The sequence below is a fragment of the Oncorhynchus tshawytscha genome, linkage group LG14, assembly GCF_018296145.1.
Source record: "Oncorhynchus tshawytscha isolate Ot180627B linkage group LG14, Otsh_v2.0, whole genome shotgun sequence".
Taxonomy (NCBI): Eukaryota; Metazoa; Chordata; class Actinopteri; order Salmoniformes; family Salmonidae; genus Oncorhynchus; species Oncorhynchus tshawytscha.
This window is the reverse complement of record NC_056442.1, coordinates 22,988,767-23,098,881: the sequence shown is the minus strand read 5'-3', so window position 1 is coordinate 23,098,881 and position 110,115 is coordinate 22,988,767. Positions and strand designations below refer to the sequence as shown.

Below are 110,115 nucleotides of genomic sequence, written 5' to 3'. Positions count from 1 at the left end.
AAACCCAAGGGGAATTTTTAAATTATACTCTTCAAGAATCAATGGGTTTAAGCTTTATCATGAATTAAACATTCCAAAAATGGATGTAGTAACTGCAGATTGTCCCATTAAAAGGTACAGCAATTGGTATTCATTTTCAAAGAAAAACAAATTGGAAAGACCAAATATTTATGTGAAGTAGTTTATATTCTAAATTGATCAGAGAATGACCCTCGATTAAGGATATTCAGAGGTCAAAAGACAAGAATACTTGAATCTTTAATGTCTTACCAAACAAACCATAATTCAGTGAATATTAACTGTGCCAGAATACCACTGTTTGTTTTGCAACCTTTTGTTTCGATGTTTGTCCATGTTCTCATGCACACTTGACCACACAAAGGTCATGTGACTGTTTACACATCAAAAACTATCTCTCCAATCCCACATGACCGCCCACACTAGACCCAACATACCAGCAACAAACTCATTCACGGTTACAATGGACAAAGGGCAGGGTTCAATGTCAACCAGTTGGGTGACTTTCCAGCCTCACATTCTTGGGCATACAGGGATACCTCAGTGTATTGCTAAGGAATGATATTTATTCTAATATTTATATTAGATATATTAGATATTTATTCTATTAAGGATATTTAGTTGGCCCTCCACCCCTCATGGTAAAGAAGTCTCTAATTAATCCATGAACCTTGCTTGTTTTGCGAGCACACAATTGTTGTCATAACACTCCCAACTAGCAAAAGCTACCAACAGGTATTGTGAGTAATATGAGTAACTCCCTCTCTTTATCAATGAGATCATTATCTATCCATTCAACCTATTGCCCTGTATTCTGTCTATAGCCCTCTATCAGGAAACATGCTTTGTGTGTGACCACCATTATCTCTGACACTCATTATTTGTCTCAGCACACCTCTGGGTGATTCTCTGATAAGCTGTCTCTGCTGTTGTTTTTGCAGGATAAACAGAAACAACCAATTCTAGCAATTCCCAGCACCATGACCATCACAAGGCAAAAGGAACCTACAGTACCACGTCCTGCAGCAGTACAAGGGGAAAAGAGTCAGAACTGATTTACAGAGCCTCACAAATGTCTGGACAACAATCAAAGGGAACCAGTGCATCACAATTTAGAGGGTTCACCCAGGTCAGAAGAGAGCTGCCAAGTTCTTACTTTGTAGATTTAAGGAGAAAGGGAAGGGGGAGAGAAGGCGGGGTGCAAGGAAGGGAATAGCAGCAGGTAGCTGGAGAGAAATAAGCAATAGAGAAATAATGAGAGGATTACGATATTATGTACACATAGAGTTGGATACTACTGTGACATCGAGTGGAGTATGCATGTTTAAGAAACAAGACCTGTGACAGCGGTCGGAGAGACTTTGGTGGCTAAGCCTCTGCCTGAACACACTGTAACAATGGCAGCCCACAGAAGCCCTCTTGGCACAATTCTCAGGTTCAAGCATTTCACAAGATGTGTCTTGTTACTCCTGCAGCTGAGGCTGGTGCTGCTGACAGCTGACATGACACCAGTCATAGTGTTTGTCAAGAGAGCACGTTATAAATTAGCACAGGAGACAGCTGAATAACTCACTAAGCTTCGATAAATGTTGCCTTGAGAGTGATCCAGTATTACCAACTGGGAGACATAGTAATAGAAGGATATCATATCCTCTGGCTGGAAAGATGACAAGATCAGGATTTGCAGGGAAACACATGAAAAACACCATCCTGAGACAAACGATTAAATGAGTGATTGGAATGAAAGAATTGAGGCTTGCGGCATGTGTTTTTCTCTTGTCTCCAGGAACTCACACCCTCCTGACTGAGATGAACTTGTTCCATTCCTGGATAACTAAAGCAGGGTCATCCAATGGCGGCCCTCGTGCCAGGTTTTTTGCCCCCCCAAGTTTTCTGAGTAAGTTTTAATTGTTGGACACGAAAGACTGTAAAAACACCAAGAAATCAGCTCATGATTTTCATTTCAAGAAACCCGTTCCCAAGTATTCCCAACCATAATAGAGAGACACGTGATCGTATAAAAATGTAGGAGTGTTTTGAAATGATTATGTTTTAGTCAAACATATCTGTTTGGGCTTCAATTTGCAGTCTACTAATTATTCGTAATTATGTTCTGGCTCCCTGACCATCCCCTCAAGAATAAAATCAGCCCCACGGCTGAATCGAGTTGATGATCTCCGCCCTAAAGGGTGACTGTTTACCACATTCATTCAGTAAATGATCAACTTAATCAATAAGGCACTGAAGCACAGTAAAGTCCAGCAGACCAGGAACCATTGGAAGGCTGTCCTTGAGCTGGCCACAGGGGGATTGTTGGGTGGATTATGAATGTGTTGGCTGATAGCCATCCTTTTTGTCAAGCTCTTTCTGGCATTAAACCAGCTTGAATCATAACCTTACGTCAATACATTGACTCTACTAATGTACTGACGTCAGTGTTGGGGAAATTATACCGACTTTTATCAGGGAAAGCAGTTGGGTATTATCAGAAATGGTAATCAACCCAACCATATTGAACCGTGGATGGCTGGAATATTTAAGTGTAAAGTGCTTGTATAATAAACAGCTTTCCGGAAAGTTTTAAACCTGCAGGAGATGGAAATTTGGAGATGGAAATTTGTACCATTGATTGCTGTGTGAGAAAATGCAGTACTCACAGGTCAACGTGGTACATGTACACAGTATATACTTCAGATATCTCGTAAATAGGGCTCTGACATTAAAGAGTGGTCCATCATTTACTGCCTGGTTGATATTTGAGGGAGAAATCACCAAGTTAGCATCATGTGGAGAGTGTTTCATGGAGGAACAGGTAGGGAGGTCAAAACTCAAACAAAAAAACATGCCTCTGTGTGAAGACCAAAATGTTTATGTTTCGCACAAATCCAGGACTGTACTGTCACAGGGAAATGTGACATTTCTCATTGATTGCCATCTTAAATAAAAATGCCTCAGACTTTTTCTGCATTTGACCTCTGCGCAGGAGATAAATGCTCTAGGACGTGGCTGTCCAACCCTGTTCCTGAAGAGCTATCGTCCTGTAGGTTTTCATTTCATCCCTCATCTAGCGCACCTGATTCTAATAATTAGCTGGTTGAAAAGCTGAATCAGGCCGGTTACAACTGGGGTTAGAGTGAAAACCTGCAGGAGGGTAGCTCCCCAGGAACAGGGTTGGACAGCCCTGCTCTAGGAAAAGACAGTAGGATAGTTGTGTTTTGATCAGAGGTTTTAAAAACAACCTTTAACATGGACACGCTTTCTTTTCAGTATTTTCTTAATGAGGAAACTGCATTGCTTAAGATTATGCCATCAAACAGTGCCTCTTAGGAAAATAAATACAGCTGTTATTCAAGTGTATTTAAACGGAGTTATGATGCGATTAACTGAGGTCACCACTATTTAAAGTGCCAGGGTTAAGTCACTGTTATTTTTAGATGCACCACACAAAGAGGGATATTCAGCTCCATAATCATACATGTCATGGGGTTGACACAACTTTTATGTGTGTGGTTATGGTTCTTCTGGTGTTTTCTCTGAGAAATGTTCCACTTGATTATTCCACTGGCCCATGAGAAATCCAGGGAATATCTATTTATCATAGCTAATGAATAAATGACATCCTGTCTATGTGACATGGCTACATGACTAAGTGTATGTTATCCTCACAGACTCTATTCAAGGTTCTACAATGACATTGTCTCATAAATGTCCCAAAACAAAGTACAGGAGTGCTCATGCTTAATAGTCAAGGGAAAGATAGGGCAATTGACCACTGTTCGCCCATAAAACGGCATGTCGGCTGCAGGTTATTAAACACACTGTTGGCTGCACAGCGTTTGGGCTCCGAAGCAAGTTTAAGGGCACATAGCAGCAGCCGCTCCCGTTTCTGCCTCATTTGAAATGAGATTGAGTGCCATACATTCAAATGGACTCTAGATGTTCTAGATTCAGATCCATTCAAGGAAATTGGACAGGAAAAGCTCCTCTCAGGGTCTCTTGTTCAAGTGCTGCCCATCCTACCTGACACACAACAGATGGTGACGATGACCTCATTAGCATACAGTCGGTCTCACGCCCCCCGCCGTAAGAACACATCAGGGGAGGCATTTTTCCAATGAGTCTCGTTGCAACATCAATGGCAATCCAGTGTACTGCATCCCTTATCCATTGTGATGGCATACATGACACCTAATGTAAGACGAAGCACAATCTATGAATTACCCATGAGAACATACTGTTGCTCTCTGCTGTTTGTTCAAAGTCTTAACCATGTGTCAAACTCAGACAAATAAAAAGACAAACCACTTCTTCTCCAATTAGACATACGGTACTTCTCTAGTTCCTCAGAATCCAGACGATTGACTGCCTTTAATAACGGAGATAAAACTACTAAAGCATCTCCCTCTTGGGTTAAATGCGGCGGACCCATTTCATTTGAATGCATTCAGTTGTACAACTGACTAGGTATCCCCTTTCCTTTCTCTTTTCCCTCTCACTGAGGAGCTTGAGGTTTCCATTATAGGGACCAGCCAGTGAGCAGAGTAAAACAGTGATAAATCGTAAGCAGGGGGAACAACGCATGAAACAAATGAAGTACAGTGCTGTGTGTCTCCCCAGCCATGTCTACCCTTTATGCCTCATATTCAAAGAAATTGAACTGTAGCACCTTCCTAGACCCTGAATCTCAAGTGTCATGGTGATTCAGCTGTGTTTGTACAGTAAAGAACGGTTTACATTTCTCATGTCGTCCCCTGGAAGAAACCATGGATAAAGCAAACAAACACCAGTATATAATACCTGCGAATGGAAACAAAGATTCTAAATTAATTTATTGTCAGGTTTTACCAAGTCAAAATGCCATTGTACTGTTAAATAACCTCTGACTGAAAAACAATGCAAATGTTGGTTGTTCTTTTGTCGATGGAGTTTTCATTTTTACATTTTTAAATGTAACCTTTATTTAACTAGGCAAGTCAGTTTAAGAACAAATTATCATTTACAATGATGGCCTATACCGGCCAAACCCTGACGACGCTGGGCCAATTGTGCGCCACCCTATGGGACTCCCAATCACAGCCGGTTGTGATACAGCCTGGAACACGAATGACCATGAATTTATGTTAGAAGCTGTAGCTATGTCGATTAGGAATGCACCACATTAGACTCTGCAGTTCTATGAACTATGTGATAAGTTGTTGTCCCAAGGTGTTATGTCATTTGGATGTCAAATTTGTTGATATAATTTCAAGTGACAGGCCACATCGATTGGTCCTTCAACTTGGAGTTTTCCAACAACAGTGTTTAAGTCAACAATAAAACATGCTTTTCCCTGTGGGATTTCAATGTGACATTCCAACACAGATGGAGAAAGAACAAACATAAGGACTAAACATGGGAAATTCATCCATTTAGTCGAAAGGGTACTGCACTGATGAAATTCCTCATGGAATTGTCCAAATACGCATACTTGCATCCTAAATAGTAGGCCATTTGAGTATGTGAAAAAACAAAGTTTTATAGTACATGAAATTTAGAAAATCGAGTATACTTTAGATTTGATTGATTTATTAGGATCCTCATTAGCCGACACCAATGGCGACTGCTAGTTTTACTGAGGTCCGACAAATAACAAAAAATGCATTTAAAAACAGTGCTACATCTGGTGTGTGTGTGTGTCTATCTATCAGTTTCAGATACATGTCAGTACATACACACAACAAGTAGGACACGTGGGGGAGAGGCAGTGTGCTGTGAGGTGTTGCTTTATTTGTTTTTTGAAACCAGGTTTGCTGTTCACTTGCGCAATATGAGATATAAGGTATTTCCATGCAATCATGGCTCTGTATAGTACTGTATATTTCCTTGAATTTGTTCTGGCCCTGAGGACTGTGAAAAGACCCCTGGTGGCATGTCTGGTTGAGTAAGTGTGTGTGTCAGCGCTGTGTATAAGTTGATTATGCAAACAATTTGGAATTTCCAACACATTAACGTTTCTAAAAAAAACAAGAAGTGATGCTGTAAGTCTTTCCTCATCTCTTAGCCAAGAGAGACTGGCATGCATAGTATTAATATTAGCCCTCTGATTACAATGAAGAGCAAGACTTGCCGCTCTGTTCTGGGCCAGCAGCTTAACTACTGTAGGTCTTTCTTTGCAGCACTTGACCATATGACTGGACAATAATCAAGATAAGATAAATCTTGAGCCTGCAGAACTTGCTTTGTGGAGTATGGTTTCAATAAAGCAGAGCATCTCTTTATGATGGACAGACCTCTCCACATCTTTACAACCATTGAATCCTTATGTTTTGACCATGACAGTTTACAATCTAAGGTAAAACCAAGTAATTTAGTCCCTTCAACTTGTTCAACAGCCAAACCACTCATTACCAGATTCAGCTGAGGTCTAGAACTTATGGAATTATTTGTACAAAATGCAATTATCTTAGTTTTAAAGCTATTAAGGACCAGTTTATTACTTGCCACCCCATTCGAAAACTGACTGCAACTCTTTGTTAAGGGTTTCAGTGCCTTCATTAGCTGTGGTTGCTGATGGGTATATACAGTATGGTTGAATAATGTTTAATGCCAGTGGCAGGTCATTGGTAAAAATATAAAATAGTAGAGGGCCTAGAGAGCTGCCCTGCGGTACACCACACTTTACATGTTTGACATTAGAGAAGCTTTAATTAAAGAAAAGGGGTTCCATTAGATATATAGCTCTAAATCTACAATATGGCAGAGGTTGAAAAGCCATAACACATACGTTTTCTCAACAACAGGTTATGGTCAATAATATCAAAGGCTGCACTGAAATGTAACTATACAGCTCCCACAATCTTCTTATTGTCATATGGGCTATTTTTTTAGCCCTTTCCTGGTTAGTTTATCAGAGATAGACATAATATGAAAAAGAAAAAAAAACTGGAGAAAAAAACAGACTTTCCGCAGTCCAGTAATCAGTTGGTGTGTGTAAGTGTGTGGTTGTGTGTGCTGCGGGGTTGAAGCTATGAACCCATAGGCTTGGATCTCTCATCTCTTCCAGGCTTTTGGGAGGGAGGGTGGACAATGAGCTTGTCATAGCTGATGTAAGCAATGTCCCCAAGCACTCTGGCAGCTTTCATGGCTGGGTTATTTCCTCTTCTGGCGCACAGCTTCAGGATAGTCCTCTTTGAGGATTATGTACATTCCTCTCAAGTTCTTGGCTCTTTCCAGAACAGCTACCTTGTCCTTGAACCTCAGAAACTTGACCACATTTGGCTTGGGCCTGTCACCTGGGCTGGTGGTGGGTTTTCCGTCCACAACAATGTTGTTCCGCCTTCATTGTCCCTCGAGATAATCCGATTTTTCCTCTCACAATGACTGACATATTTCTGTAATTTTTCCATTTTCCTGTTGAAATATCATATTCATTTTGGCTTTTTATCTAGTAGAATTCACTGCACACATTTTCTTTTCACTGACATTCTTGCACTGACTCTATTATGCACACTCACTGAACTCCACCCACACACTCACACATACTACACTAACACTCCAACACACGCACGCACTATGTTAAGGTTTTCTTCCGTCAAAGGAGAGGAGGACCAAAACGCAGCGTGGTTATCTCGATACATTTTTAATAAAGATAATAACGAACAATACAAAACACTAAACGTAATGTGAAAACCCAAAACAGCCCTATCTGGTGCAAACAAACACAGAGACAGGAACAATCACCCACGACATACCCAAAGAATATGGCTGCCTAAATATGGTTCCCAAACAGAGACAACGATAAACACCTGCCTCTGATTGAGAACCACTCCAGGCAACCATAGACTTTCCTAGACTACTATACTACACCACAATCCCATAACCTACAAAAAAACCCTAGACAAAACACACCACATAAATACCCATGTCACACCCTGGCCTGGCCAAAATAATAAAGACAACACAAAATACTAAGACCAGGGCGTGACACACACACACACTACATATGCTCACACAAGAAGTAAACACACACACACGCATATTGACACCACACGCACACACACTCACACATAGACACACTTTCCCACTCTTCACATACATTGCTGCTACTCTGTTTATTATATAATCTGATTGCCAAGTCACTTTTACCTCAACCTACATGTACATATTACCTCAATTACCTCAACTATCTCATACCCCTGCACATTGACTTGGTCCCGGTACTCCTTGTATATAGCATCGCTGTTGTTATTTTATTGAGTTACCATTATTTAGCAAAACAAATCAAAAATACTTTGTACTGTAACTGTTCATGGTTGGGAAAGGCCTCGTAAGTGAGCATTTCACAGTAAAGTCTACACCTGTTGTATTCAGCGCATGACACAAAAACAAAAAAAAATCATTTGATTTGACTATTGAGGAAGATAATCATCTTTCCACACCACCTCACCGGGAATAAAACTGGTTGAATCAATGTTTTATCCATGCCATTTTAACAAAAAAATGTAATGTGATGATGTTGAATCAATGTCGAAAACTGATTGGATTTGAAAAGGTCATCCCCTAACTTTTTAACCTAAGTCTAATGACATGGTAAATGTATTTGTTGATTTCAAATTGAATTGACGTTAGTTGACTCAAGTAAATGTAAATCAAACGTAGATGTTGAACTGACGTCTGTGCTGTTGTGTCTTTGGCTGTGCCGGACTAAGTGATATGACATGCTATTCTATAAAATAATTGATCCATAATTAATATTACCTGATTGAGCTAATTATGTCAATGTAATTAACTATAATATTTATAGAGCTGTTATCTTCCGAATAAACTCTTAAAGACCTAGTAATATTTCACATCAATAGCCGGATGGTCGGATTACCAGAATATAGTTCATTTCCCCCCACCTTCTGATGTTTCCAGAATCTCTATGTTAACCAAGCGTTTTGCAAATGTAACATCAGCAGGGTAGAGAGAGGAAAAAGGGGGGAAGAGGTATTTATGACTGTCATAAACCTACCCCCCAGGCCAACGTCATGACAGTGCCCAGTGGGACATGTGTTCAACAACAGCTGATCATCAGAATAGGGGATGCGCTCTACAAAAATGAACGAATGGTGGGGAACAAGCACAATTGCACGTTCGATGACGCCTTCTCAGTATGGATGAGTAATATGTTGATATTTGTTGCTTAATGCAGACTTTTGTATTCAACAGGACGTTCTAAGTAGTATGTAGTAAAATTAGTAAACCGTATGCAGTTTAAGTAAATTGTAAGCAAGCCAGATTTCGGACATGGCCATAGTCAATACAGCACACCTGCACCACGTTCTCAGATTGCAGAAAAAACAGTGTCCATGGGCTATCAAAATAGCATAATGTAGGCATACAGAATCCAGAGCCCAGTTTCATAGCTTTAAATCTAGACTTAGGGCTGTGAGAGGAGTGGTAGATTTTTATCCTGCAGACTTATGGCAGCCTATAGTTTCAAGGGTTCACTTGGTCTGAAACCTTCCACGAGGATAACCATTTCACAACATTGAGGGACACTGAGTTCAGAGACAGGTGCTTGGCACAGTTCACCATAGACTCTCACTCACACTATTGACATTTGTACACACTGTGCCAATATAAACCCAAAGAGGTGGCCACAAGAGGATTCTGACTGAAGAGAGTGCAAAGACAGAGCAATAGCGCTACACAGAGCTGTGACAAGATGCATGCAGACCTGTGATAGACGTGGCTGGATAAATATACTGCATGTGTTATGTTCGAATCAACATCTACCAGTTTTGACAAGCCAATTTCTCCCAGGCACAGTATGTAGCATAGTCCAATTTCTATAGACTTCGTATGGATGGATGTGAAATCTTTGTCAACTAGTGGTTTGTGAAGACTAAGAAATGTCCCGTTTAAAGTAGTTGGTGAATGATATCTTAAATCATGTGTTCTTGATAAGTGACAGCTTAGGCAAATACATTTACTATGGTTTGTTGGGCAACAATTCTAGTACGATTTCAATTCTAGCATGACAACAATTCCATTACTAAGTAATACAATATCAAAACAGTAAAAAATTACTTATTCCACAAAGCAAACCATTCAACAAGCATGCTTAAACAGCTCTGTCTCTGCAGTCTTGAGTGCATTGCTGTGCCATGATGAATCGTGATTGGCTACATGAGAAGGAGTATGACCTCTTTAGGCTCACAACAAAGCGACATTTTTTAAATCATCTGTATGAATGCCTCATCTCAGCCAGGTGCTAATGCTATGTACTCTTCATTTGATAACATAAACAAACGATTCCATTTCCAATCTGATCCATATCACTCAGAATGTCTCTCAGAAGAAGACAGAGAAACGTTCGGAGATGATGAGGCTTTTATGTGGCTCCATTTGTTTAATATCTGTCAAATACAGTATATAATTTAATTACTGCTGTACAATCCAAGCAAGAGTGGAAAGACAAAAATATAGAAAATATGGGATATTTGTTGATGGGTGAACCCTTTATTTTACAGTTGTGGCCAAAAGTTTAGAGAATGACACAAATATTAATTTCCACAAAGTTTGCTGCTTCAGTGTCTTTAGATATTTTTGTCAATGTTACTATAGAATACTGAAGTATATTTACAAGCATTTCATAAGTGTCAAAGGCTTTTATTGACAATTACATGAAGTTGATGCAAAGAGTCAATATTTGCAGTGTTGACTCTTCTTTTTCAAGACCTCTGCAATCCGCCCTGGCATGCTATCAATTAACTTCTGGGCCACATCCTGACTGATGGCAGCCCATTCTTACATATTCAATGCTTGGAGTTTGTCAGAATTTGTGGGTTTTTGTTTGTCCAGGTCTGGGGAGTTTCCTGGCCATGGACCCAAAATATCAATGTTTTGTTCCCTGAGCCACTTAGTTATCACTTTTTGCCTTATGGCAAGGTGCTCCATCATGCTGGAAAAGGCATTGTTCGTCACCACACTGTTCCTGGATGGTTGGGAGAAGTTGCTCTCGGTGGATGTGTTGGTACCATTCTTTATTCATCGCTGTGTTCTTCGGCAAAATTGTGAATGAGCCCACTCCCTTGGCTGAGAAGCAACCCCACACATGAATAGTCTCAGGCTGCTTTACTGTTGGCATGACACAGGACTGATGGTCGTGCTCACCTTGTCTTCTCCAGACAAGCTTTTTTCCGGATGCCCCAAACAATCGAAAAGGGGATTCATCAGAGAAAATGACTTTACTCCAGTCCTCAGCAGTCCAATCCCTGTACCTTTTGTAGAATATCAGTATGTCCCTGATGTTTTTCCTGGAGAGAAGTGGCTTCTTTGCTGCCCTTCTTGACACCAGGCCATCCTCCAAAAGTCTTCGCCTCACTGTGCATGCAGATGCACTCACACCTGCCTGCTGCCATTCCTGAGCAAGCTCTGTACTGATGGTGCCCTGATCCCGCAGCTGAATCAACTTTAGGAGATGGTCCTGGTGCTTGCTGGACTTTCTCGGGTGCCCTGAAGCCTTCTTCACAACAATTGAACCGCTCTCCTTGATGTTCTTGATGATCCGATAAATGGTTGATTTAGGTGCAATCTTACTGGCAGCAATATCCTTGCCTGTGAAGCCCTTTTTGTGCAAAGCAATGATGACGGCACGTGTTTCCTTGCAGGTAACCATGGTTGACCGAGGAAAAACAATGATTCCAAGCACCATCCTCCTTTTGAAGCTTCCAGTCTGTTATTCGAACTCAATCAGCATGACAGGAGTGATCTTCAGCCTTGTCCTCGTCAACACTCACACCTGTGTTAACGAGAGAATCACTGACATGATGTCAGCTGGTCCTTTTGTGGCAGGGCTGAAATGCAGTCTAAATGTTTTTTGGGGATTCAGTTAATTTGCATGGCAAAGAGGGACTTTGCAATTAATTGAAATTAATCTGATCACTCTTCATAACATCCTGGAGTATATGCAAATTGCCATCATACAAATTGAGGCAGCAGACTTTGTGAAAATGTATGTTTGTGTCATTCTCAAAACTTTTGGCCACGACTGTACTATTGAACAATCAAACATGAACAATGTGACATTCAAATGCATTATAGCACTGTGTAACTATTACTTAAAGGATGAATATGGCAAGCATACAAGGTGTAATAAAAAGATGATGCAGTATACAATAAGTACCTGTATAGATTATACATTAATGTAACATGAAGAGCGCTAAAAGAAACAGGAGTCTTTTCCATAAGCAAAATATGCCATGTCAGACACTGTGGGAAATAAATAATTGTAACAATACCCTTTTACAGTTGACATACATTGGCTTGCGAAAGTATTCACCCCCCCCTGGCATTTTTTCTATTTTGTTGCCTTACAACCTGGAATTAAAATAGATTTTGGGGGGTTGTATCATTTGCTTTACACAACATGCCTACAACTTTGAAGATGCAAAATATTTTTTATTGTGAAACAAACAAGAAATAATACATAAAAATAGAAAACTTGAGCGTGCATTACTATTCACCCCCCCACCACCCCCAAAGACAATACTTTGTAGAGCCACCGCTTGCAGCAATTACAGCTGCAAGTTTCTTGGGGTATGTCTCTATAAGTTTGGCACAGCTACCCACTGTGATTTTTGCCCATTCTTCAAGGCAAAACTGCTCCAACAGTAATGTGTACAGTAATCTTTAAGTCATACCACAGATTCTCAATTGGCTTGAGGTCTGGGCTTTGACAAGGCCATTCCAAGACATTTAAATGTGTCCCCTTAAACCACTCTAGTGTTGCTTTAGCAGTATGCTTAGGGTCATTGTCCTGCTGGAAAGTGAACCTCTGTCCCAGTCTCAAATCTCTGGAAGACTGAAACAGGTTTCCCTCAAGAATTTCCCTGTATTTAGCGCCATCCATCATTCCTTCAGTACTGACCAGTTTCCCAGTCCCTGCCGATGAAAAACATCCCCACAGCATGATGCTACCACCACCCTGCTTCACTGTGGATGGTGTTCTCAGGGTGATGAGAGGTGTTGGGTTTGCACCAGACATAGCTTTTTTCTTGATGGCCAAAAAGCTCCATTTTAGTCTCATCTGACCAGAGTACATTCTTCCATATGTTTGGGGAGTCTCCCACATGCCTTTTGGCAAACACCAAAAGAGTTTGCTATTTTTATCTTTAAGCAATGGCTTTTTTTCTGGCCACTCTTCCGTAAAGCCCAGCTTTATGGAGTGTGTGGCTTAATGTGGTCCTATGGACAGATACTCCAATCTCCGCTTTGGAGCTTTGCAGGGTTATCTTTTTTTTTTTTTTTGCTGCCTCTGATTAATGCCCTCCTTGCCTGGACTGTGAGTTTTGGTGGGCAGCACTCTCTTGGCAGGTTTGTTGTGGTGCCATATTCTTTCCTTTTTTTAATAATGGATTTAATGGTGCTCCGTGGAATGTTAAAAGTTTCTGATATTTTTTATAAACCAACCCTGATCTGTACTTCTCCACAACTTTGTCCCTGACCTGTTTGGAGAGCTCCTTGGTCTTCCTGGTGCCGCTTGCTTGGTGTTGCCCCTTGCTTAGTGGTGTTGCAGACTCTGGGGCCTTTCAGAACAGGTGTATATATACTGAGATCATGTGACAGATCATGTGACACTTAGATTGCACACACGTGGACTTTATTTAACTAATTATATGACTTCTGAAGGTAATTGGTTGCATCAGATCTTATTTAGGGGCTTCATAGCAAAGGGGGTGAATACATATGCAGTCACCACTTTTCCGTTTTTTATTTTTTGAAACCTAATTATTATTTTTTTTCACCAATTTGGACTATTTTGTGTATGTCCATTACATGAAATCCAAATAAAAATCCATTCAAATTACAGGTTGTAAAAGCAACAAAATAGGTAAAATGCCAAGGGGGATGAATACTTTTGCAAGGCACTGCATTACCATTGATAAATTTAAAAAACAGTGTGAAGGTTATCCAAGCCGTTAAAGGGGTTGGTGAATAACAAATGGATAACCTGTGAAAAAATAAATGGAAAGTGGCCATTGCAACAATCCATGACATTGCATAATAGCTGTGGCTGAGGTGGAAGTGATCCAAGCCTTGATTGCTGTAAGCCTAATGAGCTTCATGAACACAAACAGGCTGCCGAAATACCCCGTCATCCAGGGGCATGCTTACTGGGCTGGATATATATAACATTTCACATCGCATGGCTAATTCCCTTCACCTCTCTGTCACATATCCTGGATTATTATGTAGAGCAAGGCACAGCCATAACATGGCTTTAGAGCAAGGAGTGCTAGTTTTTGCAAATGTGAACACCACCAGTCCATAACCACTATCTTATACCTGCAATAGTTTTATATTCCCAGTCAGTTTACAAACAAACATAGAGTTTGGATAGATTTCTGGTTCTCAGGGACCACATTTCAACCATCACTGAAACTAAGGTTAAACAAATATACACCAACCTTCTATTTTCTCCAACGTTCTCTAAGATGGTTTTAAAACGACTGATATTTCTTTCATCAGAGTTAGGTCCTAGGTCAACCCCTTCAAGTGTTTGTTTCCCACTCTAAGACTTGGATTATCATTGTGGCTTATTCAGTGTTGATTGACAATGTTTTATATAATGAGGCATTTCGGGAGCTTGCACTGTAAAGCAGATCTGCAGACTCTGGTCAATTTATGACAACTTAGTTTAAACTGCTTAATCATTGTGAGAGAACACAGAGCTGATCTTCCCCAGACTTTAGCCACAGACTGGCCATGGACTGGAGCCATAAAACGTAACATTGTCGTTAAATGTACCAGAGAAATATCATTGCTTAGTAAGTGAGCTTATGCAAGTTTGGCTCTCAAACCAACCACGGCTTTTGTCAAACTCACCCACCCCTGGTTTAAGCCCCCATTTCATGTGATTGGAATTAGTGGGGTGATTAATAAGCAGAGGAATGACTCCTGAATGTGCCAGTTTAGTGCTTTTGCTACTTATGTAATAATGCTGCTGGATTGGTTTAACAAGGGACAGAGTCCCTGAGGAATCTTTTCTCAGTGGAGATGGAGGGGGAAGGACAGGCTCCTTTCCCTTTCAGAGGTGAATATAAACACATAATTCAAAAGCAAGGGTGAGCAGGGAAAGCGGAGGAGGGGTGTAAAAAGTATTCCTCAGCCAATCACTTTTTGAAGGCACTGTCCTGGCCACGGCCACATGCCAAACCCTCCAGATAAATGGATGGAGCACTGCTGAAAGTTGTCCATTAGGATGTGATGAAGCAGGTGCATTATATTCAGTATATGACTCTTGGCGATGACGTATTACATTTAAAAACCACTCACCAATAAGGTTCAATCCTTTGGAGATGAATGTCAGGCAGACAGTGGAGGCTTGGCACCAGATGACGACGTAAGGCCAATCACTAGCCGTTCATTACAGGCCGTCCTATCCTTCAGCAAATACCTTTCTCCTGGGTAGCATGCATGCATTTTACCCATGTTATTAATGTCCAGAGGTTGAAAGTAGGCTGTGTGGAAGGCACTCCAGCCTGTGTGAGAGGGGGGGGGTTTAAAGATTTCACAATTTCAGCATTGATTGGACCCCTAATGGGGAGTCAGATGGGGGAGAGGGGGAGAAGGGAGAGGGGAGAGGGGGAGAAGGGAAGAGGAGAGGGGGGGAAGGGAGATCAAAAGGAGAGCAACATCTAATAGGCCTAATAAGGTTACTGTCATAATGCCTACCGGTTTCTGAGAGTCCTCTAGGTGGCTTTTTGGCAAACTCCAAGCGGGCTGTCATGTGCTTATTACTGAGGAGTGGTTTCCGTGTGGCCAGTCTACCATAAAGGCTTGATTGGCGGAGTGCTGCAGAACCTTCTGGAAGGTTCTCCCATCTCTACAGAGAAACTCTAAGAGTCTCGCAGGAATGTTTCTTGTTTGTTCTTATTCTTGTTCTGTTAGTGGTAACGTCTCCATCAACATTAGCTGAATATGTTTTTTTTTTAGAACAGCTTCTATTGCTCGAACGTTTTATTGCTGAAGAATGCTCAGGAAATTTTATTAAAGCCATCATGTCATAATGTCACGCTATAACTTTACGAGACCATTGTAGGAATATTCCCTGCTTGTTATTCTATTGCTTCCACATTTTGTGTATTTATTTAACCTTAATTGAACTAGGCAAGTCAGCTAAGAAAAAAAATCTTATTTACAATAACGGCCTACTTGTAAGGCCAAACGTGGACGACACTGGGCCAATCGTGCACTGCCCTATGGGACTCCCGATCATGGCCGGTTGGGATAGAGCCTGGGATCGAACCCGGGTCTGTAGTGGCGCCTTAGACCGCTGCGCCAAGAACATTACCGGAACATTGTGTTATGACATTCCCTGGCAACATAAGGCAGTTATGTTTTTAGGACATTTTTAGGACATCCTCTACTCAAAGTTAGAGGAGCTTTCCAGTCATGATTTTTCAGGACTGATTTCATCCAGACATGATTGCTGAATAATTTTTGGGGAACTTTACTGGAAAAAAATCATGTCATAATGTCACAGTATATCTTTATGAGAGCCTTGTAGGAAGATTCCCTGCTTGTTGTTATGGGTGTTTTTAATAACATTTCCATCAACATTAGCAGGACGCTCCCATAGTGTTTTCTCAGAATCATTTTGATTGCGCTGACATTTTGTCGTCACAGTATGTCCTAAAAACATAACTGATACATTGTGTTGTTACGTTACCTGGAAACCTAATGAGAACATTTGGGGAATGTTCTGTGGTGGTTGTTGCAGACGTTGTGCACACCATTTTAGTGAACTTTCGGAGAACACTCCAAAGATATTTAATTTGCTAACATTTGTTGGTATCATCCTAATGTTACAGTGGAGAAAACCTTAACTAGAACTTAAAGTGAAACTTAGATAATGGTCTGGGAATGTTCCTGATTTGCTGGGAGGCGTCTGACATCCAATATCAAGGACTTACACAAAACCAATATTGTCCACTTACATTTGTACATTTAGGTAATTTAGTAGACGCTCTTATCCAGAGCTGGGAATGTTATAATCACCTCTATCCATAGTAACTGTAATTTGGTCCTCACTTTCCCAGGAACACACAAATGTAAGCCTTGTTGAAACCAGGGCTGGACTTAACAACTGCTGGTTAGATTCTCTATTAGAACGTCTGCTACACATGAAAAATAAGATACATTAAAAAAAAACATTTAATGACGTAATTGTACTGATGTATCTCAAAGATTTACACACATTACCAAACAGACCAACACATTCTGGATTGCAGAGAAATAAAAACATGTCATGGTTTGTCGATTTTGATTTACTTGAGTCAAATGACCTCATCAAATGATTATTTTGAACCGTGAGTCTGTTCTCTTTTTCTATTTAGTTTGGACCGTCAGCCTTGCACACACCCCTCCTCTATTGGGGCATATTAGCCGTTTAACTACCAACATGGTTCCCTCTATCATTATAGTGACTAGTCATGTCAGGCACAGTCTGGCACTGTTGGGGACAAGAACCAGAGTCTTGGAGATTGTAGTGTGCTATTGACTAACGCAAGTTTGCAACCCGGGAAACCTTTGTCATTAGCATACATATGTACATACAGCATAGACTCACACTTAAAAATATGATATCATACAAATGGCTAAATTCGTTAACATAACGTGAAATGGATGACGTAGTACACAACTGGATGACCTTGTACACAAAAAACGGGGACCCTTTTTGGCTCGTGATCCACACTTTTAAAACTACTGGCTGAAATGATATACAAGTTTGAGAGTGCATCTTTTAAAGTCAAATGTCATTTGATGATACAGAGGTCGAGGGATATGCTGATTAGAATGACCTATAGCCTAGGCTACTGCTTGGTTATTCATGTAATGACTCATGTGTAGTCAGATCTAAAGAACACTCAAGGTGTCCCTTAAGGCAGTGTTGTCTATGCAGCACTTCTTTATTTATGATGAATAAACAATTACAGCGGGTTCCATAATGCCCCATTGGCCAGTGGTATCTCATCACCATCTGTTCCAAGCCAGCAGCCTGCCTCAGAACACTGTCCAATCAGGCTTTAACAGGAAGTGATGTGACCGATGTAACGTGTGTGCTGGGAGTCGGGAAGCAAGTACAGGGAGTGAATCATTGACTAAAGAAATAGAACATGGTACAAAACAAGAGAAATGAAAAGCGTACAGACATAAAAATGAAGCAGAGTCAATAACACCTGAGGAAAGAACCAAGGGGAGTGACAGATATAGGGGAGGTAATCAAGAAAGGGATGGAGTCCTGGTGAGTGTCATGATGCCCAGGTGTGCGTAACGATGGTGGCAGGTGTGCGTAATGTTTAGACAACTGGCGACAACAAGCGCCAGAGGAGGAGCGGGAGTAGATGTGACAGTACCCCCTCCTTGACGCACGGCTCTAGCTGCAGGATGCCGACCAGAGGGACGGTCTCAAGGACCAGGAATGGGCCAGTTGTTTCTGCAGAGGCACGGAAACCTGTCGAGTCAGCTGAAGCGTGGGAACCTGTAGAGCCGGCTGAGGAGCGGGAACCTGACGAGCCGGCTGAGGCGCGGGAACCTGACGAGCTGGCTGAGACACAAGAACCTGACGAGCCAGCTGAGGCGCGGGATCCTGATGAGCTGGCTGAGGCGCGGGAGCCTGACAAGCCGGCTGTGGCATGGGAGCCTGACGAACCGGCTCATGGCTGAGGCATGGGAGTCTGATGAGCTGGCTGAGGCATGGGGAGCCTGCTGAGCCAAACAAGTCTTGAGAACCTGTCGAGCCAGCTGAGGCATCCCCAGTTGCTTCGGCCGTGGCATGGGAACCTGTAGTTCTGGCTGAGGCATGAGGAGCCTGCTGAGCCAAACAAGTCTTGAGAACCTGTCGAGCCAGCTGAGGCATCCCCAGTTGCTTCGGCCGTGGCATGGGAACCTGTAGTTCTGGCTGAGGCATGGGAGCCTGCAGAGCCAACCAAGTCTTGAGAACCTGTCGAGCCACCTGTCGAGCCAGCTGCGGCATCCCCAGTTGCTTCGGCCGAGGCACGGGAACCTGTAGAGCCGGCTGAGGCTTAGGAGCCTGATGAGCCAGCTGAGGCATGGGGAGCCTTCCGAGCCAACTGAGTCTTGAAAACCTGACGAGCCAGCTGAGGCATGAAAGCCTGATGAGTTGGGAAGCAAGTACAGGGAGCGAATAATTTAAATAATAAATAGAACATAGTACAAAACAGGAGACAGGAAAATCGTAGAAACATGAAACCGAAACAGAGTCAACACAGTTTCCCCCCCCCCCCCAGGTTCGTGCCGTGGGGGAGATCTTCGTGGGCTATACTCGGCCTTGTCTCAGGATAGTAAGTTGGTGGTTGAAGATATCCCTCTAGTGGTGTGGGGAATGTGCTTTGGCAAAGTGGGTGGGGTTATATCCTGCCTGGTTGGCTCTGTCCGGTGGTAGCGTCGGATGGGGCCACAGTGTCTCCCGATCCCTCCTGTCTCAGCCGCCAGTATTTAAGCTGCAATAGTTTATGTGTCGGGGGGCTAGGGTCAGTCTGTTATGTCTGGAGTATTTCTCCTGTCTTATCTGGTGTCCTGTGTGAATTTAAGTCTGCTCTCTCTAATTCTCTCTCTTTTTCTTGTTCTCTCTCTCTCTCTTTCTCTCCTTCACACCCTCCTTCACACATTCTCCCATGTGTTAATACTATTACTTACCTTCTGGTGTAGTGAAAACTGACTTTTAAGGGCTTACATATCATAGTAAACATAGTAAACATGCCTCGCTGGTATTTCTGGAACTGCCTGTAGACTGTTATCACAAGTTCTCAAGATCTTGGTAGGTAAAGCATGATGGACACATTCCTCCAACCTTTTTCCCCCCAGGAGGCAGAAGGGAACTATCATCTGCACCCATCTTAGACCACACCATAGGGGTGTCACCTGCAGGCCATAGCGGGGCCCCAGGCCAGTGTGGAAGGGACATATGGTTTAAAGAGTGGCTCTACGGGTGATACACCGTCTATGGGACTAGAGGAACGCTTAATGGACAGATAGATGGTCACTGGCGAATATCAAAATAAGAGCTTGTTTTAGGTGCTGAGGAATGTAGTGCATCACAACATTTCAACATCCATCTAGACTCATAAATCAAATAACAGGATGGAAGAATTCCACTGTAGTGAAACCAATGATAACAGATGAGCAATAAGCAGTGTATTACATCTGTCAAACAACTATGTCCAGGTGTCTGTTAATCCTTAACGGTTTTCTGATGAGAATTTAGATATATATATATATATATATATATATATATATATATATATATATATATATATATATATATAATATTGCAACTGAAATGGGATTGGACAAATCAAAGTCAGATTCTTAATATATAGAACATAATTATAGCAAAGAAAAATATAGCCCAAGGCTGATGGGGACTTACAGGCTGTTGAGAGCAATATACCCATCAAATGAACCATGGTAACTGTTAAATGTAAAAGAGGTACCGCTGAGAATCTTTGGTTAAGTCTTCAAGCTGTCTTGATACATTTTCATGATTCTAACCACTACCGAAGGACACTGTGTAGATTGTGTGGGTGGTGTACTTTGAAAATAGCCCAGAGGTAGTATTTGAATGTGTCAGAACAGTGTTGTTAGTCGAAGGTCAAAAAATCCTTAATGTTTCCTTAATGGAAGCTTGGCAGGGAATGAGAACGAGGTGGTGACAGCTTTGAATGTAGCCTAACCACTTTCTCTACAACATCAGAATTCAGCTCAATGTATGAATAGAAAGGTAAGCCTCCAAACTGCCTGCACATTGCAAGAAGAGCTTGCACATACTCACCCTTACCTGCGCATGCCTTACAAAGTACATACTCTATACTGTGCAAGAGTGCATGAGCGCATACAAATACACCACAAGTCAACATTAAAGCCAGGACACCTGCCTCTGTACACTATTCCTGAAACTCTCAATTCCACACATTTCCACTGCAAGAGCTGTAATTATTATGTAGTTATTGTCATAAAGGTGTATACACACACAGGTAAAGGATACTCAATGAGGGGCTGTGGAGTTTGATGTAAATCATTCACGACACTGACCTTTGTGCCCACTCAAACATGCTGCCTGGTTACCCAGCACGTCCCTTGCTGCCCGTTTCTGACAAAAAAAATCGACTTGGAAAGTCTGTTGACTCGACCAAGCAGCTGCCCTCGGTATCCTACCCTAGATGTGTGCAGATGGCCGTGGCGGACCACACCCTTCGCAAAATCTCCCCAAGTCAACATTCAAATCTGGCCATACCAGCCTGGGTCCCAAATGCTGCCTGTTACGTCATGGCCTTGCTTATGGGACTGGAGGGACAGGCACTGGCATCGTTTCAGAGACATGGGCATAGCCGCTTTCTGCGTTTGAGACGCAAGGTAGTTTCCGAATTCATCTCAAGCACACAGCCTACTCATTCTCTTGCCGCCTTCCTCTTTCAACTCTTCCTCCATTCACCCAGAGTTCAATGTGCAAACAAGCACAGGGGGGAAACAATTACCTGGAGTTATTGCGGTACACTGGGTGGTATCAATCATGTTTTAAAAACATTTAAATTGAGGTGTATTTATAGAACCTGGTTCATAATGGAAAACTTCCACAAGCAGACAGTCACGCTGTGCAGCATCAATGGCATCTGACCATGTCTTCTCTCCCCAGCTGCAGTTATTCTGAACATGCAGAATTGCTCATTTTGGCGTCTCTGTAGATTAGTGTTGTGTAAAGGCAGTAGGGGTAAAGCAGACGTATTGCAGACATATTGCTTGTTCCGAGGAATGCAATGGTGGAGTTTATGTCCAGACACAGAGAGCTGCTTCAGTGAACACAGAGATCACCGAGCAATGAATGACAATGAGTTAGACATCATTCTATTGATTCATTTGTCCATGGATCCACCATGATACTATAACACTAGAATGTTGTGTTTTTTGTTGTTGTTATTCTACAAGACATAATAGTTTAAAGACAAGGGACATCTCGGACTCCAGGGATCAACTAACAATATTCAAGCACCGCAGAAACTCAGCGAGACTCCTGATTGACTGTTGAGAAAGGCTGCTTCATAAAATATTAAACTGTAGGGAATTAGAAGAATCCCCACCATAGGGGAGTATGTTTCCTGACCGACTCAGCGTTTGGTTGTCCCCCATATGACACTGTAGATGTGGAAGCGTATTTCACTTCCTCAAAATCCCCAGAATGAATCTCAAGAAATATGCCGTCCCTAGGAGGGGTGCGTCATTTGAGTGGGTTGAGTCACTGACGTAGTCTTCCTGTCTGGGTTGACGCCCCCCTCCCCCGGGTTCGTGCCGTGGGGGAGATCTTCGTGGCTATACTCGGCCTTGTCTCAGGATAGTAAGTTGGTGGTTGAAGATATCCCTCTAGTGGTGTGGGGAATGTGCTTTGGCAAAGTGGGTGGGGTTATATCCTGCCTGGTTGGCTCTGTCCGGTGGTAGCGTCGGATGGGGCCACAGTGTCTCCCGATCCCTCCTGTCCCTCCTGTCTCAGCCGCCAGTATTTAAGCTGCAATAGTTTATGTGTCGGGGGGCTAGGGTCAGTCTGTTATGTCTGGAGTATTTCTCCTGTCTTATCTGGTGTCCTGTGTGAATTTAAGTCTGCTCTCTCTAATTCTCTCTCTTTTTCTTGTTCTCTCTCTCTCTTGCTCTCCTTCACCCCCTCTCGTACTCCAGGGATCAACTAACAATATTCAAGCACCACAGAAACTCAGCGAGACTCCTGATTGACTGTTGAGAAAGGCTGCTTCATAAAATATTAAACTGTGGGGAATTAGAAGAATCCCCACCATAGAGGAGTAGAGGCTAAATGAAACCCGTGAGTCATCATCGTGGAAGTGTTCCAGTATTAACAAGCAGCCTACCTAGCTAGCAAATGTGGTTCCTTGGAAGTTGTGAGAACGTATGTTTTTGGTTTCACATTGGTTATGGGAACAAAGCCATGTGTTTCCCGACCGGTAAAACAGAATGTTTTAAAATTTTCTGAGAACCGAAACGTTTATTTCTTTTTTTTCTTTTTCTGGAAACGTTTATTTTTAGGCTGCATGGAGGTCCTGAGAAATGTTACTCTGAAATGTTACTCTTGAAAGTTTTCCTGGGAAGTTTTATTAACGCCCTGAGAACAGAAATGATCGGTTATTTGGAGTTTTTCAGTAACTTCCTTAAAACTTTCACTGAATGTTTCAATAAGACTTTTAATAACACTGCTAGCTTATTTCTTGTTAACTTTTTGAATTCCAAGCATAAATAGAAATTCATATCCTTAGGAATTAATCATGCAAATATATATCTTTTTTATTGTGACATAGCATCAGGGGGATTTGAACCTATGATCTTCTCTTCTCTATCCATGGAATTACTCTATTGCGCCCCCTGGATTGGACTTGCAGTCCAAAGTTGTCCATTTTAGTCTGTTCAAACAGACCCCATTTCAAAGGAAACAAGCTCTTAGTAAGATCAGGTGCGGCCAATTAGTGGGTGTGGCCAACACACCTGATCACACGATAGAGGATAGAGTGTTTTATTTATGCTGAGAACGGAATGTATATGTTTTTAAATAACATTATTAGAATGTTCTCTGAATATTACTAAAGTTTCCTTGCATTCTTTATGGAAAGTTTTTTTAACGTTCTCGGAACAATTTGAGAACATGACTTGAAATAGAATCAAAAGGAAACAAATACTGAATTTCCAACAGAAGAACATTGTTTCTTTAAGGTGTAATTTGCAGAAATCACTCCACCGTTTCCTGCTTGCTAAAATCCTAATAGTTTGCCTAATTTCAGTTTGTGACAAAACAATCATTGTACGATCTAAACCGCTGTGAAATATCTTTTGAATAAACAAAAATATTGTATGTTCAGCTGTTTGAAGCTGGTGTACAAAACTGAAAGTAAAAGACGCAAAAACAAAACTTAAGAATGGAAAGCATAGAAATAGCGCACATAGAAATAAGATACTAAAATGGCACTGGAAGAAATGGCAGCAGTTTTATGGGCGTCTAACCAATTGTGCTACTATGTGTTTTTTTCACATTATTTGTAACTTATTTTGTACATAATGTTTCTGCCACCATATCTTACGGCAAAGAGCTTGTGGATATCAGTTCAGAGATCACTCACCTCGGATTAGACGAAGATATTTTCTTCAACAAGCAGGAAGCACAGGATGTACTGCAAACACCCGGCAAGGCAGACATCCCCGTTATTGGCAAGAGAAGGAGACGCACTTACAGAGGACACAGAGCGGGGTGCCTCGTAATGATCCAGAGAAGACGAGAGGGAAAGCTGTCGTTACCGTCAATATTACTTGCCAACGTACAATCATTGGACAATAAATTAGATGAGGTATGATCACAAATATCCTACCAACGGGACATCAAAAACTGTAACATCTTATGTTTCACGGAATCGTGACTGAATGATGACATGGATATTCAGCTAGCAGGATATACACTGTGTCATGACGTTAGCCTGGGGGTAGGTTTATGACAGTCATAAATACCTCTTACCCCCTTTTCCCTCTCTCTCTACCCTACTGATGTTACATTTGAAAAACCCTTGGTTAACATAGAGATTCTGGGAACATCAGAAGGTGGGGGGAAATTAACAATATTCCTGGTAATCCGACCAATTGAACATATGCGGTGGTACTTAATGAATATGATGTCAGTTCGGTTGTCATCTGAGACATTCTCATCAATGATAAGATGACATAAACTCTACAGTGGAAAGTCTACACTTCAGAGTTATCGGATTCACATGGAATTGTTGTTCAATTTAAATGTTTGAATATGAAATTATTCGTGATGGGATGAAATGGGATTTTAGCTTCTAAAATGTGAGATTTGGGTTTTCATAAGTTAAGGGCTATGCTCAATCAGTGGCCCGCCCCTGTGAAGGGACATGGGCTATACAACTTTTCAAACACGCCCTCCTCTTCCTTCCTATATAAAGCCTTGACAACAATATAACCTCCTGTTCCGAGGACGTGAGGACGACAGTCCGATGTCAGAATGGTTCAGATAATAACTACAGAACGAAGCCAACATCAGCGTGAGCTTTGTTTGCGAATGGTATGAACTTTGAACTCTTATTCACTACAGAAGTGATACCTCCTAGCCGTTGAGTTAGCAACAGCCGCTGCAAACGAGGGTTAGGAAGGAACAGACAGATTATCCTGTCTACCACACAACAACGTTACTACAACGTATTCAATTTACCAGCAGAGACATTCTTCAAAGGACAAAGGACTCGGTTGGGTAACACGGCCTTCCATCTACCACCAACCTACCTCAGAGTAAATATTTATTGCATTTTCCTTTTCCAAATGGGCGGTAATTTACAATGCATAAGATACTGTATTTACGATAGCACAGCTTCGCCCTTTGTTCCTCAGTCTTCCCACTCTTTCACTCAAACCACCCGCCAGGGACGTTTTCCTTTATGACGTAATTTGTAATCAAGTTATAATTTAATTACATGTATGTGTAATTCTGTGTGACTAGTTAGGTATTTAGTAAATAAATAATTAAACCCAATTTTGCATTGCTGATTCAACTTGTTAGCCAGGGTTTGTGCAGAGAAACAAGAATTTACAACTTTCAGATGAGACTGAAGTAAGATGACGATTAATATTGACTGCTATTGATGTAACATATTACTAGGTCTTTAAGAGTTTATTCGGAAGATAACAGCTCTATAAATATTATTTCGTAGTTAATTACATTTACATGATTAGCTCAATCAAGTAATATTAATTACGTAGAAATTATTTTATAGACTAGCACGTCATATCACTTAATCCGGCATAGCCAAAGACACGACAATTGCACCGGCTAGATAGAACAGCACACTCCAGTAAGAGGGGGGCAGTCTGTGCATATTTGTAAACAACAGCTGGTGCACCAAATCTAAGGAAGTCTTGAGATTTTGCTCGCATGAAGTATAGTATTTTATGATAAACTGTAGACCACACTATTTGCCAAGAGAGTTTTCATCTATACTTTTAGTGGCTGTTTATTTACCACCACAGACGGACGCTGGCACTAAGACCTCACTCAGACAGCTGAATAAGGAAATAAGCAAACAGGAAACCGCTCACCCAGAGACAGCGCTCCTAGTGGCTGGGGACTTTAACGCAGGGAAACTTAAATGAGTTTTACCTCATTTCTATCAATATGTTAAATGTGCAACCAGAGGGAAAAAAATCTAGATCACCTGTACTCCACACACAGAGACACATCCAAAGCTCTCCCTCGCCATCCATTTGGTAAATCTGACCACAATTCCATCCTCCTGATTCCTGCTTACAAGCTAAATTTAAATCAGGAAGCACCAGTGACTTGGTCTATAAAAAAGTGGTCAGGTGAAGCAGATGCTAAACTACAGAACTGTTTTGCTATCACAGACCAGAACATGTTCGGGCATTCTTCTGATTACATTGAGGAGTACAGCACATCAGTCACTGACGTCATCAATAAGTGCATCGGGGACGTCCCCCCCACAGTGACTGTACGTACATACCCCAACCAGAAGCCATGGATTACAGACAACATTCACACTGAGATAAAGGGTAGAGCTGCAGCTTTCAAGGTGCGGGACTCTAACCCGGAAGTTCATAAGAAATACTGCTATGCCCTCCGACGAACCATCAAACAGGCAAAGCGCCAATACAGGGCTAAGATTGAATCATACTACACCGGCTCCGACGCTCGTCTTATGTGGCAGGGCTTGCAAACTATTACTGACTACAAAGGGAAGCACAGCCGCAAGCTGCCCAGTGACACGAGCCTACCAGACGAGCTAAATCACTTCTATGCTCGCTTTGATGCAAGCAACACTGAGGCATGCATGAGAGCATCAGCTGTTCCGGACGACTGTGTGATCCCACTCTCCATAGCCGACGTGAGTAAGACCTTTAAATAGGTCAACATTCACAAGGCCGCAGGGCCTGACGGATTACCAGGACGTGTGCTCCGGGCATGTGCTGACCAACTGGCAGGTGTCTTCACTGACATTTTTAACATGTCCCTGATTGAGTCTGTAATACCAACATGTTTCAAGCAGACCACCATAGTCCCTGTGCTCAAGATCACTAAGGCAACCTACCTAAATGTCTACAGACCCGTAGCACTCACGTCCGTAGCCATGAAGTGCTTTGAAAGGCTGGTAATGGCTCACATCAACACCATTATCCCAGAAACCCTAGACCCATTCCAATTTGCATACTGCCCAAACAGATGCACAGATGATGCCATCTCTATTGCCCTCCACACTGCCCTTTTTCACCAGGACAAAATGAACACCTACGTGAGAATGCTATTCATTGACTACAGCTCAGCGTTCAACACCATAGTACCCTCTAAGGTCATCACTAAGCTGAGGATCGTGGGACTAAACACCTCCCTCTGCAACTGGATCCTAGACTTCCTGACGAGCCGCCCCCAGGTGGTGAGGGTTGGTAGAAACATCTGCCACGCTTATCCTCAACACTGGAGCCCCCTTTTGGGTGTGTGCTAAGTCCCCTCCTGTACCCCCTGTTTACCCACGACTGCGTGGCCAGGTATGACTCCAACACCATCATTAAGTTTGCAGACAACACAAAAGTGGTAGGCCTGATCACGAACAACGCCTGAGAGAGCCTATAGGGAGGAGGTCAGAGACCTGGCCGGGTGGTGCCAGAATAACAATCTATCCCTCAAATTAACCAAGACCAAGGAGATTATTATGGACTACAGGAAAAGGAGGACTGAGCACGCCCCCATTCTCATCGACGAGGCTGTTGTGGAGCAGGTTGAGAGCTTCAAGTTATTTGGTGTCCACAGCACCAACAAACTAGAATGGAACAAAACACACCAAGACAGTTGTAAAGAGAGCACGACAAAGCCTATTCCCCCTCAGGAAACTAAAAAGATTTGGTATGAGTCCTCAGATCCTCAGGCGGTGTCAGAGGAAGGCCAAAAATTGTCAAAGAACCCACATAGCCCAGTCATAGACTGTTCTCTTTACTACCGCATGGCAAGCTGTACCGGAGCGCCAAGTCTAGGACCAAAAGGCTTCTCAACAGCTTTTACCCCCAAGCCATAAGACTCCTGAACAAGTAATCAAATGGCTACCCAGACTAATTGCATTGTGTGTCCACCAACCCCTCTTTACACTGCTGCTACTCTCTGTTTACCATGTATGCATAGTCACTTTAACTATCCATTCATGTACATACTACCTCAATTAGCCTGACTATCCGGTGCCCCCCCCACATTGGCTACCCGGACTATCTGCATTGTGTCCCCCCACCCCCCACCCACCAACCCCTCTTTTACGCTACTGCTACTCTCTGATTTTCATATATGCATAGTCACTTTAGCCATACCTAAATGTACATACTACCTCAATTAGCCTGACTAACCGGTGCCTATATATAGCCTCACTAATGTTACTGCCTCGCTACTGTATATAGCCTCGCTACTGTTATTATTCACTGTCTTTTTACTGTTGTTTTTCATTTCCTTACTTATCTATTGTTCAGCTAATACCTTTTTTTTTTACTTAAAAATTGCACTGTAGGTTAGGGCTTGTAAGTAAGCTTTTCACTATAAAAGGTCTAATCCTGTTATATTCGGCGCATGAGACAATAAACTTTGATTTGAACTTTGATTTGATATACCCCTTTTTAGACTTGCTTTAAATGAGAATGGCAGATCTACAACTAATATTTCAATGTGAATTTGGTCAGGTCGTCCAAAAATATACATATTTCAGCTTTAATGTTCTTGGAACTATTTGAGAACATGACTTTTAGCAGAACCATGAGGAAACCTGTAGAAAACGTGATGCTGAAGTACTGAAGAATGTTGTTTCTTAACATTCTTTGATCTATTTGAGAACAATGTCAAACCAGTTGGAAAACGTTTCTAGAACATTACCAAAATGTAAATGAAATGTAACCATGTTTGAACTTCCAGGAAGCATTTTGTTAAAGTAATGAAATACCAAAGAAAATAGCATTTTTTCGTCAAGTTCCTTAAATGCGCAGAGAATGTTCCAAAGCTAAGCAACCATCCTGCACCATTTCCAGAAGGTTGTGGGAAAGTTGTATACAAAATAACCATAGGACAACCACGCTCTCACCAAGCTCAAAGAAATATATGGTTCTCAGAAAGTTATGTGCTAGCTGGGTACTCCGTGCAACAACACGCTTAGTGTCCGTGACGAGCTGTCAAGCCCAAACACTGCAGGCTGCATAACACACACCACACACAACGGCACAGTTCAAACATCAAACATACATAACCAATCAGCATGCCCCCATGAACACACACACACTGAGGCATGCACACACACTGAGGCATGCCCCACCCTTCACCCGTGGGTTGGGACCAGGGGTGACATTGAGTGATTATAACACAGTGTACCGTAAGATGAATACCGGTAAGCGTGGTCACACCTTGTTATCACAGGCAAAAGCAGAGCATGACAGGCAGCATCTTAAATGTATTAGCTTGTTACCCCCGCAGGGTTCCTGGATGCCATGATACACACACAGTGTGTATCATGGGGGCGTGGTATTATTGGCTCCCTTGATAAAGAGGAGCAAAAAAACTGTACAAAATAAATAATAAAAACACTTAGCTATATTGTATGATATTATTTTATACTAACACAATTGCCCAGAGAAAGAGATTTTGATTAACAAGTAATACATTTTTTGAAAGATAAGGGTCAAAGTTTTAAAAATGTTTTATGAGATTGGAGAACATGTTGGATGGGATCTTAGACCATTCCTCCACACAGAATATTTCCAGATCCTTGATATCCTTCGTCTGCACTTATGGATGGGCCCTCTTCAAGTCAAACCACAGGTTTCCAATGGGGTTCAAGTCTGGAGACTGAGAGAGTAATTGTAAAATGTTGATTTTGTGGTCAATTAACAATTTTTTTGTGGATTTTGATGTGTGCTTTGGGGTCTTGTTGGAAGATTCACTTCGAGCCAAGTTTCAGCCTCCTGGCAGATGCAACCATACATTTTTTATTTATTTGATTTATTTCACCTTTATTTTACCAGGTAGGCTAGTTGAGAACAAGTTCTCATTTACAACTGCGACCTGGCCAAGATAAAGCAAAACAGTTCGACACATACAACAACACAGAGTTACACATGAATAAACAAACATACAGTCAATAATACAGTAGAAAAAAAATAAAACAAAACTTTTATATACATATATAAATGTCCTGGTACTGGGTAAAGCTCTGAGAACCCATTTAACAGTATAGAGTTTCTCCACTAGATAACCACTTCTATTGAAATGTGTGTCAGGAGTCAGAACAGTCAGTCCCAGGACGCGTATACACTACTCGGGATTCTGGTTCAGTCCATATCCAGTTTTTACTCCTATCACACCACTGCGCATTAGAGTCCCGCGGTACATCCTCCCTGTGTCTAAATGGACAGAGCTGATAATGGCCACCACTGTCTAGGGGCCACAGTACTCCTTTCAGAAGGGGACCCAGAGTGAGAGGATGGGGACCCTGAGTGCAGTCTGTCGGGGGGACCCTATGATCCTCCTCCAACCCCCTCTGCTCCCTGGGCATTAGCAACAGGTGTGCCATGAGAAAAGCTGTGGGTGTGTCACCACTCAGGAAAAGCTTAAACCGTGTCTGAGTGGCATGTGTGTGTGTAGGAATCTATAGGGGAGAGATATTGAATGTATAACAGCTCCACAATATGTCTAAGTTCAAAACCAGCAGTGTGAGGGTATTTAGGCAGAGTGTGTGCTCTATAATCATGCTTCTACATGTGAAAGACTGAGAGCAAGTGTGTGTCCGTGTTGTTCCAGAAATGACTCAATACTTATATAATGCTCCTCATAAATGGGATGCCAAAACAGAAAATGTCTGGAATGTCACACCAAACACACAACATAAGAAATATTTCTATGTTCTGTGACACTTTTCTTTCCATTTATAAACACTTATTCTGATCGTTACCCAAGGATAGTAGTCAAACGGGAGTGGAGCAATACCAAATGTGGCAAGAAAATGGAATAGAATAACTTCTTAGGTCAATATCCTCACTCATGTCCTTTTACTCATTTAACGTCCTGTTTGTCACCAAAACACTTTCCCAGGAACATGTGGTAGGCTCCATTTTGGAATTTAACCACATGTACATGGCAAGGGTCAATCAGAGAGGGACAGTTGTTGATTTACTGTATCTAAAAACAGCATGCCTTCATGGAGTATCTATCAGTTACTGATGTGTACAACACGCTGGATTACCAAACACACCTAAAATCTAATCAAATCCTTGTCTGCAATGGAGTGCCAGCCATTTAACATTTATCAAAAAGTTTTCAAGGAAAAAGATATGCTTTGAATTTCAACAGAGAGAAGCCACAATGTTTTTTTTTCATATAATCCTCTACGTTTTCCTAAAACATGGTGACTCAGACAAAAATAAATCCATGATCTTTTAAGAGCCACTGCACTTCTGATTTGGCCTCGTTTTCATTAATGCTCATTAAAAATGCTAGCGGCAATGACTGAAGGAAAACGAGAGTTGTCTTGGGGGTGTGGTTTGATGTGGGTGTTTCTTGGGTGTGTCTTTGCCATTCAATAATAACAAACAAGGACAGTAGCTAGCCAGTTTGAGTTGAAACATTATTGGAAGCAAGCTGGCAACATGCATCAAACATGTTGTCAGGTTTGCTTGATTATGAGATAAAGTTAGCTAGCAGGGATCAAACCTGTCTTCAAGTGCAATGTTAGCTATACAAATCTTCCTCTGACATTACACGTTAGGGAGAGACTATGTATTTAGCTAGTTACATCACAGTGTCATTGTCTATTATCATAGATGCATAGCCTATCAAATAATGACTTGTAGCTTGCTAGCTAACATAGAAAACATAGTTACTTAACAACAACACACCAGTCTCAGGTTTGATGGTTGACAGCCCAAGTAGAAGCTAGTCGGATGTAATCCATATCCTGGCCATCTCCCTAAGATTGTTGAGCAACTTTATGGAAGCCCATTTTCACTACAGTAGCTATTTCCCGAGTAAGGGCAAGTACTAACAACACGTCTTGTCTGGGGAAGACGTTCCAGTGGGCAAGTTTGTTTTTTGATCATTCCATTGGTCCTCCTAAGGAGAGGCCTCTGCCCGCCCGGGGCACCGGCCATGTAAAGCGAACTCGCCCTGTCTTTTCCTAGAAAACACGGGTGCCACCACGTCTTTATAGGTAAAAGAGGGCATGAATTGTTGATATAATTGTAATCCAAACCCTAAAGTAAGTCATGATGCATTCACTTACCAAATTCACTTTTGGACAAGATTGACTTTATGACCCAAGTGTTCCTATTTACACTTTGTAGTTTACATTTTGACACTAGAATAAATGTTTCTGACTCATATCGATGCCACATAGGCCGTTTTCAAGTTGGAAAGGGTAGTTGACCTTTAATGGTTCACCTCTTCATCTATATTGATTAAAGGGTTAGTTTGAGATTCTGGCAATGAATCCCTTTATCAGAGTCAGATGAACTTGTGGATACCATTTTTATGTCTCTATGTTCAGAATGAAGGAAGTTAGAGGTAGTTTCGCAAGCCAATGCTAACTTGCTTAGTTAGCTCAGCTAACTAAGAAACTCCCCAAAAATAGGCTCTCACATTAATACTAAATGAATTCTCTACCTTGAAATAAGTACAACTATTGGCTGCAGTTCACACTAGATGATGCCAGATGGGGAGCTGGCATTGTAGGCAAACATTATGTTTGCATGATATTTGAATATTTTTCAATGGCCTTCTGACATTAGCAATGCTTTAAATCACAAAGTTTACTTAGAAACAAATTGATAGACATCTTGGAACCTGTCATCCCATACTTTAAAGGTTTCTTGTGCAGCTTGGATCAAAGGCCAAGCGCTCAGGTTCAGCTCTCTCTCAAACCCAACTCCATGTGAAAAGACTCTGGTCTCTCTAGACCTCCCACATCTCCATGTGCCAGTGCTGTGGTGGTGAACTGTAGTTCAATCCTTAAGTGTTGAGGCTGAAAGATGGTTCTCTCTCTCCCCCTGCATCTTTCTCCCTCTCTCCCTCCCGCTCCTTCTCGCTCTCGTCCTCTCTGTTTCTCTTTCTAAATCAAAGCTTAGCTGTCTACATTTGTACAGCCACAACACTCCAACACTCAAAGTTCAGTGGCCCATTAGCTGTCTGGGGAGGTGCTGTCCAACCAAAGACTGCTAACTCTTAATGCCACACACAGATGTATTGAACCAAAAGCAAAAGATGCAGAAAAGTAAGTCAGTTGTGTAAACATCAACTACAAACCATCAACATCTACTACAAGGCGTCCTCCTCTTAGCGGCGTCCTCTAAATTCTGTCTGTATTCTATTCTGCTCCACAGAAGGAAACACACATAGAGTGCAAGCAGGAACGAACTAACAGCAAAGGACTCTGTGAAAGCGGTCTTTGGAAAATGACAGGATGTTCGTGAAATGCAACCATTTGAAATATATGGATGGAGCCTACTGATAGACGGATTCCACCTTCGCCTGACTGGAAGCTATAGATATTTCAGCGATCATTTAGTCTCTAATCCTGAACGATTCACAGCACGCAGGAAAAATATGACTTCAGGCAAGCACCTCTCAGTTGTTGCCTCTTGGCTGTAGTGAATATTTGTGACGAACTCAACCACTCGTTGACAAGCCTCTTTGTGCAAACATGTTCAATTACAAGCTCGCCTTACCACACTTTGTTTGATCTGAATATGCACTGCTGTGAGGTGAACAGATTCAAACAAAAGTCACAAGCTTTATGGACTCCCACTATGATGATTGAGAAAGGTAGCAGTCATTTGTCTATGTACGGGAAAGCCCTTGTCTCCTATAATAGTCTACTGTACATTATGCAATGTGGAACAGACCAAAATACCCACATTAAATGATCAGACACATGGAAAATCCCTCTGAGAAGCGTTTGTCTTTCGGGTGAGGTTTATGTTTGAGTTAGTGTTTCATTGTCACTGTTTCATTGACACAAAGCCACAAAGCTACAGTGTTATGAGATGGAGCCTAGCAGACCCTACTATGCTTTCAGTCATTAAATCTGGTTTTTAATGTGCTGTCCTCCACTTCACGCTCCACAGCTCTTGATGCCCGCATTAAATTTACTGGTTAATACTTGCCATTAAATGATCTTAATTAAATTGAATCAGCCCATATATTTCACATGTATATGGAATCAAGAGCAAACAGCCAAACAACATAAGCGGTCACAGTGAAATTGGACATTAGTTGTCCTCAATGTAACTGTTTAGCACATCAAGAGGTTAGGCACATGGTATCACTTGTATGTTGTTGTTTACATCTACGCAGAGGCCCTTTGCTCCACTAGGAGTTAATTAAGTAGAAGTTCAGTAAGTCATGACATACCTGTATATGCATGTGAATAGCCATAGGACCACATAGCATTTGACAGCTACTGTAAAGTCGAGCTGTCAAATGCTTGCCAGATAATATCAGCCAGTTAACATGACCTTTATGAAATATGAAGCCTTCATGTGCTTGTTTTGATTACATAAAGGCGTCAAAATTTGAGCCCCTGATGAAGATTATCTCATAGAACAAAACACAAGATTTTCTAAGTCTGTGTTCACCACAGACCTTATTTTCAGTGTTTATCCAACACCCTTACAAAAGCCCATTCATTTCCCCATAGACTTTGTTCAAAGAGCCACGGCAGTTAGTGCCTACAAAACGATGCCATTACTATTGCTCTCTATAGCTACAGATTACAAAAAACAATCACGTCTACTTGTCATGCATTCTTTAGAGCAAATATCTTTTTTATAATTTATAATGAATTCTTCACTTGCACAAGAGAAAAACGGGATTAAAAGTGATTTACACTCATTATTCAACATCACCTGTTCCTCAGCTCACATTAGCATGAAACCCTCAGTAGCTTTTCGCTAATGATGGTTTAATTAAGGGCTTCACCCGGGGCTGCCCCAGATCTCCTTAATAACCCAGCTCTGATCAGTGATCACACAGCGTACCATCCAACTAACACATCTGTCCAAAAGAGACCTGGCTCTTAGTTAACTTAGTATGGGTCCATCATGGAGCAGATGTGTGTGGGCCTACTTTTTCATTGACTGGATTTGGTGTCTGTGGTCAGTGAGCAGCAGTTATTCTCAGACCTTTGTCAAAGTCAGAAATAGTCATTGTTGAAATCACCATCCCTGTGCCAAAATTTGGTAAATTTCAATTTGCCCTGAGCGTACAGTATACACAGGTATTTTGTTAGAGGTAAAAGTTAAAGAGAGTAGTTACTGTAGTGTAATTTAAAGTCTCAAATTTTCCACCAAGTCTTTTGTCTTTGTAGACCGTAGTACACTATCAGTGCTCAGGTACACAATTTGACAGTGACCCTTTAAAAACGCCTGCATGTTTTCTGAGTCAGACTCATTCCCTTTGTGATGAACTGACCGAGCTAGCTACGGGCCAGTGTTCTAGGCTTTCCCCTTGCACTGCTTGCGTCTTCATCAGTATTAATGCAGCTCATGTGGTGGGAGGGCCATTATGGGTTATCACACACTGCTACTGTAACGTATCTCTCACCCCATCAAAGAGCAATGAACCAACAGAGACAGAGAAACCAGTATTGTCTGCTTCAGACCAGTCTCCTGCTGAGAGCGTGACGGGTCTAGAATCTAGTCTTCCTTCATGCCTGGTAGCCCTTCTGCTAATGGTTTTCAGAAAAACACATTTTACAGCCCATAATATACATGAAGACACGCTTTATTGTTTGTGTTAGCAACCTGGACTCCGGGGTAGACGTAAGAAAGTAAATGTAAACCCGGGACACTCCAAACAGTATGATATGTTACGTTTCATTTGGTATACATTCATTTGTGGATGTCCATCATCCATTTCGTATGATATGTTACGAATTACAATTCCTACAATATGTTGCGAATTGCACTTCGTACAATAAGTTAATCACTGGCAAAACATATATGTTACGAATTCCCATTTGTTGTGACTAACGTTAGCTATGTGTTGCCTCCTGCCCTCAGGAGGATGAAAAGGTTTGGCACGGCCCCTCAAATTGCATGGCGCTACAGAGGATGGTGCGAATAGCCCCAGTACATCACTGGAGCCGAGCTCCCTGCCATCCAAGACCTCTATATCAGGCGGTGTGAAAGGAAGGCCTGGAAAATCATTAAACAGTCCAACCACCCAAGCCATACTGTTCTCCATGCTTCCGCACAGCAAGCGAAATCAGTGAATCAAGTCTGATCCCAACAGGCTTTTGAAAAGCTTATATCACAATGCCATAAGACTGCTAACTAGCTAACTAAGTAGCTAACAAAATGGCTACACGGACTGAGTTGACCTTTATATTTTAATCTGTGCACACAGGGCCCTACACACTATGCACACTGATACCCCAACACACAGACAGTCACTCCATCATTTGTTCACACAAACCTAATATGCACATACATTTATACTGACACCACACACACCCACTCACATACAATCATTATATATGCTGCTGCTGCTACCCTGTTTATCATACATCCTGGTGCCTAGTCCCCTTACCCCAAAACATACAGTTGAAGTCGGAAGTTTACATACACCTTAGCCAAATACATTTAAACTCGGTTGTTCACAATTCCTGACATTTAATCCTAGTAAAAATTCCCTGTCTTAGGTCAGTTAGGATCACCACTTTATTTTAAGAATGTGAAATGTCAGAATAATAGTAGAGAGAATGATTTAGTTCAGCTTTTATTTCTTTCATCACATTCCCAGTGGGTCAGAAGTTTACATACACTCAATTAGTATTTGGTAGCATTGCCTTTAAATTGTTTAACTTGGGTCAAATGTTTTGGGTAGCTTTTCACAAGCTTCCCACAATAAGTTGGGTGAATTTTGGGCCATTCCTGCTGACAGAGCTGGCGTAACTGAGTCAGGTTTGTAGGCCTCCTTGCTCGCACAGGCTTTCTCAATTCTGCCCACAAATGTTCTACAGGATTGAGGTCAGGGTTTTGTGATGGCCACTCCAATACCTTGACTTTGTTGTCCTTAAGCCATTTTGTCACAACTTTGGAAGTATGCTTGAGGTCAATGTCCATTTGAAATACCCATTTGTGGCCAAGCTTTAACTTCCTGACTGAGGTCTTGAGATGTTGCTTCAATATATCCATATAATTTTCCTGCCTCATGATGCTATCTATTTTGTGAAGTGCACCAGTCCCTTCTGCAGCAAAGCACCCCCACAACATGATGCTGCCACCCCCGTGCATCAGACCAGAGGACATTTCTACAAAAAGTACGATCTTTGTCCCCATGTGCAGTTGCAAACCGTAGTCTGGCTTTTTTTATGGTGGTTTTGGAGCATTGGCTTCTTCTTTGCTGAGCGGCCTTTCAGGTTATGTCGTTATAGGACTCGTTTTACTGTGGATATAGATACTTTACCTGTTTCCTCCAGCATCTTCACAAGGTCCTTTGCTGTTGTTCTAGGATTGATTTGCACTTTTCACACCAAAGTACTTTCATTTCTAGGAGACAGAGCACGTCTCCTTTCTGAGCGGTATGACGGCTGCATGGTCCCATGGTGTTTATACTTGTGTACTATTGTTTGTACAGATGAACGTGGTACCTTCAGGCATTTGTAAATTGCTCCCATTGATGAACCAGACTTGTGGAGGTCTACAATTGTCTTTCTGAGGTCTTGGCTGATTTCTTTTGATTTTCCCATGATGTCAAGCAAAGAGGCAGTGAGTTTGAAGGTAGGCCTTGAAATACATCCACAGGTACACCTCCAATTGACTCAAATTATGTCAATCAGCCTATCAGAAGCTTCTAAAGCCATGATATCATTTTCTGGAATTTTCCAAGCTGTTTAAAGGCACAGTCAACTTAGTGTATGTAAACTTCTGACCCACTGGAATTGGGATACAGTGAATTAAGTGAAATAATCTGTTTGTAAACAATTGTTGGAAAAATGACTTGTGTCATGCACATAGTAGATGTCCTAACCAACTTGCCTAAACTATAGTTTGTTAACAAGAAATCTGTGGAGTTGTTGAAGAACAGGTTTTAATGACTCTAACCTATGTGTATGTAAACTTCCGACTTCAACTGTATCTACCGCTATCGATCCAGTATCACTGCACATTGTAAATAAGGTACTGGAACTGACCCTGTATATAGTATGTTTACTCACTTTGTGTTCTTCTTATTCTTATATCTTATGTTTTTGTTCTGCCTTGTTATTTTTAGTGTTACAGTGTTACATTATTGATTACTGCATTATTAGGGTTAGAGCTTGCAAGTAAGGCATTTCACTGTACTTGTACATGTGACATTCAAACTTAAAACTAGGCTAGGGGATATCCAGGCTGTATCACAACCAGCCGTGATTGGGAGTCCCATAGGGCTGCGCACAATTGGCCCAGCATTGTCTGGGTTTGGCCGGTGTAGGCCATCATTGTAAATAAGAATTTGTTCTTAACTGACCCGCCTAGTTAAATAAAGGTGAAATAAATAAATAAATAAATAGACATTAAGGAAGGTTAGGAGAAGGGTTAGCGAACATGCTAAGTAGTTGCAAAGTTACTAATTAGCTAAAATATTAAAGTAATCCGTGATGAGATTTGAACATGCAACCTATGGGTTGCTAGGCATTTGCATTATATGTAACCAACCATACTACTTTTGTTTTTGCCTTAAGTAACCTTCTGTCTCATGTAACCATACCAAACGTAACATATCATACTAATTTGAGTGTCCCGGATTTACATTTAGTATTTTACGTCCAGCCTATGAGACCAGGCTGGTGTTAATGGAGTTGAGCAGAGGTGCTCAGAGGCATTTCGGCCACCCTGTTAAGCTCCTGGATGTTAAAGGTAGACAGTCCGGTGTTCCGGGGGCATCACAGTGGGGCATCCACGCCAAATGCAAAGAGCCATAGTAGTGGCCCTGGAGTGCTGGAACAAAGCCAGCATGTAAACACTGTGGATGAAGCTGGTCTCTTCCATTGACTTCATATTCTTATTCATGTTCACACTTCTTCACTGGATTGATGTTAGGCCTGGGGTCCCGTCAAACACTCCAGTGTAGATAATGATGTGACGTAAAGAAAACAGCTAAAAGAAAACAGCTAAATTCCTGCAATTGTACACATTTTGCCATGGGCCAATATTTTTTTTTTGCAGTGTTATTGTCAATCATGCTATTCTACACACCCTGCCACGAGTGAGGGAACTTTTTTTTTTTTTGTAACAGTATTTTTATTAGAATTTCACAATTTTCACCCATATTAAGAGATTAAACGACAAAGACAAAGCAAAAAACAGCACTCACTTACTCATACCTGCACACACACACACATACATCTCACACACACACAATATTCCTCTCCCCCCTTACACTGTGTATAAGACAGTAGTTTTTGGAATTGTTAGTTAGATTACTTGTTCGTTATTACTGCATTGTCGGAACTAGAAGCACAAGCATTTCGCCCCACCATTGGGTCTTTGATTATTCTCAATCATTGGGTCATACATTTTAAACAAACATACAAACAGAAATTAAACAAAAAAAACTCAGTTTAAACCAAGAAGTTAGGTTCCACACATGGAACGTGTAGTGTAATTCTGAAATACATAGATCACCACCACTCTAAGAGAATTCTTGCAGCATAATAGCTGATACCTCAGGTTCTAGATCATTTAGATAAGGTTCCCATACTTTGTAGAACTGATCTGTTTTAGAATGCAATGTACATGTCAGATATTCCAGTGGCACCCATTCAAATAGTATCTTATGCCAATCTTTAATAGAGGAACCTTATCACTAATCCACTGTAAGAGGATGTTTTTCCTCGCTGCAAAGGTAAGGATGTTGAAAAGCCTCCTCTTACCCACAGAAGTAATACGCCTACTAGGGAGACCTAACAGTAAAGAAACTGGGTCCAAATCTAGATCAACCCCTAGGCTCTTTTCAATTTCGTGCAGAACACCAGACCAGTATCTTTGTATTTTGATACATGACCATAAACAATGTATTAGGGAGCCTGTATTAGTTTTACATTTAATACACTGAGGAGAAGAGGAAGAGGGACAAAAAGCATGTCTATGATTTGGGGATATATGCAATCTGTGTATTATTCTTAACTGGATTGCTCTAGTACGATTACATATAGATATTGTTTTTGCATATCTCCAAATGTCCTCCCACATCTCTTCGTTAATAGTAACAGACAATTCTTTCTCCCACACTTGTTTCACCCTCTGTGTGTCAACAGCAGAAAAGGACCTTAAAGCATCAAAAAACAGACTTAGACATTTTCCTTTGTGGGACAAAAAAAAAGCATTCTTTCAATGACAGTCACATCAGGGTTGCCAATTAAAATATAATGTCTTACTTGTAGGAAGCGGGAAAAGTCCTGCTTTGGGAGTCGATATTTCTCGACCATCTGCTCAAATGACAATAAAATCTTATCAGCAAATAAATCATTTAGTCTGCGTATACCCTTATTAAGCCAAAAGTTAAAGCCAGCATCCAGCAATCCTGGACCAACATCTAGGTAGTTAAGAATTGGGGTAAGAGCAGGAGGTTAGTTTGGACCTTCCCAAAAAAACATTGAACTGACCTCCATACTTTGAGTGTGTTAAGTGTAATGGGATTATTGTAGTGACCTTTTACAGACTTGAAACATCTGAAAAATAAAAGATCCTGTAAAGGGTATTTTGAAAGAGAAGTCTCAATGTCTAACCAAATAGAGAAGTCATCATTTGTGATCCAGTCAGAAATATAACATAGTTGGACACACCATTGATAGAACCTGATATTGGGTAGATCCAAGCTGCCCATAGAACTTGGCAGCTGCAATATTGCCATCTTAAGTCTTGGCTTGCGTTTACTCCATTTAAAGGAAGTTAGCCATCCATTTACATCCTGTATTACCTTATTGGATAGTAATACTGGGATCATTTGGATTGGGTAAAGTAGTCTAGGTAAAATGTTCATTTTCAAGAGGGATATTCTACGCAACCATGAAATCGGAAGATAGTTCCAGCTCTCCAGATCCTGTCTTATTGTATCAAACAAGGGAACAAAAGTGGTTTTGTACATTTGCTGGAATTTAGGAGTTGCAAATATACCCAGATACGTCAAACTTGAGGGAGACCATTTTTTAAATGTTTTATTTTATTTGACTAGGCAAGTCAGTTAATAACAAATTCTTATTTTCAATGACAGCCCAGGAACAGTGGGTTAACTGCCTGTTCAGGTGCAGAATGACAAATTTGTACCTTGTCAGCTCAGGGATACGAACTTGCAACCTTTCGGTTACTAGTCCAACGCTCTAACCACTAGGCTACCCTGCCACCCCAGGGTAAAAAGGAAGGGGGGAGAAGTATTAGGTACAGAGTGTTTGTTACCAAGTGGCATAGCCTCTGATTTAGTTAAGATAATCTTGTAGCCTGAGAGTTCGCTGAATAATTCAATAATATTAACAAGAGATGTAATTGAAGTCTCGGGACTAGATGAATATCAGGACATCATCAGCATACATGCTTACTTTATGGTGAACATCACCAATGAGCAGCCCCTGTGTAGCAGGCGTTAACCTGATGGCCTCGGCCAGTGGTTCCATAGGGAGTGCAAATAGGAGAGGGGAAGTGAGGGGAACATTTTGCTATTACATATTTTGCCATGAGGCTGAGATGTATTTTTGCCTGTTTAGAGCACATTTCCTGCAGGTGGGGTTCCTTCAGGGGTCCATTGGCCCCTCTCCAGCAATGGCAAGCCTAGTCTGTCTGACCAGCCATCTGAGAAGTGTGGCATGGCCATGTGGGAAAAGAGCATGAGGAGGAGGGAAAGAACTGTGAGTAATAATAATTCATTTAATTTGCAAAGCACTTTCATCACACCCAAGGCAGTGGACTTGCATCGATAGAGTGTATGCATCGTGGCATATTGTTGTTATTAAGGTTGGGGGTCTTCTGTACAGCTGCAGTCAAAAGACAGGCGCATACTGTAACTTGTACACTGAGTGTACAAAACATTAGGAACACCTGCTCTTTCCTTGACATAGACTGACCAGGTGAATCTAGGTGTAAGCTATGATCCCTTATTGATGTTACTTGTTAAATCCTTCAACGACGCCCGGCCAAACTGAGCAATCGGGGGAGAAGGGCCTTGGTCAGGGAGACTTTGTTGAAGCACCTTTTTGGTCTGTAATCACTGCCAAAGGTGCTTCAACAAAGTACTGAATAAAGGGTATGAATACTTATAGAAATGCGATATTTCCATTTTTTATTTTATTTTTAAAAAATAAAAAAAACTGTTTTTGATTTGTCATTATAGGGTACTTTGTGTAGACTGAAGGCTGTAAACGTAACAAAATGTGGAAAAAGTCAAGGGGTCTGAATCCTTTCCGAATGCACTTGGTTAGGGTTAGGGTAAGTGTACACTTGCGTAATGAAGGGCATTGACCCGATATCTGAGAAAAGAGCTTCAGCTTTGTTTTCACTAACTGGTCTAAATGCTGATATTGATGGGGAGGGATAGGTTTCCCTTGAAATGGACAGATAGTCAATTAATCTAGTCCAGCCCTCATCAACTAAGAGACTGGCAGCATGGATCATTGAGCACGATTGGTGCTTCACAAAGTGATTGGACCAGTGGCTTTGTCTGGGTTGGTTTGGCGGCAGGAAGAAAAGGCACCAAAAAACAAACAAAAACATTTGTGTTCACTTGTGATTTGTTATGAAAGACAGTGATCTGGAAGAGCAAATAATATCAACATCAACGCCAACATGAGTTATTCCGCCAGAACATTCATGTTCCCCTCCGAAGATAACGCTACACAAAAACATCTCTAGCCCTCTAAAGCCACAGGATATTGTCATATCCTTCAAGATACAGTACAATATACAGCATTTGAGCTCACATTCCAACATACAACATACCAAGCATCACCCCAGTGCAATTTCTTTTCTATTTTTTTTTCTATTGCGTTTTGGCATATTGACACCTAAAACACTTTTTAAATAAACCTCAACCTTTCTGTTCAGCCTCATTTTGAACAGATTGAAATGATTAGCATCAATAACAGACTAAGTTTAACTCACAATGAGAGATGACAAAAAAAATGCAACAAAATTTACGATTTGTTTGTGGTCGCAGCACAAGGAGAGGCATGGAATGAACGGGGGAGTTTAGTGGATAAAGAAATGTTAGATAAAGTCTGGTTTTGGGGCCCACTTCTACTTCCTGTGGTCTCTGTGTCCCCTACTGCTGATCCAGCCAGTCCAAGAGAGTGCCGCAGTGTCCTGAAAGGAAAAAAAACATCGCTACAGTTATATAGTGAACATACTGACACCCTATACTAAACTTATATACAGTACAGTTATATAGTGAACATACTGACACCCTATACTAAACTTATATACAGTACAGTTATATAGTGAACCTACTGACACCCTATACTAAACATGTACAAGTAATGAGGTTCAGCCAAAAGGTAGGGCATAGTAATAATCACAGCCGACACCACAGTCCAATAAACGTATGTTAACCTAACCAAGTGGGGAAGTGGAATTGGTTCCTTCACTGAACCTGCTCCTCTGACCAACACAACTAAATCAAGTATCCTGTGACGGCAGGCTTTCCGTTAAGCAGTCAATTAAGTGATAATGCCCTCGAAGCCGGTGTTTGGAGTATATACAGTATTGGCACGGGTGTTGTTAGGCCCGAGACAAAGTCCAACCGTGCCAATATATCCTCCAAACACCGGCTTCGGGGGCATTATCACTTTTACACAACAGGTTACCAACATATTCAAATAATGATTGCCATATTACAATTAGAAATGTTATTTTGCTCAATTTAATCATACTATATTTCATCCTTCCACAATATATACCGTTGAAGTTGGAAGCATACATACACTTAGGTTGGGGTCATTAAAACTCGTTTTTCAACCACTCCACAAATTTCTTGTTAACAAACTATAGTTTAGGCAAGTCGGTTAGGACATCTACTTTGTGCATGACACAAGTAATTCTTCCAACAATTGTTTACAGACAGATTATTTTACTTATAATTCACTGTATCACAATTCTAGTGGGTCAGAGGTTAACATACACGAAGTTAGTTATCTGTGGCTTTAAACAGCTTGGAAAATTCCAGAAAATTATGTCATGGCTTTAGAAGCTTCTGATAGGCTAATTGACATAATTTGAGTCAATTGGATGTGTACCTGTGGATGTATTTCAAGGCCTACCTTCAAACGCAGTGCCTCTTTGCTTGACATCATGGGAAAATCAAAATAAATCAGCCAAGACCTCAGAAAGACAATTGTAGGTATCCACAAGTCTGGTTCATCCTTGGGAGCAATTTCCAAACGCCTGAAGGTACCATATTCATCTGTATAAACAATAGTACGCAAGTATAAACACCATAGGACCACGCAGATGTGATGAAGGTACTTTGGTGTGAAAAGTGCAAATCAATCCCAGAACAACAGTAAATGACCTTGTGAAGATGCTGGAGGAAACAGGTACAAAAGTATCTATATCCAGTAAAACGAGTCCTTTATCAACATAACTTGAAAGGCAGCTCAGCAAGGAAGAAGCCACTGCTCCAAAACCGCCATAAAGAAGCCAGACTACGGTTTGCAACTGCACATGGGGACAAAGATCGTACATTTGTAGAAATATCCTCTGGTCTGATGAAACAAAAATAGAACTGCTTGGCCATAATGACCATCGTTATGTTTGGAGGAAAAAGGGGGATGCTTGCAAGCCGAAGAACACATCCCAACCGTGAAGCACAGGGGTGGCAGCATCATGTTGTGGGGGTGCTTTGCTGCAGGAGGGACTGATGCACTTCACAAAATAGATGGCATCATGAGGCAGGATAATTATGTGGATATATTGAAGCAACATCTCAAGACATCAGTCAGGAAGTTAAAGCTTGGTCGCTAATGGGTCTTCCAAATAGACAATGACCCCAAGCATACTTGGCTTAATGACATCAAAGTCAAGGTATTGGAGTGGCCATCACAATACCCTGATCTCAATCCTATAGAACATTTGTGGGCAGAACTGAAAAAGCATTTGGAGCAAAGAGGCCTACAAACCTGACTCAGTTATACCAGCTCTGTCAGGAGGAATGGACCAAAATTCACCCAACTTATTGTGGAAGGCTACCCAAAACATTTGACTCAAGTTAAACAATTTAAAGGCAATGCTACCAAATACTAATTGAGTGTATGTACACTTCTGACGCACTGGAAATGTGATGAAAGAAATAAAAGCTGAAATAAATAATTCTCTCAACTATTATTCTGATATTTCACATTCTTAAAATAAAGTGGTGATCCTAACTGACCTAAAACAGGGATTTTTTTTTACTAGGATTAAATGTCAGGAATTGTGAAAAACGGAGTTTAAATGTATTTGGCTAAGTTGTATGTAAACTTCCGACTTCAACTGTAGTCTCGACACAAATCTAAGGTTGCTAGATTTGTTCGTTCTATCGGTTCGGTTGCTAGAGACGCGACCCAGTCATTCAGTCTTTTTGTTTTGTATCTATGGACGTGACCCAGTCATTTGTTCTAATTGTTCCATTGCCATACTGGCTGGCAATGTTATTATCCCTTGCTTGCTAGCTAGCCAACTAAAAAAGTGCAGCAAGAATATCAGCCTAGTAGCTGCATTTACATTTCTTTAAGCTGTTTTCTAGTGAATTTATTTGGATACATCCATAACAATGAGCTAATGAGGCGCAATTTCGCCTGGCATTGAAAATGTGCTCACTAGTCAGGATACTGATGTTCAGAGGAGCTAGCCAACAACACAGCTAACAAAATCAATTGAAACTGAAGCTAGAAAGACTGCAAACTAGCTGCACTTCGTTTCATTTGACCTTTTTTCAATTTACATTTATTTGTATATATCCATAAAAATGATGTCAGCTGATTCATGATTTTGACTGGCTGAGAAATGCTGCCTGCTTGTCTGTCTTGTCCCGACACGTTCATCACTATGGGACACATTTTTATATTGAAACAATGTTGCAAATGTTGGAGAGACAGACAAAAATGTTTATACAAATTCTCTACTGTTGAAAATTGAAATATTAGTCTGAAAGAAATGTGAGATAATGTCTAGATTCTTTTATAATGAAGATCAAGTTTATAAATTCCCTGAAAGGCTGATGAGACAGTGGATTGCGCAGTCAGTTGGAACAGAGTGAATAGGCATTTTAAAGTCATAGATTTAGCCAGTGGTAACCTGTGGAATAGACACCGACTGGAATGCGGTTTTAACCAATCAGCATTCAGGATTCGACCCACCCCTTGCATAAAGTGGTGTAAATTCTGTGGCCTTTGGGTACACACAGTATATAACTGCAAACAGCCAGCAGAGGGATAATTAGAGTATGTGCATTGCCAATAAAAGTCTACAGTGAGGGAGATATACAAACACAGGCCCACCGCTCAGTACACAGCTGCATCCAGGCAGCCAGCACAATCGGAGCATCACTCATCCTCCATACACAAACCACCCTCTTAATTGCACCACTGAATAGACTTATTATCCTCTCTCGTGGTGATGCAAGAACAAGACTCCTTCAGGAGGTTAAAAGGACACATCCTGGCAGTCGTGTGAGAAATGTGGAGTGGGTTAAAGGTGATTATGATGTCACACTCATAAGTTATTCTGGACACCGTGGTAGGCATGCAAGGTTTACCTAGCAGCCTGTTGGTCAAGACATGCGTGCCTGTGTCACTGGACCATTTTAGTGCACCTGAATTACTTTAGCAGCACTGTGGCCTGCAACGCAGTCTCAATCCGCCAAGCACAGCAACCTCAACAAGAAAGCATTTTCACTATAAAATGGGAGAGGTTTTTGACCGTCTGAAATCTGCATACAGCAGGCTCACAAGAGAATCGTATTTGAATACAGGAAGTACTAATCAGCAGTACATTCTAAAGGTGGAGGAAGAGACACTGCCGCTGCTCTGCGCTCTGACAGTCTTGGATAAGATCCAAAAACCCCTGAAAAGGAAGAGCCCCAGCTCCCATGGGGCAATTCCCTTACACTATCCGCAGAGGGGTGCAATAGATCCTCACCTTCTATCCCAACTGTATAACTTTAGAGGTCAAAGCATAGATGCAACATTTTTGTCAGGGTTAGTAATAATGTGCTCTGGAGCTGTGCAGGCATTGGATTTGTTTAATTGCTTTCTAGAATGATTTCCCTGTACTGTGTTGCACATTTTCTTGTCACCCCTAATCTAATATTTTTGAGGTATTGTGCTATTATCATCATATTGCAGTAAGTTGAAATGCCATTTTGCAGATTTGTACAGTCTTATTGAGCTCATTTCCAAGTTTTACACATCTTGTGAACACTGAAAAGCTAAATTGCTCAGAAATATACATGAGTGGGTGTAAAAGCCGTATATGCAAGTCATTTGGCACCTTTCTCCTCCCAGACTGGCTGTGGTTACAGTGCCAGCACCAGACATACATCACTCCTGTCAATTGTCAGATGTGTCCTTGGATTTCAGTAAGGCAGCATTTGAGGTCTATGGTGACTTTTCCGCACAGGGAGTCAATGGCGTGTTTCCAATGCTTATGTCAACGGTGCTGTCCCTTATAATAGCTATGTCCTTTCTTTGGTGCCAGTGACCTCTCCATCTTTTAATCCCCCAAATGCAAAAGGAAGACATATTCAGAGCAAAATCATTGGTAAAAGAAAATATTGTGCACGAAAAGCTACTGTACAGGTATGCATCCATTTCATTGTGTTTGAACGAGAGGGCTTTATATAATATTGGGTTTGATCCAGGGAAGGTACAAGTAATGTTAGTCTACCCATTGGTTGGATGGGTATCTCCTGAAGATCTAAAAATAGATTCTGTAGAAGATCTAAAAACATGTCAAGTGTAAACATGTCCACCATGGCCAGGAGCATGGAGCAGACATGAGTCTATCCAGTAGCATTGGTGCACTTTCTGTCTGTCTGCTCCCTGTTGAGAGGTCTGTGAGGTGGATGCACATACTCAGGCGTAATCAGAGCCTGTTAAAACCCTATTGTAGAGATAGGAGAGCTGCCTCTGGTTTGGTTTTTCTGCCCTGGGCCTCAGTGGGAGGCTCGCTTGCGTGACTTCCCAAAGTTCCTCCTCCAGGCAAAATGGAAATCAAACTGACTAAGTGCATCCAGAAGACAAATTCATGCGCATTAAAGCAAGTCAATGAAATGTGAATCTCATTTTTATCACAGGGAGAGGTGTATGTAGAGGCGCTGGACTACTAATAGGACTGCCAGACCATATAACATTATTTACCATGTCTCTCTCTCTAGCATACGTTATCTATCTCAATCTGAAGCAGTGAAAAACTAGGGTCAGTTGTCTGAGTGCACTTTGGCATCGCCTCCTCCTGTACAGAAATAAGGTTATCACTGGCCATTTCTGTATAGTGTTACCTTTCGGTTTTCACTTTAAGTGCTGTGTTAGCATGCTGTGCTCATACGGCGAGCCTCACCTTCCTTGAGATTTTCTTAAGCGATGCCTTCCGTGTGCACCAGTACTCTGCACTCAGATTAGTCAAGATCCACCAAAGTGCAATATTCTGTTCCATTGTGGCCTTGAGTGATGATGAAGCTGTTGAGTGAGAATAAAAAGATTCTCGGGACCTGGGACCTGTGGGTCAGAGAAAAATGGAGGATCAATCAAGATCATATAATACACACGGAAATTGTTGAGAGCCAGTGTGATACTTTTAAAAATGCATTTCCACTCATCATCTAAAGTCTCAGAATGAGCGACTGAGGTAATGGACCTCTGATCAATGGAGATACAAGAGATGTGAGTAATGGAATGGAGAGTGGTTGCTATATGCTGTGAGGCAGCTCCCTCTACAGTTCTCTCTGTAGAGGGAGCTAGATAGAGATGTGACAGAAGCCTAAGCGAGGCCTGTTATCATTCCCTCAACTCATATTTATTTAGATGAGCGATTTAACAGAGATTCCACTTGTTTCTTTCATATTGGTTGACTTACAATAGAACCCAATATTTATTTGTACATATATTTGACCAGGGGTTTCATTCAAACTCTGCGTGACTGTCTGAGCTTTAGCTCGGGGTTAAGATTGGTGTTCTGTATATCCTACATGAGGTCAGCGTGCCAAGTTTGCTCTTTACACCCATTCTAATAAACACCCATCTGTTTTTAAACGATCTGGAGATAAGACGCATTACAAAATGATTCAGCTTTAGTCTATTTTGGAAGTCTGAAGAAGTCAGTTGGGTTTACTGTCCCTAATTCTGCCTAGACAGAATCATCAAGTCTACATGGAAATTCAGAACAACTGGAGATTTAAAAAGACCATAGAGTAACGCATGTTACTTTCTAATGAATAACACAAAAAAGCGGGAGTGTTGGAGGGGGGTTATATTGAAACAAAGATTCACCCATTTTGAATGTTGGAGCGATGCTCTATCGATTCCCGGGGTCATTTCATGTTTCCATGTGTACATGAGCAATTCGCCATTCAAGCAGGCAGAAATACAGGCAGAAACATGATGATCTGAACATATGATGCAAAACTTGTTATACCGGCTTTATTTCTGCCTGCTTGAAAGGCGGATAGCTCAGAGACACATGAAATGACCCCGGGAATCGATAGAACATCACTCAAATATGCACAAATATAATATAACATTCAATATGGGTGAATCTTTCCGTTAAGTAGACCTGAGCCAGCTGTTATTGTATTGGTGCCCATGGGAGAGCCATAAGATTTAACCAAATATGACAGATTTTCCCCCACACACAGCAACGGTAGTACATTTTGGGCAAATTTTATGACAAGCCAAACGCTTTCTGAACCCAAAGGGACATCTTTCTAATAAATACATTATTATAAAAACAGCTTTGTTTGAAGTCTGTGGTAGTTCTCAAAGCGTATGAAACAGTCGTATCTGCCTGCTGATCGCTAGCTCGAACTCCCGTGAAACAGAAAATGACGAAGTAATGAATGACAATGATTTTAAATTAAATATTCTTTGTTGGTGTAATCATGTGTGCGTTCTTGTGCTTAATTGTGTTTGATGATAATGAACTAGATGATAATTGAGCCTATAGCCATCCATTTCATGCAAACTGGATTGTTAGCTAGATACTAAAGAACCATTTAATCAACCTTGTACAGTACCAGTCAAAAGTTTGGACACACCTACTCAATCCAGGGTTTTGTAGAATAATAGTGAAGACATCAAAACTATGAAATAACACATGGAATCATGTTGTAACCAAAAAAGTGCAAAACAAATCAAAGTATATTTTAGATTATTCAAAGTAGCCACCCTTTGACTTGATGGTAGCTTTGCACACTCTTGGCATTCTCTCAACCAGCTTCACCTGGAATGCTTTTCCAACAGTCTTGAAGGAGTTCTCACATATGCTGAGCACTTGTTGGCTGCTTTTCCTTCACTTTGCGGTCCAACTCATCCCAAACCATCTCAATTGGGTTGAGGTTGGGTGATTGTGGAGGCCAGAACATCTGATGCAGCACCCCATCACTATCTTTCTTGGTCAAATAGCCCATACACAGCCTGGAGGTGTGTTGGGTCATTATCTTGTTGAAAAACAAATTATAGTCCCACTAAGCGCAAACTAGATGAGATGGCGTATCACTGCTGAATGCTGTAGCCATGCTGGTTAAGTTGAATTCTAAATAAATCACAGACAGTGTCACCAGAAAAAAAAACATAACATCACACCTCCTCCTCCATGCTTCATGTTGTGGGAAAGTAACTTTTCTAATAACCAAAGGAGAATCTTTAGAGAACATCACAGTTCTGAGAACGTTCAATTAACCCAATAAAATAACATAATATTTGGGTGTGTTAGAGAACATTTACAGTTCATTCAGAAAGTATTCAGACCCCTTCACTTTTTCCACATTTTGTTACGTTACAGACTTGTTCTAAAATGGGATGAAATTGTTTTTCCCCCCTCAATCTTAACACAATAACCCATAATGACAAAGGAAAATAGGTTTTTAGAAATATCACATTTACATAAGTATTCAGACCCTTTACTCAGTACTTTGTTGAAACACCTTTGGCAGCGATTACAAACTCAAGTCTTCTTGGGTATGACGCTACAAGCTGGCACACCTGTATTTAGGGAGTTCCTCCCATTCTTCTCTGCAGATCCTCTCAGGCTCTGTCAGGTTGGATGTGGAGTGTCGCTGCACAGCTATTTTCAGGTCTCTCCAGAGATGTTAAATTGGGTTCATGTCCAGGCTCTGGCTGGGCCACTCAAGCACATTCAGAGACCTGTCCCGAAGCCACTCCTGCTTTGTCTTGGTTGTGTGCTTAGAGTTGTTGTCCTGATGGAAGGTGAACCTTCGCCCCAGTCTGAGGTCCTGAGCACTTTGGAGCAGATTTTCATCAAGGATCTCTCTGTACGTTCCTTCGTTCATCTTTCCCTCGATCCTGACTAGTCTCCCAGTCCCTGTTGCTGAAATAAATCCCCACAATAAATCCCCACAGCATGATTGGTGGAGTGCTGAGAGATGGTTGTCCTTCTGGAAGGTTCTCCCATCTCCACAGAGGAACTCTGGAGCTATATCAGAGTGACCATCGAGTTCTTGGTCACCTCCCAGACCAAGCCCTTCTCCCCCCGATTGCTCAGTTTGGCAAGGAAGGCTAGCTCTAAGAACAATCTTGGTGGTTCCAAACTTTTTCCATTTAAGAATGATGGAGGCCACTGTGTTTTTGGGGACCTTCAATGCTGCAGACATTTTTTGGTACCCTTCCCCAGATCTGTGCCCCGACACAACACTGTCTCTGAGCTCTAGAGACAATTCCTTTGACCTCATGCCTTGGTTTTTGCTCTGACATGCACTGTCAACTGTGGGACCTTATATAGACAGGTTTGTGCCTTTCCAAATCATGTCCAATCAATTGAATTGAATTTACTACAGGGGGACCCCAATCAAGTTGTAGAAACGTCTCAAGGATGATCAATGAAAACACAATGCACCGGAGCTCAATTTCGAGCCTCATATCAACGGGTCTGAATACTTATGCAAATAAGTTATTGCTAAACACCTGTTTTCATTTTGTCATAATGGGGTATTGTGTGTAGATTGATGAGGGAAAACATTTCTTTAATCAATTTTCTAATAAGGCTGTAACGTAACTAAATGTGGAAACTGGGAAGGGGTCTGAATACTTTTTGAACATTCCCCTGTAAAAACCAACCACTCTTTTACGCTACTGCTATTCTCTGTTTATCATATATGCATAGTCACTTTAACCATATCTATATGTACATACTACATCAATCAGCCCGACTAACCGGTGTCTGTATGTAGCCTCACTACTTTTATAGCCTCGCTACTGTATATAGTCTCGCTACTGTTATTTTTCACTGTCTTTTTACTGTTGCTTTTATTTCTTTACTTACCTATTGTTCACCTAATACCTTTTTTGCACTATTGGTTAGAGCCTGTACACGTGAAAATAAACTTTGTTTTGATTTCATTTGTTTGTTTGTTTGAAAAATAACCTTCTCCTAACGTTCTGGGAATCTTGCATGTGTTTCTTAGGGCTAGGTGAGGGCGTGGTTGTCCATTGGTTATTTTTCATACAACCTTCCCACAACTTTCTGGGAATGGTTCAGAGTAGATGCTTGGCTTTGGATTATTCTCATCACATTTAACCCCCAAATGTTTTATTTTCTTGGTATTTCATTACTTTAACAGAACATTTCCTAAATATGTATACAATTTTAGTAATGTTCTCCAACTGGTTTGGCATCGGGAATGTTCTCAAAAAGTTCAGACAACGTTAAGAAATAGCATTCTTCTGTGGGAATGTCAGTAATTCAGCATTACATTTCATACAGGTTTGCTCATGGTTCTAAAGTCATCTTCTCAAGTCGTCCCAAGAACGTTAAGAAACAACATTCTTCTGTGGGAATTTCAGTACTTCAGCAAAACTTTTCCTTCAGGTTTCCTCATGCTTGTTTTTAAAGTCATGTTCTCAAATTGTTCGAGAACGTTAAAACCTCTCTGGGATATGTGGGACGGTAGCGTCCCACCTCACCAACAGCCAGTGAAAGTGCAGGGCTCCAAATTCAAAACAACAGAAATCTCATAATTAAAATTCCTCAAGCATACAAGTATTTTACACAATTTTAAAGATACAATTCTCGTTAATCCAGCCAAAGTGTCTGATTTAAAAAATGCATTACAGCGAAAGCACCACAAACGATTATGTTAGGTCACAACCAACTCACAGAAAAACAGGCATTTTTCCAGCCAAAGAGAGGAGTCACAAAAGCACAAAGAGGTCAAATGAATCACAAACCTTGGATGATCTTCATCAGATGACACTCATAGGACTTCATGTTACACAATACATGTATGTTTTGTTCGCTAAAGTGCATATTTATATCAAAAAAGCTCATTTTACATTGGCGCGTTACGTTCAGTAGTTCTAAAACATGCGGTGATTGTGCAGAGAGCCACATCTATTTACAGAAATACTCATTATAAATGTTGATGAAAATACAACTGTTCTCCATGGAATTAGAGATATACTTCTCCTTAATGCAACCACTGTGTCGGATTTTTAAAAAACTTTACGAAAAAGCAAACCATGCAATAATCTGAGTACAGCTTTCAGACAACAAAGCAGCCAAAAAGATATCCGCCATATTGGGTAGTCAACATTAGTCATAAATAGCATTATAAATATTCACTTACCTTTGATGATCTTCATCAGAATGCACTCATAGGAATCGCAGTTCCACAATAAATGTTTGTTTTGTTCGATAATGTTCATCATTATGTCCAAATAGCTTCTTTTGTTAGGGCGTTTGGTAAACAAATCCCAAAGCGCGTTCAGGTCCCGTCGAACGTCGGAGGAAAAGTTCAAAAAGTTCAGTTACAGCCTGTAGAAACTTGTCAAACTAAGTATAGAATCAATCTTTAGGATGTTTTTAACATAAATCATCAATAAGGTTCAAACCGGAGAATTCCATTGTCTGTAGAAAAGCAATGGAACGAGAGCTAACTCTCTCGTGACCGTGCCTCAGAGCCTGTGGCAATCTGCCAGACACCCACTTCACAGTAGAATCCTCAAAAAGTTCTAAAGATCGTTGACATCTAGTGGAAGCCTTAGGAAGTGCAACATAATGAATATCCCACTGTATCTACAATAGGGGCTGAGTTTAAAAAACTACAAGCCTCAGATTTCCCACTTGCTGTTTTCTTCTCAGGTTTTTGCCTGCCATATGAGTTCTGTTATACTCACAGACATCATTCAAACAGTTTTAGAAACTTCAGAGTGTTTCCTATCCAATACTACTAATAATTTGCATATATTAGCATCTGGGACAGAGTAGCGGGTAGTTTACTCTGGGCACCTTATTCATCCAAGCTACTCAATACTGCCCCCCTGTCACCAAGAAGCTTTTAAGAAAACTTTCCATAAAAACTACAATCATTTTCTGGTAACATTCAGAAAACGTTGTGAGAATCTTATTTAAAAAAACCCATATACATTCTGTTCTTGGCATCAATAACACTCTGTATCTTCTATATTGTTAAGTGTGTTCAGGTGTGTTGGCCAAGCCCACTAATTTGGCACACCTGATCTTAATGAGGGCGTGTTTCCTTTGAAATGGGCTCTGCTTGAATAGACTGAAATCAACAGTTTTGTATAGCTCCATCCTAGTTTTTGCTAGCTCCATCCTGGTGGCTCAGTGAACTAATTCCAAGAATGAAAATTATAGGTTTGAATCTCACTGATGCCGTGTCACAATTCAAAATAAATGTGTTTGCATGATTAAATCCTAAGGAAATGAATTTCCATATGTCCTATCTGTGCATTGTGTTAAAATAAAAGTTTACACAAAATAAGATAGCAGTGTAATTAAGTCTTATTTGAACAAAAACTGTTCTCAGAGCGTTAATAAAACTTCCAAGGAAAACTTTCAAGGAACCAGAGTAAAACATTATCGAAACCTCCCTGCAACCTAAAAATAAATGTTTGCAGAACAGGATAAAATGCTTGCTTCTATTCTCAGAATGTTTAAAAACGTTTAGTTTTACCGGTCATGAAATGCATGGCTTCATTCTCACACCCAAAGTGAAACCAAAAACAAACATTCCCACAACTTCCAAGGACCAAATGTGCTAGATGGGTACTCCCGGAAATCCCAGACCTAGCTGGAATACTACGAGAGGCAACCCATCTGACTAAAATAACTATTATGACATCCTCATTGTGTAGTGATCATCTCTGTTGTCAACTGCTGGAGATGTCTTAGAGCATTGCTATAGTTATATGGAAAGAGGGATAGACAGTCTGATTCTTCTTCCAGTATTGAGATTCAATAGAGTAATAAAGGCAAGTGCAATGTCACCCTCCAGTGATAGGAAAATATAATCCGTGAAATCACCAATATTATTTGTAGACACATTGCTGGTTTGGCATTTTTGGGCCTGTCAGGTATGACATGGAACCTTTCATAAAATTATATATAAATGTCTTGGAACATGTGGCCTTGATAAAATATAAGAGTACATTGGTAACTTCTAATTCGTAACAATAAATATTACATGTTGCCTAATGGGCCCATTTACAGCTTAAAATTAAATATTTGTGCGTTCTGTTGCCTAAAGTCAAAGTAAAGATGCATCACAGATTATCCATTATATTGACCAGACGCTCTAGTGGCCGCTCTAACAATTAAAATAAATGTCTTCAAAAATGGAAGGCAGTCGGAGGAGGCAAGATCAGGTGGGAACATTCTAACCAATGAGGGGGAAGACACGCGTGTGAACAACAGGCACAACGGTTTCCACTAGTTACCACAGTCAAAGTCAAAGATAGCGTGGCTATATCGTAAAAATCATGACAACTAAAATGTGCATTGTTCTGACTTGCCCAGTTAAATAAAGGTTAAAAAATAAGATAAATGTAGAAATAGGCGGGGTTTAAGACTTTGTGGTAAATACTGACATCCAGGCACAACATCGATATAGGTTTTTTTTCTCACAAAGTTTCCGTGATGTCACGCGTCCTACTTATGTCAGTACACTCGTAACAACGGAATTAACCATTTTTAACAAAGAAATCTAAATTTCCCAACTGGCTGATGATGCTACTATTTTCTTAAGAGACAAAGACCAGGTCGCCCATGCCCTTAATGCTATAAATGCATTTTCTATTGCATCAGGATTCAAACTGAATGTTTCTAAATGTGACATGTTTATTTGACTCTGATAATAAAGAAATAGAAAATATTCCTGTAAATGACGGTGTTAAATATTTAGGAATACATATGTCAAAAAACCACTCAGTCAGACAACATGTGAATTTCTCTCCTAAAATGAAGAAAAACAAAAATATATTTAATAATTGGCTACAAAGAGATCTTTCTATACTTGGGAAAGTACTTCTGTCCAAGGCAGAGGGACTGTCTGGTTTGTGTGTACCCCTCATTATCTTTATGTGTAAATCCCTCTACCTGTAAAGAGATCAACAAGATCTTTCTTGACTTTATCTGGAAAAATAAGTCTCACAAACTAAAAAAGTCAGTCCTTTCTAATAAAAGAGCTGAAGGCAGTCTGGAAGTGTTGGATTTTGTGACATAAATTACACTTTCAAGATCAACTGGTTGAAAAGATGTTTGATCAATACTGATTCAATATGGTTCCAAATAATGTGTTTAATAAGTTTGGAGGTCTTCAATTTTTACTGAAATGTAATTATATTCCTGAAAGATTACCTGTTAAATTGGCTAGGTTTCACCAACAAGTTTTAATGGCCTAGAAAATAGGTTTCCTGCACACTTTTTCCCCACACAAAGCTCTTTTGTGGAATAATTCAGACATAACTGTAAGGAATAAGTAATCGTTTTACCCCAGCTGGAATGAGAGGAATATTGACTTTATTCTTGATTTTTTTCGACAACAAGGGTAATATTCTCACATATGAACAATTTATAACATTGAAAGAGTTTCCAATACCTTTAAGAGAGTTTATTTCTGTGATCAAAGTCGTTCTACACTAATGAAATCTCATCTTAGCTTTGGTAATGATCACAAAGTTGATCCAAAACTCAGATTGGAAGGCATGGGCTTACTTGAGAAATATTGTTGCAATTAATCTATAAGACAAATTCTTCATTCACAAAACTAACTTACACAGAGAGGAACATTTTTCTGGAACATGCTTATTCCTGACATTGTCTGGAAAAATGCATGGTTAAGGCCTTACAAATATTGTATACCAAACAAAGTTAAGGAATTGCACTTTAAAATTTTACACAAGATATATGCATGTAATTCTATGATATCCAAATGTGTGGTGTAGTATCCCAGGAGGTATACCCCAGGGGATGGTAATAGAGGGGAGGTACGTGATGCAACGTTGGCTCCCTCTGTTGGGAATACGGGAGCTGGGCACCCCGACACGGACAGCTCTAAGAGGAGGTAATTAGAGGAAAGTGCCAACCAGCCGTGGAGGCCAAATAAAAGGAGCACGGTGGCACACCGAGAGGAGGGGGAAGAGACCGACACCAAGCAAAGGTAGAGAAGAAGGACCGAGCGAAACCTAAGTGATTTTCTTTGTTATATTTATTTTCTGTCTTAGTAAAGTTATTTTTGTGGACTAAAGCCTCCCTGTCTCTGTGTCAATCTCTGCACGCTCAACCCAACACCCCACGGTTTACCACAGTGGCTATTGATGATATCTGCGTTTTCTGTGAAAAAGGTGAGAATCTGTCTCACTTGTTCTTTGAATGTAAATATGTGTCATAATTTTGGGAAAACATTGCGAAATACTATTTACCATTATGAACACTACACACGTTTCTGACATGAAGGATATAATGTTACTATTGCAAGGATAACAAGACCATTGAAATTATTTTTAAAATTCTTGTCAAATACTTAATACATGATTGAATGTAACTATTTTATTAAAACATTAACCCTAGTGAATAACAATAACATTTTCCTGAATCATTACAATAAGATTTTTGCACTAGATTTGTTAAAATATTTGTATTACTTGATATTTTTGTATGATAGCATTTTCTTGTTAATACCATTTGTTCTATTTTGTTTGATGTAACAATGTAAATTGTTCTGTATTTTGAATTTAAAAAAACTTGTTACAGAATCATTAAGAAACATATATTTAATCAAATAAGCCATTATAGGTTTTGTCAACTAAATTCAACACTCCCTCATTGACCGCCATACAAAAACTCCTCACTTGTTGAGCAAAAAACACGACAAACTATACCTGCCAGAGAAAGATTTTCGACCAAGTTCTCCCCCTCACTTCGCCTCTTCTCTGGTTACATTCCATTCTCCACATTGAATCCTTCAAGTCTTCTATAATATGGTGATCCACAATTTAAAAAAAAAAAAAGTGCATACTACTACCTACTGTGTTGGAATGTACGATCAATCATGATTGGGCCAATTCTGTACTACCGTGAAAATAAAAATGTTTTGGAGAAATGTCCTGATGAAACAAAAATAGAACTGTTTGGCCATTATGTTTGGAGGAAAAAGGGAGAGGATTGCAAGTCGAAGAACACCATCCCAACATTAAAGCATGGGGGTGGCAGCATGTTGTTTGGGTGCTTTGCTGCAGGAGGGACTGGTGCACTTCACAAAATAGATGTTATCGTGAGGGAGGATAATTATGTGGATCTATTGAAGTAACATCTCAAGACATCAGTCAGGAAGTTAAAGCTTGGTTGCAAATGGTTCTTCAAACTGGACATTGAACCCAAGCATACTTCCAGAGTTGTGGCAAAAAGGCTTAAGAACAACAAAGTCAAGGTATTGGAGTGGCCATCACAAAGCCCTGACCTCAATCCCATAGAAAAGATGTGGGCAGAACTGGAAAAAGCGTGTTTGCGAGCAAGGAGGCCTACACACCTGCCTCCGTTACACCAGCTCTGTCAGGAGGAATGGGCCAAAATTCACCCAACTTATTGTGGGAAGATTGTGGAACGCTACCCGAAACGTTTGACCCAAGTTTAAAAATTTAAAGGCAATGATACCAAATACTAATTGTTTGTAAACTTCTGACCCACTGGGAATGTGGTGAAATAAATAATTCTCTCTATTATTCTGACATTTCACATTCTTAAAATAGTGGTGATCCTAACTGACCTAAGCCAGGGTATTTTAACTATGATTAAATGTCAGGAATTGTGAAAAACAGTGTAAATGTATTTGGCTACGGTCTATGTAAACTTCCGACTTCAGCTGTAGTTCTACCAACCTGTTTTACAGCCTCTGCATATGATACATCATGACTGATCCTATTTCTGAGCCTCTCCAGCAACTCTCTGTACCTGGCATCCACCAAACGCTGCACTGTGTTCTCCCACACAATTACTGCACTTAACCTTCACATTTCTTCCACATTCGCTGTAATCATGTGCACCTCCACACACATGTTATTTATTTTACATTGAGCAGCTACATGTCCCATTCTTTGCCATTTAAAACACTGCAGTGCATATGGGACAAATTCTCTAACATTGAAACTAAGGAATCCGATCTGTACTTTTCCTTGTAAGACTTTCTCAAAACCTCTGCATCACTGATAAGCTTTCACTTGTTTGACCCTCTTTCCTACTGATCAACCTTTTGGCCTCAATCACTCTGCCTCTCTTCACATTTTAATATCATCTTTGGGCATAGACATTGGGACCCCAGTGATGACTCCCCTCAATCTAGCATCAGCACCAGGGACATGGCTTTTAATCTTCTTCCCATTAAGTTTTTCCATTTTCAGAATTTTCTCTTGCTGAGCCTGGCTACCACACAATATTAACAATCTACCATTTCCAATGAACCAGGCTAATTTCACTTCACCTATCTTTCTCTACAGCATTAGTTAGACGTATAGGGTGTAACTGAGACCGTGTGGTCTCATCAAACACGATCACTACTTTCCACTCCAACACATCATTACTCTTGATTCCTACATTGTCCCTCTTTATCGTTTCTTTACTAGATGATCCACAGCGTTCTGTATCATGATCTCTCTTCTTTCCACTACCGATCATTCAGGTGCTTGACCCTCATCCTTCTGCTCCATACCATCAGAACTGACACCCATATCGTTAGCATTCCACCACACCTTTCGCTTCACCAACCTTTTCTCAATTTCCTCCATTTCGTCTGCAGTACTAGCCGCCATTTCCATCCTCCAACCCTCTCGCCCCTCCAAGTTGTCAGTTCTAGTCGTTATATTTCCATGCATGTATTAATGAAGTGTCAGGTGCTCAGAAAAGACACCTCACTGCAATAATTATTCAGCATGGTAAACAAAACCAATAGTAGGCTTATACAATCGGCATTAACTTTAAATTAATGAGAGTTGTGGATATATCCTACGTTATTAAAGACATTTAATGTAGACAACATTTTTATTTTCAAATTTGATCAATGCATCTATTATTGTAAGGGATCTCGTGTCTATTACCAATCGCGTCCTCTCCCGGTTTCGAATGGTTGCATGTTCTGTGGTGAGGCTGTTGCTATAGTAACAGGTACGGAGAGCAGACAGTAGTGGCGCTGGTGAGCGACAAATAGCGAAAGGTGTTGAGGGTTTCTGAATGTGAAAGAGTGAGGAGGAAAGACGTGCGGTTAGGGAGGCTGCAAGAAGGGGGGAAGTGACGGGTCTGCTTGAAAAGAAAGAAATGTCGGAGAGGATCGCTTCATCATGTGGAAACCTTTATGACACCACGTCACTCCTTCTCCAGTACTGCAAAGGTGAGTTCACTTTTGACTTGCTTGCAGCTCTGAGTCGACAGGTTTTGATATGAACCGTGGCACACTGCTGGGACTGTAGGTTTGCATGCACCTGTTTGCAGGTTCCCTACCAGTTTACACGAAACAGACATGTAGCTCGAGCTACAGATTATTGAATAGAATGTTAGCTTGCATCGTTAGAATGATCTATGGTCGATCTATCCATCCATCATAGAGCAGGCTGTCGTGAACTTCGTTAACCCACTGCTATGTTGTGATAGGTGTAACCCAGAGCCATGTATTTAGAAAAATATTTGGTTCAGGTGTAGCCGAGCTGCAAACCCTCTGACTTCTCTGAAACCCTCTGAAACCCTCAAACCCTCTGACCCTCTGAAATATTTTCCCGACTGGGGGAAAACAGGTTATCTCTACGATATTTAATAGTGGAACTATTTGCATATTATGGTTTCACTGTTCCAGATGAAGTGTAATTGCCTTAGAGAGAAGATGAATTACACTGTCGTGGCTTCATCTCTCTGTTGTAAATTAGAGAACGGTGTTCACTTTTTGAGGGGCAGCAGGGGCTGGACATGACTGTAGTGTAAAGTGTGATCATACCAATACAGCATCATTGCATCAGCTTTTCTTTGATGAGCTGTAAGTGGCCACATCACAAGACCAGGTTCATGCACGTGAGAAGAAAAGAAAACACACCTCTGGTAATGTTTTTTACTCTACAGTATTTAGTTATATTTTATGCACCCATGCTATCCAATACAATTTGACATGGTTCACAAATCCAATTATGCACGTAAGCAGTGGGATGAAATTGAACTGCGAGTAAACATAGGATATTTGAAGGGACCATGTAGTGTACCTAAATAGACTTGAAAGGTAATTTATGTATTGCTGAACAAAAATCTGTGAAACTCAGGTTCTGTGTATTGGGCTACATGTAGGTCTAAAAATAGCCTATCATATTGAGTGACAGGTGGACAGACATGGAGAAAGGCATGTCATCTGTTCAAATGGCCAGGCTGTCCTTACCCTGTAACCATGAGAAGATATTTCCCATGGCAGGGTCTACTATGCACAGTACCCAACCGGGGTGTCCTGCCATGGTCTCCATTGGGCAATGCCTACCCAGCTAGGACATAATGTTCTGAGAACCATATTTTTCTCAGAGCTTGGTGAAAGTGTGGTTGTCCTATGGTTATTTTGCTTACAACCCTACCACAACTTTCTGTGAATGGTGCAGGACAGTTGCTTGGCTTTGGAACATTCTCAGCACATTTAAGTCACTTGACATAAAAAATGAACAAAATCTTGGTATTTCATTACTTTAACAGAATGTTTCCTAAAAGTTCAAGCATGGTTACATTTCATTTCAATTTTGGTAATGTTCTAGCCTCGTACGAACCATCCTGATCTCGCAAGCTTACATTCTGTTTCGCTACACGGATACAGTTTGGTCACGACAAGATTCAAATCATTTGAGCCTCTCCATTCTATCCGCTGTATGGCCGGACCAATCAGCATCCTCTAATAATCTGTGGGCACAGAAGTAGAAAATCATAACAACAATGGCTGCTCCTGAGGAGGTTGGTGTTGATTCTTCTATAGGAGCAGTTATATCAGAACTGGAGGACATCGCTTCATTGAAAGAACAGCAAATAACTGCACTGAAAGATTTTCTCATGGGAGATGTTTTCAAGTCAAATCACATTTTATTTGTCACATGCGCCTAATACCAGAGGTGTGGACTCGAGTCACATGACTTGGACTCAAGTCACAAATATGATGACTTGCAACTCGACTGACTTTAACACCAAGTACTCGTGACTTAACTTGGACGTGAGCCTTTTGACTCAAACTGACTTGTTACCCTCCCCAAGCCCAAATATGAAGAATTATGCTATTAAAAAATGTGTAGCGCGTCAACTCTTCATTTAACGGATTACAGTTTGGACAGCAGCCAATCAAATTGTGCCCGTGGAGAAAAAAGTTGCGCGTGGAAGTGCAGAGTAACGTCGGCGGGTGAATTCAGATGGAGCCCTTGGAAAGATGATACCCCAAATTATTATTTTCGGATATAAAGACTATGCTGTAGTCAACACAAAATGGATTGCAACTTGCAAAACATGCGGGAAGAAACTTGCGGGGCTACTGCCGCCGCTCAATTACAGATCTGAACAATACCAGATGAACAAAAGTGTCACAAGTGAACCACAACAGTCTCCAATCTGACAGTTCATGGAGACCCGTGTAGGGCAGTACAGCATGAATCATCCACAGCAGAAAGCTTTCAACAATGCAATACTGTCTGACCTGGTTATCGATTGCACCTTGCGTCTGTCTATTGTGGAAAACAATAGTTTTCGTCACTTTCTGTCATTGGTTGACAGTAGGTACAGCCCAGTGTGTCGTAGAACATTGACATCAAAAGTGGAGAACCTCGCAACAGAGAGACGTTTAAAACTGAAAACTCAGTTGAGCAACACAGTCCATGTTTCAGTCACAGTCGACATTTGGTCTGACCGAAAGATTAGGGGGTTCCTGCACTGTGTGGAGAAAGATGGAGTGAGGATACCGTTCAAGTCCAATCTCTTGGCCTGTGACCGCTTCAAAGGCCCACACACGGCCAAAAATAATGTGTGTGAGCAATTTGAGGCCATACAGTGGGGCAAAAAAGTATTTAGTTAGCCACCAATTGTGCAAGTTCTCCCACTTGAAAATTACAGGCCTCTCGTCTTTTTATCATAGGTACACTTCAACTATGACAGACAAAATTATTTAAAAAATCCAGAAAATCACATTGTAGGATTTTTAATGAATTTATTTGCAAATTATGGTGGAAAATAAGTATTTGGTCAATAACAAAAGTTTATCTCAATACTTTGTTATATACCCTTTGTTGGCAATGTCACAAGTCAAATGTTTTCTGTAAATCTTCAAGGTTTTCACACACTGTTGCTGGTATTTTGGCCCATTCCTCTATGCAGATCTCCTCTAGAGCAGTGATGTTTTGGGGCTGTTGCTGGGCAACACAGACTTTCAACTCCCTCCAAAGATTTTCTATGGGGTTGAGATCTGGAGACTGGCTAGGCCACTCCAGGACCTTAAAATGCTTCTTACGAAGCCACTCCTTCGTTGCCCGGGCGGTGTGTTTGGGATCATTGTCATGCTGAAAGACCCAGCCACATTTCATCTTCAATGCCCTTGCTGATGGAAGGAGGTTTTCACTCAAAATCTCACGATACATGGCCCCATTCATTCTTCCCTTTACACAGATCAGTCGTCCTGGTCCCTTTGCAGAAAAACAGCCCCAAATCATGATGTTTCCACCCCCATGCTTCACAGTAGGTATGGTGTTCTTTGGATGCAACTCAGCATTCTTTGTCCTCCAAACACGACGAGTTGAGTTTTTACCAAAAAGTTCTATTTTGGTTTCATCTGACCATATGGTCCCAGCTCTCTGCAGGTCATTCACTAGGTCCCCCTGTGTGGTTCTGGGATTTTTGCTCACCGTTCTTGTGATCATTTTGACCCCACGGGGTGAGTTCTTGCGTGGAGCCCCAGATTGAGGGAGATTATCAGTGGTCTTTGTATGTCTTCCATTTCCTAATAATTGCTCCCACAGTTGATTTCTTCAAACCAAGCTGCTTACCTATTGCAGATTCAGTCTTCCCAGCCTGGTGCAGGTCAACAATTTTGTTTCTGGTGTCCTTTGACAGCTCTTTGGTCTTGGCCATAGTGGAGTGTGACTGTGAGGTTGTGGACAGGTGTCTTTTATACTGATAACAAGTTCAAACAGGTGCCATTAATACAGGTAACAAGTGGGGGACAGAGGAGCCTCTTAAAGAAGAAGTTACAGGTCTGTGAGAGCCAGAAATCTTGCTTGTTTGTAGGTGACCAAATACTTATTTTCCACCATAATTTGCAAATAAATTCATTAAAAATCCTACAATGTGATTTTCTAGATTTTTTTTTTCTCATTTTGTCTGTCATAGTTGAAGTGTACCTATGATGAAAATTACAGGCCTCTCTCATCTTTTTAAGTGGGAGAACTTGCACAATTGGTGGCTGACTAAATACTTTTTTGCCCCACTGTATGTGGTGAGTACAGCATTGAAGATAAATTGGACAATATCATTAGTGACATTTTTTACTTATTTTATTTAACCAGGTAGGCTAGTTGAGAACAAGTTCTCACTTGCAACTGCGACCTGGCCAAGATAAAGCATAGCAGTGTGAACAGACAACACAGAGTTACACATGGAGTAAACAATTAACAAGTCAATAACACAGTAGAAAAAAAAGAGAGTCTATATGCATTGTGTGCAAAAGGCATGAGGAGGTAGGCGAATAATTACAATTTTGCAGATTAACACTGGAGTGATAAATGATCAGATGGTCATGTACAGGTAGAGATATTGGTGTGCAAAAGAGCAGAAAAGTAAATAAATATAAACAGTATGGGGATGAGGTAGGTAAAATTGGGTGGGCTATTTACCAATAGACTATGTACAGCTGCAGCGATCGTTTAGCTGCTCAGATAGCAGATGTTTGAAGTTGGTGAGGGAGATAAAAGTCTCCAACTTCAGCGATTTTTGCAATTCGTTCCAGTCACAGGCAGCAGAGAACTGGAACGAAAGGCGGCCAAATGAGGTGTTGGCTTTAGGGATGATCAGTGAGATACACCTGCTGGAGCGCATGCTACGGGTGGGTGTTGCCATCGTGACCAGTGAACTGTGATAAGGCGGAGCTTTACCTAACATGGACTTGTAGATGACCTGGAGCCAGTGGGTCTGGCGACGAATATGTAGCGAGAGCCAGCCGACTAGAGCATACAGGTCGCAGTGGTGGGTGGTATAAGGTGCTTTAGTAACAAAACGGATGGCACTGTGATAAACTGCATCCAGTTTGCTGAGTAGAGTATTGGAAGCTATTTTGTAGATGACATCGCTGAAGTTGAGGATCGGTAGGATAGTCAGTTTAACTAGGGTAAGTTTGGCGGCGTGAGTGAAGGAGGCTTTGTTGCGGAATAGAACGCAGATTCTACATTTGATTTTAGATTGGAGATGTTTGATATGAGTCTGCTGCCAACATGAGAAGGGCATTCACGGTGTGCTTCCCCATTGATCAAAGACGATGAAGTACATGACGAAGATCACCTTGATGACCCAGAGCTCTGGAATGACCTAGCCTTGGAAGACCAGCAAACAGTGGATGCTGCTATTGCAAAAAAAACAGCGCTTGCAGTGTTTTGCCCACACTCTCCAACTCATGGTGGGAGATGGCTTGAAAGAAACAAAAGTGATGACTCCTTCTCTTTCAAAGTTATCAAAAATCAGCTCACTGCTGCATACAAGCACAACATACAAAGAGGTGTTTGAGGCTGAATTTGGGAAAGAGGCATCCCTGCTGCTGTCAACAAGATGGAACTCAACACTGAGACAAGTGAAGACAGTTATCCTATGTGACCATCTAAAGATCAGGCATGTTCTAGAAACGCCTGGGCACAAGGAGTTGTTGTTCACAGTACGGGAGTGGAATAAGTTGAAGGAGTTGGTGGACATCCTGAAGCCATTTGGAGAAGCAACAGATATGACACAGGTGAGAAGATGGTCACAATCAGTTCTGTTGTTCCCTCGGTCCTGTCCCTGAATCACCACCTGGAGCAGCGGAAGCCTCAAGTCCATTTCCTGAGCGGCCTGGTCAGAAGTCTCCAGGCATCCATGAACCAAAAGATTTCTTGGAATCTTCATCAATGTGAAAATGGCCAGGACACAAGATGGAATCACTGCCCCCTTTTCAGATCCAGTCTACCTCAAACCAGCTCAAACCTTGGATCCGGCTTTTTCTCTGATGTGGGTGGAGCACCATGTGCTCTTCAAGGAGGAGGTCAAGGAGGAGGTGGCACAAAGAGTGAAAGGTAAATTATTATTGAGTTTAATGTAACTTTTTTTCTCATAATTTAATCCAATTGACTGCAACAATAATACTTCTTCAGTTTAACCCACTGCATCACCAATACTCTAATACCGACCTTTTTGTTTCTGCTTTTACATGTTTTGCCAGAACTGATTCTGCAAGATGCTGCAGGGACTGAGCAAGCTGTGACTCTTGTTGATGAGAAAGAGCGAGAGGACTATAGTCTTGAACAAGAAGAAGGGCTGTTTGCAGCATAGTGTAAGAGGCAGAAGAAAGCTGTTGGGACCTCTCCAGCACTACAGCTAAGTCACTACCTTGACATATGCGAAGGACAGAATGCCCTCTTGTTCTGGGCAATGAACATGAAGGCTCTTCCTTCACTGTCCCAAAGGGCCATCAGGGTCTTGGCAGTGCCTCCAGTGCCCCGGTGGAGCGTGTCTTCAGCAATGGTGGTATCATACGGCAGCCTTGTGCACAAATGACTTCCAGACTTTTATCGAATTTGGTATTTTGCAAATGTAATGTATCATAGGGCCCTAAGATAAGATAAAAAATGAAACTGTTTATGCATTACACATACACTCACACACACACGTAGTCTCCATGTTCAGGTTTTATCTCCCATCTTTGGGATCAGTATTTTATTCTCAGACATTCAGGCCAGTGTTCAAATTGTAGGCCTACTTGAATTTCAGTAGCAGTTGTTTTGGTGTACCTTTTTAATAAATGATTGTAACTTTATGGCAGGATTGATTTAAGTGTCTAGAGTATACCTGGAGAGAGAGATTTTGTTTTTGTTGTCATATTGATGTGTCTTTCATGGCTACCCATGTATTTCCATGGAAATTTAAAGTTTATTTGGAAAGTAATAAATATTGTAATAAACCTGTTGTTGAGGTTATTCACTGTAGCTCTCTTGTTTTACTAGATCTATGGTCATAGCCAATATTTGTACTGCCCTTGCAAGTCATTGCCACTCTTTCCCCTCGGTTGGCACACAGTCTTACATGGAACAGGTTCTGGAATGGGAAGGGACAGAATATCCCCCTTGAAGTCATTTTTGAAGGGCCTGGGTCCAAATATGACTGAGCAAGCAGCAGACAGGATTATCAAGTCCATTGGTGTTTTTTGTTTATTTTACCTTTATTTAACTAGGCAAGTCAGTTAAGAACACATTCTTATTTTCAATGACGGTCTTAACTGCCTGTTCAGGGGCAGAACGACAGATTTGTACCTTGTCAGCTCGGGGGTTTGAACTTGCAATCTTCCGGTTACTAGTCCAACGCTCTAACCACTAGGCTACCCTACCGCCCCGGCAGCATTAAAGTCTAGTGGCATCCATCATGTTGCTCGCCAGACTGGGGACATTCTAGCCTTTGTGGAGTTTGTCAGGGAGGCAGAGCTGTTCAAAACCCAACCGGGCAGAGTTCACCGCATTCCCTGGTTTAAACTGCAACATTTTCTCAAAAGTGAAGTACAGTGAGTTGTTCCCATTTTGATTTGAAACAACTTAGGTGCCAGGCTAGCTGGGGATGTGGATGGCTTAGTCTGACCATCAAACCCTGTCTAAGAGGTGCAGGAGTAGGCTAAATACACTAATGTTGTCACTGTAAATATTTCTTATTCATTTGTATTTATCAGTACAACTTTTGCTCAGATTCGTACTTTGTTATACAGATATAAGCAAACGTTGATTTATGCCTCTTGATTAATTCATAATGTTAACAGTTGAAGTGAAACGACACCACTGACCGTTTTGAGCAACAGTTGTGACGTTTTGCATTTGGACAAGTAAATACACACAGATGGTACCAAAGTCTCATTTCTGAGCAGTCATTCAACTAACTAACTACTATAGAACAATGTCCGCAGCATAAATTGTGCCGTAAGTTACCTTCTGTCTTATGTACTGTGCAGTGCCATCCGAAAGTATTCACACCCCTTGACTTTTTCCACATTTTGTTCTGTTACAGCCTGAATTGATAATGTATTGCATTTAGATGTTTTTGTCACGGGCCTATATACAATACTGCATACTGTTAAAGTGGAATTATGTTTAATTAATTGTACAAATCAATTAAAAATGAAAAGCTGAAATGTCTTGAGTCAATGATTATTCAAGCCCTTTGTTATGGCAAGCCTAAATAAGTTCCGAAGTAAACACTTGCTTAACAAGTCACATACTAAGTTGTATGGACTCAATCTGTGTAACAAATAATAGTGTTTAACATGATTTTTGAATGACTACCTCATCTCTGTACCCCAAACATAATTATCTGTAAGGTCCCTCAGTCGAGCAGTGGATTCCAAACACAGATTCAACCACAAAGACCAGGGAGGTATTCCAATGCCTCGCAAAGAAGTGCACCTATTGGTAGATAGGTAAAACATTAAAGAAGACATGGTGAAGTTATTAATTACACTTTGGATGGTGTGTATCAGTACACCCAGTCACTACAAAGATACAGGCGTCCTTCCTAACTCAGTTGCCGGAGAAGAAGGAAACCACTCCGAGATTTCACCATGAGGCCAATAGTGACTTTAAAACAGTTACAGTGTTTAATGGTTGTGACTCCACAATACTAACAGAGTGAAAAGGAAGCTTGAACAGAATAAAAAATAATACAAGACATGCATCCTGTTTGCAACAAGGCACGAAAGTAATACGGCAAAAAAAAATTACAAAGCAAATAACTTTTTTTGTGCTGAGTACACAAATCCAATAATACACATTTAGTGAGTACCACTCCATATTTTCAAACATTGTTGTGCCTGCATCATGTTATGGATGTACACTACCAGTCAAAGGTTTTAGAAAGTCTACTCATTCAAGGGTTTTCTTTATTTTTACTATTTTCTACATTGTAGAATAGTGAAGACATCAAAACTATGAAATAACAAACATGGAATCATGTAGTAACCAAAAAAGTGTTCAACAAATCAAAATCTATTTGATATTCTTCAAATAGCTACCCTTTGCCTTGATGACAATTTTGCACGCTTGGCATTCTCTCAACCAGCTTCACCTGAAAGGCTTTTCCAACAGTCTTAAAAGAGTTCCCACGTATGCTGAGCACTTGTTGGCTGCTTTTCCTTTACTTTGTGACCCGACTCATCCGAAACCACCTCAATTTGTTTGAGGTTGGGGGATTGTGGAGGCCAGGTCATCTGATGCAGCACCTCCTCCATTCTCCTTGATAAAATAGCCCTTACACAGCCTGTAGGTGTGTTGGGTCATTGTCCTGTTGAAAAACAAATGGGATGGCGTATCGCTGCAGAATGCTGTGGTAGCCATGCAGATTAAGTGTGCCTTGAATTCTAAAGAAATCACAGAGTGTCACCAGCACAGCATCCCCACACCAAAACACCTCCTCCATGCTTTACGGTGGGAAATACACATGCGGAGATCATCCATTCACCCATAGTTGGAACCAAAAATCTCCAATTTGGACTCCAGACCAAAGGACAAGCAAGTCTCTTCTTCTTATTGGTGTCCTTTTAGTAGTGGTTTCTTTGCATCAATTTGACCATGAAGACCTGACTCACACAGTCTCCTCTGAACAGTTGATGTTGAGATGTATCTGTTACTTGAACTCTGTGAAGCATTTATTTGGACTGCAATTTCTGAGGCTGGTAACTAATGAACTTATTCTCTGCAACAGAGGTAACTCTGGGTCTTCCATTCCTGTGGTGGTCTTCATGAAAGCCAGTTTCATCATAGCGCTTGATGGTTTTTGCGACTGCACTTGAAGAAACTTTCAAAGGTCTTGAAATGTTCCGTATTGACTGACCTTCATGTCTTAAAGTAATGATGGACTGTCGTTTCTCTTTGCTTATTTGAGCTGTTCTTGCCATAATATGGACTTGGTCTTTTACTTGGTCTCTCTATCTTCTGTATTAGGGCTGAGGAGTTTTGCAGGATTAAAAAAAAAAACGTAAAGGAGCTAAGCACAGTCAAAATCTTAGAGGAGAACCTGGTTCAGTCTGCCAGATACTGGGAGGTGAATTCACCTTTCAGCAGGTCAATAACATAACACACAAGGCCAAATCTACGCTGGAGTTGCTTACCAAGAAGGCATTGAATGTTCCTGAGTGGCCGAGTTACAGTTTTGACTTAAATCTGGTTGAAAATCTATGGCGCCACTTAAGTTGTTGTCAAGCTATGATCAACGACCAATTTGGCAGAGCCTGAAGAATTTTGAAATGGATAATGGGCAAATGTTACACAATCCAGGTGTGGAAAGCTCTTAGAAACGGTTTGAATCTGGTTTTGGCTAGGGTTAGTCTGTTGTTGATATAGTCCCAAAATGATTTGCATGTCAGCGATCAAGTTCTCAAGATATATAACTTTCAACATACAGAAATACAGCTGGTATGATGCTTTCAAAGTTATATCTCCAATTCCCATGTGTCCTATTTGTGCTCGAAGTTCCAAAAAGTTTACAAAAAATAAGCTAGCAATGTTATTTAAAGTCTCTTATTGAAAAGGAAGTTATTCAAAAACCTCAAAATAATCATTAATTATTGTCACATACCGGATAGGTGCAGTGAAATGAAGGATCCAGAGTAAAAAGTTTTCAGAACCTCACTGCAACCTAAAAAATAAACGTTCCCAAAACATTCAAAATGTGCACTTCTGTTCTCAGAACATTTTAAAAAGCTTAGTTTTACCAGGTTATGAAATCTATGGCATCGTTCCTACAACTAATGTGAAACCGAAAACACATGTTCCCACAACTTGTGCTAATGTGCCAAATGTGCTATTTGGGTAGCCTGGATGTGCTGCAGACTTAGGATCTGTTCCAGGCTGCGGATCACCCCGGACGGTAGAATACAGAGGGGAGCAGCTCAGCTCCTCTGCCAAAAGGAGGATGAATTGGCTTTGGAGCCATCTTGGTCAGGGTTGACCAGCTCCTTTACTGGTTGCTGTGTGTGTGTGTGTGTGTGTGTGTGTGTGTGTGTGTGTGTGTGTGTGTGTGTGACCAAAGTTGGAGTCTGGACTCTGAATGGTCTGGTGCTGACGATTTAGCACGTAGTGTCACTAGAGGTTAATTAAGCACTTCAACAGCTGAGATAGCAATTGAGTGTAAAGGTGTATTTTTTCCCCCCGCAACAAGCTATTGCTGTGTCTTTTTTTTCTCTCCACACATTGTGGTTGTGTGTTCCTTCCAAACGCCTCAAATTTAGTTTAATCTGTTCACAGAAATATTTTGCCAGTGCATCTGTGGAAAATCCAGGTGCACTTTTGCAAACTTCAGACGTGCAGCAATGTTTGTTTTTTTTGGACAGCAGTGGCTTCTTCCGTGGTGTCCTCCCATGAACACCATTCTTGTTTAGTGATTTATTATGAATGCAAACAATAGAAGGTAAAAGGCTTGCAAAGGTTAATGTGCTTTTAACTTGTGACCATCTGGCCCATTTGTCTTATTGACTGACTCAGACGGCGTGCAACAACAATGGCTCATCTATTAGGAAATATCAGACCTACAGGTCAGTGTTCAGGTGTCTTCACCATTTTCATGGTGTGACAGCTGGTAGTAGGATCCCCTCCCTAGGGTTTGCTCACATTGTTACTCATGTAGACGCTGGTCCCCGTGGTGTGTGTGTCCTCCCATGACTTCCTTGGAGATGAAGGCAGGGGGCTAAGTTGTGTCTGTCATTCTTTCATTGATATAATGTACAGTATGATTCCAGCCATGCCACGGTGTGGCTGATGTGAGCACATACACATGTATCTGTGTGTTAGTGAGTGGGTGTGTTTGTGTGTCATGAATGGAGGAGACTCGGATCCCACCCGCTGCAGTCTCACTTCCTGGTAGTGCCTGGCTGTCTCTGCAGCAGAGTATAGGTCTGGCCCCCAGCCAAGCCAGCCTCCCTCCCAGCCTCAGGCTGCATCCACTGCTGCTGCCGCTGTGGAGGCAGGGCTGCAGGGAGCAGTGTCCTGTTACAAACTGTGACTCGCTGCTTGTCTCTTTGTGAGCTGCACGTACCGCTAGGGAGGAGGAGAATAAGGGGGGGGGTTGGTCCAGGAAGAGGGAGGCAGAGCAGGCACTGGCTGTAGAGGAGAGGAGGGGAAAACCCTACATAAGAAAGAAGCCCAGACTTGGCATCCCGGGAGCCCCCAAGAGAGCTGAGGAGAGCAGGCTGTCTGACGGAGTGACTGGCTGGCTGGCTGAGTGACTGAGCATGACAGGTAAGGGAAGGCAAGCAGAGCCCAGAGCCCTATGAATATTTCAGCAGGCTTTGGTTTTGCCCCCGACCTCCATTGTCCTCTCGCATTACATACATCCCTCTCCACCTTATGCCATATTGCTAACCTTCCCTCCTCCCCTCCCATTCCCTCTCTCCTCTCCCCATTTACTCATTTTCATATTATATAATTAGTAGCCATGCATTTTTAACACTGACGCCACCTGCTTTAACTGTGCTAGCTGTAGCTGTCCTTTGCCTGTGCTGTGTCATCTGCTGGAGGCAGTAAAGAGAAAGTTATTGAGCACGCATCATAAGCCTGCAGTCTGTCGGACAGCTACTGTGTGTAAAGTAACAAGGGTGAAGGCTGTTTCATTAACAAAGTAATGGGACGGCGTTCATGTGGACTCGTTGTTGAATAATTAGGTAGATTTAAATGAATGAACGATCACACTTAATTCATTAGCAGCAACGTTTCACTGAGGTGTTTTTAGTTTGGGACATGGGGATGGGTGGAGTAAACCTCCATAGCTGTGGTTGTTTTGTAACTTGGCAGTGTTATTTACATTTGCTGCAGAGGCGATTTGAAATCTTATCAATGCTTTACTCAGCAGATTTCAAATTGTGACTAAGGTTATAAAGCACGCCATGGTTAATTGACAGCATGAGCCAAGTAATTCAATTTGGGGAAATAATCTTGCTGGTTATTTCCTTAATGAAAAACGGTACCTAATTCCCCATAAAATCCAGTAGGGATTTGTCATGTCGGAGTATCCAGTTCGACATGTTCTTTCATTTCCCCTCCTGCTGAATAAAAACCTCTTACAGATGTTGTGATTTTTAAAGTCAAACTCTCCACTCTGCCTAATTTTGAATATGTGTGTTCTTCCACAATATTTCTGACTGAGAGATGAGATCATTGGTTCCACTGGGTCTGACAGGCAGAGTAAATATCCACGTCAGTCAGAGTTTGCGTTATACTCAGAAATCATGTTGGTAGTACTGCATGACAGATGCATATTAGTCCAGGTAGAATTCTCATATGCAAATAAATGGCTCTTGGTCATTTGAATGGCATATGATGATAACGAATATGGGAATGTTGTCAACTAACAAACAGTCGTCAACTCAGCATTATACTGTATGTACAGCATGCTGTTGCATGGTCACAAAATCTGATTTAACAGCATTGTTTTGTTGAAAGACATTTGAAAACATTGTCAGACCTTTCAGTTACAGGGCATCCTATCTGATATTGCACAGTTAAGCATTGGAGCTGAAACAGAGGATTAATTTGGGCAGCCAAATGATGTCATCCCAGTGAAGGACGAGTGGTTAGGAGCTAGCTAGCATCACACAGTGGCGAAGGTGCATAAAGATGTAGTAATTCAGAAATGACGTCATTGTTTTACCACTATTCAATGAGTTTTTAAAGTACGGCGCGCGATATGGTTCAATGCGCTAATGATTCAGCACAATATGCTTTTTCAAATTGCCGGCGTCTTGGCGCTAGAACTGGTTTACCCAGGTATAATGTGCTAATGACAACACACAAAAGAGTAAAGGAGGCCAATGTACAATACAGTTAACTTGAGCAAATGAGGCATGTGTGTTAAGTGCATGGGGGCCGTCATCTTTATGCACCTCTGCTATTCTTCAGTGATGTAGAGAAAACAATCTTCAAAATGGGGTTGGCCTCAATTTTGTTTCAAGCAAATACACCTTTTCATCTCTGTCAGAAACCCCAGCACTGTCATTTTTGGTGTAGGAATCTAAGACCAACATATTGTTTGTCAAGGAAGTAGCCTAGTGTGATCTTTATTAGCAAAAACAAACACATAAAGCTTGGAGAATTATGCAAATTCCTGCTTACAGTACTGGGTGAACAACAAAACACCTTTTGTTCCATGCTCCTGACACAATCGCTATCTGTCACTGTCCATTTTTCCTTCTTCCGCTCTCTCTCTCTCCCTCGCCATTTCCCCCGACTCTCTCTCCCTGTCTCCCAGATGACAACGTGTCTGCGGGCAGCACCATGGAGGTGGACGACCGCCTGTCCCACCTGGAGCAGCGTGTCCAGTTGCAGGAGGATGAGCTCCAGCTGCTGAAGGCTGAACTGGCCGACGCGCTGCGCAGACTGGGCTACTGTGAGGAGCTGACCCAGCCTGGGGCCGGAGCTGGGGGGAGGAGGCCTACAGTGGCCCCACCCACCAAGAGTGAGGGGCTAGGGAGCTAGGAGGCTGGGAACACGCTAGACCACTGTAGTCTCGTCGACATACAGTTGAAGTCGGAAGTTTACATACACTTAGGTTGGGAGTCATTAAAACTAGTTTTTCAACCCCTCCACAAATTTCCTGTTAAGAAACTATAGTTTTGGCAAGTCGGTTAGGACATCTACTTTGTGCATGACAAGTATTTTTACCAACAATTGTTTACAGACAGATTATTTCACTTATAATTCAATGTATCACAATTCCAGTGGGTCAGACGTTTACATACACTAAGTTGATTGTGCCTTTAAACAGCTTCGAAAATTCCAGAAAATGATATCATGGCTATATAAGCTTCTGATAGGCTAATTGACATAATTTGAGTCAATTGGAGGTGTACCTGTGGATGTATTTCAAGGCCTACCTTCAAACTCAGTGCCTCTTTGCTTGACATCATGGAAAAATCTAAATAAATCAGCCAAGACCTCAGGAAAAAAATGGTAGACCTCCACAAGTCTGGTTCATCCTTGGGAGCAATTTCCAAACTCCTGAAGGTACCACGTTCATCTGTACAAACAACAGTACGCAAGTATAAACACCATGGCACCACGCAGCCGTCATACCGCTCAGGAAGGAGACGGGTTCTGTCTCCTAGAGATTAACGTACTTTGGTGCGAAAAGTGCAAATCAATCCCAGAACAACAGCAAAGGACCTTGTGAAGATGCTGGAGGAAACAGGTACAAAAGTATCTACAGTGGAGCAAAAAAGTATTTAGTCAGCCATCAATTGTGTAAGTTTTCCCACTTAAAAAGATAAGAGAGGCCTGTAATTTTCATCATAGGTACACTTCAACTATGACAGACAAAATGAGAAAAAAAATCCAGGAAATCACATTGTAGGATTTTTAATAAATTTATTTGCAAATTATAGTGGAAAATAAGTATTTGGTCAATATCAAAAGTTTATCTCAATACTTTGTTATATACCCTTTGTTGGCAATGACAGAGGTGAAGACTTACAGAAAATGTTTGACAAGGTTTTCACACACTGTTGCTGGTATTTTGGCCCATTCCTCCATGCAGATCTCCTCTAGAGCAGTGATGTTTTGGGGCTGTTGCTGGGCAACACGGACTTTCAACTCCCTCCAAAGATTTTCTATGGGGTTGAGACTGGCTAGGCCACTCCAGGACCTTGAAATGCTTCTTACGAAGCCACTCCTTCGTTGCCCGGGCGGTGTGATTGGGATCATTGTCATGCTGAAAGACCCAGCCACGTTTCATCTTCAATGCCCTTGCTGATGGAAGGAGGTTTTCACTCAAAATCTCACGATACATGGCCCCATTCATTCTTTCCTTTACACGGATCAGTTGTCCTGGTCCCTTTGCAGAAAAACAGCCCCAAAGCATGATGTTTCCACCCCCATGCTTCACAGTAGGTATGGTGTTCTTTGGATGCAACTCAGCATTCTTTGTCCTCCAAACACGACGAGTTGAGTTTTTACCAAAAAGTTCTATTTTGGTTTCATCTGACCATATGACATTCTCCCAATCTTCTTCTGGATCATCCAAATGCTCTCTAGCAAACTTCAGACGGGCCTGGACATGTACTGGCTTAAGCAGGGGGACACGTCTGGCACTGCAGGATTTGAGTCCCTGGTGGCGTAGTGTGTTACTGATGGTAGGCTTTGTTACTTTGGTCCCAGCTCTCTGCAGGTCATTCACTAGGTCCCCCGTGTGGTTCTGGGATTTTTGCTCACCGTTCTTGTGATCATTTTGACCCCACGGGGTGAGATCTTGCGTGGAGCCCCAGATCGAGGGAGATTATCAGTGGTCTTGTATGTCTTCCATTTCCTAATAATTGCTCCCACAGTTGATTTCTTCAAACCAAGCTGCTTACCTATTGCAGATTCAGTCTTCCCAGCCTGGTGCAGGTCTACAATTTTGTTTCTGGTGTCCTTTGACAGCTCTTTGGTCTTGGCCATAGTAGAGTTTGGAGTGTGACTGTTTGAGGTTGTGGACAGGTGTCTTTTATACTGATAACAAGTTCAAACAGGTGCCATTAATACAGGTAACGAGTGGAGGACAGAGGAACCTCTTAAAGAAGAAGTTACATGTCTGTGAGAGCCAGAAATATTGCTTGTTTGTTTTTTACCAAATACTTACTTTCCACCATAATTTGCAAATAAATTCATAAAAAATCCTACAATGTGATTTTCAGGCTTTTTTTTCTCATTTTGTCTGTCATAGTTGAAGTGAACCTATTATGAAAATTACAGGCCTCTCATCTTTTTAAGTGGGAGAACTTGCACAATTGGTAGCTGATTAAATACTTTTTTGCCCCACTGTATATCCACAGTAAAACGAGTCCTATATCGACATAACCTGAAAAGACGCTCAGCAAGGAAGAAGCCACTGCTCCAAAACCACCATGAAATAACCAGACTGCACATGGGGACAAAGATCATACTTTTTGGAGAAATGTTCTCTGGTCTGATGAAACAAAAATAGAACTGTTTGGCCATAGTGACCATCGTTATGTTTGGTGGAAAAAGGGGGATGTTTGCAAGCCGAAGAAACCATCCCAACTGTGAAACACGGGGGTGGCAGTATCATGTTGTGGGGGTGCTTTGCTGCAGGAGGGACTGATGCACTTCACAAAATAGATGGCATCATGAGGAGGAAAATTATGTGGATATATTGAAGCAACATCTCAAGACATCTTGGTCACAAATGTGGCATTCCAAATGTACAATGGCCCCAAGCATAATTCCAAAGTTGTGGCATAATGACTTAAGGACAACAAAGTCAAGGTATTGGAGTGGCCATCACAAAGCCCTGACCTCAATCCTATAGAAAATTTGTGGGCAAAACTGAAAAAGTGTGTGCGAGCAAGGAGGCCTACACACCTGACTCAGTTACACCAGCTCTGTCAGGAGGAATGGGCCAAAATTCAGCCAACTTATTGTGGGAAGCTTGTGGAAGGCTACCCGCAACGTTTGACCCAAGTTAAACAATTTAAAGGCAATGCTACCAAATACTAATTGAGTGTATGTAAACTTCTGACCCACTGGGAATGTGATGAAAGAAATTACATCTGAAATAAATCATTCTCTCTACTATTATTCTGACATTTCACATTCTTAAAATAAAGTGGTGATCCTAACTGACCTAAGACAGGGTATTTGTACTCGGATTAAATGTCAGGAATAGTGAAAAACTGAGTTTTTAATGTATTTGGCTAAGGTGTAGGTAAACTTCCGATTTCAACTGTACTAGCTGTAATAGGAGAGTCTAGAAGCTCAATATGTGAGGCTACTACTACTGAGGATGTTGCATTTTCAACCTGATGCACAAGGCGTGGAGAGTGTTGGTTACCAGCCAGTGGGAATTGTTTTAAGATGGTCATACCAAGGATCATATGGCTATGTGATTTGGAATCAGCTTAAGGTATCAAAAAATATATTTAAAAATGTGTTGATTTAAACATTTAATTTGCCCATAGAAATGCATTGAATAACAGATAGTAAAAATAATTTTAAAAATCTAAAGGAAGTTTGTTCTGAAGTGTCTCTCCTATATCTGAAAGATATAAGAAAGATCAGGAAACTATATATATATATTTTTACATGTATTTAAAGATGAGACTTGTAATGGAGATAAACCATGTACTACTTACTGTTTATAGTCTTTGGTAAGAATTTGCAGTGTCGATTTTCAAAAACTTCAACAACATTACATCTGTTTACTGAACCATTCTCTCCCTCTTGATGCCAGTGCGACAACTCCTGCAAGCCTTACCATCCAAGCCTCTCACTCTCAGCAATGGTTATGTCCAGCAGAAACGTATGGGGGGATACCCTTCCTCCCCCTCTTCTCCCAAAAAGGAAGTGTCGCTGTCAATCAAAAGGTAAGACATTGTCCGAATGTGTGGATCTACTGTTTTTCTTGGTATACTTCTAATGTGTATTTCCGAACTCAACCTTAGGGTGGCAGTGTGGCATTGAATCTACTGTACAGTAGGCACTGTAAACTAATGACTGGGGACATGTCTTGCCTTTCATATCCCTCTCAATACCCCTATTCACTCTTCACCCTCCCACTCTTTCCACCTCTCGTCTTTTTCCTCTCCCTCTTCCCCCTCTCACCTATCCTCCCCCACCAGGAAAAGCATGTCGACAGAGCGTCTCTCCACGGCCAGGAGGGAGATGGTGTCTGACAGCAGAAGCAGAACCACCTCGTCCAGCAGCTCCGCATGTGGCAGGAGCAGGTGACAGTTTGAAACAAGCACAGACACCGCTAACCCTCTAAACACAGACACTGGCTCAGCTAAACCTCGAAACACTGACACAGCAATCACTCCTGCTCTTTCTGGCTAACTGAGAGATCATGGTGTGCAGCCAAGCAACCCTCTGACTGACAATGATGTAGTCACTGGCTAGAGAAGACCAAAGCAGCGAGCACCTTAGCACCACATCCTCACATACTGTAAGTTTATGCTTAGGCTGCTCAGTGTTACAGTTAACTATGTCCCTCTTTTATCCACAAGGCATCTGTAGTCGTAGCTCACATCAGTGCTAATATACATCTGTGCATACCTCATATACATCTGTACAGTCGACCCGACATCTGAGAATGGGTGTACAGCTCATCTCTGATCTCTGGGGAAAATATCAAGACCGCTTGCCACATCCTGAGCAGCCATATCTGCCTCCCTTGCCAGATATACTGTAAATACCCTTTCTTTCTCCCTTTTCGATCAGACAGGTGACATATGGTGTGGGTCTATGTTCTTCCCAGCTCTTCCTCGGGCTGACATTGTATTCTGACAGTAGAGGTCCCAAGGTCTCGGTGTGGCTTTGTTGACGTCCGATTTAGGACACTCTGATCAGTAGACCGATCGTTGTTTTTAACCTCTCGCTGTTCAGATCAGATGACAAAGGATCATTAAACACTTGTGTGAATGCACCACGGATGCATTGCTGTGCCACACCGTGGTGTTGTATTTCTGTGCAGAGAGCATGTGAATGCACGCTGGATGTTTGACTGGCTTGAATCATTTAGACCCGTGTATGTGTAATGTCTAGGGAGGAGAGGAGACAGCCGGGTAGGGTGGTGATATGATCTCTCTATGTTGACAACATACGTATAGAAATACAGATCTGCTGATGTGTTTTAACATGTACTTCCGTCATTTTAGTCCGGTGCAGTGTTATGTAGGTTACTGTATTTAACAGCATCATTGTTGACATACATCTAAGTAATGGTGAACACAGAACAGTTGATTAGTAAAGGAAGATGGAACAGTGTATTCACAGTCAAATGCATGGTTGGTTGCTTGTACCGAACATAAACGCCCAACACCTGCTCATTGTTTGAATAGTAGATAACAATATCTGATTGGTTTTATGGAGGTGCTATTAAGCTTTGAAAGACAAATGGATACAGTCAGTTCGTCCACTCCCTCCTCCCTCATTGAGCTCACTCTGCCGAGGGTGTCAGATTTCAGGGGTGTAGGTAAAGGAGGTGTGGTTACTGAGCAGAGGGGAGGTCCAGCAGAGTAAGGAAGTGCCTCCCCATTGGTGGAAAAAGTGCCCAGTAAAGTTAACGGAATCAACAAGGAAGCCTGTTAGTTGTCAACAGGGTTCTGTTTTGTGAACCACTTTGCCAACACTGTGCTGTTACCTAACGGAAAAGTTACCATGAAGAGATCACCCAGGTAAAGGAATGCTTTATACTTAAACAGTTTGCAGTTAGGAAGGAGATTGTTTAAAAAGCCATTTTGGGTGGATGGATCCTTTATTCCAACAGGAAGCAGTAACTTTAAAAAAAAAAATTGTGGTCATGCAGACCTTCTGATGGTTTTATTTTCAGTGGGGTTTGGGGAGGGGCAGCACAGAACAAAGGTCAATTGTGATTTACAACAAACTGTTAAAGGTGCAATACGCAGAAATCACTCTGCCATTTCCTGGTAGAAAAAAACCCCGAATAGTTTGCACAGAGAACATATATACAGCTTCTTAGACTTGCTTTCAATGAGTGACAGATCTATAACTCACATTTCTATATGAATTTGGTCAGGTCGCCCAAAAAGTAACATATTGCCGCGTTAAGAACCACAATGTTTGGGCTAAATGCATATTGTTGCGGTATGGTTTTGGAAGCATAAAGCACCTTAACTTTCATATCGGCAACAACTCTTTTTATTTATTTTTTACTTAAAGTTAAATTGATACACACCTTTCATAAGGTTAGGGTTATGGTTACCATATTTCCATGTTACAGCACTGATTACTGAAGACAGATGGAAGAAAGAGGTGCTAATTTGCTTTCTAGCATGCTCCGAACACCTGTGTAAAAACGGAAAAAATACGCCAGAAAAGGGTTGTAACTGAAAAATACTATAGGCTGCAACTGTGTTAAAACAGTAAGTATATATTTTGCATTTGTGAAATTATTTTAATGTGATATGAAAGTAGAGGGCTTTATGTTTCGAAAAACCGTATTGCAAGCGAGGATTATTAACGTTACTAAACATTAAAACAGAGCGTCGGGCTTGTAGTTCACATGGTCCCAGGTTAGCTTAATATTGGACTAAAGGAGCCTAACAGTACTCCTTAGTTCAAGGACCTTGCATGTTCTGTTTAAAGGGTGAATTGGCTCTGGAAGCCAAAACAACCAAATACTCCATCTAGACGCGAATCGATTCTCAATTGCGTTACGGTTCTAGAATCATAAATCCCTCTACTTTCATATAACCTCAAAATAATTTCACAAAACACTCACTGTACACGGTTTGGACCGGTTTTAACACAGTTGCAGCAGTATTTTTCAGTGACAACACGTTGGTGTTGTCTGTCTTCTGTTTACACGCAGGTGTTCAGAGACGCTGATTAGCACAGGCGTCTTCCCTCTGTTTTCTGTAAACAAGTGCTGTAACATGGAAGTATGGGTGCGTGGTGACCCTATAACAGTGTGTAGCGTATATAAGGTCCTTATGTTACCAAAACTGTATCGCCAGCGATGCGTGTTAACGTTCAGACAGAGCATCGGGGCTCTTAACTAAACCCCCCCCGATCGGAAGATACCTTTGTGAATAGACACTAGAGTTGGCGTCTATGAATAGGCTAGGGGGAGCGCTGTCCCGTTCCAGTTTTGGGCAGATCCTTAATTACATTACGGGTGTGTGAGTCAACAAACCAAAAAGAATGGGCATTTTTTCCACATGGGCTTGATTTTCTATGACAGAGAGGGGCTTACATAACATCCCCCCCTCGCTGTTGCAATGCCTCAGTTTCATTGTGATCGTGGGTGGCTGGTTTGGATTACTGATTCCTCTTGCTCTGCAGAATGACTATTGATTGGCACTTTTGCTCATCCACGTGCATTAAACGGATCGACTGACGCACCCTGATTGCAGACTGGCTCGATGGTATAGCTGAGCCTGAGGACGAGGAACAGATTGCATGTATTTGAATGGCAAATTTGATTCAGGGGTCTGAACGCATGCAAATACTGGTTGAGGAAGAGCTCATGATATCCTGTTTGACCACTTTTCTATCTCTCTATGCTGACTTGTCATACAGTGTTTGATACAGTATGCTCTCAATCACTTCGCCGCCCGGGATAACACAGCTCACTGGGTGCCTAGCATTAATTTGCTCTGAAAATCTCAGCCGTATTGTCTGAGTGTACAGGGACTTGACTAAAACCACTCTCTCCACTGCTGCAACACCATACAGTAATTGCCCGAAACACTCAAACCGCAAGACCACTACATTATTGGCCACAATTTCTGTTTGCTTTATGCTAGACAACTGTTCACATCAGTACAGACTCCAACATGCATGTATTTTACTAATTGAGACAACACAATCGTATCACACGTTCCATGTCCTCTCGTTTTCCATGTGGAATGTAGTCTTACTCTTTGTGAAGTCTATGCAAAATGATGTAAAGCTACAACAATCTGTACAGAAGGCCATTCTGGATGTATTGTTCTCTGTATTCCGGTAGCACCTGGAATTTACTCGATAATGATGCTAGGCGATAGAGTATTTTCTGGTACTTACTTCAAAGAATTCAACATAATATGTAACTATCTTGTACCAAATGGTACGGATTGCTACTTGTTTTAATGAATTGAAAAGAAACAAACACACGGATCATAAATAATCACTAAGAAAATGCCTTCGTGGCTTTGGATCTTTCAGTGTCTCTCATTGGACACAACAGGGCCTCTCCTCTTTTTGAAAGCCGCAGGCAGGGAGACAAACAGGTATTTTCTTGGCCACTTTAAAGAGAGCCCTTCCCCGGCTGTCTCGGGTTGCCCCACAAACAACCAGTCTCCAGATGGAATACACTGTAGTGAATGAATGCTCTGCCAAGGACAGAAATATAAAATCCTCACTGTCTACTTATGTTCTCAGTCTGTCGACCAAAATTGGTACTTGGTGTGTGTGCCTTGCGAGTATCCAAACTTTTTTTTTTGTTGTCCCAAATGTACTACAATACATTTTCAGTTTGAATAGCAAGAATGAATAAAGCAAGCTGTCAAAGAACAATCTTCAGTAGTATTGTAATTGTATCCACAGTCTCCCTCCAAACTGAATAACCTACTGTGCTATATTTTCAAATGGTTAAGATGGCCATGGCTATTTCATGCCATTCATGTTCCCTACAAACTGAGAGGGATTGTTTCTCCTAGAGTCTCTCTTATCTTACTTATCATCACTCCTGTGACTGTGCTGCCATGGTACTCTCAAACTGACCTACCTCGGCAATCTGTCAGTGGCCTTGACAGAAACTCATTACTTTTCAGCTGTTGTCGGGTAGTGCTGGAGAGGCCACTCTATAGGATATTGACTGTCGCGTTGTCTCTGTCACTCTCTCTTGCTCTTTATTTCATTCTCTACCACTCTCTCTCTCTCTCTCTCGCAATAACTCTCCTTATTTTTCCATTTCTCGGCATGGCACCAGTTGTATTTACAGCTACCCCTATCTCATCATGGATACAGTATTTTCCCTTCCGCATTGTGTTTGCGTCTGTGAATACTGTATGTTATATGTGTATGTTGTCTATATGCGCTACGGTATGAACTACTGCTTTTAATCTTGCAGCACTATTTGGATAATGCTAAACGTGCATAAATGGGCGTAAATGAGCTCTACTGTAATTCTACTGTGGATAAAAACATTTTTTGAAAGTAGGCGGTCAGGAATAAAGGATGAGGTCACTGAATCATTTCGTCCATTGCAGCAGGAGTTAAACTGCGTCTCAGAAATGTCAACTGCTCACACAGTGTCTTAACAGTCACCAGTCGTACACTGATATCTGTTCTCTTCTCTCTTTTTTCTGCTTCAGCAAAGAATGCGCTGTCAATGCAGGTATGTCTTACACACGTGTGTGTGTGTGTGTGTGTGTGTGTGTGTGTGTGTGTGTGTAATTCCTCTACCATACTCGGCAACCTTTTTATACCTCAGTTTGACTAAAGAATACAGTGTACCTAAGATAATTAATTAAATGCAAACAAAAACATTTCCCGGCACTGAGCATTTTTATGTAACCTTTTATTTAATTAGGCAGTTAATAACAAATTCTTATTCACAATGACAGCCTAGGAGGGTTAACTGCCTTGTTCAGGGGCAGAACAGTATTCACAGATTTTTACCTTGTCAGCTCGGGGATTTGATCTCGCAACCTTTCGGTTACAGGCCCAACACTCTAACCACTAGGCTACCTGCCGGCCCATAACCAATAAGCATTTCCCAGGTTACTACACGGAAATCCATGAAACGGGAGCACTGAAGTAAAGAATGAACATGCCCAATAAACAACAACCAATAGTCTGTTATTGTTGGGGGCTGTATTCATTTTTAACAAGCCAATTAACTGCATTTTCCCTTGTCCTCTGAGTGCTTGGGTAAATGATTAGGGACCGCAGAGCTGCATGGTCAGAGCCAGAGAGCACAGCACACTGCTCCATTATTGAGCTCAGTTGACTCGCCGCAGCACTATAATGCAAACCATAACCGCAATTAGTTTTTATATGATGTCATATCAGCCAAGAGAGACTGTATTATGGGGTACCCTGAGTAATTGTAGTGCGTCAAATATAACAAATTCTGCAAAGCTTCAGAACAGTTTGAAATGACATACACTAAAGCTATATGCGGTGCATTCGGAAAGTATTCAGACCACTTGACTTTTTCCACATTTTGTTATGTTAAAGCCTTGTTTTAAAATGTATGAATATGTTTCTTTTTTGAATCCTTATTATTTTTTTAAGCCTTATTCGAAAATGGATTAAATAAATGTTTAAATAAATGTTGTCCCTCATCAATCTACACACAATACCTCATAATAACAAAGCGAAAACAGGTTTTTAGAAATTTTAGTATACATAAGTACTCATAAGTATTCAGGCCCTTTGCAATGAGACTCAAGAACACAGTGGCCTCCATCATTCTAAAATGGAAGTAGTTTGGAACCACCAAGACTCTTCCTAGAGCTGTCCGCCCGGCCAAACTGAGCAATCGGGGAAAAGGGACTTGGTCAGGGAGGTGACAGAGCTCCAGAGTTCCTCTGTGGAGATGGGAGAACCTTCCAGAAGGACAACCATCTCTGCAGCACTCCACCATTCAAGCCTTTATGGTGGTGGCCACATGGAAGCCACTCCTCAGTAAAGGCACATGACAGCCTGCTTGGAGTTTGCCAAAAGGCACCTAGAAGAGTCTCAGACCATGAGAAACAAGATTTTCTGGTCTGATGAAACCAAGATTGAACTCTTTGGCCTGAATTCCAAGCGTCACTTCTGGAGGCAACCTGGCACCATCCCTACGGTGAAGCATGGTGGTGGCAGTATTATGCTGTGGGGATGTTTTTCAGTGGCAGGGACTGGGAGACTAGTCACGATCGAGGGAAAGATGAACAGAGCAAAGTACAGCAAGATCCTTGATGAAAACATGCTCAAGACCGCTCAGGACCTCAGACTGGGGTGAAGGTTCACCTTCCAACAGGACAACAACTCTAAGCACACAGCCAAGACAAAGCAGGAGTGTCTTTGGGACAAGTCTCTGAATGTCCTTGATTGGCCCATCCAGAGCCCGGAATGGAACCCGATTGAACATCTCTGGAGAGACCAGACACTCACCATCCAACCTGACAGACGCTCCCCATCCAACCTGACAGAGCTTGAGAGTATCTGTAGATAAGATTGGGGGAAACTCCCCAAATACAGGTGTGCCAAGCTTGTAGTGTCATAACTAAGAAGTCTCAAGTCTGTATTTGCTGCCAAAGGTGCTTCAACAAAGTACTAAATAAAGGGTCTGAAATACTTTTTAATTTGTAATGCATTTGCAGCAATTTCTAAACCTGTTTTCGCTTTGTCGTGTGTGTGCGTGTGTGTGTGTAAAATTGATGAGTGGGAAAAAACAATATTTAATCCATTTTGAATAAGGCTGTGATGTAATTAATAAAATAATAAGTCAGTTATGAACAAATTCTTATTTACAATGACAGCCTAGGAACAGTGGGTTAACTGCCTTGTTCAGGGGAAGAACAACCGATTTTTACCTTGTCAGCTCAGGGCCCAACACTCTAAACACTAGGCTACCTGCCGCCCATAACAAAACATGGAAAAAGTTAAGGGGTCTGAATACTTTCCGAATTCACTGTATTTTGCCTCAATGCACAAATCCTGCCTCTTACATGGGTGGGGGAACAGAATTTATTTGAGTGCTTATGTTCAGAAGGCTGTTACATTTCACTACCTACTGCTTGCAAGGAACGGTATAGAGTGTTTCACCATCATTTTTTATTTTTATAAATCCCTCCCCTTCATGTTCTTATCTCGCCCCCTCTCCTGTGTCAGAGGATGGCTATGTGAGGATGTTCCTGAGGGGTCGGCCAGTCACCATGCACATGCCTGACCAGAAGAGGGACAGCTACAGCCTGGACCACAAGGGGGCGCTGCCTGAGCACAAGCTCAAACTGCAGTGGGTGTATCCTTCTGTCACTGACAAACAAAGAGTAATGTTGCTAGGCATACAGGGGTGTATTCACTAGGAACTAAACGGAACAAAACAGGAAGGGACCTACCTGAATGTTTCCAATATAAACTTGTTTTTGTTGCACATTTTCAGTTTGCTAGGGTTGGACGAATGATTACACCCCAGATGAACCAGGGAAAGCTTGGTTTGGGACAATGTCTTTAGAAGTATAATGCACATTTTGAGAAAGGAAATTTCAGTGTTGCATTACTGACGTCAAACAAGAATATAAGTCCACTTTACTATTTTGTATAGTTGATCACTTGTGTTTATGGGTTTATGGCTCCTGGAGAGTAACGTCTTTGGTTTGTATTGTACTTACCTCCCCATAAGTTCTGAGATAGCATCAGCCTCCTACTGTTCAACACTATGGTTGTTCAGACAGGATTACTGTTGTGGTCCTTAAACCCTCGGTTGTCCAGGTATGGGTACAGGGGCAGAGACTGCCGTTCCAACCTCTACCTGCTCCCCACGGGGGAGATAGTCTACTTCAATGCCTCCGTGGTGGTGCTCTACAATGTGGAGGAACAGCAGCAGAGACATTACCTGGGCCACAACGACGATGTCAAATGGTAAGGCTAGTTTAGTGTGCTTAGTTCAGCATCTCCCACTAGCATAACCTTTGGTTGACCGGCGCAAGCACACAACTTTTCTTCAGGAAATGTACCTTTTTCTTCTTAGCCTTAGCTTCCACTGCAGAGGGTGATGCCGCAATGCACGTGATAGGCTTTGCAAAAGGGCATTTGTTATAAATTTAGCTAAATGTGATTGCTCACTGTATGCCATTCACAGTGCCACCTGATTATCATCAGCTGTCATTTGATTGAAACCGAGGCAAGGTAGATTTGCATTTTCCAAGGCTTACTGTGCAAAGAGAACTTCCTTAAAATGACACATTGATTCAGGATAAACTAACTCTATTTAAATCAGGTCCTGTTTGAGGCAGTGTCTCCTGTGCAAACAAAGGTTGGGCTGTATATGGTAATATCCTACTTGCACAGTATCATTGTCATACATGTTGGGCTACAGCCAACTCTTGACCAGCTTACTTTTTCATTTTATATTGTAGACTAATGTTTTCAGTGTGGCTATAATAATGTAGAATTGACCTTCAAAATGTGCAAATGCGTTCATGAAAGTTTATGTACCATCACAACACTTGTACTTCTTCAAGGGCCTTTGTACCAGTGTCTTTGTTGTAGGGCCCCATTCTTTTTCCTTTTTGAAGTATTATTAACTGTTAATAATGAAGGTCTGAATAAATGAGTTGACTGGGACCGCATTACAAGCCATTGAGTACAGAGACTGGAAAACAAACAAGAAGTCCCCAGAGGACAAGTGAGAAAGGTTAGCGTAGCCTTATGGCCACATCACTGTGACTGTTCTGTCTTCCCGACAGCTTAGGCATCCATCCAGACATGGTCACCATAGCCACTGGACAAGTCGCTGGAACCTCCAAAGATGGCAAGGTACATTTATAAAATCAACATTTTCTTCTATTCTGATGGAATGACCTCTTCTGGGAATCGTATTGTGGTTCACAGTAGTATGTACATGACTGAGGTGTTTTCAATTTCTCTCTCTCAGACACACTCTTTCTCTCTCTTTCCTTAATTTCATTATCAGCTGTTAGAGGGCAAGGTACATTTTAAAATCAACACATTCTGACGTAATGACCTGTTATGTCCTCTTATGGCCATCTTATATATTTCACTGTAATACATGACAGCACTGTATCCAATTTCTTTCTCTCACATCCACTCTCTCTCTCAGCTGTTGCCTCCTCATGTGCGTGTGTGGGATTCGGTCAGTCTCAATACCCTGCATGTCATTGGGATGGGCGTGTTTGACCGGGCGGTCACCTGTGTGGCCTTCTCCAAGTCGGTAAGCGCTCCACAACGTGATTACAGACCTAACTTTGAGAAAGTCATTCATAGTCATTTATTATTACTTTGAAAGCATGTTCCATGACAATAGGCAGCATACTATGCATTCAGGCCCTTTGCTACGTTACAGCCTTATTCTAAAATGGATTCAATCGTTTTTTCCGCATCAATCTACACAATCTATATCTAACCCACAATGACAAAGAAAAAACAGGTTATTAGAAATGTTTGCACATTTAAAATAACTGAAATATCACATTTACATAAGTATTCAGACCCTTCACTCAATACTTTGTTGAAGAGCCTTTGGCACCGATTACAGCCTTGAGTCTTCTTGGGTATGACGCTACAAGCTTGGAGTTTCTTCCATTCTTCTCTGCAGATCCTCTCAAGCTCTGTCAGGTTGGATGTGGTGTGTCGCTGTACAGCTGTTTCCAGGTCTCTCGAGAGATGTTCAAGCCTGGGCTCTGGCTGGGTCACTAAAGGACATTTAGAGACTTGTCCCGAAGCCACTCCTGCATGCTTAGGGTTGTTGTCCTGTTGGAAGGTGAACCGTCGCCTCTGTCTGAAGTCCTGAGCACTGGAGCAGGTTTTCATCAAGGATCTCTCTGTACTTTTCTCTGTTCATCTTTCCCTCGATCCTGACTAGTCTCCCAGTCCCTGAAAAATATCCCCACTGCATGATGCTGCCACCACCATGCCTTACCGCAGTGATGGTGTCAGGTTTTCTCCAGATGTGACACTTGGCATTAAGGCCAAAGGATTCAACCTTGGTTTCATCAGACCAGAGAATCTTGTTTCCCATGGTCAGAGTCTTCAGGTGGGCTGTCGTGCTTTTTACTGAGGAGTGGCTTTCGTCTGGCCACTCTACCATAAAGGCCTGATTGGTGAAGTGCTGCAGAGAAGGTTGTCCTTCTGGAAGGTTCTCCCATCTCCACAGAGGAACTCTGGAGCTCTTTCAGATTGACCATCGGGTTCTTGGTCACCTCCCTGACCAAGGCCCTTCTCCCCCGATTGCACAGTTTGGCCGGGCCGACAGCTCTAGGAAGAGTCTTGGTGGTTCCCAACTACTTCCATTTAAGAATGATGGTGGCCACTGTATTCCTGGGGACCTTCAATGCTGCAGACATTTTTTTGTACCCTTCCCCAGATCTGTGCCTCGACACAATCCTGTCTCGGAGCTCTACGGACAATTCCTTCGACCTCATGGCTTGGTTTTTGCTCTGACGTGCACTGTCAACTGTGGGACCTTATATGGACCGGTATGTGCCTTTCCAAATCATGTCCAATCAATTGAATTTACCACAGGTGGACTCCAATCAAGTTGTCGAAATATCTCAAGAATAATCAATGGAAACAGGATGCACCTGAGCTTAATTTTGAGTCTCATAGCAAATGGTCTGAATACTTTTGTGAATGTGATATTTTTGTTTTTAATAAATCTGCACACATTTCTAAAAACCTGTTTTCACTTTGTCATTGTGGGGTATTGTGTGTAGATTGAGGGGGGAAAATAATTTAATCCATTTTAGAATAAGGCTGTAAAATAACAATGTGGAAAAAGTCAAGGGGTCTGAATACTTTTTGAATGCACCTTTTTATATGTTAAATATCCATAAATTGTCTGAAACAAATAGAGCTATTTATTGACATGAGATATATATGTGCTTCAACAGAATGGTGGTGCTCATCTCTGTGCCGTCGATGACGCCAATGACCACATCCTGTCTGTGTGGAACTGGCAGAAGGAGAAGCAGCTGGCGGATGTGAAGGTGATGAATCCTCACAGACTATACTACAGTATGCATGAGGGGAGCTGCTTTCCTTGGTATTGCATGGTGTATCACTGCAATAATGACTAGTCTTGATTGATCGCTTATCATAAATAAAGAAAAGTGAAGGCGTCAGCAGTGTAGGCTTGGGTATGAGTAAGTGTTGTCGTCTGTGGTGCGATCAGTCACCATTGTCTGCAAGTTCAGGGGTCGAATTCTCCTCTCATCCCCTTCAGTGCTCCAATGACTCAGTGCTGGCCGCAGCCTTCCACCCCATGGACGCCAACCTGATCGTCACCTGTGGGAAGTCCCACTTGAACCTCTGGACCATGGACGGGAACACTCTCACCAAGCGCCAGGGGCTGTTTGAGGTATGTCGATGACCGAAATACAACTGTTAACTTCTGCCTCCTGTTACAACTGATAACCATAAAAAAATATATATTATGTACACAAAGTACTTATTGAATTATAACAGAACTGTTAAACCGTTTCTCCCAGAAAAACGAGAAGCCCAAGTACGTGCTGTGTGTGGCCTTTGCTGAGAACGGAGACACCATCACAGGAGACTCCAGTGGGAACATCTTCATCTGGGCCAAAGGTCTGTTTGAAGACAATCGCCTTCTCAGCCTCCATAATTCAGTGCTCTGCAATCATTCATTCAATTCACACATCCATTTCTTTACTTTCATGAAAGCAATTTATTAAGAATAAAGTACCAATCGCACAAGTCCACCTCAAACGTCCCTCCTTGAAGCATATTATTTGACAGCTGTTTGTGATTGACAGGTGGGAACCGGATCAGCCAGGTGGTGGCGAGGGCCCATGAGGGCGGGATCTTTTCCTTGTGTGTGCTGAAGGACGGTACACTGGTGTCCGGTGGAGGGAAGGACCGCAGGATGGTGCTCTGGGACCACGACTATAACAAGCAGAGTGAGATGGAGGTGAGAGAGGAGGGTGTGGGTGACTCTGAAGGATGAGTAAATCTTATGCAGATAAGGACATGCTGTACTCTATATGAGCCAAAATCCAGACTGCTGCTGAGGTCATTACCTCCCTTGACTTTTTCCTTAGCACAGGACGGTTAGAAAGACCAAGTGTTTGTTAACTAAACGCAGCAAAAAAAGAAACGTCCCTTTTTCAGGACCCTGTCTTTCAAAGATAATTTGTAAAAATCCAAATAACTACACAGAACTTCATTGTAAAGGGTTTAAACACTGTTTCCCATGCTTGTTCAATGAATCATAAACAATTAATGAACATGCACCTGTGGAACGGTCGTTAAGAGACAAGCAGCTTACAGACGGTAGGCAATAAAGGTCACAGTTATGAAAACTTGGGACACTAAAGAGGCCTTTCTACTGACTCTGAAAAACACCAAAAGAAAGATGCCCAGGGTCCCTGCTCATCTGTGTAAACGTGCCTTAGGCATGCTGCAAGGAGGCATGAGGACTGGAGATGTGGGCAATAAATTGCAATGTGAGATGCCTAAGACAGCGCAACAGGGAGACAGGATGGACAGCTGATCGTCCTTGCAGTGGCACACCACGTGTAACCACCTGCACAGGATCGGTACATCCGAACATCACACCTGCGGGACAGGTACAGGATGGCAACAACTGCCCGAGTTACACCAGGAATGCACAATCCCTCCAATAGTGCTCAGACTGTCCGACATAGGCTGGACTGAGGGCTTGTAGGCCTGTTGTAAGGCAGGTCCTCACCAGACATCTCCAGCAACAACGTCGCCTATGGGCACAAACCCACCGTCGCTGGACCAGACAGGACTGGCAAAAAGTGCTCTTCACTGACGAGTCGCGGTTTTGTCTCACCAGGGGTGATGGTTGGATTTGCGTATATCATTGAAGGAATGAGCGTTACACCAAGGCCTGTACTCTGGAGCGGGATTGATTTTGGAGTTGGAGGGTCCGTCATGGTCTGGGGCGCTGTGTCACAGCATCATTGGACTGAGCTTGTTGTCATTGCAGGCAATCTCAATGCTGTGCGTTACAGGGAAGACATCCTCCTCCCTCATGTGGTACCCTTCCTGCAGGCTCATCCTGACATGACTCTCCAGCATGACAATGACACCAGCCATACTGCTCGTTCTGTGTGTGATTTCCTGCAAGACAGGAATGTCAGTGTTCTGCCATAGCCAGCGAATAGCCCGGATCTCAATCCCATTGAGCACGTCTGGGACCTGTTGGATCGGATGGTGAGGGCTAGGGCATTCCCCCCCCCCCAGAAATGTCTGGGAACTTGCAGGTGCCTTGTTGGAAGAGTGGGGTAACCTCTTACAGCAAGAACTGGCAAATCTGGTGCAGTCCATGAGGAGGAGATGCACTGCAGTACTTAATGCAGCTGGTGGTCACACCAGATACTGACTGTTACTTTTGATTTTGACCCCCACCCCCTTGGTTCAGGGACATGTTATACCATACTGTTAGTCACATGTCTGTGGAACTTGTTCAGTTTGTCTGTTGTTGAATCTTGTTATGTTCATACAAATATTTACATTACATTTGCTGAAAATAAACGCAGTTGACAGAGAGTACTTTTTTTTTTGGAGTTTATATACACTACTGTTCAAAGGTTTGGTGTCACCTTAGAAATGTCCTTGTTTTTGAAATATATATTTTTTAAATTGTCCATTTAAGATAACATCAAATTGATCAGAAATACAGTGTAGACATTGTTAATGTTGGAAATGACTATTGTAGTTGGAAACGGCAGATTTATTTTTATGGAATATCTACATAGGCGTACAACAACCATCACTCCTGTGTTCCAATGGCACGTTGTGTTAGCCAATCCAAGTTTATCATTTTAAAAGGCTAACTGATCATTAGAAAACCCTTTTACAATTATGTTAGCACAGCTAAAAACTGTACTTCTGATTAAAGAAGCATTAAAACTGGCCTTCTTTAGACTAGTTGAATATCTGGAGCATCAGCATTTTGTGGGTTCGATTACAGGCTCAAAATGGCCAGAAACAAGGAACTTTCTTCTGAAACTCTTCAGTCTATTCCTCTGAGAAATGAAGGCTATTCCGTGTGAGAAATTGCAGAGAAACTGAAGATCTCGCACAACGCTGTGTACTACTCCCTTCACAGAACAGCGCAAACTGGCTCTAACCAGAATAGAAAGAGGAGTGGGAGGCCCCGGTGCACAACTGAGCAAGAGGACAAGTACATTAGTGTCTGTTTCTCAAACTAGACGCCTCACAAGTCCACAACTGGCAGCTTCATTAAATAGTACCCGCAAAACACCAGTCTCAACGTCAACAGTGAAGAGGCGACCCTGGAATGCTGGCCTTCTAGAGCAGAGTTGCTCTGTCCAGTGTCTGTGTTCTTTTGCCCATCTTAATCTTTTCTTTTTATTGGCCAGTCTGCGATGTGGCTTTTTCTTTGCAACTCTGCCTAGAAGACCCAGCATCCCGGAGTCACCTCTTCACTGCTTGACATTGAGACTGGTGTTTGGCGGGTATTATTTAATGAAGCTGCCAGTTGAGGACTTCTGAGTCGTCTGTTCAAAAACAAGAACATTTCTAAGTGACCCTAAACTTTTGAGCGGTAGGTAGTGTCTGTGTCCTTTGGGTAGTCATAATGCAACTTGAGAATGACCGATGAGATGTATAGTTTTATGCTCGTTGCTGTCGTGTGTCCTCTCTCTCAGGTGCCTGAGGCGTTTGGGCCAGTGAGAGCTGTGACTGAGGGGAAGCAAGGGGAGCTGTTAGTGGGGACCACCAAGAACACCGTCCTTACAGGCTCTTTCCCTGAAACGCTCAACCCTATAGTACAGGTACACAACCTCTCAATTTCCACTGTAACTAGTTATTTCCTACGCTTCAGTAGGAAGTATATATCTGTTTTTACCTGTTTTATAACCCCCATATTCCTCTTCTCTCCCTTCCTCTCTTACCGTTCTTCCTCATCGGTCTCCATTTGGCTTTTTCTGCACACGCAATACCCTTTCTCTATCATCTCACCTCCTCTCTTAATCTCTCAGGGTCACACAGATGAGCTGTGGGGTCTGGACATCCATCCTTCCATGGAGCAGTTTGTGACTTGTGGCCAGGACAAGCAGGTCCACCTATGGGACACCAACTCCCATCAGCCTCTCTGGAGCAAGACCATCGAGGTTCTCAATCTTCCGACTCTTCTCTGTAGCTAGTCTCTTTTGAATATACACCAGCTTCCAGAAGAGAGTTGTAGTTTGACGTAGTTGGTTCTGCTGTAATGACAAAGGCACCTGAATCAACATCTAGCTGTTTAGTGTATTTACATCAGTCCATAGTAAGTGTCCTGACTTCAAATCAAATCACATTTTATTTGTCACATACACATGGTTAGCAGAAATTAATGTGAGTGTAGCAAAATGCTTGTGCTTCCAGTTCCGACAATGCAGTAATAACCAACAAGTAATTTAACCTAACAATTCCACAACTACTACCTTATGCACACAAGTGTAAAGGGATGAAGTATATGTACATAAAAATATATGAATGAGTGATGGTACAGAACGGCATTGGCAAGCTGCAGTAGATAGTATAGAGAACAGTATATACATATGAGATGAGTAATGTAGGGTATGTAAACATTATATTAATTGGCATTGTTTAAAGTGGCTAGTGATACATTTTTACATCAATTCTTCCATTATTAAAGTGGCTGGAGTTGAGTCAGTATGTTGGCAGCAGCCACTCAATGTTAGTGGTGGCTGTTTAACAGTCTGATGGCCTTGAGATAGAAGCTGTTTTTCAGTCTCTCGGTCCCAGCTTTGATGCACCTGTACTGACCTCTCCTTCTGGATGATAGCGGTGTGAAATCAAATCAAATTTTATTTGTCACATACACATGGTTAGCAGATGTTAATGCGAGTGTAGCGAAATGCTTGTGCTTCTAGTTCCGACAATGCAGTAATAACCAACAAGTAATCTAACTAACAATTCCAAAACTACTGTCTTATACACAGTGTAAGGGGATAAAGAATATGTACATAAGGATATATGAATGATGTGATGGTAGATACAGAGCAGCATAGGATGAGTATGTAAACAAAGATAGTTAAAGTGGCTGATATCAAGTGCAGTCAGTATATACAGTATATACGAGATGAGATGAATAATGTAAACAAATAAGTGGTTTATATATTTACATCATTTCCCATCAATTCCCATTATTAAAGTGGCTGGAGTGGCAGTGTCATTGTCAGTACAATGTTAGTGGTGGCTGTTTAACAGTCTGAAGATAGATGCAGTCTCTCGAGCTTTGATATAGAGTACAACAGGCAGTATGTCCTTGATGATCTTTATGGCCTTCCTGTAACATGCCTGGATATTTTCCCCCGAGATGAATAATGTAGGGTAAGTACCAGGCGGTGATACAGCCCGACAGGATCCTCTCGATTGTGCATCTGTAAAAGTTTGAGTGCTTTTGGTGACAAGCCAAATTTCTTCAGCCTCCTGAGGTTGAAGAGGCGCTGCTGTGCCTTCTTCACCACGCTGTCTGTGTGGGTGGACCAATTCAGTTTGTCTGTGATGTGTACGCCGAGGAACTTAAAACTTACTACCCTCTCCACTATTGACCCGTCGATGTGGATAGGGGGGTGCTCCCTCTGCTGTTTCCTGAAGTCCACGATCATCTCGTTTTGTTGACGTTGAGTGTGAGGTTATTTTCCTGACACCACACTCCGAGGGCCCTCACCTCCTCCCTGTAGGCCGTCTCATCGTTGTTGGTAATCAAGCCTACCACTGTAGTGTTGTCTGCAAACTTGATAATTGAGTTGGAGGCATGCATTGCCATGCAGTCGTGGGTGAACAGAGAGTACAGGAGTGTCTTGTATGTGATGGTGCACCATGCAGTCCTGCTGATCCTCCATGTCTCCCACTGTTCCCCAGGACCCAGGGCGTTGTGCAGGGTTCCACCCCAGTGGAGCTGTGCTGGCAGTGGGGACCATGACAGGAAGGTACTGTACATCCTCAGACCCTCACACATTGGCTTACCAATCATCTCTTATTGGACAATGAAACGCTAACGGCACATGTCCCCAATTCGTTTAGACAGGATGAAGGATTTGGTATGGAATTTGAGTACAGGGTGTCATTCCCCTGATACTATCAAATGGTCTCACTTACAGTATACTTCCTCATCCTGTCTGTGTGTCTGTAGGTGGTTGGTGCTGGACGCTGACACCCGAGACCTGGTGTTCATGCACACTGATGGCAACGAGATAATCTCTAATATCAAGTACTCCCCAGGTACTGTACAAGACACCGTCATTTACAATATCATACTGTGTATCCCAACTTAAATATACACATTGTTAATGGCTCCAATAAGTCTGAACAAAACAGTACAGGATTATACAGTATTCTTATCCTCCACCTCCTACATCCATTAAAAAAAGAACTCTCCTGCTCTTAGACGGCAACTTCCTAGCCGTAGGTTCCCATGACAACTTTGTTTACATCTATGCCGTGATGGAGAATGGCAAGAAGTACAGCCGTGTGGGGAAATGCACTGTAAGTAAGAAAGACAATCCCTTTTATGGAAAATTAAATCCTTCTATTTTCTGAACTATTACACTAACATTTTGGGGATTTGAAAAAAAAAAAAACATTTTTTTCCTCCATAGGGTCACTCCAGTTTTGTCACCCATCTGGATTGGTCCGTCGACAGCCAATACATTGTAACCAACTCAGGAGACTACGAGATCCTATTCTGTGAGCCTCTTTTGTCCAAACGGATAACTCTGTCTACAACTGTAGTCTATGTTGTGTTGTGGTACATTCATGCTCGTCTTCTGTTTGTGGTAAAGGGGAAGCTTCAAGCGGAAAACATGTGACGAGCATGGACCTAGTTCGTAATGTGGAGTGGGCAACCTCCACTTGTGTTCTAGGCTTCAGCGTCTTTGGTGAGTTACCACTTCCTGTTTGGGGTAATGATGGCAAAACCAGACTGTAGCTTTATAAATCCAAGAATCGAAACGTATATGCTTCAACTGTAACTCACTGAGTTCTTTACACTCAGTTCAGGTCACTCAAGTCCAACCACTTTAAAATGGAGCTGTTAGTATTTGCAGTTGTATCAAGTGGAGTCTCTTGTTTCCTGCCTCTGGGCTGGTTTGGTTCGCAAGTAAACAGTCTACCCACCTATTTTGTTTTACTGCTATATCACTGGTTCTGTCTAGGCGTTTGGCCTGACGGTGCTGACGGCACGGACATCAACGCCGTGTGCAGGTCACATGACTCCTCCCTGCTGGCCTCTGCTGACGACTTTGGCAAAGTGCACTTGTTCTCCAACCCCTGCTCCCAGCCAAGGGTACGCTTGTCATCATTTACGTCTTATACGTTTTATTTGAGTGTTTTCTCATCCACTTAAGTTAACCTGTTTGCATCTAAACATATGTAAGTTAATTATTCAGGGGGAAACCCTTCCAATAAATCAATGTTTTTTGTTTTAATGAAGTGGAAGTTAGGATTTTTCTAATGAATTGTTAACCTTTTGTGTCCGTCTCCCTTCTCCCTCCTTGTCACGACATGCAGGCCCCAAGCCATACCTATGGTGGCCACAGCAGCCATGTGACCAACGTTGCCTTTCTCCACGACGACAGTCACCTGATCTCCACTGGAGGGAAGGACACCAGCATCCTCCAGTGGGTGGTCGCCTAGACAACCCTGCAGCATCAGTCTCCACCGTCGCCTCCTGCCCACCAGAGGGCAGCAATGCTGTGCCTATAAAAACACCCACCTTTAACCTTCTCCTCTCTGCACATATGTTTGATGGTACTGTCCTGAGGTGCCACTAGGTGGGGCACTGACTTCAGAGAATAAGCATGTCAGACTATTTTAAGGCTATTTAAACACAGTTGTAGCTGCTATTTATGTTGCAAAGGTCTATAGAGGTATATCTGAGTGGCTGTGGTATTCTAATATTAACTGTATTGTGGTGGTGTGGCACCTAGCACTTAATACATATTTAGGAGTAAGCTTAAGCTGTGCTTTGCCTTCGTTTTGTTAATAAAGTTTCTAACCCAATCATGTTTGAATAATCTCTGATACTGTATTTAAAGAGCTATTTACCAGAGGCAGTGATTCAAACGGTGTACAGCGACTTTAAAAGGTAGTGCTAAAATAATGATGTTGAATGTAATGTACAATTGCAAACCATCTTCTGACTTGCTTTAGTGCTACCGGTATTTAGTCAATCTACTACAGTGTACTCGTATCACTTCCTGCCAATGAAACATACAGAAGTTTCCCATTTACACCCTAGGCTTTTTCCACATGCCTAGAGAATACGTACTTCATTGTATTTTCAGAAGTGACCCCTGCTGTGTATTGCCGCTGTTCTGTTTAGACAGTCAACATGCTGACGACAATAACATCCCTTGTAACCTATTTGTTTGAAGGGTCAAGGCCTAGCCTGTTGTTATTGGTCATGAGGCTGATGTGGTGGTGACCTGTCAACACGTGCCTGATTAGCAAAGAGGAAGAAGGTCATGTTAATGCTGTTTCAGAGGATTACCGTCTCCTCGGGATCCTATTTGTTTTGCCCTCTGTGCTTCAATCGTATGGATGAAGTCATGTTTTTTCTTCTCCTGTAACCCCTAGGTAAACAGATGTTCTTGATCACTGACCATTTGGAATCCTATTTTAGTCAGTACTTCAAAACACTTAAAGTTCATCGTTGGCAAATATACTTTCAAGTACTTTGTTGTGTAGGGTTTTGCACCAAAAACCTCTGCAATCCTATCTGTGCATCAAAGCAATTGCTGTCCCACTTGAAATTTAATCTGTCAACTATTCAGAATACCTCACTCATCATTTTAAAAACATTCCCATGTTTTCCTGAAAAGAAACAAGAAAATGGTGGGGCATGTGCGTTGACTGTCTACATATACCAAACCCTGCTGCACTGTATTATGTGAAACGGATCTCTCCAAACCCAAGCTCAAGCAGGAAGGTTAGTGGATTTTAATCTTCAAAGAGGAAGTGCATATCTTTGATGCTGCGGTGGCTGTGTCGAAGCCCTGGTGTGTGGGAACACTATTCTGCCTCTTTCCGGGCTGCCTCAAGTGGCTCCCTCCCTGGTCCTCAGTCACTGAGGTTGGGGGGTGGGGGTAATAATATCGACTTCTTGGGGGATACGAAACCATATTGCTGACATTTCTCAAGTGGAATTAGGCGGATGAGACTCCCAGCAGCAAGTGCCGAGCAGTCGCTTGTTGAGTGGCTTTTGCTGTGTTTTCACTCAAAGATTAAAGCCCAGGCTCAAACTAGAACAACTTCAGTAATAGAAAGTGTAGATCATTTACCCCATCTCTCCCCTTTGAAATTCCCTCTAAGGTTGATGACAAAAATTATATTCTTTGTGGTATAAATTATGATTTGGTCATTTTGAATAAATTGGCTTACCATAAAGTAGGTCTAAATGTTTTGAAGTGCCTGCTGCTTATCAGATGTCGAAATCAAGTAAAACAAGTAGTTTATTTTATTTCAGGATATTTTAAGATATTTTACATTGACCATTTAAGGTAGAACATCTTAAAATATCTTAATTAGATCAATTACTCGTATTAAGCCTTTTTAGGGTTAAAATAATTTTTCATGGTAAGAACTCACCCCACCTTCCCCCCACTAATTTTAAGTATTTTATTCCTCAATATATGCTTACATTTTAAACTTTTTGCAGTGTAAATAAATCTGAGCTGCTTTTTTCTGTCAGGACCATGGGCTTAAAGACAGAAGGATGCCTCAGACTCATTACCAACATATTTATCCATATTTAGCTCTAATACTTAAGTCTCTGATAAACATAACATATTACAGGTTTAGGCAAGATTCCAAATCTAGAAATGTAGACATAAGAATACAAATGAAATGCTATACCTTTTGTCTCAATTTGCTGCAATTGGCTTGTCTGTGTTTCTTTTGAATTCTTTCTAAAAAAGTTTATTTTCAATCTCACTGCAAGGTGCCTGTCTGATGAATTGATGGGTTAACATTTGTAGACCTAAGAATGGCCACAAGGGGGTTATGGCTCCAGTCCAATATCAAGATCTATAAAGTGTGGTGCCCATTGGATGCCCAGTAGTAATTCAAGTCAATAGCCAATTCGGAGGAATCATTAATCGGGTTATCTCTTGAACCATTCAAGACCAGAATACTTCTGATTTATATACATTTTTGGATCTCTGTGTATAAATATAATTGGAATGGAATGAATCCTCTTAAAACAAAGTATGCATTTTTAGTAGGAAAGTGGGAATAACTGTTGATGTTTACCCCTTAGAGATGGTGATTCAGGACAGGAAATAAGCAGATAGGCCAAAACAGATTCCAAGTAAAACCGCAGCGGGTTGAAGAGTTTGACTTGGGTCTCCCACATAACATAAAATTACGCTTGACATCTATTTGACTCTTTGACACACGTCTAGCCCGTACTGAGTCTGTTTACCATGCTTCTGAACACACTGTGTTCCCATAGCCCACCACACTGTAGAGAAGCCATCTCCCTTTCACTCTCAACGAGGACCATTTAATTGATCACCTTCCATCACCTCCCAGTCTCTGGTCTTGTGTGCAGTATTTATGTCGGCCACTATGAATCAATCTCCAGCTGGATATACAGAAGAGATACACTGGGAATCCTTTTCCATTTATGGCTCGCTTGTGAATTATAGATGTTCCCTCACACTTAGGTGCCCATAAACATTCTCTCTTCTACTTTATAGCCCTGACATCCCAGCAGACTGGATGAAAGACTAATTGGATCTCTCACCATCACAACGTAGACTCACAGGTCATGTGGACAGATGCAGTTTCTACAACACCCGAGTGACCACTGACTGTATGAAGTAAATTATTCAAATACTGAGCTATATTGTACGCTCCAAAAAATTGGGAACTTATGCTATTTGATACTAATTCAATTGCTCAGAGAAAGACATTTTGTTTAACAAGGTAGGGGTCAAAATGATTGATTGTTTAGTATTTTGTCCCATATTCCTAGCACGCAATGACTACATCAAGATCGTGACTCTACAAACTTGGATGCATTTGCAGTTTGTTGTGTTTCAGATTATTTTATGTCCAATAGAAATGAATAGTCAATAATCTATTCTGTCATTTTGGAATCGTTTTTATTGGAAATAAGTATATAATTTGTTACTAAACACATTTACGTAAATGTGGATGCCACCATGATTATGAATAATCCTGAATGAATTGTGAATAATGATGAGTGAGAAAGTTACAGAGAGTCAAAGATCATACCCCCAAGACATGCTAACCTAGCATGTCTGGTGGTATGATCTTTGACAAATTTCAGACCCCACTGTATTTCCACATCATATACTGTAAGCTGGAATGTTGTTGTCATCATGTGGGAAAGATACCTGCCCTGGGTGAAAAATTCTAATAGATACCTACTATTTGTAGATACCTGCCCTGGGTGAAAAATACCCTTCTCTATGTTTCAGGCTTTAATCCTCCATGTAACAATAATTTCATGTTTATATGTAGTATATAGATGTGTAATGTATGCTTCAGGATATACAGGTAGGAAATATATGTAAATCCTTAGGTAATGTTTATCACGTTTCAGGTAAGACCCAAATGCAAACTGTGTTGAAGTAAATATGTTTATTACAGCAACAGGGGCAGGAAAATGACAGGTCAAGGGGTCGATAATACAGAGTAGTGGCAAAGGCACAGGACGGCAGTCAGGGTCAGGTCAGGCAGAGGTTGGTAATCCAGAGTAGGTGCAAAGGCACAGGACGATAGGGAGGCTCAGGGGCAGGGGCATGCAGAGTGGTCAGGCAGGCGGGCTCAGAGTCAGGACAGGCAAAGGTCAAAACCAGGGGAGCGAGAAAAAGAGCGACTGTGGAAAAACAGGAGCTGAGACAAACCGCTGGTTGACTTGACGAACTGGCAACAGACAAACAGAGAACACAGGTATAAGTACCCAGGGGATAATGGGGAAGATGGGCGGCAAATGGAGGGGGGTGGAGACAAGCACAAGGACAGGCGAAACAGATCAGGGCGTGACAGTTTGTAGAAACCTGCCTGGGTGAAAAAGTCCCTTTAAATGTGGAAAGCTTTACACTTCATTAATTACATATTTATGGTGTGCTTATAGATGCCTAATGAATGCTTCCTTATACAGTTAATGTAAATCAATACCAAATTGATGTGTAAATAATTCTCACTGTGACCTCTGAAACATTTTACCTGCGTAGACTGGATATAGTATTTATGACCTCTTCAATAGACCTGAGCTCTGCCCAGTACAAAAGAACAGGAAACAGAGGCTAATTTCACTCCAGAATACATGTACCAGTCTCCTCTCTGGGAATATTTCACATATCCAGATACTACTATTTTAATTATTTGAATTAAGTCATGGTCAGTAAAGGCTATTATCTCTTTACAAGAGACTACAGCATCATTAAAGCATGGTGATGCAGCAGTGTTCTGTCCAACATTCTGTTTACTATATGTGCTACTGGAAAATTGTACTAAAAAAAGAAAGAGCCTGGATTTGGCCTGGGTCAAACCCCTTGCCAAGACAAATAGACACAGCTAGGAATGTATGTCCATAACAATAATTAATTGACACTACAGGGATCCATATATGCACAGGCGTGCTTTTGAATTGGAATGTTGATGATTCTGTATTGAATGGCTGCTAACTCGTGCATGATGTACACTGAGTGTACAAAACATTAAGAACATTTTCCTAATATTGAGTTGCACCCACTTTTGCCCTCAGAACAGCCTCAATTTGTTGTGCATGGACTCCTCAAGGTGTTGAAAGCGTTCCACAGGGATGCTGGCCCATGTTGTCTCCAATGCTTCCCGCAGTCGTGTCAAGTTGGCTAGGTGTCAGCTTGGGTGGTGGACCATTTTTGATACACACGGGACTGTTGAAAAGCCCAGCAGCGTTGCAGTTCTTGACGCAAACCGGTGTGCCTGGCACATACTACCATACCCTGTTCAAAGGCACTTAAATATTTTGTCTTGCCCATTCACCCTCTGAATGGCACACATACACAATCCATGTCTCAATTGTCTCAAGGGATAACAATCCTTCATTATCCTGACTCCTGTCTTTCATATACACTGATTGAAGTGGATTTAACAAGTGACATCAGTAAGGGATCATAGCTTTCACCTGGATTCACCTGGTCAGTCTATGTCATAGAATGAGCAGGAGTTCTTAATATTTTGTACACACAGTGTATATCCTGCAGTGCCTTAAAGCTCTGCAGTCCCCGACATTTGCTTACTGCTTGGCCCAGTGCTTGTAACGGTATAAAGTTCAGGCTTTTACAGGATTGAATGGCTGCGCATTCTGAACTCTGTTGAGAGTGAACCAGATAGCTGAGATCCCCTAAAACCTCTTGGTGGAGATTGTTCTAGTGCTGAAATCAGCCCATGCCTGAGCTCTGAGTAATGTAGTAACTGTTGTAGGCTACACTGTTGTATTGTGTGTGAACTAAAAATGGATACCGGTAAGTGGATTATTATTATTTATTTTAGCATGGACACAATGTCCTCCTCCTGTCACAGTCTTGATTCATGTCCAGAACATACTGGGGGACTTGGTGGGAGGAGCTCATAGAATATAGAAAACAATGTTGTTTTTTTTATGGTGGAAAAACTTTAATCTAGCAAATAAGTATTTGATCTGATGTGGAAATCTGTACACGCTACAATGCGTTGCTCCATAGGCTAATGTAGGTGGGTTACTATGACTCCAGGCCTGCATTTGACAAACCCCTTGCCTTTATCTCTCCCGTAGATTGTAATCGCCCTAGGCGATCTGTCTCCGTGTCTCTTTGGAGGTTTGGTTTGATCAGAGCTGTTTGTGCTGTGCATTTGACACATTCCATTTGCCACAGTAGTGGGTCGGCAAGGCATAGTGGGGTACTCTCTCTCTCATTCTCTCTCCCTCTCTTTATCTCTTGAGTTCATCTGGTGTAACACATGATGAATCTCTCTGAAATGGGTGCTATGCACCGTAAAATGAGGAAGGTAGCTCTTTTAATGGACTGGAATGACTCTGTTGTTGCTAGGATAGAGACCTTTTAGTGTGATGTACAGAAAGATGGGCCGTGATTTCAGCAGGTTTCATTTCACATTGAATCTCTCTTATGGTGTTGACCATTACTTTCCAATCGTTTATGTCTTGTTCATGGCTGCAATTGAATCACTATCACTATCACTTTCTCTTTCTCTCTCCACCACCTCATTACATAGAGTGCTGGTATAACAGTTTATTTGAAGTATCCCACTGTTGAGGTGAACCTATAAATGTTTCAATATTATGAATATGAAGTACTGTTTTCATTCACAACTATGCCCTGGGATCCAGCCCAAAACCCCATCTTGGCTGTGACGGTAACAGCACTTAAATATTCTCTGAGGTACGGTGCATTCAGAAAGTATTCAGACCCCTTGACTATTTCCACATGTTGTTACGCTACAGCCTTATTCTAATATTGATTAAAATATTTGTTTTTCTTAACAATCTACACACAATACCCCATAATGATGATGTGAAAAATGTTTTTTAGAAATGTTTGCAATTGTGTTAAAAATACATTTAAAAAGCACCTTATTTACATAAGCGTTCAGACCCTTTGCTATGAGACTCGAAATTGAGCTCAGGCACATCCTGTTTCCTTTGATCATCCTTGAGATGTTTCTACAACTTGATTGGAGTCCACCTGTGGTAAATTCAATTGATTGGACATGATTTAGAAAGGCACACACCTGTCTATAGAAGGTCCCACAGTTGACAACGCATGTCGGAGGAAAAACCAAGCCATGAGGTCGAAGGAATTGTCCGTAGAGCTACGAGACAGGATTGTGTCGAGACACAGATCTGGGGAAGGACACCAAAACATTTCTGCAGAATTGAAAGTCCCCAAGAAGACAGTGGCCTCCATCATTCTTAAATGGAAGAAGTTTGGAACCACCAACTCTTCCTAAAGCTGAGCAATTGGGGGACCATTGGGGGACCAAGAACCCAATGGTCACTCTGACAGAGCTCCAGAATTCCTCTGTGTAGATGGGAGAATCGGCCATTCCGATTAAGCGGTCGACCTCTAATCCAGACCTTATGAAAGTTGCCCAGTATACCCTTAAACTTGTAATAAATCAAATCTAGTGATACATAACTTGACATTGTGGGAAGATAACCAACCTTCCAATTAATGGAAATGCACTTCTTAGCCACTATAAATGCTTGGTTACACAGTTTCCTCAGATAACAGTTTCCAGTGTCAATGTTTCCAAGCAAACAAAAACAGAGAGAAGGGAGAATCTGTGGACATGCTGAGATAAAAGAACATATGCATAACATATGCAAATATATCCCTTTAGGGTTGTATATGGAATGACATGACTGCACGTAATTCAGTTTCACTGGCATATAGTACGTTCTATGGATGGCCTTAAACGACAGTAATTTATGTCTGAGATTATATGAACATGACTGGGCATTCAAACATATCTGTATCCATTCATCATCATCATCCATAGCTTATACCAGGTCTCCTCACATTTTAGTTTGACATGTTTTTGTTTTGTGTCATCGAGAAAAGCTTTTATCAAACCTTGATACAGTTTGGATATCAACTGTGGAGGTTTGCCAGACTGCCTTAAAACATTATCTGGCTTGTCCAGTGTTTTGCTGCACAGAGAGAATAAAGTGTTGTGTCTGCAACAATGTATTTCCCTTCCATGGCCTTCCCTGGCCACCTGACCCTGCTGAGATCCCTGTCGCCATCTGATCCTCCTAAAATGAGGCATGATAAAGAATTACCTTGGTGTACATTTAGAAATATTATACAAGAATAGAATCAATGGTTCAATATTAGAAATGACCATTATTCCCAGATCCCAGACTGTAGCTTTAAACTGCTGTCCTGTACAGATCCACAGATGAAGCAAACTCCATTGCACTCCATAATGCCCTTTCCCACCTAGACAAAACACCTATGTGAGAATGCTATTCATTGTGTGTTCAGTCCCCTCCTGTACCTATGTGAGAATGCTATTCATTGTGTGTTCAGTCCCCTCCTGTACAACCTGTTCACTTATGACTGCACGGCAAAGCACGACTCCCATTCACTGCTTCAACTTCTGTAGCCTACCTCTCCTAGCTGGGCGTGAGAGTTCAAGTGTGCCTAGTATGTGTGGTCTCTCTAGTGTTGGTGCCTACATGGACGGAGAATCAAGTGGCAGTTAACTTGAACATGAAATTAACTTAAATATGATTAGAGAGACCGGGTCAGTCAATTACTTATATACTAATAGTCTTAGTAAAATTATTTGTCTTCAACTCGCAATCTGTGGATTCTATTCGATTACCGTAATTGCTGGACTATTAAGCGCACCTGAATATAAACCGCACCCACTGAATTATTAAAAAATATGTATTTTGTACATAAATAAGCCGCACATGTCTATAAGCCGCAGGTGCCTACCGGTACATTGAAACAAATGAACTTTACACAGCCTTTAAACGAAACACGGCTTGTAACAAAAATAAATAGGCTTTAACGAAACACGGCTTGTAACAAAAATTAAAACAGTAGCCTACCAAGAAAGTCATTGGTCACTATCTTGCTCCTCCTGTGCACTGAAACCACTGAAGTCATCTCCTTCGGTGTCGGAGTTGAATAGCCTCAGAATTGCTTCATCCGATGTTGGATCGTTTTCATTGTCGCTCTAGTCACTTTCATCCGGAGGCAAATACCCCGCTGAGCTCATGCTGCCCCTTCAACACGCAGCAGTCCAGCCTTTCGAAACCCGTTGATGATAGTGGATTTTTTGACAATGCTCCACGCTGTCAGGACCCACTGGCAGACTTGACCATAAGATGCTCTTCGCCTGCGGCCCGTTTTAGTGAAGGATTTCTCCCCACTTGTCATCCAAGCCTCCCACTGAACAAGGAGCGCCACCTTAAATGCACGATTTACACTGATGTCGAGTGGCTGCAAATACTTTGGGCCATCTGCTTTTCTTCCCTCTGAAAGCTTTTGTTGTCTTTCTGCACTGAGTCAGTTCCTCACGCTTCTGTTTCCAACGTTTTATCATCGACTCATTAAAGGCCAAGCTCCCATGCAGCAGCTCTATTTCCTTTTCCAACAGCCAGATTTATCGCCTTCAACTTGAAAGCTGCATCATATGCATTTCTCCGTGTCTTTGCCATGATGAGGGTGACAAAATTACTACCGTAATCAGAATGATGGGAAGTTTGAGCGCGCTCGATTTACGTCACATTATGTGACGGTGCTCAGTTTTTTGGCGGCATGAATCTTGTGAAAGAGGGAAAAATCCATAAATTAGCCGCGTCATTGTATAAACCGCGAGGTTCAAAGTGTGGGAATAAAGTAGCGGCTTATAGTCCGGAAATTACGGTAGATAGATTGAAATTGTATGTTAAACATCACAGCATAGCTGAAAGATACAGTGGGGCAAAAAATGATTTAGTCAGCCACCAATTGTGCAAGTTCTCCCACTTAAAAAGATGAGAGAGGCCTGTAATTTTCATCATAGGTACACTTCAACTATGACAGACAAAATGGATCATCCAAATGCTCTCTAACAAACTTCAGATGGGCCTGGACATGTACTGGCTTAAGCAGGGGGTCACATCTGGCACTGCAGGATTTGGGTCCCTGGCGACGTAGTGTGTTACTGATGGTAGGCTTTGTTACTTTGGTCCCAGCTCTCTGCAGGTCATTCACTAGGTCCCCCCGTGTGGTTCTGGGATTTTTGCTCACCGTTCTTGTGATCATTTTGACCACACGGGGTGAGATCTTGCATGGAGCCCCAGATCGAGGGAGATTATCAGTGGTCTTGTATGTCTTCCATTTCCTCTTACAGTTGATTTCTTCAAACCAAGCTGCTTACCTATTGCCGATTCAGTCTTCCCAGCCTGGTGCAGGTCTACAATTTTGTTTCTGGTGTCCTTTGACAGCTCTTTGGTCTTGGCCATAGTGGAGTTTGGAGTGTGACTGTTGTGGACAGGTTGTGGACAGGTCTTTTATACTGATAACAAGTTCAAACAGGTGCCATTAATACAGGTAACAAGTGGAGGACAGAGGAGCCTCTTAATTAAAGAAGAAGTTAGAGGTCTGTGAGAGCCAGAAATCTTGCTTGTTTGTAGGTGACCAATAGTGCCATACATGTGTAAATGGCTAGCTAGTTAGCGGTGGTGCACGCTGGTAGCGTTTCAATCGGTGACATCACTCGCTTTGAGCCCTTGAAGGAGTGGTTCCCCTTGCTCTGCAAGGGCCTTGGCTTTTGTGGAGCGATGGGTAATGATGCTTCGAGGGTGACTGTTGATGTGTGCAGAGCGTCCCTGGTTCGCGCCCAGGTCGGGGCGAGGGGACAGACGTAAAGTCTATACTGTTACACATGCATTCAAACATATTCAGTTTGCCTTGCTATTATGATTTATGTTGTCCTTGATGTCTTTTGCAATGTTGTTTTCTGTTTTCCTTTGTCTTTTTTCTCTTTTGCACATTTTGTTGGTGCATGGGGGGGATGGAATTATTTTATTTATCATTTTTTTCTCAGGGGGAGGGTCTGTGGGTGGGGGTTTGGATGGTTGAGGGGCAGCTCTTGGGGAACTGTGGGGTGGATCTTGGAGGGCTACTGGCCTGGCGGTTGGGAGCTTGGGCCGGGTCCCCATTTTTGACCTTGTGGGAGATCTGTCAACGTGCCTTTGAGCAGGGCGATGACCCTGGTTGCTTCTTGAGCAGGGTGTTGATCCTGGTTGCTTTTGTGTGTCGCTCTGGATGGAAGGCTGTTAGATGACCAATGTGATGTAGTTGTTAAGCGGCTTCACTGCAAGTATATTGTATGTTTTAAATATTCAATAAAAAAATATATAATAATAAAAAATATGAAAAATAATATGATTAGACTGTAGTTTACTACAGTGTCTGTAAATAAATATGGATAATGGAAAGAAGTGGAGGGAACTCACCAATGTGAGTCAAAGTGCAATCAAAAAATGTAATCATCATTGAAAAGGAAAAGGCACAACGCGCACATAGGTTAGGCTACTATGGGGAGCGACCACTGTGCCTTTTCATTTTTGATTAAAATTGATTACCCATTTTATTTG

At 41.7% G+C, this 110,115-nt stretch overlaps 1 protein-coding gene and 1 long non-coding RNA gene across 5 annotated transcripts; one reads left to right on the top strand and one right to left on the bottom strand.

The window, feature by feature from the left end:
• Positions 1 to 42,514: 42,514 nt before the first annotated feature.
• LOC112267555 lies at positions 42,515 to 60,646 on the bottom strand. Its single transcript, XR_002956105.1, has 3 exons — positions 60,325 to 60,646; positions 48,652 to 48,809; positions 42,515 to 43,422 (listed from the first exon to the last, which is right to left on the bottom strand). It is a non-coding gene; the product is annotated as an uncharacterized LOC112267555 (long non-coding RNA).
• Positions 60,647 to 60,805: 159 nt separating this feature from the next.
• LOC112266783 (echinoderm microtubule-associated protein-like 2) lies at positions 60,806 to 98,999 on the top strand. 4 transcript variants are annotated; one of them, XM_024444575.2, is made up of 23 exons: positions 60,806 to 60,943; positions 75,055 to 75,261; positions 79,030 to 79,162; positions 79,418 to 79,522; positions 84,617 to 84,639; positions 87,126 to 87,255; positions 87,726 to 87,875; positions 88,703 to 88,772; positions 88,930 to 88,944; positions 89,077 to 89,187; positions 90,866 to 90,961; positions 91,198 to 91,332; positions 91,463 to 91,562; positions 91,751 to 91,905; positions 94,637 to 94,762; positions 94,970 to 95,101; positions 96,861 to 96,928; positions 97,132 to 97,220; positions 97,387 to 97,484; positions 97,598 to 97,685; positions 97,781 to 97,876; positions 98,153 to 98,283; positions 98,508 to 98,999. In XM_024444575.2, exons 1-23 carry the CDS (start codon positions 60,871 to 60,873, stop codon positions 98,631 to 98,633), a joined length of 2,457 nt encoding a protein of 818 aa, XP_024300343.2. In that variant the 5' UTR covers positions 60,806 to 60,870; the 3' UTR covers positions 98,634 to 98,999. The 4 variants fall into 4 exon arrangements, with proteins under 4 accessions (XP_024300343.2, XP_024300344.2, XP_024300345.2 ...); XM_024444577.2 differs by lacking the exon at positions 60,806 to 60,943 and adding an exon at positions 72,922 to 73,049; XM_024444576.2 differs by lacking the exon at positions 88,930 to 88,944 and having other exon boundaries at positions 60,807 to 60,943.
• The last annotated feature ends 11,116 nt before the right edge of the window (positions 99,000 to 110,115 follow it).

Bases quoted from the DNA above. Each gene is read 5' to 3' on its own strand.
- LOC112266783 (XM_024444575.2), top strand. From the start codon at position 60,871: ATGTCGGAGAGGATCGCTTCATCATGTGGAAACCTTTATGACACCACG. The intron at 84,640-87,125 runs GTATGTCTTACA...CTCCTGTGTCAG, and splicing joins AGAATGCGCTGTCAATGCAG to AGGATGGCTATGTGAGGATG. The intron at 89,188-90,865 runs GTAAGCGCTCCA...GTGCTTCAACAG, and splicing joins GTGTGGCCTTCTCCAAGTCG to AATGGTGGTGCTCATCTCTG.